Source organism: Mauremys mutica, chromosome 3, assembly GCF_020497125.1.
Source record: "Mauremys mutica isolate MM-2020 ecotype Southern chromosome 3, ASM2049712v1, whole genome shotgun sequence".
NCBI lineage: Eukaryota > Metazoa > Chordata > Testudines > Geoemydidae > Mauremys > Mauremys mutica.
In genome coordinates this window covers 100,212,903-100,357,081 of record NC_059074.1, presented here as the reverse complement: position 1 = coordinate 100,357,081, position 144,179 = coordinate 100,212,903, and the positions used below count along the sequence as shown (strand labels likewise).

The window sequence follows — 144,179 nt, the reverse complement described above, 5'->3', positions numbered from 1 at the left end:
AAAAACAACAAAAACTACACACAAACGTTGGCCATCATGTTGCTTTAGATGTGCATCTGAATGTTATGTTCTTGAATTTTAGCATTTGAGACTGGGTTGAAATTCTTCGTGTGCCTACGAGCCTTACACACTCTCCATATGACTAGGAAGATAAACAAGCAGCTTTAATTTTCCAGTATGGCCAGTTTTGTGGCCTGATATTCACCATTACAGAATTATTTGGCATTCTCGTATAATCAAATCAGCCTTCGCTTCCTAAAGATTGTGATACTCATTCAGTACAAGTTCCCCTTGTCCTTTTGGTACGTTTGAAAAACCAGACCCCTGGTTTTGCTTGCACAGAAAGGGGCATGTTTCTTTGATTAGAGGAGATAAGGGGTGAAACTCCCATTGATTTCACCGGGCCCAGGATTTCATCCAAGAAGTGGTAAGTTAAGTGCCTTTGAGGAATTGCTCAGATGAAGAAAATGGTGTTCCATTGCTAAATAGAATTTTAAACCTCACATGAAAGGCAATAAATAATTTACATTGCAAGAATATTGTACACATGAAAAGTAGCTATTTTGATTTGCTCTGATTTCTGCCAAAAAGAGCATATATCCTTCAAGTAACTTACCTGATTTAATGTCTTGTTTTAAATTGAATATTGTGTTAATGTAAACAATTTAGTATTAATAATCTTCTTTCAGTTGCTAGGTAACTTAGTATCAGACTTTGTGGATACCTTCAGACCCACCGCAAGAATAAATTCCATTTGCGGTAAGAAAACATGAGTGAAGTGAATTTAGATTGAATTGAATTTTTAGCCAGTAGGCCTACCTAATTTGGGGTTAGGCTTATATGTTAATTCGTGCAAAATGCTTGAGTGTGTAGCATTTATGTAATACCTATCAATTACCTATTTTTTTTTTTTTTATCCTGCCTCAGTTTAAAAGTTTGAAAACTTTTTTGGATTTACCAGATTAAAAGTACTGCTTTGAGCACAGGTAGAAAATGGAAAATTGCTTCTTTTCACTTGCCCCCTCTGCAAAAAGTGATATTGTCCCTTCTGTGGTCTTAACCTGGCCTATGAATTCAAGGGTGTGTCTACATTTAATTACTTTTGTACTGGTGTAGCTATGCTATGTGTCAGACTTAATGAACATTTTCTGAATCAACATCTAGACTAGGGATTTGCAGCTCTGCTGAATTCCCTAATTTATGTAAGCCTTTAGTCTCCATAAAAAAAGGCTTTTTCATTCAGTTTTACTTCTCTCAAGAAATCTGCAAAAGTTTGATTAGGGCATTTCGATCCTGTTTTATGCTATTTTTGCTCTTTTAGAAGAAGAAGGATGCTTTTTTTTTCCGTACATTTTAAGAAAAGTAACTCCTGTATATACTGCTGTTGTTTCATTCATTTCTATAAAGGACCTAAAATTGAGCACTTCCATTAATCTCCAGATGATTCCTTTAATACACAAAAGCAATGTAGTGGGATTAAGGATGTAATGTCAGCTGTAAACCACTGAGTTTCTTGATTTATTTATTTCTTTAAATAAATAAATAAATAAATAAATATTTTTTGTTATTTCTTTGTTTTTGCAAGAGTATCTAATACTCTTAAGTATATTTTTCCAAATGCGTGGAAAGGATTTATTCATGTGACACTCAGTCCTGGAAGAAATTTCCTAATTTGCTGAAGTATTTGCATAAATGACCAGGTGTATTGTTGACTTTAAAATTCTCTGACTCCACAAACAGACTATACACAGTTTAAGGTAGAAATAGTATTAAAGGTGCTTGCTGTGTATAGTAGTCCTGCCCACACCCACTACTACTACAGTATAGTAGTATAATTACTGCTAAAGGCAGGAAACCAGAGTGGGTGGACTAACCATCTACAGTAACTCCTCACTTAACGTTGTCCTGGTTAACGTTTCGTTGTTACGTTGCTGTTCAATTAGAGAACATGCTCGTTTAAAGTTGCGCAGTGTTCCCTTCTAACATTGTTTGGCAGCTACCTGCTTTGTCCACTGCTTGCAGAAAGAGCAACCTGTTGGAGCTAGCTGGTCGGGGCTTGGAACTAGGGTGGACTGGCAGCCCCCCATCAGCTCTCCTAAGTTCCCTGTGTGACAGCCGCCCAGCGGTCTATCAATTGCCGGGCAGTTCAACTGTCCCTCCCTCCCACTGCCGTGTGCTGCTCCTGCCCTCTGCCTTGGAGTTGCTCCTGAAAGCCTCCTGCTTGCTGGCGGGGGGGAGCGCTCATATCAGGGTGTCTCCCTTCCCCTGCTCCTGCCCTCATCTCCACAGAGCAGGTGGGGGACACCAGAGGGCTCAGGATGGAGGGAGCTCGCTGGCAGCAGCTGCTGTCTCAACTTGCTTATCTACTTAAAAAGACAATGTACTTAGAATTGGGTCAGCATACTTAAAGGGGCAATGCATGTCTCTCTCTCTCACACACACGATGTGTGTCTCTGTCTCTCTCTGCCACACTGTCTCCCTTCCCTCCATTCGTGCTGCCTTGTAGAGTGTGAGGCTACATTAACAACAATGTGTTAACCCCTGAGGGCTCAACCGAATGCTAGTTCACCATTTAGCAGTAAGGCATTCCCCAGGAAATATCCCACCCTCTGACTCCACCACCTCAACCAACCTTCACAATCATCATTGCTGTGTACAGTATTAAATTGTTTGTTTAAAACTTATACTGTGTATATATGTATGTGTATGTGTGTGTGTGTGTCTCACACACACACACACGTACAGAGAGAGAGAGGGTCTTTTGTCTGGTGGAAAAAAGTTTCCCTGGAACCTAATTCCCTCTCACCCCCCCCCCCCCCATTTACATTAATTCTTATGGGGAAATTGGATTTGCTTAACATTTTGCTTAAAGTAGCATCTTTTCAGGAACATAACTACAGCGTTAAATGAGGAGTTACTGTACTTTAATATGGTGGAAGGGGGAAAGCAGTTATCCTTTAATTTCATTTTGCTTAAGAGAAGTTGAAGGCTCAGTGTAGCCAAACTGAATATTATTACATTACTTCTCCTGTGCTTTTGGATTTAATGGCAGTAAAAGAACTATGACCATCCAGAGAAGAGGCTTGACCCATTTACAGTAAAAGGTCCATAATGGCCCATTATGGCTGAAATACAACTCCTGCTTTAGTTATAAACATTTATTGGACCAAAAAAAGTTTTTATGGTCTGGGCATATGATGTGAATAGGAGACTGCTCCTGAGGATAAATAGTATATTTTAGTGTCATATTTACAAGTATTTTGATATATCTGGAGATGTCCAAACTGAACAGTTTATAGCAAAACATAATAGTTGAGTTTGCCCTTTAGCAAATGAATTGAGATTTCTAATGCAAAAGGAATGCTAGCAATTCCTGGTGGGAGATAACAGATTTAAATAAATATAGCGGAAAGGAATATTGTTAGTAGTTTCTGAGGTGGGTTCTTCACCTCTAATGATTAAGTTCCATAGCCACTCAACTTCCTTAGCATTTATTCTTTCTCATTCTGTGTAATATGTGCAGGACGTTGCAGTCTTCTTCCTGTGGTAAATAACTCTGGCGCCATGTGTAACTCATGGAAGCTGGATCCTACAACCCTTCGTTTCCCTTTGAAAGGACTCTTGCCATATGATAAGGTATGCATGTGTAAGCCTCGTAGTTATGAAAGTTTTGTGTGTTTAACCTATGAAATTACTGTTTATGTGTAGATTAGAGAAAAGAAGAGGGCAATTATTTTGAAAACTCGGGCTGTTCCATTTTCAGTTAGAACTTCAAAATTAATTAACTTAGTTTACTAACAGATTAAAATCCTCCAAATATATGGTACAGTAATGGCAAACCATACACACACCAGGTGGTATGTGATATTTTTACTGCGCGGCACACTGATTCCCTGAATTCTGAGAAGTGGTAGGTGTTGCATGCACCTATTCTGTGTCTGTGTGTGAGAGAGAACTGTGTAGTTCGTGCCTTGCACAACAGGGCAAGACACTTGATTCCACTCTTTTAATTGGTCTCACACCCCAGGAGCACTGTGGAGGCAGTGTGCTCATCCCTTATTGAGAGGGATCTCGTTGGTCTCCTGAAGCTTCTCTGCCAATGTTTTCCAAAAAGTATCCCATCTTCTTATTGTCGAAGAAGGTCCCCCACAACTGGGAGTGTAAAACCAAGGGGAGGACACTCTCTGCTGATACTTATCTCCCTCTTGGGTATTTGAGAACAAAATAGTTCACCACCAGTGGTACATACTTATAAATATAAACATATTAAAAATAATTCATTTTTAATTTTGTTACATTTAATCACAACATTTAATTTAATCTTGAGGCAATGTTCGCGTATGTTTGTTTGTTTGTTTTTAAGGATCTGTTTGAGCCACAGACTGCTTTGTTGAGATATGTGCTGGAACAACCTTATTCCAGGGATATGGTCTGCAATATGCTAGGTCTGAATAAGCAGGTACTGTACTATACTGTGATGCACTATTTAATTCTGCATAGAATCTGCACTATTCTTTTCTCTTTTCTTTGCTATAGCTAACTGAGCAAAACAGTTGAGGTCCAGACAGTGATTTTTTTTTTTAATATTATCATATTAGGTAAATTGGATACTATATTGTACCTTTCATTTTTATATTGCTTTAAGGGTGTTTAAATTGAAAAATAGAGATTTAAAATATTGATTTTTTTTTTGCATTGCTTTTTTTTCCTATAAGGCCAGCCTCAAATATACCTTTGACAGACTATAACTTACCAAAGTTATTAGTTTGTTTGTTTTTTAAAGTTCTTGCTAATGTTCATGTAATTAGTTCCCAGAACTTTGTTGTACGTTGTTACTTTGGCATGTTACAGCATTCTATCAGTGGAGAGCTGATTTTATTTTTTATACCTTTTAAGTGGGAGGGTTTTGTCTGACTTGGGATTCCTTGAGGCTGGCCTCATAGTCACTGTTTTGTCTTTTCTTTTTTTCTTCCTTTATTTTTGTTCTGTCCTGTCTTGTCCTGCCCATCCTCCAATGCTCTAGACCTTGAACATTGCTCAGGTATGTTCACAACCTTACTGTTGTATTGTGACTAACGATACGCTGGCCGCTTTGTAGCCACTGATTCCAGTTAGAGAATACATGTACGGTCAGGGCTTGAAATTGGCAGGACCATTAGATGCTACGACAAGGGCAAATTCTCATTAAAATCTCTTAGGATATGAGAGATTTATTTAATATGAAAATGTACAGCACCAATGGTCCTCTGATCCTAAAATTTTGGTTGGGTTGGACCACCACCACTTCCCCCACCTGATCTAGAGGCTTTTTCTTGGTTTGCTGGAATTTTCGGATGAAGAGAGATCATTAGTTCAGTCCTTTTGTTCCTTATGTGGATAGAAAAATATTCCTTGAATTCATTTTTGGAATGTAAATCTGGAGAGGCAAAAACTGCTAAAGTGGAGCTTGATGGTGAGGTCACATTATCAGGCAGCCTCTGACAAATTCCCTTTCCTACATTAACCTTCCAGCGTCCTCCAAGTAGGGTGAACTAAGACAATACAAAGTGCTAGAAAAAATGTTTGTTTCTTTTAAAGCCAAATTTTATAAACCTTCTGTTTTATTTCTTGTCCGAATCTACTGTATGGACTTATGCTTGAAATTTTAAATATTGGTTATTACAGCCTTTTTATTCTTTAAATTTTGAATCCTTCTTAGAATAGTAACCAGCTCAACATCTGTTTTAAAAAAAAAAGTAATTTCTAAGATATGTAAAATAGCGTTGCTGTTTGCAATACTATGGTGAAGGTTGTGTCAGTGTTTCCATTTATAAAACTTCTTTCAGGGATTTGTAACTTGACTGTAAAATTTGCATGACTCTGAAACCTCGTGTATAATATCTTCCACTGTAAATGAAAAACAGATCACATTACTTGATTTGGTCACTCTTTTGAATGCTCAAACTTCTTTATCTTATCAAAGTATTTGACAAATAATACTCCATTGCATGTAATTATCCGAGATATTTTAAAACCAAAATCATCTAAGGCAGCTGAAATGTTAAAATATGAAAACTAGCTGCTAGATTAATATTTAAATTAATAGGATTTTTTATTGTGTCTAAATTTCTATTTAGACAATACATCAAGTTGTCACTTTTTGCAGCTTTTTATGGTTTAGTTGCTAAATAGCACAAGACATAAGCTAAAATGTGTACTGAATGTATTGTATTTAGTTTATTAGCGGTGGTCTGCCCTTTCAGGCTAGAAGATCAAAGTTAAAATGTTAATTTTAACTCTTAAGTTTGCTATTCTCTAATTAAAAGATAACTGAAATACTTTATTTATTTTTAGTTTTTTGAGTTCTAGATGGTAATTTCTACACAGTGTTTCAACCTAGAGTGAATTTTTATGGCAAAGAAACAAACCCTTGAAAAACATGGCTTATAATGGAAATGCTGACAGAACATGAACTGTAGCTGTGCTACCATAATACCAGTATGTGGACTTTCAGACCATTGTATTTGACAGTAAAAGTTTAAGCATGAAATAGGAGGTGTATCAGGAGAGAAGAGAAAATATTAATCAGTACACCTTAAAAATCCTATTTTTTACAGTTTTAAGTAGAATATGAAAGTTTACTCACATTTGGGTGTAGGTTAATTTATTATGACTGCATTGATATTTCCAGTAACTTCAGTAAAATGTTGTATAGCACTTCCTGAAGAGCATGCGATTTCTGTTGCTACCTGCGGTAAAATTCTTAACTATTTTTGTGATGATAATCCTTCTAGATCTAATAATAATAATAGTATTAGATATGAGTTAATCTATTAAAGGCCAAATGGTTATCAGTATAACAGAAACTATTGAAAATGTAAAGAAAATCATCAATAGTGTAAACTTTGTTTTAAAAACTAGTTTTGTGCCTTGCCAATTTTAGAAATAAATGCAGAAACAAATAAATATAGGACCATGATCCTACAATCAGATCTGCCCCTTTTACTTAGCCATGCCTTGCAGACCCTCGCTTATCTATTCACACAGATCCAGTTGCAGGATGGGAGCCTTCCTGTGTACCTGTTAGCTCATTACAGTAGAAAAGTGTTCACGATAAATGTGATACCGGTAAACAAGACCTTGACCTAATTATCAAATATTCTTAAAGGGGAACAGCAAAGCTGTTAGTATTATTTTTTTTAACAATGTATAGATTTATATTAGAAATATTTACTTTGAAAAAGTCTTTGAGGTACATGAAAAGTACAAATGTAACTGTTTTTCATATTAACCGTGTAGAGACAAACATCAAGGCAGAGAAAGATACACAATTTACACACTGATTTCAGGATTTTCAGTTTTTGTTTAGTCTTTTATGGCTATTTCTGTCATATGGCTCTTGATGAAAAATTATAACTTCAAAATATTCTTTTAGTGTGTGGGTTCTGGGGGTTTTCATTTTCTAGTAATGCACAATTTGGCATGCGAAAGTGTAGTGCACCATCTCTTGCATAAGTGTTAAAAATCAAATCATCCTTTAGGATGTACAGTTTGATCCAATTTGTATTTCATCTCCGTCAGTATATTACTAATTTTTTCCCAATATTTGTTTAACTTTGCACAGTTTAATAGAATGTTTGTTATAGCAAATATTTTAAATATGATTAGTTATTTTGGATGCTGTAAATTTCGGGAAGTCAAATTGCCACCTCTTCAAGGGGCCTCCTTTTCAGAAAGTGCTGAACAATCACCCCTTTATCATGTTTCAGGCTGGCATCCCTTCTGGAGTATGATTTTATTTTCTCTGTGACAAATAAATATACATTGAAAACCACTGCCTCTTTAGCTTAGTTGCCTGCAGTTTGGGTTCCGTGATGGTATCTCTGACCACTCAAACAGTGGAGTGCTCCAAGCTTTCTTTAACGTGTGATTTCTATCGCTTGGCAAGTATGCATGAAAGATATCTTCAAACATTTTGTTTCTGTACCTGTAATTATTGCCTGCTGTTAATAATTTTGGACCTTAAAACAGTTTTACTCATATTAAAATAGAAAGGAACATAAATTCTGGCTAGTCAAGTGTAAAAGTATAATTAGGTGGGCCAAAAAAGAATTTGAAGCAAAAGACACACAAACTTAACAGCAAACTTTTTTTTTTTTTAAAGTACATGACAAGCAGGAAGCCTGCAAACAATCAGTAGGGCCACTGAACAATTGAGGTGCTAAAGAAGCTCTCAAGGAAGACAAGGCCATTGTGGAGAAGCTAAATAAATTCTTTGCATCAGTCTTCTCTGCAGAGGATGTTAGGGAGTTTCCCAAACCTAAGCCATTCTTTTTAGGTGACAAATCTGAGGAAGTGTCCCAGACTGAAGTGACAGTAGAGGAGGCTTTGGAACAGACTGATAAAGTAAACAGTAATAAGTCACCAGGACCAGATTGTATTTACCCAAGAGCTCTGAAGGAACTCAATATGAAATTGAAGAACTACTCACTGTGGTGTGTAACCTATTGCTTAAATTAACCTCCATACCAGCTGACTGGCTGATAGCTAATGTGATGCCGATCTTTAAAAAAGGCTCCAGTGGTGAACCAAGTAATTACAGCCTAACTTCAGCACCAGGCAAATTGGTTAAAACTATAGTAAAGAACAAAATTATCAGACCCATGATATGTTGGGGAAAAGTCAACATGGCTTTTGTAATTGGAAATCATGCCTCACCAATCACTTAGAATTCTTGTATGGGTTCAACACGCATGTTGACAAGGGGTCCCTCATCAAAGACTCTTAAGCAAACTAAGCAGTCATGGGATAAGATGGAAGGCCACCTCATGGGTCAGTAACTGGTTAAAAGATAGGAAACAAAGGGTAAGAATAAATGGTTAGTTTTCAGAATGGAGAGGTAAATAGTGGGGGTCCCTTAAGGATCTGCACTGGGAACTCTGCTGGTCAACATATTCATAAATGGCCTGGAAAAGGAGGTAAGCAGTGAGGTGGCAAAGTTTGCAGACAATACAGAATTACTCAAGATGGCTAAATTGAAAGCAGACTCTGAGGAGTTGCAAGGGAATCTCACAAAACTGGGTGACTGGGTGAGAAAATATCAGATGAAATACAATGTTGATAAATGCAAAATAATGCACATTAGAAAACATAATCCCAACTATACATACAAAATGATGGGGTCTAAATTAGCTGTTACCATGGAAGAAAAAGGTCTTTGAGTCAGTATGGATAGTTCTCTGAAAATGTGCTCAGTGCGCAGCAGCAGTCCAAAAAGCTAACAATGTTAGAAACCATTAGGAAAAGGTTAGAAAATAAGACAGACAATATTATAACGCCTCTCTATAAATCAGTGGTATGCCCACACCTTGAATAGTGTGTGCCATTCTGGTTGCCCTCTCTCTAAAAGATATATTAAAAATGGAAAAAGTATGAAGAAGGGCAGCAAAAATAATTAGGGGTATGAAACAGCTTCTATATGAGGAGAGATTAAAGAGATTGGGACTGCTCATCTTGGAAAAGAGACAACTAGGAGCAATATGTTAGAGGTCTGTAAAATTATGAATGAGGATGTGTTCATGTAACATGAACCAGGGGTCACCTGATGAAATTAATAGGCAGCAGGTTTAAAACAAACAAAAGGAAGTACTTCTTTGCACAATGCGGAACTCATTGTTAGGATGTTGTGAAGACCAACAATATAATGGTTCAAAAAGAATTTGATAAGTTCACAGAGGATAGGCCCATCAGTAGCTATTAGCCAGAATGGTCAGGGACCACACTCAAGGTGTCCCTAGCCTCTGACTGCTAGAAGCAGGAGCTGGGCAAAGGGAGGAATCACTCGATAAATTGCTCTGTTTTGTTACTCCCTCTGGAGCATTTGGCTCTGGTCACTGAAGACAGAGTACTGGGCTAGATGAACTGTTGGTCTGACCAGTATGGCTGTTCACATGTCCTTAAAATCTTTGCTGTTCACCTTTTCAGCCAGCAGAGATGGTATAAAGGTTAAAGTAGAATATCCTCTTCTATGCCTTCTCCCAAGCCAGGTTGTAGTTTCATCCCTTCCTAAATCCATTTGTGCCAGGTTGTTTGAGAAGGAAGCTGTTGATTTTACCTCTGTCTATGCATCCGGAAATGGAATTGAAGCATGAAGTGAAAGGAATGACTTAATACAGTATTATTCAGTTGACTTTCCTTTCCCTTTTCTTTTTACCACATTGTCTGTTTGGTATTAGGAATTTGGATTTCCTGGTATTTCACAGTATTAATATGGCAAACATTATGGATCCACTGGTGTTAAGGTGTAAAGTAATCCTTTGATATTCTTTCCATTCATATGTCAGAAATGGCACATACTTCTACTTACTGGAATTGATTCAGCTCCTATTGAAGAAAATGGCAAAATGTTCATTAAACTGGTAGAAGTAGGATCAGACTCAGTACAAACGACTGGTTGCAATTTTAACAAGCTAATAGTGAGCCTGGGTAACCACCATATTTGAAAAAGGGGGCAATTTGTACCAGTATTATCCATAGTGTCTAAATCATTTATTAATTGTTCCTCAGATAGCTCAACCATCCATATTTTATTAAATATTTGAGAACTATGAGGACAGTTACATTATTTATTGAATTATTAAAATCTTTTAAAAATGTGTTTTCTCTAAATATTTTTTATTAGAAGGCAGTTGGTGTTTTGATCAGTTCACTATGGCATCCCTAGTTCTTCAGGGATTGGTCTTATAAACTTTTTCAGACAGTCAGAAATGGCTGTGGTAGCACTATTCTGATTTTTTTCATATTTGTTTATGGTGTAATTGCAGTTTCAAATATAAATCCCCATTTTTCAAGCATTTAAAAACTTGTTTCAGGATGAAACTCCAGTTACTAGCCTGGGAATCATTTTGTTTAACCAAATTTTAAAAAATGTATTGTAGTAAGTGGGTCTTAGAGGAAAGTCTTGATTGTTTCAGATACTTTTTTAAATTCATATATAATTCCAAAAATATTCCTTTAACCAAAAAAAAGGCAAATTAGTAACTGCTAGTTCTGATATTTTAAGGAGTTAAACCATGAGGCTATAGGTATTCATGCTGTAGACTAGTCCCTGGGTTATGCCTGTTCTTAATAAATTAAAGCCCCAATACTGCAAACTTTTTCATATGTGCATAATTTTACTCATATGAGTAGTCCAAAGTATGAGGTTTACATATAAGTTGCTTCAAACCTTTATGTACGGAAAATAGTAAAATGCCAGATATTGAATTAATGCTGAAAGACTGTACTCAAAAAGCATTGTTAAGCTTCTTCCCAATCCCTTGAAAGTTATTTTAAAGCAATATGAGTAGAGGATAAAGTGATCAGCTATATATTTGAATTTCCTGGCTCCAAAGTTTGCGCAGGCTTGATATTATTTAAATGTTAAAATAAATATTTATTAAGATTTGTTCCTTAATTAAATGTGCTGGGGATCTGACTACCATTTTGTCAATTTTATTATAAACTATGGAATAAAATGTACATTACTAGTGGAAAATTCCTACTGGAAATTCTGGCTTTCTTTTTCACAGTCGTGTTTTCCTGTCTATTGTATATTTTGAATAACTTTTATTTTTTAATATAGGCTAAGGTTGGTGGGCTGTTGGACATTAACCCACTGCCTATCAAGCTAGTGAATTTCAAGCCCTGTACACAGTAGTTTTGCATGCTGGATTATGAAATAGTCCATAGTGTTGTCTGTTGCACCCTGCTCTGCTTCATAAGTAGTTGCATTTGGAAAAAAGTATTCTCAACTGGTGGTGGTAATATTGCTCTTTGTAAACCTGTAATGTGATTGATATGTGACAATGGCATTGCGTATTTGGAAGAGACGGTGAAACAGAAATTGATGCTTCCCTTTTTAGTTAGAAGTTTGTGTTAAGCATGCTTCAAGAAAGCGCAGCTAAACTTGTAGCTTTCTGCAGTTTTGAGCTGGCAAAGAGCATGTAAAAGAGGGGATGATGTTCATTATATTTGTCAAGTTTTCTCATTCTTGCATTTTATTCTTAATTTGAAGGAAAAAAATCCCTTTTTCATGGCAAAAGACTAATATTGGTTAAAATTAGAATGAGCATCTCCTTTCAGCCATTTTCTTTCCTTTTTTATTAAAAAGGTTTTTAGACTGCCTGGCTGGCGAGTCAAAGAACTCATTTGTTAAGGAAACCCTGACATGTATTTTGGTAAAATAAATAAATAAATAAACTTCTTTTTTTTTAAATAATAATTTTTTTAAAAAGCCTTTTTTGCCTCTAGAAAGGGACACTGTATTTTCATGACTAGTATTTGAGCAGCTCTGTTCCTTCTTTTCTCTCATCATTAAAGTAATACTTTTTTCTTTAATTAAGGCTGCATTATGTTACAGGAATTAGGTGTAAAAATCTAAATGTAACTATTTTTAAACCTAGTCTGTAGAATGACACAATAGATCTTCAAGCCCTAGCACTGTATGGAGTGAGTCAAATTACACTCAGCTTTCCACCCCCTCAGTAGCATTTAGGCTCATCATTCTGTTTGAAGATGTACAAACAAAGTAATACACAGTTCCTTACAAAAGTGTTTACAATATAAATTATGCACAGAAAATAGTCTAAACTTGTACCAAAAAGTTGGAGGTGCAAACTTCAAGTACTGCAGCTATTTTCTTTTTATATATATATACACACAAATATGTACCCACACATAATGAATGTATTCTATATTTGGTCATTGTTGAAAGACATCAAGGAAGAGAGATATTTTAAGGGGTGATTTATTTATTTGTGTGTTTAGGGGCCTGGAAATTGCCTATCACACTGTGGAGAAGCTGCAACCTAAATAATTTTTATGGTTCTCATCACAGTGGTATATAAACTAGTGCGTCACCATTACTTGGGACATTAATCATGTCTAAGGCTATGTCTACAACTTGGAGCTAGGAGTATGATTCCCAGCTTGACCTACTCCCAGTAGCTCTAATGGAGCTAGTGTGCTAAAAATAGTAGCATAGCTGCAGTAGCGTAGACAGTGGTGAGGCACAGTATGGACTAACTGCCCTGAGTACAGAACTCCCAGACCTTAGGGGTATGTACTCAGGGTGGCTAACCTGTGTCGCTGCTCTCCACTGCCCTTGCTACTGCAGCTACACTACTATTTTTAGCACTCTAGCCCTCAAATTAGGGATCACACCCCATCTCCAAGTGTAGGAGACCATAATTTATAAAATAAAAATTGTCAGTGTACCATTCACCTTTAGGATCCTAACCAAAGGCTGTTTCTTGCTGCCATTGAAATCTTTAAGATTTCTGCTGTTGACTTTAATTGGAACAGAATTGAACCGGAAGTGAGAGAGATCATACATCTCTTTAAGATAACATAAATATTCAGATACGCTATCTTTGGAATACATCCTCTGTTTTTAGTGGTACAATTAGTGTTTTCTCTTCATATACACATAGACTCTCATTTAGAACACTTGGGCTTTGCAGGTGCCGATTAAATTCATAAATATTATGGCAGAAAAATAACATTTTGTACTGATGAAAACTTTTACACCAAGTATCAACTGAGAATTATTTATGTGTGGAGGGGCAGGGAATTAATATATGGTAGAATGTAAAATTATTTGTGACCTGTAACACAATGCAGCTTTAATACACTGGCTTATCCTTAAACTTCTTAAGTTCAGACTTCATTTCATGCTTCCCAGCCTTCTGTCGAAATACTGTACTGAAATTGTTAGCATTGTGTTGAAGTTAATTGCAAAGCTTTTGGAATACTGTATCTGGTCTCTGCCTTGCAGCACAAACAGCGCTGTCCTGTGCTGGAGGACCAGTTGGTGGATCTCGTCGTGTATGCCATGGAACGTTCGGAGACTGAGGAGAAGTTTGACGATGGTGGAACCAGCCAGTTGTTGTGGCAGCACCTTTCCAGCCAGCTCATTTTCTTCGTGCTCTTTCAGTTTGCAAGCTTTCCTCACATGGTCCTGTCACTCCATCAAAAGGTACCTTTTCTGCGGCATTCTCTTTTGGTAGGATGGGAAAAGAATCTGTCTCTGTGAGACTGAAGTTTGTAATCACACTAGCAGAGTTGAGATGAAGTATTCATACAACGTAAATCATTGTGTTCTTCTTAGCATGTGCACAATGTGCCTCAGGTCTCACGTGACCAGGACTCCTCACCAAATTTGGTCTGCTGGTTGGATCATTAGCTTCCCTGACTTGGGCCGAGTACTGATGGGGAGTGCAACGTGAACACTGATTTATCCCCTGCTCCCTATCCTGGTGTTAACTGGTTAGGTCTTTCTCTTCATTGCATTAGATTACAGGATACCATTCTGTACTTATTACATTGTAAAATAAATTTGCAGCTGAAATTTGAAGGTGGCCTTGTTTTCTTTCAGATTATACTGTTATAACTTGTACTCAGACCAAATATTGTAGACCTAGCCTTTATAAAAAGCAGCTGATTTTCAGTCCCATGACCCTTTCAGTTTTTGAGACCATTGTGCCCATGTTGTCCCCGGTTATGGAAATGCAAATCCAGTGTTTCTAAGATTTTTTTTTTTAATGTTCCCCAACAACTTGTGGAAAGCTTAACTGTTTTAACTTACTGCTAAATATGTATGTGTGAATGAATCTTAAAACGTAATGTGCAAGAACTGGTTGTTAGAGGTAATTTTTCCTCTGCCTGCAGTGTATCTGTTCCTAAATAAGGTTTTGTTGTGTGTGTGTGTGTGTGGTTTTTTTTTTTTAAACAGTTGGCTGGACGAGGTCTTATTAAAGGCAGAGACCATCTGATGTGGGTACTATTGCAGTTCATCTCTGGCAGCATTCAAAAAAATGCACTGGCTGACTTCCTCCCAGTTATGAAGCTTTTTGATCTCCTTTACCCTGAAAAAGAAGTGAGTTTTCCATACAAAATTAAAAGCCAGAGTCATAATTGAACCTGTTAATTAAAATGAGCCTTCAGGAATAATAATAATAATACCTAGCTCTTAACGTGTTCCTTAATACTGTGCCACATAATTCAACAGGGGAATTTACAAAAATAAAGTGAAAACTACTGTTAAGCTCAAAATTTATGTGCTGAATTTCTCTAATAATTAAATTTGGGTGGAGGAGGAAGCATTTGGCACCAAAATAAGTTGTAACTAATCTTTTAAGAATTTTTTCTATTCTGTGAAAGTCTCAAGGACTTCTTTTTCTTCCCTATCACTGTTTGATGGCATTTCTGTTATGAAGGATTTCAATGAGTCTTTGGGTATCTGGGTTAAAGCAAAATGATGCATTCTCATATTTTTAGTGAACAAGGCATTTTAGCGGTATTGTTTGTACTTTTAAAAGGTTAGCTAACATGATTTGAAATGATGTTGGTATGCAATTGCAAACCCACACTGTGAAGTTACTGTAGGGGTATCTGACAGCACCTCTCTTTGAGAGATAACGTTGACTGTAACAGTGTCTGCTTTAAGTTTAGGATCTGATTTGCAGAGGTGCTGGGTATCAACAGCTCCACTTGCAGGCAACAAGAGCTCTAGATGCTCAGCGTTTCCGAAAATCAGGTGCATTGATATTAAATGAGGTACATACTTTACCCTTGATCCTTGTACGATCGTCTAACTGTTATCAGGAGGAGACGGTCTGTGGATCAAAGGTAGTATATGGTCTTAATGTTTCAGACCTGGCCCATAGATGATAATTAAGAGCTTATTTGTGGCTTTGACAGGAACCCCAAGCAAGAGGCAACGCAGTAGTACCTCAGGAGCGTCCCAGGAAGCAGATTGTGGTCAAGTCACAATCTGCCTCCTAGTTTAACCCTGCTTGATGGGGGAAATGCCCTGTGTGAGGCCTCATATACCTGGTGCTAGGCAGGTCCTTTGCTAGGCAATGTGTTGTGGTGGAGGTTGGAGCCGAAGTCTGTCGTGTCCCCTTTTGCAGAGGGAGATGTAGCTGCCCTTCAGAAAGCACTATTCCTCCTTTCCCTTCTTCCTTCCCTTTACCTATCCCCAACCACTACTACCTCTGAGTCACAAACCCAGTGCAATGGAGTAAATGGGGCACATTATTCTCCTTTATACTACTGCACACACAGGACCACAAACTGGCCTTAAATATATAATTTGGCTGTCTTCACAGTCTTAGTTTTACACCTATTTCATGCTGAATGCCTCCCCTGGCCTAGTAGTGGGATCTTCAGCACCCAGCTATGCTTAACACAACTTTCATTTCAGCAGTTCTACTTTTCTCCTTAAGGAAAAATGACTGTTTTCTCAAGTGAGAGAGTGGATGGAGTTTTTAAAATCTTTTCATGCCATACATAGAGTAAATAAGAAAATATCTTCTTGGAGAAAGAGCCCCCATACAAGGACACGTACCACAAAAGTGATACTAATTTTATATTCTGACTGGCAGTGATCTACGACACTGCTTTCCCATCCTGAAATGCACACTGTCCTGATTAGTTGCTGAAGTTGGGCATGGGGATACATGCTCGCACACACAAATATTTTCTGTAATGTTTGTGTGCATAGTTCCCATTGCCAGCTGTGAGAGGAGCACTCAGACTTGCAGTCACACATCCTGCACATTGCACCCTGCTTGCAGTAGCTCCTGTCTCTTTGGATTTATGGACAGGCTCTTTGTGCATTTTTGTAGGAGCAAGAACTACATTAGAACACTAACTTTTTGATACACACAAGACAAGGACAGAGGAGTATCAGTGTATAAAACCAACTGGATTTTGTCTCGTTCTACAAACCAGTTTTAAACGCAATTTAAGAAAATTGGGCAGATTACATCTTTTTCTTGTGGGATATTTGACTGTCAGATGCAAAGGCATCCTTTTTCCTGATGGGCTGTTAATGGAAGTTTTATATTGACTGTCAGACTACTGCTATTCTCTGTCTTTCTGTATTTTATCTCTCCATTTCCATTTTTGAGCTTTATATCCCATAACCAATCTTTGAAATTTGTCCTATGCAAAACTGAGTCTGAGTCTGAAAGCATTTGGTTTGTGACAAAAATATGTATTTAATTCCCTTGACTCCTACATATTGTAAATGTAAGCATTTATCCGCTGAAGTTTTTGAATGATTTATTAGGTTCTCTGGGTAAAAACTAATAGCCAGATTCAGTCCTTGGTTCTTTTTGTCTTCAGCTGAAGTTGTATGCACACGTGAGACCAAAATTTGTTAGATAAGTGTGTTGTTCACTCTTCTGCATATCAGAAAAAGACACTTGATTGGTGAATGTTAGTTGTGTTACAAAAGGTTATACATACAATATGTAATTTGTGTGTTCGTTCTTTAGTGTATTCCTGTACCTGATATTAACAAACCACAGTCAACTCACGCCTTTGCAATGACCTGTATCTGGATACACCTGAACCGAAAGGCTCACAGTGACAACTCCAAATTACAAATTCCCATTCCTCATTCTCTTAAGCTTCATCATGAGTAAGTTTGGTTTGTTTCGGTGTTTGGTTGGTTGGTGGTTTTTTTGGTTTTTTTGTTGTTGTTTTTTTTACTTCCATATTACTGCTTATTCCTAGTCAGGACCAAAGAAGAAAAAAGAAAGTTCCAAATCCATGTTTAGAATTTGTTTTGTGTGATATGATGCAGTGTCAGTTTTTTCAGTTACTCTTAAAAAAGTTAAAGGTGAATTATTTTGATCATGTTTTAAAGGACTGTTGTTAGGTAGCTCAAACCCAAATGAGTTTCACATAAATTAATGTTAAATATTTTCATGGCATTTTTAAGAAAAATAATTCCTCTTTTGACTTCCTTACAACTCTACCATTACACTTGTGCTAGTTATTGAGTAGCAGAAAATGAAATAGACTATTTTCCTGTTCAAAGTGTGTGAAATGCAAAAAAGTAAACAGTTAATAAATGGTGAATAATAAATTACATTTAATAATCTAAAATATTAATAAGAAAAATAGGATTATTTAAATAACTTTTACCCTGACACACAACTCCAACAATTATCCATTGACACAAGACTTATGAAGCTATCATAATATTTACCTGCCTGGGTACAAAATCCTAGTCACCTATTTACCATGATAGTTGAATGATAATGAAAAAACAAAAACTTTACAATGGAGTTACATGAGGGATTAATTTGGCCTCATATCTGCAGTGCAGATATGTCTTGTTTTTCTTTCTCTTTTTCTTTTCTTTCACTTAACATTTAACCTGTCTTGATTATGAAGGTTCCTACAACAGAGTCTAAGGAATAAAAGTTTACAGATGAATGACTACAAGATCGCCTTATTATGTAATGCATATTCAACCAATTCAGAGTGTTTCACATTGCCTATGGGTGTTCTAGTAGAAACTATTTATGGTAATGGCAACATGAGGATACCTCTTCCAGGAACAAATTGCATGGCTTCCGGATCTATCACTCCATTACCAATGAACCTCTTGGATTCGCTTACAGTTCATGCCAAAATGAGGTACAATATGGTTTTAAAATGTAATCAATTTACTTTTACCTGTGGGCCTTAATGTAAGTGTAACTATATAAAGAGGAAAGTTCATTGTTTTGTTTGCTTCAAAATGTTTTATATAGAACTTCTGTCTGCTTATACAATTAATTTCTTATTAATTTCAAATACATACTTTTTATTTTTTATTTTCAGTCTTATTCACAGCATAGCTACCAGGGTTATTAAACTGGCCCATGCAAAGTCTAGTCTGGCCCTGGCACCAGCACTTGTGGAGACATACAGTCGCTTATTGGTTTATATGGAAATAGAGTCCTTGGGGATCAAAGGCTTTATCAGTAAGAATTTTGTATTTATTTATTAACACTTCATATTTCATTAGTACCCAGAAGCTATAATCAAGGTCGGAGCCCCACTGTTCAAGGGGCTGTACAAATACTTAGGAAGAAACAAAGAGTTGCTGCCCCAAAGAGTTCTGCAATAGATTCTACAGGAGAACACCACTGTGCCTGTGTGCCATCTATTGTAGGATCAGGGCCTAAGTACTCTGACTGTTGTGCACAAGTATGTTATCATCATCTACAGGTACTCTTAAGCTTAAGTATACTTAATTGGTCGAGCTCAACATGCAATTACATTTTCACTTTACTTATTTGTACATCTGCACATCTGAAGAGGAATAAAACTTATTAGAGATGATACTTGCATGTGTAGTGTTAGAGCTGATTCATTCTGTTAGTAGTTTATGGCTTGCAATTTAATATAACTGTGCTTTTGCATCAGGTATAGATTTCATTTTCATGTCAGATGTTAAGAGGAGTTGGTGATGTGGCAGTATGTTTTTCTTAGGATAGACTTAAAGTGCCTGTAACTAGATAAAATATCCCTAAAGATTTGCCTGATCATGTGGTTTAAACGGGAGAGGCATCTAGCTACTTGGTACATATTTTATAAGTGGGTGTATATTTGCACATATGAGTAAAATAGCGTTTTCCAAATGATCTCACTGGAAAATACTTGAAAAATTCTCGTGTCTCTTATTAGGTCAGCTGTTGCCAACAGTGTTTAAATCTCATGCTTGGGGAATTTTGCATACACTGCTGGAGATGTTCAGCTACCGTATGCATCATATCCAGCCTCACTACAGAGTCCAGCTGCTGAGCCATCTTCATTCTTTGGCTGCTGTGCCACAGACCAATCAGAATCAGCTTCATCTCTGGTGAGTAAGGGTAACCATCACTAAACTTTTATCCCCTTAGTAATTTATTGAAAATCCTGCAGGACACAGTAAACGAACTAAAAAAGAGCCACCGTGGCTTAACAACCATGTAAAAGAAGCAGTGAGAGATAAAAAGACTTCCTTTAAAAAGTGGAAGTCAAATCCTAGTGAGGCAAATAGAAAGGAGCACAAACACTGCCAACTTAAGTGCAAGAGTGTAATAAGAAAAGCCAAAGAGGAGTTTGAAGAACGGCTAGCCAAAAACTCCAAAGGTAATAACAAAATGTTTTTTAAGTACATCAGAAGCAGGAAGCCAGCTAAACAACCAGTGGGGCCCCTTGACGATCAAAATACAAAAGGAGCGCTTAAAGACGATAAAGTCATTGCAGAGAAACTAAATGGATTCTTTGCTTCAGTCTTCACGGCTGAGGATGTTAGGGAGATTCCCAAACCTGAGCTGGCTTTTGTAGGTGACAAATCTGAGGAACTGTCACAGATTGAAGTGTCACTAGAGGAGGTTTTGGAATTAATTGATAAACTCAGCATTAACAAGCCACCGGGACCAGATGGCATTCACCCAAGAGTTCTGAAAGAACTCAAATGTGAAGTTGCGGAACTATTAACTAAGGTTTGTAACCTGTCCTTTAAATCGGCTTCGGTACCCAATGACTGGAAGTTAGCTAATGTAACGCCAATATTTAAAAAGGACTCTAGAGATGATCCCGGCAATTACAGACCAGTAAGTCTAACGTCGGTACCGGACAAATTAGTTGAAACAATAGTTAAGAATAAAATTGTCAGACACACAGAAAAACATAAACTGTTGAGCAATAGTCAACATGGTTTCTGTAAAGGGAAATCGTGTCTCACTAATCTATTAGAGTTCTTTGAAGGGGTCAACAAACATGTGGACAAGGGGGATCCAGTGGACATAGTGTACTTAGATTTCCAGAAAGCCTTTGACAAGGTCCCTCACCAAAGGCTCTTACGTAAATTAAGCTGTCATGGGATAAAAGGGAAGGTCCTTTCATGGATTGAAAACTGGTTAAAAGACAGGGAACAAAGGGTAGGAATTAATGGTAAATTCTCAGAATGGAGAGGGGTAACTAGTGGTGTTCCCCAAGGTTCAGTCCTAGGACCAATCCTATTCAATTTATTCATAAATGATCTGGAGAAAGGGGTAAACAGTGAGGTGGCAAAGTTTGCAGATGATACTAAACTGCTCAAGATAGTTAAGACCAAAGCAGATTGTGAAGAACTTCAAAAAGATCTCACAAAACTAAGTGATTGGGCAACAAAATGGCAAATGAAATTTAATGTGGATAAATGTGAAGTAATGCATATTGGAAAAAATAACCCCAACTATACATACAATATGATGGGGGCTAATTTAGCTACAACGAGTCAGGAAAAAGATCTTGGAGTCATCGTGGATAGTTCTCTGAAGATGTCCACGCAGTGTGCAGAGGCGGTCAAAAAAGCAAACAGAATGTTAGGAATCATTAAAAAGGGGATGGAGAATAAGACTGAGAATATAGTATTGTCCTTATATAAATCCATGGTACGCCCACATCTCGAATACTGTGTACAGATATGGTCTCCTCACCTCAAAAAAGATATTCTAGCACTAGAAAAGGTTCAGAAAAGGGCAACTAAAATAATTAGGGGTTTGGAGAGGGTCCCATACGAGGAAAGATTAAAGAGGCTGGGACTCTTCAGCTTGGAAAAGAGAAGACTAAGGGGGGATATGATAGAGGTATATAAAATCATGAGTGATGTTGAGAAAGTGGTTAAGGAAAAGTTACTTACTTATTTCCATAATACAAGAACTAGGGGTCACCAAATGAAATTAATAGGCAGCAGGTTTAAAACAAATAAAAGGAAGTTCTTCTTCACGCAGCGCACAGTCAACTTGTGGAACTCCTTACCTGAGGAGGTTGTGAAGGCTAGGACTATAACAATGTTTAAAAGGGAACTGGATAAATTCATGGTGGCTAAGTCCATAAATGGCTATTAGCCAGGATGGGTAAGAATGGTGTCCCTAGCCTCTGTTCGTCAGAGGATGGAGATGGATGGCAGGAGAGAGATCACTTGATCATTGCCTGTTAGGTTCACTCCCTCTGGGGCACCTGGCATTGGCCACTGTCGGTAGACAGATACTGGGCTAGATGGACCTTTGGTCTGACCTGGTATGGCCATTCTTATTTTCTTATGTTCTTATGACCCTTACATAATAGGTTGTCAGTATTTGCCTGATACACCCATCCTGCTAGCAGCTGTTGATTCTGCTAGGAAAGTGTTAAATGAGTTCTGCTGAATCAGAAGCAGGTGGCTTCCCTGAATATAATGGAACAAGATACTATCAGGGTATGGACTGAGCAGTAGGGCTGACCAGAAGACAAGAATTCCATTTCACAACAAATGTCAAGGTTTCAGCGTTTGGTTTTTTCTGCATCATTATGAAACCAAGACCTTTCAAAGTGTTCCACGAAAAGCCAAAGAGAGAGACTGTCCCACCACAGAGTAGGAAATAGCCTGGGAGTTAGGGCAATCTCACTGGGATGTAGAAGACCCAGATTCAAGTCCTTGCTCTGCCTGATTTGCAGCAGCGACTTGAACTTGGCTCTCCCACATCGCAACTGAGTGCCCTAATTGCAGGATTATAGAGCTAGTGCCTGACAAATTAATACAAAGTGGAACCACACCAATTGGAGAGATTGGGGGACATTCCCTGCAGAATACTCAATAACCCAGTGATTAGGGCTTTCATCAAAAAATTCCCGACCAGCTCCACTGAGAGTCCTGTGGTAGAAGCTCAAGGTGCAGTCAAGTGTGGGCAGGGGCGGCTCTAGCGCTTTCGCCGCCCCAAGCACGGCGGCACACCGCGGCGGGGCGCTCTGCCAGTCGCCGGAGCCGCCTGCCGCCCTCCCGGGGACCGGCAGAGCGCCCCCCGCGGCATGCCGCCCCAAGCACGCGCTTGGCATGCTGGGATCTGGAGCCGCCCCTGAGTGTGGGGAAACAGCTTGAGTTGAACTTAATTGTTGAAAGGTCCTTGTTAATAAAGCAAAACCCTAGGAAGGGTATGAGCTGTTGAGTATCAAGCTCCTTTGTCCAGATCAGTTTTCTCAGTTGATACCAAGGAAGTCCTTCTGCCTACATTCTGATCTATTAGCTCACGTACAACTGTAAGCTGCTTAGTAGTTACCCATCTCCGCTGAGAGAGCAGGGGAAAAAGTGAGAGGGACAGGAAAGTGGAGGAGTCTATGTTGTCATTGATTGTGATTATGGTTATGAACTTTTGCATGTCTCTTGAAAGATAAGATCATGGCAGAGACCTGTCAACACAGAACTAGAAGTACACAACTAGAAATGAAACAATTGGACTCTGCATTGTAGGTGTTTCAATAAATTTAGATGATACAATGTCAATATCTCTTAAATTGCTTCTAACTAGCAAATGAGAAAACTAGCTGTTGTTGGACCAATGAAGAATTTAAAATAATGCACCTCAAATGAAAAGAAATATTTTATTTCCTTTCTCCATCCCTCCCCCTGAGATTTTAATTCAAACGGTATAATTACTATCTGGCACTGTAAATGAAGACGTTGGCTTTGCAACTTCCTATACCACATTTGTCTCTTTAAATAATGACTTCACATCTTTGGACTGAGATTCTCAAATGTAAAAAAAAAAAATGATTTTTGGGTGCCCCTCAGGAGAGTTCTTGCCCCTTTTCAGAAGGTATGTGCTCAGCACTTTCTTAAAACCCAAAGATGGAGGCATCCAAAATCACTGATCATCTAAAATTCTTGGCCGTAGCCACCAAAAAGCACAAGTACATTGTTCTTTCCATACTAAAACTGTTTTGAAAACAATTATATACGTATTATGTGAAGCAAAAAGGTAACAAATGACAAGGAGTACTAAAGTTTTTCAGTTTTATAGTAGCAGTGTATTTATCTTTCCCCTAACCAGCCTAACTTTTTTCCTTGTCTTCTTTAGTGTTGAGAGCACTGCTCTAAGGCTAATCACAGCGTTGGGCAGCTCTGAGGTCCAACCACAATTTACACGTTTCCTTAGTGACCCTAAAACAGTTCTTTCAGCAGAGTCAGAAGAACTCAACAGGGCTCTGATTTTGACTCTAGCAAGAGCAACACATGTGACAGGTAAGAGTGAATTTGTCAAATAAGGGATAATCTACATGAAAGTGGATTAAATCATCTTCCTCCAAATACAGAGATGCCACTCAGGGGCCAACAGCTAGCATTAATGCAATGCTAACATTCTGAAATCAAGAATTGAATATTAGAATATTTATTCTACAACGTAAAGTCAGTTAACCTGCACAAATGTATTTTCCATTTTAGTTTTCCTTATTACATTTAAATGCTTGTGTACTAATGCACACCATAAAAATATATGGAATGTAGAACAGGGCTAAAGTTAATGTTGTGGAAGAAGCCTTCTTAAAGGTGATCTGCAAAGCAAAAGAAAACTTGGCTTTTATGTCCTTTTTATGATTTTTAAAGGCCTGAAAGGTTTGGATGAGTGTTTTAGATAGGAGAGAGTTAAAAGCTTTTTATTTATTTTTTTTATTTTTTTTTTACTTTGGAAATTCAGATAGTCTGGAGACTGACTGGAGAATTAGTACAATTATAATATCAGAAAATCCAAGAGAGTGAAAGTTTGAACGGGGAAGAGATTTTGGGCATTTTCTGACTTTTTTGTTCAATTTTTGCAACCTTAACATTGCATTAACATTAGCTTTTTACATTGACTAAGTTAGAATGTTTCATAGGCTTCACATGCATTTCTGTTCAGAAAAGTTGATTCTTTAAAAATGATGTCTTGTTGATTGTCTCTCAATGATTTCCATATCATACCTACTCAGTTTACAAACAAGGTGTGTCTTGCAGTTGCCAGTCCAGCAAGCTAAGTCTAGTATCTTAAAACGAAACTGGGTTATTTCTAGCTCATTTGTCAACAGCCATAAAGATTCTGCAACTGCCACACAGTAATTCTGAAACTGTTATAACTTCTTATTTGTGCATCTTCAGCAGGATAAAATCCAGCCCATTCTCCCCACGGGTGTGTTGGTTCTACAGAATCAATCAGGAGTGTGAAAAAGAAGAACGAAAAAAGGGAGGATGGGCAATATAAATATTTTAGACAGACAAATACGTAAACCTGTCTGTTTTTTCCAAGATTTGAGTCCTACTAATATAAAAGCCTGGGGAGGAAATGTCAGTTTTATGTGAAGATCCAATTTCACCAATCCATTGTGTTTGATTAATGTTGCATATGTGTCCATTTAGACTTTTTCACAGGCTCCGATTCAATTCAGGGAACTTGGTGCAAGGACATATTGCAGACTATCATGAGTTTCACTCCCCATAATTGGGCCTCACACACACTAAGCTGTTTTCCAGCTCCACTGCAGGTAATTGTTTCAAACTAAGTGCTTGAACAGCTGGGAAAATAATTATCTCAGTGGGATCTTTGTTGTCCCCTTCATAGTTAGTTTTCTTCCCTTCTACATTATGCCCAAGTCACATGAGAAATCGTGCATGATTTTGAAATGGTAGGTGTTTTAGGATGAAATGTTTGGGCAGTGGTTGTTACCAAAAAAGATAAAGCAGTGTTTGCAGATCTTTGCAAAATTACATGACAGATGACTTCTTTCACATTGGAAAAGGTTTTCATTCATAGTGGAGATATGTCAGCAGGTTTTGCATCTGTTGTTCAGGCAGGGTGTCCTGCCACTTTGAGGTTTCCTGGTCGGTGGGGAGCTTGCTTTTGATGATGAGGTTGGGGGGGGAGGGTGCTGTTTGAAGGCCAGAAAAGGGGGTTCAGAAAAGATTTCTGTAAGGATGGGATCCCCACTGAATGAGTTGTAGTTGTTTGATGATATCCCGGATGGGTTCCAGTGTGGGGTGATAGGTGACCACTAGGGGTGTGTATTCAGAGGAGGTTTTATTTCTGTATTGAAGCAGCTTTTCTCAGGGTGTTTGGGTGGCTGTGACACTGAGTACATTTCCCAGACCTGAAGAAGAACGTTGTGAAAGCTCGAAAGCTTGTCTCTCTCCAACAGAGGTTGGTCCAGTAAAAGATATTACCTTGTCTCTTTAATATTCTGGGACTGACATAGCTACAACAACACTGCTTAAATGTTTCAGACTTGTCAGTTAATAACAAACAAACTTTATTTCAGGCATTTTTCAAACAGAATAATGTTCCCCAAGAAAGCCGTTTTAACCTAAAGAAGAATGTGGAAGAGGAATACCGAAAGTGGAAGTCTATGACCAATGAGAATGATATAATCACCCACTTTTCCATGCAGGGCTCCCCTCCCCTATTCCTTTGCCTCCTATGGAAGATGCTGTTAGAGACTGATCACATTAATCAGATTGGCTACAGGTGAGCTTTTAAAAATGTAGCTGCATTCTGTACCAGTTATAACTTAAGGGGATGGTAAGCTTTCTTCAGTACAGTGGGCACAGTTCTTCTACACCAGGGTTATCAGCTTTAGTACGTTGCTCGATGATGGGTTTTGATGTACAATTAGAAGGTTCAACATACTTTAAGGATTGCATAATGTCTAACAGTAGTGCTTACTGCTGGTTGGTGCTTTTTTTATGTATAAATTTCTATGATGTACTTATCTCCTGATAAAAGTGACAGATGCAGGTGAAGGATTCAGCTGTTGAGTTGGAGTTTTTTGGGTGGTGGGGAGAGATAAGTGGTCTACAAAGTCAGAGTTTTACTTACGTTGAAGCACTGATCTAGACAGTCTTTCTGTTCATCATTTACTATTTATTTGAAATATTTTAATAACTTTAGTCGAAGGCCAAATACCAAAAGTTTTATTGGGTTTGACTGCTCAGAAGGCTTATTTCTGAATTGAAGAAGTTAATAATTTTCATTGCTGTCAAACTCTCATTTCCAGTTTTAGAAAGCTTAAAATGTGCTGTGCCAACAAAAAATCAGTTATCCTCTTTCCTCCCTCACTAGGCCTGTCAGAGCAATTACCGTACTAAATATCTGATAAAATGCTTGATAGGCTTCCCTACAGTTAGGAAATGTGATGCCATTGGTACTGTGCGTGTAAAAAACGAATTACAGAAAAAATTAACTCGTTTTTAGCAGCATGTCATATCTCATGTAGAACTGAAGAATTCAGTTCTACAAGACATGCATGTATATTTATAGAGACTTATGCCCAGTATCTATCCATGAAGCCAAAAATGATTTATTTTTACTGCTAACTAGCAGCCTGTGGTATCCTGATCTGGAATGCCATCACTTCTGGGAGTTGGGTTACGCTTATTAGCATGTTTTGATGTTTGTATTTGAATGCATATTTTGTATAAAAACTTGAAACACAGTCCTGCAAAATTGGCCAGATAAAAATGTATCAAGACATCTATACATTATGCAGTCTGCTTCTGCTATGTGCATGTTACAGTAACGAGATCATTTCTTTCCCTCTGCTTGCTAGAGTTTTGGAGAGAATTGGGGCTCGAGCTCTGGTTGCTCACGTTAGGACATTTGCAGATTTCTTGGTCTATGAGTTCTCCACGTCAGCGGGAGGCCAGCAACTCAACAAATGTATTGAGATTCTTAATGACATGGTGTGGAAATATAACATTGTAACACTGGACAGGCTGATACTGTGCTTGGTAAGTATGACCTTAGTGGGTTAGTTGCAAGATGTTTCTTTATCCAAAATTTGGCTAATGTTTTCTGATCCACTTCTATAGCAGTCACTTGCGTAGGTGTAGTGTGACTTCAGTTTTTGGGGAAGCAGCTTCAGTCCGGGCATCACATTGGGGGCAAATTCCATGCTTGCCTGAGGCTTGCAGTTTGGGGGGCAACACCCTACTGTTCCCCCCCAAAAAACTATGTTCATTCTTGTGCAAATATATTGAATTGAATAGTGACTAATTACTAGTTCAATAATCCAGTAGTACTATAGAACTACAGATTTCCCCCCCCCACACACACACACACACACACCCTGAGTGAGTGAGTGAGTGAAAACTAGGAGTATCACAAATGTCTCATTCTCTGGTGAGGAGAACTCTGTCTTGCTTTATTGATCATATAACGGCATTGAACGAATTGGAATTGTTAACACCATTGTATGGGGCTGGTTCTCTTCCCTCTTAGCTTTGCAATGACAGTTCATATTTTGAAAGGGAACAAGGTGCATCACAGATGCCATATTGGCAAATAAATGGAAAACCTCATGTGGCCTTTGGACAAAGCTATCTTTGTTTCAGGGAGGTTAAAGATCTGCCAGCTGTCTCAAAAGGGTGGGTACGAGGGATTGTATGCTCAGTCTTAAAGAAGACTGAGTCTTCTTTAAGTTCCCTTGCTCTTTTCATTGGTTAGGAATTCTCAAAAAACTAGCTAAAGTATTACTTCAGTAGGTACTATCCTTTCACCAGAGTTTAAAATCTCTTAGTGCTACCAAAAGAAATGTCCAAGATGATACGTCAAAAACTGAATGCAGTGTTTGCAGTTCCACAAAGACCTAACCCCGGAATGACTAGAATTTTGAAACTGGCATACCTTTCTTGATACTATCAGTGTTGGAGGGATGTTCGTAAAATCGATTTGGCAGCTGGGATAAAGCTATGATTGGGGATGCCTCTCACTGAGGAACATGAGAGAATTTCTTCCCTGGGAAAAGAGTGACTTGATGAGCACTTATTTCTGGGAGGGGATGGTGTCCAGACTTCAGACCCTTGCTTCCATTCTGTGCCTACACACACAGAATATAGTGAGTGGGTGAGTTGGCTGGCCAATTATATTAAAATTAGGATGTTTAATCACCCTAAAGTAATTAACAATGTAGATACTTAACCATTTACCAAGAGTTGTGGTGGATTCTCCATCACTGGCAATTGTTAAATCAAGATCGGATGTTTTTTCTAAAAGATGTGCTCTAGGAATTATTTTGGGAAAGTTCTATGGCAGGGGTGGCCAACCTGAGCCTGAGAAGGAGCCAGATTTGCCAATGTACATTGCCAAAGAGCCACAGTAATACATCAGCCGCCCCTCCATCAGATCCCCTCCTCCCGGCCACCGGCAGCCCTGCCAATCAGCGCCTCCCCATCCCTTCCCGCACTTCCCGATCAGCTGTTTTGTGGCATGCAGGAGGCTCTGGGAGGGAGGGGGAAGAGCAAGTGCACGGCAAGCTCAGGGGAGGGGATGGGAAGGGGTGGAGTGGGAGCAGGGCCTATGGCAGAGCCAGGGTTTGAGCAGTGAGCACCCCCTGGCACATTAGGAAGTTGGCTCCTGTAGCTCCAGCCCCGGAGTCGGTGCCTATTCAAGGATCCGCATATTAACTTCTGAAGAGCCGCATGTGGCTCCAGAGCAACAGATTGGCCACCCCTGTTCCAAGGCCATTGTTATACAGGAGATCTGACTAGATGATGACAATGGTCCCTTCTGGCATTGGAATCTATGAATGAAAGCAGACAGCATTAGCTATAATTTTACATTGTTCTGCAATCTAATACTTTTGTTGTTTGTTTAAAGGCTATGCGCAGTCATGAAGGAAATGAAGCCCAGGTCTGCTACTTCATAATTCAGTTACTCTTACTCAAGCCTAATGATTTTAGAAACCGAGTGAGTGATTTTGTAAAGGAGAACTCTCCAGAGCACTGGCTGCAGAATGATTGGCATACTAAACACATGAGTTATCATAAGGTACTATAGATTACACCAGAGGATTGTGCAATGTGTGCTGTGCAGTTGGGATACTGAAGTAGTCCTTTGTTTTGTGTATTATTTGCATTTTGGTTATACTCCTTGTTCTGCTATTCAGTGTGTCATTTAACACCACAACGGTAACTTTTAAAGGTACATTTAACGTTAGTAACTTTTGAATATTTAGGTTAATGTAAAATTATTTTATGTTTACAGATTAGTGTAAAAAGAAAATGTGCATGTAATACTAAAAGATAGACGTGACTGAAGAATTAGGAGTCTCTGCTCATCTGAATCCCACATTTAATCCTTGATTTTTCTGGAAGCCAGTCAGAAAGAACAAGGACCCAGTTTCTCCTTTCTGTTTGTGAATTGGGGAAAATATAGATTATTTGTTTTTTCATTAATATAGGGTTAACCATTAGTAATCATTAAGGGGCAGATTTAACTAGGCTTCTGCAAGCTTCCACAGTATTGAAAATAGAATGTAACACTCACAGAGAGGGAGACAGTCTGGATTTTAGTGTTGCCAAAAAAGTGGTAACTGCTGGCTGAGGCAGAGCATGACAGCTGGAATATTATATAAATCTTAAACTGTGCCCCATCACATGGTATGTAAGCACCATCCAGCTATGCTTTATATGTCATGTGTGGTTCCTTCTTCATTCCTTTCCCCGGGGAGAAATCTCATACAAATTGTTTTTAATGTATTGATTCAACACATGACAGACCAGTGTTCTTAGGCTCCAGGGGAAGCATATAATGTTAAATAGAGTTGATTTCTCTCTTGATCTTCCTTGGAGTCTTTGACAAGAAGGTTGGATAAGTGATGGTGTCACTGGCTACCTGATATCAGGATTAATTTTCTTTTAGTACTTTATACCTCCCTGCACCAGTTTTAGTGACTCTGAAACTCTCTTTTTTTTAAATACTTTTTCAAGAAAAAATGAGTTTATTATATTTTGTCCAATTATATTTAGTTACTGTGTTCATACCTTCTCTTTGCATGTACATGTATACATATAATTCTAAATTGTTACGGAGTGTCTACAGATTAGAATACAAAGTAGCTTCAGTACATTTTTAAAGTATTGCAAGTACTCAGTAATGTTTTCAGTATACTTTTTAAAAAAAATCTATTTTTGATTTCTACAGAAATATCCTGAAAAGCTGTATTTTGAAGGGTTGGCAGAACAGGTCAACCCTCCTGTTCAGATCCAACCCCAGTACCTACCCATCTACTTTGGAAATGTGTGCCTCCGTTTCCTGCCAGTATTTGATATTGTAATCCACAGATTTCTGGAATTGCTTCCAGTGTCCAAGTCCCTGGAGACTCTATTGGATCATCTAGGAGGCTTATACAAATTCCATGGTAAGCTCTTCAAGCCCATTAGCTCTTTATACTTGTGATACAATCACTACAGATTCTTCATCATGGTTCATATCAGTAAAGTCCTGTCCACAATGGGAAACCAAACCTTATTAGCTAACTGTGTTTTGAAGAGCAACTTGGTTTACTAGCAGAACCATAATGGCTGACTCTTTTTGAACGCTGATCTAGCTGTTTCAGTGTGGTATGGGCTTTGATATAGTAAACTTTGTTAGCAAGAACCTTGTTTAATGCTACCCACTCTATCCATCCTCTTCCTTCTCAGCAGGGTTCAAACACAGTTTTTTAACTTGGTTGTAATCATGTTGAGTATGACGCAAACCATGTTGTAATAATGGCACAACAGTGTCAGTCTTGTTCTTTTTACTCCTTGTTTCTTGTCAAGGTCTCCCCATGAGATGCTCTCTAATGCTGTGTATATAGAGAGGCCTTATAGGAGGAGTTTACTTATTTGTAAATAATATTTTAAGCAATATCACAAACATAGAAATATTGGTTCTGACCTCGTTTCAGATACACTTTTTGTCCAGTTTCATTTAACATAGTGGTACAGCAACGATAAAAACATGAAGCATTTCTACTTCGTATATCTGTTTTTACATCACCCTTAATTTTGCATAAGCTTACTATTAACAATATAAAATTAAGTGTGATACTACAGTGTTTATGGGGGGGTTTGTTGGCAGACCGTCCAGTGACATACCTATACAATACTCTTCATTATTACGAGAGGCATCTCAGAGAGCGCACAAACCTCAAGCGGAAGCTTGTCCATGCCATCATTGGTTCTCTCAAAGATAATCGACCACAAGGCTGGTGTCTAAGTGACACTTATCTCAAATCTGCTATGAATGTACGAGAAGATAATCCATGGATCCCCGATGACACTTATTATTGCAAACTGATTGGAAGACTAGTAGACAATATCCTTTCTATAATGATTTGTGCTTAAAGAAAATTATCAGTATTGTAGTTTCAGTTCACCAGAGTTTGGTTATGTTCCATACAATTGAAACACTGTAGGACTGAGGGCTTGTCTCCACTTACCAGGGGATCGACACTCAACAGTTGATCCACGGCGGTCAATTTAGCAGGTCTAGTGAAGTCTCGCTAAATCGATCACCAATCGCTCTCCCATTGACTCCGGCACTCCACCAGAACGAGAATCATAAGGTAAGTCAACGGGACCCAGCGTGGTGTAGACACCGCAATAAGTCGACCTCAGGTTATTCACGTAGCTGGCGTTGCATAACTTAGGTCGATTTAGCCCCGTAGCATAGATCTGCCCTGACTCTCCCTGGCCATCCTCTTCCCCTTTTCTCTAATGCCAACCTGCTGAGAAGTTGGCTAGTTCTCTGTGCACCTTTCTAATCCTCCTCCCGCAGCTCCACCATTTCCTCTACTTTGCTGAGATGTCCAACTTCAGCGGAGCTGGACTTGTCTCTCTGATTGAGGGAAACTAAAAGCATATAAACCCCTAGTTTACATAAGTTTTAAGCGTCTAATGATGCCAGTGATTCCACTGTCCTGTAAGTAGAAAAAAGCACTTTGTGTTGTTGATCTGGAACGCCTCTAATTTTCAGTGGCAATCAGATAGTCATTGTTATTTGTTCTTTGTCTATTCAAGAGTTTAATGTTTTTCAGTGTTGCCACCTGAAAAATGCTAATACGAGTAGTATGTTTACATTTAACAATATACTTCAAAACAGATTATTAATAGTGTAGAAATTTTTCACCATTTTTCTAATAAACAAAATATCTTAGGTTTAGTGTAAATGGACTCTGACATGGCCCAAACTCAATAAATCTTCCTGTTAGAAAAGTATCTGTTGTATTGTGTGTATGTATGGGTTTCTATATATACAGATATTTCTCTAGATATTTATTTAAATAATGCTTTCCAATAACTGACTTATTGTCTTAAATATGTGCCTTTGATTGACTGTGGCCTTTAGTGTGTGTGTGTGTGAAAAATACACACATCAGGAATTTGTGGGACTTTATTGTTTTGTTTGTGTATTAGATATATTTTGTTATAAATACATTTTGTACATGCAGAACTACATTGTTTGCTTCTTACCAGTCCCCATGTGGGAATTTGTTGTTTTCCTTAATCATTGTTACCTATGGCTGGCAAGTCACCTGGTCCATTTCCAAACTGCGACTGGAGATTCAATGAGTTTCCTAACCCAGCTGCCCATGCTCTTCATGTTACCTGTGTTGAACTCATGGCTTTGGCTGTTCCAGGAAAGGATGTGGGCAACGCACTTTTAAATGTTGTGTTAAAGAGGTACATTGCTCTCTACAAAAAGCAGTACAGTGGTTACAAATTGCTAACTGGTTCTGAAACTTCCTTTTCTTAAACATTGTTTTATATATTGATATCCTTGGGAGGTGAGCAGTAGTATGCTGTTGGATGCCATTCTAAGAGCCAAGAACAAAAAATGTGTGTGGTGAATACCTATACAGTACCTTAGATCCCAGTGCTGGTGTTGACTGAGATTCAGCTTCATGTGGGAGAGATGGAGGAAGTACCGTACATTTGTCAGCAACTTGTCCAGTGTGTTCATAGGCGTTAACAGGAGGGGAAAGGAGTCATGTATAGCACTCCACATCCAGAGGGGGAGGGCCATCAGTTGCTGCAACAAAAGATCTTTGACTGAAGGGAGGAAAGCAGAAAAATTGGTAGGATGCCTGAGGTCCAAAAATGCATCATAGTTTAAATTTTTATACGCATTTAATATCTGTTATCATAATTTTCACTGTTGCCATCTGATATTGGAACTGCATTTTACAGATCTCATTCCGTATTGCCACATGAGATATTTGGACTTGATTCCTAAGCTCACTGACTTGCTTTTTGGGCCAGCAGGTACTGAAAGAGTTGTAAAGGGACGAAGCACCTTGCATTTAATCAGTGACTCACATGGCCATCTCTAAGTGGTAATGATAGGTTGAAAGAAAGGATTCCTTTCCCACCTTACTCAGCCAAGGAAGGTTGCCCTGATGCAGGCTTTGGGACCATGGGGAAATGAGTCATCAAAGGAACCAATATCACTGTGAAGACTTTATTCGTACAAATGCCTCTAATGAAAATATCTTAAAAGAAAACATGTTACAGGAACAAAATTGTTTTAAAAGTTTTCCATGCAGTGTCAATGTGGTACTCAACTAACCAGTTAAATAAACCACATAGTCACGTGTTTGTATATAGAGCTTTTTCTTAAGACAAAATTCTATAATTTCTCTAGGAATATACTTCATTCATCATAAATACATCAAAAGTCATGAGAAATCTTATCTAACTTCAGACTTTTTTTTCCCCTCCCTATTTGTAGTCAGCCTCTGGTGCCAAGAGAGAATATCACAGCTTGGATGAATGCTATTGGATTGATTATCACAGCCTTACCAGTGAGTCTGTATGTATTTTAAAATTTTCTGAACAGAGAAGAGAATTCATTCTTCCATAAAAGCTGATATAGCTGGTAATCTCTGTGAGGGATTAATGCGACTAGTTTCTTTCTGATGTACCTGGAGTAGTTCCAAAAGCCACTGGGAAGCTTATGAAAAACCTGTGCTTTGTCCTTCATTGTCTGACCAAACCCACTTTGGGATTGCGGGGAGAGGAAGCATGAAAACTGGATTTTTCACAATCTTGTTTCCTCGGTACCTTGTGGGAAAATAAAGTTTTGCTATACATTAACTACACAAAATTTCTTGTGCAGTGTTTAAGTTTGAGAATGAAATCAGAAAATTCTCTAAGATAAGAAGTCTGATGTAACATTAACTCTGCACATTCCATATAACTTTATTGAGCATAATGGAATAGGGATAAATCATAGAAAGGAAGTGTAAAATTTAACAAGGAAAACAAGAACAGGAAATACGCATAATTGAGTTTAAATTGTTATAGTAGAAACTTTCATCTTTTGAAGATGCTGAGTTTTAGTGTTTGATGACTCGGCTTCAACACTGATGAATATTTTTGATTTAATTTCCCTTTTTCACCCCTTTTCTGCTCTGATCCCCTTTCCACTTGATCTACCAAAGTTATTTCCACACCTTCCCCAGTTACATCATGCATCCCTTTGAAGCCCTCCATTTTCTTCCTATTTCTCATTGTAAAAAATGTAAGCGTCTCATCTTCATCTACAAGTTCCTGCATCTCTGCTTTCTTTGCTCCCTACAGTCTCCTGCCTTAACACCTCCCTTTGTCTCCTTTTCCCATCCTTGTCCCCAGCCTCTGTTTGCCAGAAGCCGGGAGTGGACGACAAGGGATGTATCACTTGAGGATTACCTGTTCTGTTTGTTCCTTCTGAAGCACCTGGCATTGGCCACTGTTGGAAGACGGGATACTGGGCAAGATGGACCATTGGTCTGATCCAGTATGGCCGTTCTTATGTTCTTAGCTTGTGCATTCTATTGTTCCTATGCCTGGAACAGTTCCCCCATCCTCTTCCACCAACTGCCACTCTTTTCTGCTTCAGATCACTCTTTAAATTCCATATTTTCAAACAGTCCCTCCACCCTTCTTTTCATTAACAATCCCCAGGCTTCTTCTCTCCTGATTGGTGGTATCTTGTCTTATTTAGGTATTAAGATCTTTGTCAGGAAATGAGTAGGTAAAATATTTGTGTAAATTAAGAATTCTTTATATAAATATTTTTTAATAATTTACAGTAATCTGAGGAAGGTGGGGGAGAAAGTGTTACCTTTTCTTCTAAAAATTAAAAGAATAACAATCATTTGGGTTTTTTTGTTTTGCCAGGAGCCATACTGGATTGTCCTCCATGATCGGATTGTCAGTGTTATCAACAGTCCTAGCTTGACATCAGAGACAGAGTGGGTTGGTTATCCATTCCAGCTCTTTGACTTCACAGCTTGCCATCAGTCCTACTCTGAGATGAGCTGTAGCTACACTTTGGCATTGGCACATGCCGTTTGGCATCATTCTAGCATTGGCCAACTTTCCCTCATTCCAAAGTATGTATAATGGGTAACTGATCATTTAAAGTATACTTTTGACACCCCGTCTGTATTGTGTACAGCAACACAATATGTCCAATATGTACACAAGGAAGTGTGTGGCGGAGAGAGAAAGCAAATCAGAATAAGTACTAAAAAAATCCTCTAAAACATGGGTGATGGTAGGGTTTTTTGGTTTTTAAGCTGGTTCTTGTCTCTTTTATCTATATCTTTGGGCTCTCCACCAGTCTGTGGTAGCCTTCAGGGTATGATGTAAAGCAAATTTTATCTCATTTAGCTTGTGTTTTGGTTTTTTCTTACTCATTACAGTTTGGCTGCAGCTTTTACAGGTAGTGGCCGTACACTTGCTTAATGCCATCCATTATGATTATCTCTGTGTAATTTTGTCTTTAATCTTTGTAGGGCCCTAGTGGCCTAATGGATAAGGCATTGGCTTCCTAAGCCAGAGATTGTGGGTTCAAGCCCCATCTGGGGTGAAAAACTCCTTTGTTGCCAGTGGGGCAAGTGCTTTAAAGCAGACATTGCAGTGATACACTTGGAGATGTCCTTAGAAAGCCAGGAAGTTGTAGCATTTCATACCTTGCGGTTCATTAAAAATCTAGTTAAAATGTATTTCCATACTGCCCTATTAATGGGAGCATTCAGAGCCTGGGTGTGGGGGTTAACTCAGCTTCCATTTTAGCTTTTCAGTTCACCTTTTAATATTCTGTCCTGGATTTATCGTTGTCTACATAAGTGGGGGATGGCATGAAGTACTAGTGACAATCAGGTGACCCTATTCAGTGACTTAGTGCCATGTCACTACCCAGGAGGCCTGCATTTGCCTCTCCCTTTCATTCTGCAGGCTGATCTTGGGTGAGCCTAGGCAGCTTCTAGTCCTTGGGACCGTGTGAACCATTCATAGCTAAGTCATGATCCCTACAGCTAGTTTTGCTGACATACTGAGTACAGTTCTGTGAGTGTTATTCAGCAAGTGTTCAGTCATTTTTAACATGAGGACTCAAGTTTGGGCTTTAGGGGAGGATGAAACACTTTGACGGTATTTCCACCATAGCAAAATGCTGTCACTCCCAACCCATGTGAGGTAGAGCAAGAAAACCCCAAATGCAGTCATGAATGTCTGAGCCCAATGAGTGACGATCATATTGAATGTTGAAAAATGGTGTTGATTTTGGTGGCATGACTACTTTAACATAAGATAAATGTACTAAATAGTGATGTGTCCTGTTTGAAATACTGCAGATTCCTCACTGAAGTCTTGATACCCATAGTGAAGACAGAATTCCAGTTACTTTATGTTTACCACCTTGTTGGTCCTTTTCTACAGCGGTTTCAGCAAGAGAGGACACGATGTATGATAGAGGTAAAATATAGCTCTTGTCCTGGCTTTTATAGAATCATAGAATATCAGGGTTGGAAGGGACCTCAGGAGGTCATCTAGTCCAACCCCCTGCTCAAAGCAGGACCAATTCCCAACTAAATCATCCCAGCCAGGGCTTTGTCAAGCCTGACCTTAAAAACCTCTAAGGAAGGCGACTCCACCACTGCCCTAGGTAACCCATTCCAGTGCTTCACCACTCTCTGAGTGAAAAAGTTTTTCCTAATATCCAACCTAAAGCTCTCCCACTGCAACTTGAGACCATTACTCCTTGTTCTGTCATCGGGTACCACTGAGAACAGTCTAGATCCATCCTCTTTGGAACCCCCTTTCAGGTAGTTGAAAGCAGCCATCAAATCCCCCCTCATCCTTCTCTTCTGCAGACTAAACAATCCCAGTTCCCTCAGCCTCTCCTCATAAGTCATGTGCTCCAGCCCCCTAATCATTTTTGTTGCCTTCCGCTGGACTCTTTCCAATTTTTCCACATCCTTCTTGTAGTGTGGGGCCCAAAACTGGACACAGTACTCCAGATGAGGCCTCACCAATGTTGAATAGAGGGGAATGATCACATCCCTCGATCTGCTGGCAATGCCCCTACTTATACAGCCCAAAATGCCATTAGCCTTCTTGGCAACAAGGGCACACTGTTGGCTCATATCAAGCTTCTCATCCACTGTAACCCCTAGGTCCTTTTCTGCAGAACTGCTTCCTAGCCATTCAGTCCCTAGTCTGTAACAGTGCATGGGATTCTTCCTTCCTAAGTGCAGGACTCTGCACTTGTCCTTGTTGAACCTCATCAGGTTTCTTTTGGCCCAGTCCTCTTAATTTGTCTAGGTCCCTCTGTATCCTATCCCTACCCTCCAGCGTATCTACTACTCCTCCAAGTTTAGTGTCATCTGCAAACTTGCAAGAGTGCAGTCCACGCCATCCTCCAGATCATTAATGAAGATATTGAACAAAACTGGCCCCAGGACCGACCCTTGGGGCACTCCACTTAAAACCGGCTGCCAACTAGACATGGAGCTGTTGATCACTACCCGATGAGCCCGACGATCTAGCCAGCTTTCTATCCACCTTATAGTCCAGTCATCCAGCCCATACTTCTTTAACTTGCTGGCAAGAATACTGTGGGAGACCGTGTCAAAAGCTTTGCTAAAGTCAAGGAATAACACATCCACTGCTTTCCCCTCGTCCACAGAGCCAGTTATCTCCTCATAGAAGGCAATTAGGTTAGTCAGGCATGACTTGCCCTTGGTGAATCCATGCTGACTGTTCCTGATCACTTTCCTCTCCTCTAAGTGTTTCAGAATTGATTCCTTGAGGACCTGCTCCATGATTTTTTATAGTCTATTCTGTCTGGTCTTTGAAACTCAAAAGCAGGGGGAATCTTTGAAATTAAAGCCTCAGTCCTGCAATGAGCTCTGTGAGACCAGAACCCAGTGCTTTCATGGAGCTTGCTACTTGAAGGGATCGAACCCACCAGCTTATTGAAAATTTATTACTTTTTAATATACAATGAACTTAGCATTTAAAGTAATTAAACATCAGGTCAAATATATACACACACTTTATCACTCTTGCAGTGTATGCATAATAAATTGTAGACAGGACTGGTTGCGCTAGTTAAGCCTTTAGTTAAGGTTGCCCAATGCTCTCCTTTGGTAAGGCCCTACCAAATTCATGGTCCATTTTGGTCAATTTCACAGTCATAGGATTTTAAAAATCATAAATTTCATGATTTCAGCTATTTAAATCTGAAATTTCACAGTGTTGTAATTGTAGGGATCCTGGCCCAAAAAGGAGTTGTTGGGAGGTGGGGGGAGGGTCGCAGAGTTATTGTAGGGGGAGTTGCGGTACTGCTACCCTTAACTTCTGCACTGCCGCTGGTGGTGGCACTGCCTTCAGAGCTGGGTACCTGGAGAATGGTGGCTGCTGGCTGGAAGCCCAGCTCTGAAGGCAGTGTCACTGCCAGCAGCAGCACAGAAGGAAGGATGGCATGTTACGGTGTTGCCTCCCTTACTTCTAGGCTGCTTCCTGCAGAGCTGGGTCCTCAGTCAGCAGCCACCACTCTCTGGGGGCCCAGCTCTGAAGGCAGAAGTGCAGAAGTAAGGGTAGCATGATACAGTATTGCCACCCTTACTTCTGCGCTGTGTCGGTGGGGCGCTGAGCCGCCCAGCTCTGAAGGCAGAGCAGAAGTAAGGGTGGCAATACCATGACCCCCGTAAAATAACCTTGTGACCCCCCTGTAATTCCCTTTTGGGTTAGGACCCCCTGTGAAATTGGCATAGTAGAGGTTAAAAGCACACATAAGACCAGATTTCCCAGGGGGAGACTGGATTTCATGGTCCGTGTTGCATTTTTCGTGGCCATGAATATGGTAGGGACCTAATTATAAGACCCTTTTTCAGGTGTGTACAACTTTGCCAAACTTCAGCCTTTCAAGTTAAAATTTTTGATGATGGGTATCTGCCTCAGGTTGAATATTTTTGTGAAGTTTTACTTAAAATGGTTCCACTATACCCATGTCTTTTTTTAAAAATGTATAAATCTTGCCATTGTTTCATTACTTTCATGTTTTGGAGTAAATGCTTGAAATTTGGCAGGGGAGTCACCTAAGTGTCATGGATGCATCTTGCCATCCATGTGAAATTTTCCCAAATTTGGCCAAGTTATAAGCCCCTGAAAAGTCCTCGGGGAGGGGGCATCAGGAATGAGAGGAGGAGGAGTTAGTCCCTTCCCTAACTGGCCCTCCATACAATTTCCGAAACCTGATGCGGCCCTCAGGCCAAAAATTTTGCCCGCCCCTGGTGTAGCAGCTAAATTCTCCGAAGATTCTCAGTGCTCCCCTTGGTGGTACCCCAGCAGCATGGAGGATTAGGAAGATCTACCCTGACTGGATTGCAGGAGGGGTAGGGCAGAGAGAAAGAGAGAGTGAGGGAATTGCAGGACCCAGAGGATGGGGAGGACAGCAGAAGGGGATAGGAGCCAGGGGTTGGTGACAGGAGCTGGTGGGGTGAATAGCAGCAATGGGGAAGAAGGAGAAAAGAGTGAGGGCGGAGTATATAGACACAAACAGGGGAATGAATAGGAACAGAGTGGGCCAAACAGCCTGGAGACACAGGAGGAGAAAGGTCTTTAACTACTAGAGAATACTCCTCTCCAGAATTTGGAGTTTAACTCAGGAATCCTGAGTCTTTACATTCCTCTGTTGTCAGGTAATAGTGCGTCTCTTATCTCCCTCTAGTGGCTGGTCTACATACAGGCTAGCAACTGACTGTGGCTACCAGTTACTCTGTTATCTCAACTGGTAGAGGTCTGTGCTGTGGATCTTAAGATCTTTATCACCGTCACCTATTACCTTATGCTGACTCTTGGGTTTAATTTTATTTCTTTAGACTTACAAAACCACAAAAAATGCATATTCTGTGTTTCATGCAGCCCTTAATGTTTCTTTAAATAATAACACATATCACAATAGAAAGACAACACTGCAACAAATTCCATAATATGCCAGCACTAATTTGCTAAACCTTACAGCAAAAAGATTGAAGAATAAAAAAGAAGAAAAATAAACTATTCAGGGCAGAAAAGAGCATCTTTTTATACATTTCTATAAAGCGCCTAGCACACTTCTGAGTGCTATATACTGTAAACAACCACTAAATATTGCCTCCAGTGGCTTCTTTCTCTCTTCCCTCAGGAAGAAAATAGACTTTTTTTATATTTGTATTCCACGTGCAGAGCAAGAATATAATGCTCTTCGAGAAAAGTAAAGGGAAAAGACTTCAAATTTCTTAGTCGCTTTAGTCCACTGACCACCTCGTTACTTCTCCATAAAATTCTCACTCTGGCTTTGGCTACACTTATACTTCAAAGCGCTGCCGCGGCAGCGCTTTGAAGCGCTAAGTGTAGTCAAAGCACCAGCGCTGGGAGAAAGCTCTCCCAGCGCTGTCCGTACTCCACCTCCCTGTGGGGAATAAAGGACAGCACTGGGAGCGCGGCTCCCAGCGCTGGGGCTTTGACTACACTGGCACTTTGTAGCGCCGCAATTTGCAGCGCTGCAGAGGGTGTGTTTTCACACCCTGCTGCAGCGCTGCAAATTTGTAAGTGTAGCCAAGCCCTCTGTTCCTGAGAGACATATTCACTTTATCCTCTGCCTCTCAAATAGGGAACAAATACCTTTTGACTTAGGTGACTAATCGTAGAGATCAAATGTTAAATACCCCTAGGCTGAAACATGTTTGCACAAAACATTTGTTTAATAAATACAAACAAACATTCTTTCAAATCATGATCTGTTCATGGAGAATTCATGAACAGTTAAAAGAATATATTAAACAAACAAACCAACCCAGAGTTTGCCCAGCTTTAGGTACCACTGTACATTAATTAGCATTAGTTTATGCCCATCAACTAACAGGAGACTTTAAAATCTTATTCTGTATTGGTGTAGCACTCACTAGGAGTCCAGCAAATCCCATAAACACATGTTTAAAGTCTGTTTCAGTCAATGAGATTTAAGTTTGTGCTTAATACTTTGCTGAAGAGGAATAGTTTGCTGACTCAACCTAGTAAAAAGCTGATTAAAAGCATTGGGTAGCAAACTACATAAATAAAACGACCATAATTCAGATTTTTGAAAGGTTATTAAATTATTGTAATTTTCAAAGTGAGGCACCGTGGGGCTAGTTAGGCGACACGTATGCTATGAGCTAGGAGGTGATTCCCTTGCTCATGTACACATACTCGTGCTGGCTCTCATCGAGCTAGTACGAGTACAAATAGCAGTGCGGCTGTGGTACCACAGGTAGGGCAGCATAGGCCGGGCCTAGTACAAACCCACCTGAAACGGGTCGATATGTATTTGTCACAGCCGTGCCTCTACCGCTGCTGTCTGTGCTACCATGGCCACGCTGCTCTTTGTACTCGTGCTAGCTCAATGAGAGCCTGCGTGAGCATATTTACATGAGCAGGAGAATCACATTGCTGGTTCATACTGTAGACATAACCTTAGAGTTGTCAGCCTTCTTTCACAAGAAAGTAAACGTTTAACAGGAAGATCAGATAAGTAGAAGGTGCACATAATAAATGTATTTCTCCTTCACAAAAGAGTAAACTTAAAAATATAGCATGTAAATCCAGACAGCAAATGTGTTAAACTTTTTGTTTTCGTTTGTTTTTTATGTATGAAAACAGATTGGGGTGGCGTTTTATGAAATGCTTCTGGATGTGGACCAATGCAGTACACATCTGAACTACATGGATCCCATATGTGATTTCTTGTATCATATGAAGTACATGTTTACTGGGGACAGTGTGAAAGATCAAGTAAGCGAACAATATACCTTGAAGCTAAAAGCAAGGTTACATTTACTATAACAATTTGTACCATGATCTCTTTTTGTGTATGATCTTAAATGTAAAAGGATCACAAAACCCTTCAGAGCTGATCAGTATATGTACGTTCCCGAACAATTACTGGCACAGTTTTTATAGTTAAAAGCTGTATGCCAGATTTGGAGACAAATTTCAGACCACAGAGAAATTGTGACTGGAGTTTGATTTTCTTTATGAGATGGCAACAGGAGTGCTGCTATATAAATGTCATAAGCATTTATGTTTAGATTTTTGTGCTATTTCCAATCCACACATTCTGAGTTTAACTTTGAGCTTTGGGTTCAAATTAAATAACTAAATTTCATCTGGTTTTGTTGCAAAAGCATAAATCATCCCAAGTTCACCAAAAGGGTTCTTGAACTTCATTGAATCTTTTGCTGAAACCTGATCCAAGTTTCTATTTTGAAACAAAGTGCAAAGTCCAAATACGTGTTATGTTTCCTGAATGCATTTTGCACGGCTTTGGTTGAGTCCTAGACCAAGGCGGTTTTGGGATGAGAACTGACGTGATTCAGGGATTCATTTAGGTTGCGTTTAGGATAAATCCGTCTTGCCGTATTGTTCTAGGGTATCATTCTTCTCTTGCATTAAAATGTGTCAAATTACTTTGTGTTTTGATAATACTTTTGTGGGCACGTCTAAATGGCAGCTGGGAACATACTTCCCAGTGTGGGAAGATGGATGGGCTACCAGGGTAGCCAGGGTAGCACAAGTGGCTGCTCAAGTGAGTTGCCTGAGCACAAACCTGCCCAGCCCCCCGGGAATGTACTTGAGTGGCTAGCCCAAGCCGCTGCCCTTGCTATCCCCCAGCTATATTGCTGTGTTTAGCGCATTAGCTTGAGAAGAGCTTGTGCATGTCCATTTGCCTGCACTGGGGAGCATACTCCCAGCCACAGTGTAGATGTATCCTGAGGAGTCTTTTTTGTTTTGTTTTTTATAGGTAGAGAAAATTATTTGCAATTTAAGGCCGTCTTTGAAACTCCGTCTACGTTTCATAACACACATCAGCAAAATGGAACCAGCTGCTATTCCTCAGCAATCCATCAACAGCGGGTCTCCAGCACCACAGCCTAGCCAAGTGCCTGTTAATGTTGCTTAGCCAGTAACACAATAGGACATCACACCGGTGTCTATGTGAAGACTCTTTTCTATTGACCAGGATGAAACTCTCTTTGATCTGAATTTGGTGACATTGTGTAACAAGGGAAGAGAACCATCTCCAGCCTGCTGCTTCATTTTGATTTGTGTGGTGAATCAGTTTTTGCATCACCTGCACGCCACTCTTCCTGTCTATTTATATCAGAGACTAGATAAGGTATGTGTTGAACTGGTCAAAGGTATGCTGCAAGCAGTGGCATTTGTGGATGTATGAGAAGATGACTGTTTTGTAAAGCAGCTCCGTATCCCTCTTCAAGCCATCGTAGTTTTCCTTCTTTCTATCTGTCTATATTATCTTTTTTCAGAGGTGCCTAGCATGGTGGTATGTAAAAACCTAGTTTTCTTTTAAATGAAAACGTTAATCCTAAATGTCAGCCAGATTCTCTCTTCAAACCCTGGGATCGAATATTAATCCATGGACTAAACATAAAGATGGTCACTTCAATTGTAATTCACCAGTACTGCCTACTTAATCACTAGGGCACAGATATTGATAACCTCACTCATCTTGAGTACTGCCTTTTTGAAGTCAGTGGGGCTACCCATGTAATAAGGTACCATCCAACATGAGTAGAGGCAGCACAGTCAGATCTTGCGTGCACAGATCCCTTTTACTTGACCTCCTGCTCATGAAGAGATTGAGAGGGGAGAATTAATGTTCTTGATTTTTGATTATATGAACAAGTTTAGTCCCACAGGGAGAGTGCTTAACTACATGCTTAAGTTCCAATGATGTAAGTCAATGGGACTTGCATATCTGATTAAAGTTAAGGATGTATTTAAATGCTTTCTTCAGTTGGGGAGTTAGGGCTTGTCTGCACATACAGCACTGCAGCAGCATAGCTGCAGTACTTTAGTGAAGACACTGCTACACCGACAGGAGAGCATCTTGTGTCGGCTTAGCTAATCCACCTCCATGAGAGGTGGTAGTTATGTCGACAGGAGAAGCCACCCCCCGTTGACAGCACTGTATATGCTGGGGGTTAGGTTGGTATGACTACATTACTCAGGGGGGGTGGATTTTTCACACCCTTGAGCAATGTAGTTACACCAATGTAGGTTTGTAATGTAGACCTGGCCTTAGTCTCTTTAGAGACTGTGGATGACTCTTGTAAAGTAGGGAATTTACTGATGTCTTCATTAAAGTAAACAGATGAGCAGTGGCTTTGATTTGGCACCAACTAACAGACTGCTAGATTATTAGCCAAAGACCATCTAAAATGGAACTGTGTTTAAAATCTGTGGATTCAATTAAGATTTGCTGGTTGATATTTATCTTCCTTAGTTGGGAAATGGTCAGTCACGGTTGGATTTTTATCATATCTAAGCTTTATTTTAGGTTTGTGTAATCCACTACTTTAATTCTTCAAACATTATTTGTGTATGTGTACTGTCAGTTGTTTACCAAGTATGAGTGGATAACAAAAGCGAAAATAGTCTCAATTACGATTTGTGAAATATTGATCATATTTGACATCTTTAAAGAATTTTTTAATTAAAAAAAACCCTTGAAGTTTATGGTAATACTGTTTGCTATCTTATGCCTTATTATTTATTTGCCATGCTTTTCAGTTTAAAAATAGGGGTTAATTATAACATCTAAATCTGTGTCCTAAATCTTCAGTTCTACAACAATACCATCTCAGATGATGATTTCCACAGAACTCACAAGTTTAGTAAGGTTAGGCCTCATGAGCACCTCCTGCTAAAAGCCCTGGTGCTATAAAAATAGTATTTATTCTGTAGAAAGAATTCTTCATATCAGTCTGCATAGTCAACACCTAGCATAGATAATGGAGCAAGTAATTAAGGAAATCATCTGCAAACACTTGGAAGGTGGTAAGGTGATAGGGAATAGCCAGTATGGATTTGTAAAGAGCAAATTGTGTCAAACCAATCAGATAGCTTTCTTTGATAGGATAACGAGTCTTGTGGATGATGGAGAAGCGGTGGATGTGGTATACCTAGTCTTTAGTAAGGCATTTGATACGGTCTCGCATGATATTCTTATCAATAAACTAGGCAAATACAACTTAGATGGGGCTACTATAAGGTGGGTGCATAACTGGTTGGATAACCGTACTCAAAGAGTAGTTATTAATGGTTCCCAATCCTGCTGGAAAGGTATAACAAGTGGGGTTCCGCAGGGGTCTGTTTTGGGACCGGCTCTGTTTAATATCTTCATCAACGACTTAAATATTGGCATAGAAAGTCCACTTATTAAGTTTGCAGATGATACCAAACTGGGAGGGATTGCAACTGCTTTGGAGGACAGGGTCATAATTCAAAATGATCTGGACAAATTGGAGAAATCATCTGAGGGCAAACAGGATGAAGTTTAACACAGCCAAATGCAAAGTGCTCAACTTAGGAAGGAAAAATCAGTTTCACACATACAAAATGGGAAGAGACTGTCTAGGAAGGAGTACGGTAGAAAGGGATCTAGGGGTTATAGTGGACCAGAAGCTAAATATGAGTCAACAATGTGATGCTGTTGCGAAAAAAGCAAACATGATTCTGAGATGCATTAACAGGTATGTTGTGAGCAAGAAACAAGAAGTCATTCTTCCGCTCTACTCTGCGCTGGTTAGGCCTCAACTGAAGTATTGTGTCCAGTTCTGGGCACCGCATTTCAAGAAAGAAGTGAAGAAATTGGAGAGGGTACAGAGAAGAGCAACAAGAATGATTAAAGGTCTTGAGAACATGACCTATGAAGGAAGGCTGAAAGAATTGGGTTTGTTTAGTTTAGAAAAGAGAAGACTGAGAGGGGACATGATAGCAGTTTTCAGGTGTCTAAAAGGTTGTCATCAGGAGGAGGGAGAAAACTTGTTCACCTTAGCCTCTAAGGATAGAACAAGAAGCAATGGACTTAAACTGTAGCAAGGGAGGTTTAGGTTGGACATTAGGAAAAAGTTCCTAACTGTCAGAGTGGTTAAACACTGGAATAAATTGCCTAGGGAGGTTGTGGAATCTCCATCTCTGGAGATATTTAAGAGTAGGTTAGATAAATGACTATCAGGGATGGTCTAGACAGTATTTGGACTGGACTGGATGACCTCTCGAGGTCCCTTCCAGTCCTAGAATCTGTGAATCTATGAATAGTGTTAGAAGGCACTATATGTCAAGATGCTATCTTTTAAATCATTCATACCCCTCAAGATTCTAACAAGTGGTCCAGTGTGAGTAATTATATTACCTATATTCATCTTACAGTTTGCATAATGGATACAACTTCACAACAGTTTAGGAGACGAACAGTGTTACTTCTGCATGCTGCTTGAAAAGCTGTCTTGCTCCATTCCAAAGTTGAGTTAAGTGATTCTCGTGCCTGCCAGACTGGATTTGGTAACACACTGCAGCTAGGTGCCCTCCAGAAATCCAGTACACATCTTGGAAGTTTAGTTTGCTTCTCCAGAGGCCTCTCCAGAAGTTATTCTGGGGCAGAGCCAAAGAGTCAATTGATAGGGTTGGGACACAGAAGGGCTGAGTTCTGTTCCCAGGTCTGCTCTATCACTTTGGTCAAATGACTTTCCTCTCTGAATTTCAATTTACTTCTCTGCAAAACTGAGATGATATTTGCTCACCTTTCTAAACAGGACTAAGATGTATGAATGAAAAATGCTGTACAAGTATCAAGCTTCATTACTTGTGCGTGTGTGCCCTCTGACCGAGCAATAGCAACTACTTTGTGCCCACACACTACAGGATAGTCCTATACTATGTAGAAATAATTCTTGGGGTTGGCCTGGGACTAGAATCTACATCTGCAGTTCTTTGTAGCATCATTGGTCTTGCATGGAGAGTAACAGAGAATTTGGTCTCTTGCTTTTAGGAGCAAATGTTTAGAGCTATTGGTAACCCTAAAACCTGTGAGGTTTTTCTCACCCTTTAAAATTGGAGCCTGAAACTTTTGTTTCTTCACTAAGCAAGCTGCAACAATGTAAATCAGCCCTCTCCATCCATCTAGGGTCTACCTGTGTACATAAATGGGTTCAGTATCTCAGTGTCTAAGCTCCTTCAGTTCCTGGCCTATGCAGATATGATAAAATGTGAAATTGGACTTAGGCCATCAAAAGATAATGTTTGGCCACTACCAGCCTGGGTTTGAACCTGTCACGTAAAGCTGAAAGGCTCTCTGTCCCATTAACAGTCTGCTAAGTCATTCTGTCTTTAGCTAGGTGGTAGAATTACTATCCAATGGGTTTACATATTTTTTAAATACATAAACGTGTTGGGATATAGTCTCCTTTTGATGTGTGTGCAAATATGGTCACCCTAGGTATTTTTGTATATAATGTATTTGATCAGAGGAAACTCCTCTAGTAAGACTTGAACAACTGTCTGTAATGCCAAAGTTATCTGACTTAACTGAGATCAGTCTTTGGAAAAGGTTCAGTTTAGTTATTAGCCACTAAAGGGAACTTACATGGTGCATTCTCATTCCATGGTTTCATAGAGCTATAGATTCCGAGACCAGAAAAGACCATTGTGAGCATCTATCCTGACCTCTTGTAGAACACAGGCAATAGAACTTCCCCAAAATAATGCCTAGAGCACATCTGCATATTAGTCTGTCTGCAAAATTTCAATATAATGTTAATTGATATTTCATTTATAATGAAACATACATGCCCATTATAAAACTACTTCCCAGATGCAGTTACTTGGTATTTTAAAATGTCAATTTCTTTTTAATTTGTAAGATGTTAGATGTGTTGACTCAAGTTTCAGTAATGCAGAAGATGAGCTAAAGTAAAGTTACTTACTACATAGGGGGTTGTTTTTGCATGTAGAAATTTGTTTAAGGATTATCTAGTACTAACAGTTTGCATTTTCTTCCAGAAAACTTAGTTAAGTGCATAAGAAAAATGTCCACTTTCTTTTTCCAAGAACTTTATAGAATGCAATGAAAACAAGATCAGTAAATAGTAGTAATAATGTGATTTAATGCAATGGTGATAATAAAATTATGGTAATACTTCAGCAGCCTCCATTAACACAAGTGACAATTACTGTCTCATTAGTTTCTGAGCTTTGATGAAAAACGTATTTTTGTGCTTGAGGTTACCAAAGTCATTCAGTAAGCAATTGGCATTAACAAAATGTTGTTATACTTTAGGATTAAAAAACTACTTGGAACATAATTGTATATGTTCAAATGGATTTTCGTGGCTGGGGTATTGAGCAACTGGAACTATGCGAACCTTCACGTGCTTTACCAAAACAGGACAAGATAATTGAAACAGCTGTGTTGACCGTTGAGTCAACTCCTTCTTGTGTCTCCCCAAGACGCGGATTGATCTCCACTATATCTACTGCTGATAGCAACCCTGCAATAACAAATGATAGTTATACTGAGAAAACTTTCAATTGATACATAATTTTCTTTTCAGGTCAAGAAATTCCAAACTCAGTACCACAGAGGTTCCAAGGCAGGATGTATTTTCCCCCTGTTGGGTTTTGCCTTTGTTGTTTATCAACATTAACAAAGGCTAGTATAAGAAGACTCAACCAGTAGTGTGCCTTTTCCCAGTGTAGGATGAAGATAGAGTCAGATATTCTACTGTGCTCATCTTCTGCTGGACACCACAACAAGGAGCTGGTATCAGAGAGCTAGTTAGGACTCTAATCCTCAGCCTCAGGCATCGTTGGGGGGCTACTCTAATTTGAACCAGCTAGCTTTGTCCCCAGGGTTCATACACTACCTGAGGCACAGCCAAAGTGCAGAATGCTCTGGCTACTTCCCCCTCCCTGCCCAGGACCCATTCAGTCCCACCCCCAATATGTCGTCTAGACCAAGGGGTGTAGGAGCCAGCTACATCAGCTCTCTGCCTGTTGGGGCTCCCATACTATAAAGTTGCAGGTGATTTCTAACTTTCTTTGTGTCTGTTTTTACATTTTATCGAACACCTGCGTTCCAATGAATTGACAAAGCACTTCACAAACTAAATGCCACTAAAACACAGGTAGCTGTGGTGGGAGTGCAACAGCTATGCCGAGCCCAGAGTGCTACACAGTAGGGACAGCATGGGAAATGTAGCCTCTGGACATTAGTAAATCCCTATTTATGCAAAATGTGCTATGAGAGCAGATAGGACCTCAGTTAAAGGCCATTCTCAAAAGCCCTGCGCAGAGAGTAAGCTATATGGTAGTATCTCTCTCTGAAGGAAGGATGTGGAGATGTTGAGGAGATTTGAACCTTTGGTTCCAGAACATCTAGGTATGCAAAACCTGCTATTTAACTCACTACTCTGTCCCTTCCAGTTTTAATTTTCATGAGCTCCACTCTTCAGCAATACTTTGTTTATTGTACCTGTTTTATAAAGTTGTTCTGCTACATAGATACCCTCCCTCAAAGTCAGTCCTCCAGGAACTGGGGTGCCTGTAGCTGGTGTCAGAGAGGGATCCAAGCCATCCACATCAAAACTTAGGTGAATTGGTCTCTTCTTTCTTTATTGGTGGAAAGCAAGAGAATACAATTAAACACGTTCAGAGAAGCTGTAAAGTGGTCCTGTGAAAATGTTCTTCAGAAACAATGGAAAAACTTAAGCCCCCTGATTCAGACTTCTTGTGTCCTACTTAGAAAATATTTGTGCCACATAAAGAAGTTATGGAATGGCATACTACCATGGACGGCATGAAGCAAGGAACAGATTCTAAATTGGCTCCCTGTTTGTCACGAAAGTCACGGATTCCGTGACTTCTGACTTCTGCAGTGGCCGGTGCTGGAGCAGTCTTGGACCCCCAGTCCTCCAAAAGCAGGAGTTTAGGGGGGTCGGGGGGGGGGCTCAGGGCTAGGGTTTGGGGTGCGAGGCAATGCTTACCTGGGGGGGGTGCTCCCCAGAAGGGTGACAGCAGTTCCACTCCCTCAGCTCCTAGCCCCATGTGCTGCCTCCGCCTGCAGGCACCACCCCCACAGCTCCCATTGTCCATGGTTCCCAGCCAATGGGAGCTGCAGAACCGTGGCTTGGCGCAGAGCAGAGGCAGCATGTGAAGCTAGGAGCTGGGGTCACCACTTCCCAGGGAACTAGTTAGGGAGCCTGCCCCAGCCGCAGCATCCCCCGGGCCGAGACTCCCCCCACCCTGAACACCTGTGGAACCCCACAGGCCACAAACCCCCACTCACCCTGCAAGCACTTGTGGCGCCCTCCTGAGTGCCCCCTCTTCCCCCCCCCACCCCTCCCAGTTTTAGTCAGAGGTATATAGTAAAAGTCATGGACAGGTCACGGGCTGTGAATTTTTGTTTACTGCCTGTGACCTGTCCGTGACTTTTACTAAAAATACCCGTGACTAAAACCTATTTATAAAGCATCTAGTATGTACAGTAGAGCTGTAAAACTCTCAAGGGAGAAATTTTGTTTCTCTGATCTTTGTGTTCAGATTGTCAGTACATAAATTGGGCTTGATTTACATGCATGAGTATTTGGCAAAATGTGCCGTGTTCTGTTAGATCTGTTGAACTTTAACTCAATCACATAGTCCTATTACATATAGAAGGCCTCTTCTCCCACTATCCTAAAACAATTTTGCTGTACTGTGCTGGCAGGTATCTATTCAGCATCCCTGGAGTGCTCCAGTGACTGACCCGGGATCTCAAAATTCTGGGGTGATTTACCTGATCATTTTTGAGCATGGGTTGCAGTGTAATTTTTATCCTGTATTTAAAAAAATGAAATAGTTTCTTTACTTACTTGGCCAGCAAATAATGAAGTGTTTCTTCCATCACCTTCCCAATCCCAAGTTGATCTATTTCAGTCATGGAATAGTATTTAATACCCAGAGATTTCAGAAAACAGCTGAAAGAGACATTGCAGACACATTAACTGCTTATGAATGCAACTAAAAGTACATTGTTTTTTCAGCATTTTGTAAATGCACTGACCTCTGAAATATTATCAGAGAACTAAGTACAAATATTAAGTACCTTTTACATTTTAATTCTGCTTACAAATTATCAACTAGGTGAATGAATTATAAAGGCAAGAGTGGGGGGTAAAGTATTCTGCTTATATTGAAGTGCTTAATTTTTGAACTTGGGTACCTGAGCACATCTATAGGCACCTAATCTTTAATGGTTATATTTGAAATATGTATTTAGTTTGGAATTTGGATGCATTAAGTCACCATTTAGATGCCTACAAATCAATATTTAAGTTCTTAAATTTGGATTTAAAATATATGTATTTATACATGTGCTGGTTTAGGCAAACAGAGGAAGGGATGGGAGCAATAGCTGGACAAGCAGGAGTTGATGGAAGATAGTTTTTGATTGGAGAAGCAACATGACTGAAGATGAAAGAACCAGTTGGGTGGGTGAGGATAAGAGGGGAGGCAAAGAAAAGCAGGGAAAGCTAAGGAGATGATGTAGAGAGGATGGATTGGGCATTAGAGGACAAGAAGGAGACAGACCTGTGAGACACCGACTGGGGTGAAAAAGATGAAATGTACAGAGTAGGGGATGGACAGGAAGCTGAGAGTTCTTGCTGGATTGCATCTTTTCTCTTTGAAGAAATTGGAGAGACTCCTCAGCACAGAAGAGGAGCAGGCAGCTGGTTTGAGGAGAGAGCCAAAGGTAGAGGAGAGATGTTGATGGCTGTGGGTGCAGGCTTCATTCAGTCAGAAAAAAGGGGTTGAGCAGTTTGGGAGGAAGTCTTCGTAGTCACTGGATTTCCCCCCAACATTTCACTCATGAACGTGAGTGGAGGAATCAGATATAAAAGGAGGGGAGGGAAATCACTTCTGGTGAATGTAGCTTGATCTTTTGAGGTGAAATGATATTTAAAAATAGTGTCTGCTCCCTGCAGTTCTTGATTTATATATTGCAGATTTTGTCCATTGGCTGTCTGTCTTGGGGAAGGTGGGCCTATTTTCTGCTTTATTTTCTCTTATCATAGAATCATAGAATCTAGGGCTGAGGCAGGACCAAGTAAACCTAGACCATCCCTGGTAGGTGTTTGTCTAATCTGTTCTTAAAAAGCTCCAAAGACAGGGACTCTACAACCTCCCTTGGAAGCCTGTTGTAGTCCTTAACTATCCTTTATAGTTAAAGTTTTCCAAATATCTAACCTAAATCTCCCTTGTTGCAGATTAAGCCCATAACTTCTTGTTCTATCTTCAGTGGACAGGGAGAGCAGTAGATCACCGTCCTCTTTATAACAGCCATTAACATATTTGGAGACTGTTATCAGATTCCCCCCCAATTTAATTTTAACATTTCCTTGGAAGCCAGGTTTTCTAACACTTTTCTCATTTTTGTTGCTCTCCTCTGGACACACTCTGATTTAGCCACATCTTTCCTAAAGTGAGGTGCCCAGAATTGGACACAGTACTCCAGCTGAGGGTTCACCAGGACCAGGTAGAGTGAGACAATTACCTCCTGTGTCTTACATACAACACTCTGTTAATATATCCCAGAATATTAGACTTTTTCCACAACTGCATCACATTATTGGCTCATATTCAATTTGTGATCCACTATATCCCGCTGCCCCCTCCCCTGCCCCACACCCCGATTATTTTCTGCAGTACTACTGCCTAGCAAGTTGTTTCCAAATCACATCACATTAAGCCTCACACTGGTCAGGGAGGCACCTACTTTGCAGTCTGCAGCAACACCACACATCCATTTAGGCAAGGGAAATGTGGCATTTGAGCACTGTTGAGAGAGGAACTAGACTCACTGTTCAGCATCGTCCACATCTCTTAGTCCAATATACACAATGTCTTCAGCAGAGAGGCATGGCTTTAACCACTTGAATCCTGGAACACCAGACACCTCAGAGGATCAAAAGAGGTTTTATTTTTACTACGTTACCCCCATAACAACCAGCCGCCTCTTCAAAGTGGAGTGGGATGGGGAGAATAAGGTTTGACTTCTTAAAAAGCCCAAAATGTGAGTGTAGAAAGGTTGGATGGACTGAGAGCAGGCTGAAAATCAAACCTTGCACCCAAATCAGAGCCATAGGACACTGGGTCCTTGGGGGTCCTCCTTTACCATGACTCTCAACCAGGGGCAGAGCTTTGAAGCCCTTTGCTGATCCTAAGGGTTCAGGGCAGGGACTGCCAGGCTTCTTGCCCACAGGAGCCATGGGTGATCCATGAGGGAGAAGGGGTCCCAATATGAGGAAATAGATGGGCAGGTTCCCTTACTAATTCTAAATGTTACAGTAGTAATCAGGGGGAGCAGAGGATGAGCAAGAACCCACATCTGTTTAGGACGAGTTTCCAAGATACTTGCAATGTAAAGAGGTGATGGCAATTGTATTACCTCGTCCTTCAGTTCCTTTAGCAGGAAAGCCACAGGCTGCCCATGCATGTTCCCAGATAATGATGTCACTGGAGTGTTAATATCAGCGTGGGCATCAAACCAAATTACACCAAGATCAGGTTCAGTCTTTGCGTGGCCAGATATGCTTCCAATTCCCAAGCTGAATAGACAGAGTTATGCGTAAACATAGGCATTACATGGGACATCACACAACATATTTTCCTTCTCACAGCACCATGCTAAACTTATTTCTAAAAGCATTTGTTGCAAAACATTCTCTGAGGATGAAAATCTGCAGCCTGCTATGCAGCCAAGAAGGCTCCTCGTGCACTGGAAATGCTATATTTCTTTTGTGTGGGGAGAAGTCAGGAAGGCTAGAAAAGGAAAGGGTGTGGCTGGCTTCCTGCGTACTATGGAGTTGAGCTCGGGATCAACAATCTCCCAGAAGCACAGGGCAAAACACTGGAACATTGGCAGGAGCATGGCTAGTGAGTTCACATACTGCACACATGCCCTGGTCCAGAATGGTAATTTGGGCCCTGATCCAGCAAAGCACTCAAGCATGTGTAGAACGTGAGTTGTCCTCTTCACTTTGCTGGGAGTACACAAGTGCTTAAAGATGCACAGTTTGAATAGTCCCAATGAAATAAATGAGCCTATTTGTTGTTGAGACCTGGCCTGAAGTAATTAACACCCGTGTGGAGGCCTCATTCTTTGGAAGATAGGATTAGGGACTTAAATGAATCATCAGGCTGAAAACAGGACATTTGTGCTAAATAAAATAAGGAGATAGGTCAGTAGGCTAAAAAGACAATGAGTGAGCTAGCTAAAATGAGAGGGAGAACACCCAGGGAACTATTTACTATGAACTAGATAACAAGGGACAAAGTAAATTAGGAGTGTAGAGAGTGAGGTAAAGAGGAAGTCTAAAATGGACAGCATGTGGCTAGAGCATGTGTTACTGGGATCGGTTCCTACAGATTAACCAATCTGATCCTAAAGTGTGTGATGCAGTGTCTAGTAAATGTAATGAGATGTGTGAATGTGTACAAAGAGAAATAGTTTCTGAATAACTTTGGAGCTGTGATATTCCCTGATCAACTCAGCGCAGCATTGCTGTATGCCAAATTACAATACCTGAGTGACAAAATTTGGAGTTCTTGGGAAGCTGAATGAAGAGAGATCTCTGAGGGAATCCCAACACTATTTACATTCTTTAAAGCGATGCTCATGCTTGAGTGCTTTGCTGGATCGTCACTTTGGTGAACAACCACATTAACTACCCACCCCTCCCTTACTGGAACTATTTGCACTGCGTAAAATTATGCATGTGCATAAGTGTTTACAGGATCAGGACCCAAATCTACATAAAACTCCAAGGTTAACCTCTGCGGGAATGAGGGTTCCTCATATATTTTTTTTAAATGCAAACACTGCTGTATAGGAAACAGCCTTGGCTTGTTTCAATGGCTCATTATTTTTTCTACCAACCTTTTTAAAGGGGTGTTGGCATGGGGAAAGGCTTTTGATCAGATTTAACAGACAGCTGCTAGTCTTGAAACTGAACTGAAAGGACTTAGCTAAAAATGAACTGGCTCTTCATTTGGGTAGTTTGTGCAGCTCCGAAAGCCACTCATGCTTTTATACAGACAAGTATAACAAAGGACCTGTGATCCCCGCCAACTACCACACAGGTTCTTCCATCCTCCTTCACTTCTTCCACAGCGCTGGCTAGCTTCTTGTTTGCACACCCAACAGTTCTGGGATTTTTCGCATTTTTATATGGGTGGTCATGGGGAATGTCATCAAAGTGCAAGTCTCCATAATCTTTAACATCACACCCTGTCATTAGCACAGTGGAAGGAAAAAGGTAAAGGTCACAAGGAAGTACATTTTTCATTTAAAATTTCCTGTTCAAAACAATTGAACATTATTGTGTAGCAGGTAATATGGAGAAAATCACATGTAATTTACAAAGCTATTTTATGCTTACGTGTTTTTTGTTTGCATCTTAATCTATAACTCTGCTTTTCTTCTTTAGCTCCTTATTGAGCAGCTTCTAACCCAACTCACCCATTTGCCTAGGTTACCATTCTGAAAATCCGGAGGCTGGAGCTTACGCTGCTATTACTAGCATGGCTTCCAGAGGCCTATGTGAAGGAGAGCAAACTTTCACCCTCCTGAGTAGCTAGGAGATGGTGAACAAGGGCAGGTGAGGAAGGAGCTAGCTGCTAGCTTACAGGGAAGGGAGCTCTTGGGGGCAGGGATTGGTGTTTTGTTCTGTGGTTGTAGAGCACCTAGCTCAATGGAGTCCTGGACTCCAAGGTGCTGCAGGAATACCAATAATAATAATAATGGTGCCCTGGTTACGGTGTTGTCCTAGTTTTGAGAGTCCCTGGTTCAATTCCCTGCTCTGCTGCAGGCTGCCCGTGTAACCTTAGGCAAGTGACTTTGTTGGTCTGTGCCCAAGTTCCCCTGCTGAAAAATGGGGCTAGTAGCACTTCTCTACCTCCCGGGTGCTGTGAGAATAAATACATCGAAGACTGTAGAGCACTCAGATACTACGGCAAGGGGGGCTATATAAGTACCAGGTAGGCAGCAGTGTACAAGTACAAGGCAGCGCTCCGTCACATGGGGAGGCAGCAGTTCATTCAACGCTAAACAAGTGTTGGGTTCTGCTACTTCTGCAGAGTTCTAAGCCTCCCAAGCACCACTGGGGCTGTGACATAGGGAGCTTCCCTCCGCTCCAGAAGCGTTTGAAGAACATCTCTCCAGTGGTTTTGAGCTTGGAGGGGTGGAGATGGGAAACATATTTTCAGCCTAAGCCTGTTTTTTTCATTCACACACATTTGAAAGGCCAGGCTTGATATATAGTTAGCCCTCCTTTGGTTAGACTTCACAAAATATAAAGTTATACTGTAAGCGACTGTGTGGCGGGGGGAGGGGAATCTACTTTTTGACTTAGGAAGTGAGTATCTGCTAAGATGACATCACCAGAAATCTAAAATAAATACATGTTTTTCCTGGCCAAGGGGAGGGGCAGGGTAGAATAGGGGCTTCTGGGTCAATTTGCATGGAGAAGGTAAATGTCTCAAAACACTTAAGGAATCCTGTCGGGTGACAAATAATTGTGAGCACAAAACTTGTACAGCTTCTGTGATTTTTAGGCACTTTGCAATTTTCTGCAAATTTTCAAACATAGTGTTTTGGTTTTATTTAAACGTTTCCGTCATTTTTTTTCATTAAAGATGCCAGAGCATTGCTTGGGTACTTGTTGGTGTGTTTATAATGGATAATGTTAATTGTATTTAAATTTGTGTTTTCCATTTGAAAAATACCTTGATCTCTTAGTTTCTCAACCAGGCCAGCTTTCTTCACCGCTTCCGGCCCTTCTTCCGTTCCTGGCTTTGCCTATTAATAAGAAATATAAGAAGTCAGGCAGATCATGTACCTGAGCAATTATGTTATAGAAAAACCTGTTTTGGAGCAGAATTTACATTAAACAACACATTCTGTGCAAATGTGCTGCTCTAAAATAATTTGATTGGAAGAAAAACAAGTATAGCACCTATTCTGTTCTGATGTAAGTACAGGAGGCAAAAATCTCTCCAGGAAAGAAATCTGGGTCCCTCTCCTGCAAACTGATCCGTGCTGAAATGAATCAGGCTCTGCATGGGTCCACCCACATAGACCCAGGTGCAGGATCGAGGCTGTAGTTGAAATAGGGCACAGAAAACAAATTGCTGTAATAGATTCATGGGTGCACATAACTGCACCTTAAGGGACCCCAGGCCCGTGAAAAGTAGTTAACAAGCATCAAGCAGAATCTATTTTGAAAGAAGAAAAAAAATCGCCCTTTATTCTAATTTTTCAGGTAATGGAACATCAGCCATTCTCTGTGTTTGAACAGTTCTATCAGCTAACAAAATTGATCTTTTTCACATCCAACCTGGCCTAGGAACTCTCAAGCATGACCTCTGGTCATTTCAAACAAGTGAAAGCAAAAATCATTGTCCTCTTGTATATGTTTTGTTCTAGATGAAATTACTGAAAGCTTCTATCTAAGGGCTTGTCTTCATAGCATGCTATATCGGTGCTGCTGCGATTGATGCAGCAGCGTCGATTTAGTGGGTCTGATGAGGATGCGATAAGTCGATAGGTGAGCGCTCTCCCATGGACATAATTAATCCACTTGAACATGAGGCAGAAGTTACGTCAATGGGAGAACGTATCCCACCAACATAGCTCGGTGTAGACACCGCGTTAAGTCGATGTAAGTTACGTTGCTCGTGCGGGAGGGGTTTACACCCTGAGCGACGTAACTTTCATCGACTTAAGCAGTAGTGTAGACAAGGCATTAGTTACATGCAAGAAAAAGAACAGTTCTGGATGTAGGGAATGTTTACAATACTGAAACAAACATTCACTACAAGGTTCACAAGAGCAGTTATATCTTTTGTAAGGGTAACAGTTTCTTCTATTGCCTATTACATTGAAAAGGAGATGATCATTTTCTTTATCATTAAAAATAATTATTCGCCAGCTCTGAGACTGGAAATGAACTCATTTTGCCATAGAGAGCAGCTGCTGTATTGTGCCCAGTCTATCTGCCTGATACATGTGTAGCTCACACTGACGTTAATGGGACTTGAGTTGTTTTAAAGGTAAATTGGCTCCTTTTCAGATCTATAGATAAAGGTTTGTCAGATGCCGACTGCTTGAGAAACTTGGCAGCTGGACCGGAGGAGGGACACAGCAGCCTTTGCAGTTTCTCTCCTTGTTCCGCTGAAGTAACCCAGCTTCAGAGTGGAGAATTACATTTCTCTTCTAGCCAAGCTCCAGCGCAGAGCTGTGGCTGGGCTGCTTTAGAGTTTGGGTATGGCTACACTGGCGAGTTGCAGCGCTGGAAAGCGCTGCAATTAGTAAGTGGCCACACCTGCAGGGCACTTCCAGCGCTGCAACTCCCTGGCTGCAGCGCTGGCCGTACATCTCACTCAGCATGGAGAATAAGGATTCCAGCGCTGGTGCTGCAGTGCTGGTCATCAAGTGTGGCCACACACCAGCGCTGTGATTGGCCTCCAGGGTATAAGGATGTATCCCAGAATGCTTTTATAAATTATCAGAGGGGTAGCCGTGTTAGTCTGGTTCTGTAGAAGCAGCAAAGAATCCTGTGGCACCTTATAGACTAACAGACGTTTTGCAGCATGAGCTTTCGTGGGTGCAAGCATCCGAAGAAGTGGGTATTCACCCACGAAAGCTCATGCTGCAAAACGTCTGTTAGTCTATAAGGTGCCACAGGATTCTTTGCTGCTTTTATAAATTACTCTCTTTGTTTTGTTATGCAGCCTCTCTTTGTTTTGTTGTGAACTCCGAGCTCCGTTGATCCCGGAGCTGTTTATCTACAAACACAGCTCCTGTTTGCTGTGATCAATCTGTGAACAATCAAATGAGATAATGAGGCAGGCAGGGAGTGAGTGTTTGCTTGACTGAAACAGCGGGGGCAGAGGGGAGAAAGGGAGTCGTGTTGGCTGCAGGCTGTTTGCAGTTAAGAGTTAAGGGTAAGGGATCGGGAACATGTTCTGATTTTTCAAGTCAGGAAGCTAACACACAGTGTTGGCTCCAAAAATCCACTCTCTCTCTCTCCCCCGGCTTCCTGTCACACTACGCCCCACCTCACCCCCCTCTTTTGAAAAGCACCGTTGCTGCCACTTGAATGCTGGGATAGCTGCCCATAATGCATCACTCCCAACAGCGCTGCAAATACTGCAAATGTGGCCACACACCAGCGCTGGTAGCTGTGAGTGTGGCCACACACCAGCGCTGGCCCTGCACAGCTGGACGACCAGCGCTGCAACTACCAGCGCTGCAGATTTGTAAGTGTAGCCATACCCTTTGACTTTTAATTAAAAAGTTGAAATGGGAACTGACTGACTGGTCCCAAAGAAGTGCTTTAAGTACAAGCTACATTTTAAAGCAGCACAGCTGTCTTTGAAGTGCACAGCACAGCTGCATGAGGGAGGAGAGACTGCCGGAGGCCTCAAAGGCACAAAACAGGCAGATTTAAATAGCTCCCCTGTGCCTGGATTCAGCAATGTCCTTTCTGTAGTATTTCCCGGCTAACACCTCTCAGTCCTTTATTATAGAAATAAGTCGGAAGTTTGACACTCCAGATTCAGGACACCATCATGCAAGGCTCCACTCATGTTTATGACCTCTACTTATCAGAGCCATCCCCTTGACTTCAATGAAACCATGTGTGCACATGAGAATTACTTGTATGAGCAAGACTTGCAGGACTCAGTTATTGGCAGTGGAAAATGAGAACGGAACATTCCAGGACCCCAGGCCCTTGAAATGTAGTTTACAAGCATCAAGCCCGTTATTCTAATTTTTCAGGTGATGGAACATCAGTCCAGGTAACCTTAATAAAATATATTATTTTAGTTACAGTAGCACCTACAAGCCCCAGCTAAAATTAGTTACTTATATTGTCCACATTAATGCAGTATGTGAGCACCTCACAATCTTTAATGTTCTTATCACAACACCCTGTGAGGAGAAGTGCTATTTTCTCCATTTCACAGAGGAGGAATCTGAGAATCCATGTGATTTCCCCAAGGTCACACAGTTATGGTGTATATGGTGGAGCAGGGGCTTGAACCCAGGATTCCCAAATCCTAGGTTAATGCCCTAATAACACTGTTGCATCCTTCTATTATATGTACATATATATAGTAAGAGACAGTCTTTGCCCTGAAGAGTTTACAATCTAAGTAGAACAAAAAGTGGGAGAAAAAAAGTACTTCCATGTTACAGATAGGGAACTGAGGCTCAGAAAAATTAAATGACTTGCCTAAGGTTACTTAGGAAGTCTGTGCAGAGCATGACCTGAATCCAATTCTCCTGAGTTACCAGTCCAGCGCCAGAAATACAAAACAACATCTTCATCGTTTATTCCTGTCTGTTCTTATCTTTCTACTACAAACTATTTCGCGATGGAAAGAGATGCTTTATCTAACACCAAAATGAGTTTTTGAAACAAACACATTTAAAATGAAATATCTATATTCTAATACCAATAAATTATGTCATAAGAGTAACAGCCATGCTGAATCAGACTAGTGTTCTATCTACTCTCATATCTTTTCTCCATCAATGACTGGTACCACCTAACTGGGCTAGAAGAGAAATGTAATTTTTCCCCTTTCAAGGTGGAAGAAACCCTAAAATAGGCAAATATGAAATAACTTGCCCCCATAGAGTAAGTTTCTTTTTAACCACATCAGTTAGTGGCTTCACTTATGCTCAGAAACAAGAGGGTGTATATAACTTACAAATGTTGAATCCCATCTGATTTTCAAAGGGGCGGAGCACGCACAGGCCCAGTTGCAGTGTATAACTTTGATATTCACATGTGCAAATGTTAGGAATTTCATTCTCAATGTTCCTTAACAGATTCCACTCCACACATACTTTAAATTCCTTGCTTGTTATTGGGGGGGGGGGGGGGAGGGGAGGTTGAGATATGATCACATCTGAAAGTGATCAGCTCCCACCGATGGAGCCAGATCTTCAAAAGCACTTGGAACATTGGAGGCTGAGCTTTTTTCAAAATCTGGCCCTACATTATACACATTCATTCCAGGACCTGGGACCCCAGAGGCTGCAACTGTTTACACATCACAATATTGTAGGCTAATTAAGAGAGAGGGTGAAAGAAAAGCAAGTCCAGCTAACACCTCTGAGTACAAGCAGCCCAGCCAAAGCAGAACGTTACGTATTGCATGTTTGTATCAGTCTAGACATTATAATTTTTTGTGATACTTGGGGTGAGTTTTTTCTAAGGAATGGATTGCAGAAATGGAATAACTCTCAAAAAGAATAAATGGGCATGTTACTTTAATTAGTGTATGTAGCTAACTACAAGTCATGCTCTCACCCTCTGGTGCACTTTACAGTTTGGAAATGGAGTGTGTAGAAAGAGAGTGGGCTGGTAACAGGAGCAAGCACATGCCAGGCTGGAAAGAGAATCTGTTTCTTTTCCAGTGTGTGTAATTTTGTTTCTGAGACAAAGCTGAACTGGGCTACAGCACAGGGTAATGCTACTAGCTGAATAAAAAGGGACTGAAGACCATGCCCTTACAGCAGACTGAAGAGGGCAGGGTTTTTCCTAAGGAAAAGCTCAGCTTGGGAGTGATGTAGTAAGTTTATCTGAAGGAAAGCCTTGCAAAAGAGGACCTAATTTTTAAAAGTGCTGAACACCTAAAACTGCCATTGATTTTTAGCTGTAGGGGCAGGTACTCAGCACCCCTGAAAATAAGGTGACTTAAATTTAGTTTTCTATATAACACTGTTTAGTCATATAGTCATACTGTTTATATAGGAAGACCACCTAGACAGTGGTCAGCTTTGCCACTGGACCAATACTTAAAGCTGATTGAGGTAGGAATTTCTAAACAGACTAGGGCTGATTGAAAATTTCCATCAAACCTGATTTTCAATGGAAAATTGCATTTTAGACTAAACAATTTATTTGTTAAAATTATCTGCTTTTTCCCCCCAGAAAACTGACTACCAAGACATTTCACTTGTGAAGTGCTGCTCTGGTGCCTTGTGCTGCTATTCTCATCTGTGGGCCAGGCCCCCAGCTGGACTTCATCTTTCATGATGCACCATGGCCACATGATTCCCATGCTGCCTCACCCTCCCACCCCTACAGCCCCACTGAGGAGAGACTGTGATACATTATGAGAGATGGAATCTGACCAGGGAGCCTGGCTTGTAGAGGAGAACAGGAGCAAGATACACCTGAATTACAACTCACATGAGACACAGTGGCAAAACTTCAGAACTGAAATATTTCAGTTTTTAATTTTCTTCTGAAAACATTTTTTCCTGCAGAAAAACATTTTCCAACCAGCTTTTTATTCTTTGTATTTGTTTTTTGAATATTATTGCATCACAAAAGTTACTGAGCTAATATTTCCATACCAGTATGCTCTCTTTACTTGTGTATTTATTTCCTATGTCGCTGCCATGAACCTCATGCCTAATTATTGAAATAAGCTTGATTGCACTGATTTCAGTGTGTGCTCGGGCAGGTGTATATCCGGAACTCCCCCCTGCAAGATGTCATTAAGATTAGGAGAACTCCCATATTACATATATAAAGACTGTAAATTGCTAACAATTACAGTGTAATTATGGTTAGACTTTTTGCTCATATTTACAAGGCCAGCCTTCATCCATGAATGAAGGCTCTGTTCATGACAAGTGTGCAATATTAATAAGGGAGGTTTGAGATCTACAAAGCTGGTGTGGGGAGAGAGAAAGTTCTCTTGTGCTTCAGTTTCTCAAACCAAACAGAATTTAACTGAACATTTTTGAAATATAACATTTGCACTAAGAACAAAACAAAGCTAAGTGTTGCCTTTGGGACTGACATGGGTGAAAGTGCCTTCTCATCCAGAGCTGTGGAAACCTGTGCTAGACGTGTAGCTTACTCGATATTCTTTATGCCCCCCTTTCTAATAAAGAGAATGAGACCAAGAGAAACAAGGAACAAAGGTCACAGACAGTAGTGGCTTCATAATTTCCAGTCTAAAACCCCCTAAACACAAGCATTTATAAGCACATTTTAGAAAAATTGGAGACACTCTACCTGTCCTTTTGAAAAGGGAGCCCAGATGATTCCGACAAAGGGCTTTGGTTCGTCACTCATTCTGCCACACACCTTCCCCTCTGGGATCTCACCAAGATGGAACAGGTCCCTTCCAGTGGAAGGCAGGCTCTCAACCCTCTCACTGGCAGAGGTTAGATTTCTCCCATTTATAACCGAAGGGAAGCTATGGGTGGAAGGGAGAGGCGGGGCATTCTTTTTCTCCACCCACTGAAAAGAGCAATTGCATAAGAACAGCATCAGCAATTGCCACTTTCCTGTCCTTGAGTCTATGCAGGAGAATAACCCCATTAACTGTATATTTTGTATTCGTTATTGTTTAATTTTACATAATTATGGCAAGCTTATAAATTCACAGCAGTTTGAGTGCCAAGCTTCTAACTCTTTTGCAAGTGTTAAGTAGCACACCTTATTGTGGTGTGCATTACAGGGCAATACGTTTCTTGGGTATATTGTGAAGTAGAAGGCCTTTATCCTTCAGGAAAGTACACCTGCTGCAGCCTGTTGCTGTTATACAATAGCTATAGCTTCTTAATTTTAAATTCTGTGGTTTAAAAGAAACCTTAAAATCCAACAGCCTTCTCAGTATTAATATATCCTTTTGTAATAGATGGATGGATAAGACTTCGTTAAGTGACAGGTTTATAAACACCTCCCCTGTGCTCCAATAACTATTATTAAAAAGCCTTTTTAGGTTTCCTGAACCCATTCCCTGTCTCATATTACCCAATCAGTATGATCTGCCCTGTAATAGTGCAGGTCCTGAGCCTTCCTATCTGGAAGGGACAGACAAAACCAGAACATAGTCATAGTTCACATCTCTGCAGTCCCTTGAAGATACTTTTGTGCATCAGTGCTAGATATGCACTCCAGTGCGCACACAGGAGATAGCAAGGGTGTGCCTGCCCACTATGAAATCTAACTCCCCGTCTCTGAAAATAGCTATCTGAGTCCATTCGGGGTGTAGAGTGTATAGTCCAAATACAATTTTGATGATAGGGGATAAAATCTGAAAGAAACAAACTTACTCTTTTTGGGAGCTTAACAGCTTTATGTGGCTGTTAACAAGTCTAGGAAGTGTTAAAACACTGCTGAGTCAGGCAACAGCCAAGGTTTTCAAGTGAGTAGTTATTTTTTGGTGCCTCCATTTTCTGAGGACCCAATCTGAGATACCTGGAAAGAATCTGATTCGTTTAGCGCATTGGTGCTCAGCAGTGTTTTCCCCAGAATTGAAATTGGGGGAAGGGGAGCAGTTCGGGCCGATGAGGGGTGAGACCATGAGGGTGAAGGTGGGCTGTATGGCACCACAGTAAAAACTGAAAAATGTTTCATGACCATTTTATTAGATTTAATTCATGTTTTTAAATCATCACACAAATTAAAGTTGGCTACTCAAGCATTCTATGAAGCACTACTTCTACATCCTTCTTGGTTTCTTGTTATAATTTTGCACAACTCTGTTAATGTACTTCTTGAATGCAATGCGTTCACCTTTGGGGGCTTCTCGTGTGTCCAGTACTTCCATTCCTTCAATTGATATGCTCATTAGTTCATTCACATGATCAGGCAGAAAGTGACTTCTTTCAGGACACAAAATTCTATTCAGTGATGAAAAAGAACGCTCAACTGTAGCGGTTGTGACTGGGAATAGCAAGAGATGAAATCCTACTTCTTTCATCCCAGGAGACATAGCATAAAGATGAGGTCGAGCCACTAGTGATGATAAAAAAGAAGTTGAAGTCAAATCTTCATTCATTCGTCATATGATACTCCACTCTGTGTTCAAATTCTCTATTCTGTCCTGAGCACATGATGGCAGCCCCATTGCTGGTAGTGCCTCACTTCATTCAACTGTCGGTGTTTTATAGGACAGGGATCTGTAAAAGCTATGTCGAGGTTGAGTAGAATCTAGAAGTCGCTGTTGTAGATTTTTAAGAATCAAGTCTCTGTACTTTTTCAGTTGTCTTAACAAACACTTGTCCTCTTCACTTAAGGATTCAATATAAATTCCTTCATTAGTCAACTTCTGGACTGAAGTCTTTGCTTCTTCCAGTACTTTTTCAATGGATAGCTCTTTAATTGATCCAAATGTAGCTTCTATTGCTGGACAAAGATCTACTATTGTAGCAGATGCCTGGATGGCATTGTTTAATGACCCAAGTGGTTTCAACAGTAGACTTACAAGAGAGAGAATGGCAATAGTCATCTCTGAACCTAATTAGCTCTGTCTTTAAACAGTGGAGAGGGGCAGGTCAAATAGTACTTGTGACTCAGGCAGACCATCACACTAAACACCTGTCCCCACCCTCTCTCTTGATGCCCTCAATCAGCACAAGCTCAGTACAGTTCTACTGCCCTTTACTCATACTATAAGAACAACATTTCATTACCCGCTTCTCCCTCCTCCCCCCGCATTCAAGTGATTTGTAACCCAACCCCAGCCAAAATCTATCACTCGGGCAACACAGCTCTGTTTGCTGGATACCTAAGTAGATTAGGTGTGAATGTAAATACAATCTGGGCCTGAAACCTTTCCCCCCCCAGCTCATCACTAGCTGTCAGAGAGAGCTCATTGAGACTTTGCTTACAAATCATCATTTGAAATTAATAGGTTGGCCAACATCACCGAAATGAACACACCGACATAGTCATAAAAAACAACAGCTGTATAAGGAAGCTAGTCTATGTTCATACTTTTCAAATCTATTATACTTTTTCAGTGTATTTTATCATACACTTTATATGCTTTTAAAGTGTGTATTAAATGTTTCAATTCAAATTTCCAAACAATCACTAAATTGGCAACACTGCATGCAACTAGTTCACAAAACTGGGCGGGGGGGGGGAATTCAGGGAGGGTGTAGGGAAATCCCTGGTGCTCGGCACTTTCTAAAAATCAGAACTCATCAAGACGTGTCAGGTTAGGCATCCATAATCACTAGCCACCCACTTCTGAAAATCGTGGCAAGCAACTACTAAGATTTCTAGAGATAAGAGCTATTCATGTCTACAAAGTTCTCTTGACGAAATTTCATTTTTTTTCAAATCTATCTTAGCCCCACAAAGATGCTAAGTATGGGCACAGTCCCTGTAAGGATAAGAGGCCAGGTTCTCCTGAACTTTTTTCTCCCCTTGTATTATCCCTGCCCCCTTTCCACATCACTTCCCCTGAAAATTCAGACCAAGTTACTTGTCTGGCAGCAGGACCGGCTTTAGACCAATTCCCCCGAATTGGGCCCCACGCCTAAGAAGGCCCCGCGCCCAGTGAGAATCTCTTCCTCGGCTAGAGGTGCCTTTTTAATTTTTACTCACCTGGCGGCACGCCGGGTCTTCGGCAGCACTTCGGCGGTGGGTCTTTCGCTTGCTCTGGGTCTTCGGCAGCGGGTCCTTCAGTGCCGCCAAAGACCTGGAGCAAGTGAAGGAGCCACCGCCGAAGTGCCACCAAAGAATCGGAGCACCGTCCGGTGAGTACAAGCCTCACGTGTTTTTTTACATGTTTTTTTTTTGTCTTCCCTGCCGGGGCCCCGTCAAAACTGTTTGAATTGTGCCCCGCACTTCCTAAAGCCGGCCCTGTCTGGCAGCATACACATAAAAACAGCTCAGATGTATCTGCCGGGCTGCTGTGGAAGCACTCATAGTGAAAGCTTCCTGCATATTGGGGGAGTACATTAAGAGCTGTCATTGTCAGAGCCATTTTACCTACAAGGGCCAGGGGGGAAAAATCACCGAGAACGTCCATAGGTGAGTGGATGCTGTCCAAATAACACAATCCCATGAAGTATATACTTTGTTCCACTCCTTTCCAGCCAAAAGAAGGTTATGGTTTTTGGAGCTGGGGGTTATTAACCTGTCAGATGACAGGGGCATGAATTTTGCAATCTGACCTAAGTCAAGTGAGTGGAGCCAGGAAATAAAGTTCAGTCACTTGCAAGCCCTCTTGTGTGTCACCAAATTGTTACACTAGTGCAGTGATATTCAACCAGTTGTCCATGGACCCCTGGGGGTCCTCAGACTATGTCTAAGGGATCCACAAAAAGTTGTCTTTACCATAGAACAGTGGTTTTCGACCTGTATGTCCTAGATTTCCAAAGGGGTCTGCATCTCCATTTGAAATTTTGTAGGGGTCCGCAAATGAAAAAAGGTTGAAAACCACTGCACTAGTGAATCTTGAACCAGCAAGATGATTTTGTTTCCTAGTCACCTGAGATAGGTCATGGTTGCCAAATTTATTACAGTCACCTGAATCCAATGTTTACTGTTACAATAGAGCCAACCTAGTATGCCTCATATAGGGACATTAAACACATCCTTTATAGTAGTCAACAGTGGTAAAATTTAATTACTTTCACTTATGCTGCTTTTTTTCAGACTTCTAAACAGCTCTCTGGCTGCCAACCTACTGGCAAAAACAGAAAAGACAGTTACCTTTTCCATAACTGGTGTTCTTTGAGATGTGTTGCTCATGTCTATTCCACAATAGGTGTGCATGCTCGCCATGTGCACCGGTGTCGGAAGTTTTCCCCTAGCAGTACCCATATGGAAGCACCCCTAGCGACCCCTGGAGTGACGCCTCCATGGCGTAGAATAAGGGGTGCTGCGCGCTGCCCCCACCCTCAGTTCTTTCTTGCCAGACAACTCCAACAGAGTGGAAGGTGGGCGGGATGTAGACTGGACATGAGCAACACATCTCAAAGAACACCAGTTATGGAAAAGGTAACTGTCTTTTCTTCTTCAAGTGATTGCTCATGTGTATTCCACAATAGGTGATTCCAAGCTATATCTGTTGGAGGTGGGTAGGAGTTCACAAATTTCTGGAATGGAGCACAGCCCTGCCAAACCCAGTGTCCTCCCTGGTTTGGGAGATGATCGCATAATGCGAGGTGAAAGTGTGAACTGAAGACCACGTGGCAGCCCTACAAATGTCCTGAATAAGGACATGGGCCAAAAAGGAAGCCGACGAGGCCTGAGCCCTAGTCAAGTTGTGCCCTCACAATTGATGGTGTGGCGATTCCCGCCAGGTCATAGCAGGTATGGATGCACGAGGTGATCCAATTGGAGAGCCGCTGAGTGGAGATCAGCTGATCTTTCATGCACTTGGCCAAGGCGATGAACAGCTGCAAGGACTTCCTGAATGGCTTAGTCCACTCCAAGTAAAAAGCCAAAGTCTGTCTCACATCCAGCATGTGGAGACGGCTCTCCTCACTGGACGCATAGGGCTTGGGGCAGAGGACCAGCAGGAAAATGTCCTGACCCATGTGGTAGGCAGAAACCACCTTCAGGTGGAACGAAGGATGTGGACGGAGCTGGACCTTATCCTTATGGAATACCGTGTATGGGGGCTCGGAGGTGAAGGCCCCAAATTCCGAGACATGCCTAGCCGACGTGATCACCACCATGAAGGCTACCTTCCATGAGAGGTGCGACCAGGAGCATGTAGCTAGCGGCTCAAATGGGGGGGCCGCAAGGCGAGCAAGCACTACGTTCAGGTCCCGCTGGCGGACTAAGGTCTGAATGTACGGGAAGGGACGATCCAATTCCTTAAAGAATCGGCCAGTCATGGCATGGGAAAACACCGTGGGGCCCTGCACTGGCGAGTAGAAGGCCAATATGGCTGCCAAGTGCACCTTGATGGACGAGGGCGCCAGGCCCTGGGCTCTAAGGTGAAGGAGATAGTCCAAAATTAGCTGGATCAGGGAAGCTACGAGGGAAATGCCCTGCTCATCTGCCCCTCAGGAAAACCGAGACCACTTTGCCAAGTAGGCTCGGTGCATGGAGGGTCGCCTGCTTTCCAAGAGGATGCGTTGAACTCCTTCCGAGCATGCCCTTTCCTCCCGGCCTAACCATTGAGCAGCTACGCTGTGAAGTGGAGTGCCGCTAGGTTGGGGTTGAAGAGGTGGCCCTGATCCTGGGAGAGCAGGTCCGGGCGGGACGGCAACGGCCACAGCAGGGCGACCACCAGGCTCGTGAGGGTCCCATACCAATGCTGCCTGGGCCACGCCGGGGCAACCAGGAGGACCCAGGCCCTGTCTGTCTTTATCTTTTCCAGGACTTGCCTATCAGTGGGAATGGGGGGAAGGCATAGAGGAACTGGCCCGACCAGGACAGGAGGAAGGCATTGGAGATAGCGCCCCGTTCCAGCCCCCCCCGAGGACAGCAACAGTTCTGACAAGTCGCAAACAGGTCCACCTGGGGAATTTCCCACTCTCGGAAAGGTCTGTGCACCACCTCTGGGTAAAGAGACCACTCGTGCTGAGAGAAGTCCCTACTCAAGCAAGCCACCCGCAAGTTCCAGGTGGTAGGTGGTAGCCTGTAAGCAAATGTCATGGGCTATAAAGAAGTCCCACAGCCTGAGGGCTTCCTGGCAGAGGGCAGAGGATCAGACCCTGCCTTTCCTGTTTATGTAAAACATCGAGGCCGTGTTGTCCAGGAGAACCCTGACACCCAGCCCTCCAGGTGCGAGTGGAATGCCATGCACACCAGCCGGACTACCCTGAGCTCCTTGAAGTTTATGTGGAGGGCCAGGTCTTGTAAAGACCACAGACCTTGGGTCTGAACATTCCCCACATGGGCTCCCCAGCCCAGGTCCACAGGGGCCTGCCTCTGAATAGGACTCCTTGGAGCATGTTCCCTGGGGAGGACCACCAGTGTATCCACCCTGTCTCTGGCCTGGGAGAACGCCAAGGCCCACCATAGCTGGAGGGGCCTCATCCTGAGTCTTGCATGATGGACCACATATGTGCACGCTGACATGTGACCCAAGAGCTGGAGACACACTTTGGCTGTTGTCACTGGAAACCTTGTGATCATGTCGATGAGCCCTTTTAGGGTCTCAAACCTGTCCGGTGGGAGGGAGGCTCTGGCCAACGTGGTGTCCAGGAGCGCCCTGATAAACTCTATGCATTGCACCAGGACTAACGTGGACTTGGTGTCATTTACCGACAGGCCCAGAGTGGCACACGTGGACAGAAGGAGCGCCACATGATCCCGCACCTGCGACCGAGAGCTGCCCTTGACCAGCCAGTCGTCCAGATAGGAGAAGATCTGGACCCCACCATGCCTGAGGTAGGCCGCCACCACCGACATACACTTTGTAAACATCCTGGGGGCAGTGGACAGGCCAAATGGGAGGAAACACCCTGCTCATCCGCCCATCAGGAAAACCAAGATGTGATGAAGGGACTAAAACTAGAGGGAATAAGCAGAAAAAATGCAAAACATACAAGGAGAAACTTTTCCTTGAGGATATCTGTACTTACTGTTCCTTTAAATCTGAAGCAGGGAGCCAGACGGGAAGGTCTAAGCAGAAGCTCTGCAGTTAAACAGACTGAGGGACAGAGTAGGAATAATGCTGTTTTCCTTGTTTTAATAAATTCCCCGTTCAGTGTTACAAGAAAGTTGCTCCTCGGCACTTTCCTTCCTCCTGTGTATATCTTGGTTTTGGGGCGGGGGGGGGGGGAGAAGCTGGGAATGGGCAACAGGGGATGGACAACTTGATTTACCTGTTCTGTTCATTCCCTCTGGGGCACCTGGCATTGGCCACTGTCAGAGGACAGGATACTGGGCTAGTCGGACCTTTGGTCTGATGCAGTATGGCCGTTCTTATGATTGGCCTTGGGAGTCCAGTATTCCTTCATAGGGAAGATGTTGGCTTGGAATAAAATAGGGTGTATGTGTGACATGCAACGCTGATAGTATTTTTTAGAGTAATACTTAAATAACTACTGCCGGGTGTTGAGCTTTTTTCAAAATCAGATCATTACGGTATTTGCATGGGTTTTTATCAGCTTGTGCACATCTGAAGGATACACAGACAAATGGGCTTGCGCTTGCAAGTGCCTGTGGTGCATATTGATAGATTTGAGAATATCTCGCAGCTCGGGGGAGTCACCAGCAGAAAAGGTGAACGGAAAAGACGTCGCTCAGGTAAATTACCAATTTAGAAGTAACGTTAGAGGATTTGTGTGTGTGTAATGGGGTTAGGAACCGGGGTTGTGTAAAGCTAAAAACAAGCAATGGGAACTTATACTTGTTTCTTTTCTGAAAATCTCTCAATAGCTCAACAATGCCTTTCTATAGGACCCAGATGCCCTGGACAGCATAGTATAAGGGCCCCACCATCAATCAAATGTCAACCTCGCCCCTTGACCCCTTAAGCCCCGCCCAGCTGTCACCAAAAGTCCCATCACTGGGGATATTACTTCCGGGGTCAAGCCAGACACTTGACCGGAAGCAAGCTGTGTCATTTGACCCCTCTAAGAACTCTTCCCACTGCCTTCTACCAATCAGGAGGTGTTTTGCACCCATGGGACTGCCCCGAGAGATTTGACCTATCAGGGGAGCTCCAGGGCAAGGTGACCCATCCGAAACTGGGTCGTGTGACCCCTCTAACAACTCCTCCCACTGATCTCTGCCATCAGAGTGCAGCACTATCGCCCCATAAGTCCCAGCGCCAGGCAGAAGAGGCCATCTCTTACCAAGAACGCATGTTTAAGAAATCGTGGAAAGGCTAAGAGGAAACATGAACTCCTTCACCATCACAGGTATATAGGAAGACTTACAGGTAAAACACGACCATTTCCAGACAATGGTCCTTGTTAATGGGAGTCATCAAGATTCCAAACCACCATTAATGGCCCACACTTTACATAATTACAATAGGCCCTCAGAGTTATATTTCATATTCTAGTTTCAGATACAAGAGTGGTACATTTATACAAATAGGATGATTACACTCAGTAGATTATAAGCTTTGTAATGATACCTTACCAAGAGACCTTTTGCATGAAGCATATCTCAGTTACATTATATTAACTTATTATTACATTTTTATAAAACCATATTGACTGAACAACGTCACAAAACTCTCTTGAATTGCTGCTGGACTGCGAGAGGAGGTATGCTCCCTGTTTTTAACTCTGAAAATATATATTATATAATGTCAATCTTTGGCCATGCTGTCCTTTACTAAACAATGGTACCTATGTTTATTGCAGTGTGATCTGTTTAGCATGGAACCAGTAACTTTAAGCTGCATTTCACCACCAGGCCCAGATAAAAACCATTTTTAACTATTGTGTGCTTAATACTGTTAAATTTAAAAAACCCAAAACTTCAGATATTACACAGGTTGCATAGGGATTTGGGGGTAATACTAACTAACATTTTTGCTCCTTCTTTAACCTAAAGGCTCAAACACACATGGGGGGAAACAGAACAACCATGTGCCAGCAACCCTTTATCCTCTGGTAGAAGGTAACTTTCTGCACTTGGCTTTTAAAGGCATGTGAGTTTATTGAAAAGTATTTTGTTGCAAACTGTTGGTTTTAAACTGCTGGGGTTTTATGGCTGCAAACTGATGGTATGGAGTGTTTCAAACGAATAGGGGTTTCTGTGCAAAATGTGTTTTTAAAAGTTGGTTTTTAAAAGTAGTTTGGTTTTTTCTTATATAGGCTCCTATTACCCCCCACCCCCGTCCCAATTTTTTATATTTGCTGTCTGGTCACCCTAGTTGGCTTTAATGTTCAAATTGTTAGTGATGCAGGGGCCTAAGCTTGAGATAAGGGTGGGTTTTTTAAAAGTTGCAAACTGTTGGTTGGGTGTGTTTAAAGCTACTGTTTGAGCATGTGTGTGTGTGAGAGATAGAGAGATAGGGGTCTGTGCAAGACATAGGTGTGTTTTTTTTAAAGTATTTGGTTGCAAACTGTTGATTGGGTTTGTTAAAAGCTGCTGCTTTTTGTGTGTGTGAGATAGGGGTCTGTGCAAAACATAGATATACGTTTAAAAAAAAACCTACATGGTTGCCAAGTGTTAGTTTGAAACAAAACAAGCCAACAGGGTTTTTTAATCTGCAAAATGTGATGTGTTTTTAAAATGGGTTGTTTGTTTATAGGGGTTTGATGTAGACGGGGAATAATACTAACTAAAATTTTTGCTTATTCTTTACCTAAAGGCCCAAACACACATGGGGGGAAACAGAACAACCATGTGCCAGCAATCCTTTGTCCTCCGGTAGAATGTAACTTTCTGCAATTGGCTTTATTGAAAAGTATTTTGTTGCAAACTCTTGGTTGTAAACTGCTGGGGTTTTATGGCTGCAAACTCTTGGTATGCATGTTTAAAACTTACGGGTTTCTATGCAAAATGTTTTTTTAAAAGTTGGTTTTACAACAGTTTGGTTTTTATTCTGCAAAATGAGATGTGTTTTTAAAAATGTTTGTGGGTTGTTGTTTTTTTTAAGTGGTAGAAATAAACTCAAAAGCTGTTCGTTGTACAGCCTGAAATCGATTATTTTGTTTTAAAGCTGTGCCTTTTTAAATAGAAAAACACTCTAATGAGTATTTTATTTTTTAAGTTTACAAGACCGTTTCATGTGTTTTATAATAATAATCTTGTCTGCTCCACAAGCTCAAAAGAAAAAGGAAAGAGACAGCGGCAAAGGAAAACTCACCAGCATCAATGACTGATGGATGGATGAAGCCCACTAAATATATTTTGCTTATTGGTTTGGTTATTTTATGAGGTTGTGTATTTTAAGTAAATACATAGGTGTGGGTGAGAAAGATGGTAAAATTAAGTTTTGGAAAATGTTTTTTTCCCCCTAATCAGGCAAGTGCAGCTCTCCTAATGATGCTGTAGTCGGAGCTACAGGGACACCTGCACCAGAACCGCCAAAGAACCAGGAATCTGCTTTGAGACCTTTAGCAACGCCAGCACAAAACAGCACAAGAGTGCAGATGAAGTATCAGGACAGTTCAATCCTCATTTTTGTCAAACCCAAGGACAAAACAAAAGACTCTGGTAAAAACCAACCAGGCAAACACAGCTCCTGTTCCTCAGCGGCCACCACCACACCAAGTCCTGAGAAAACTGTGAGCGAAAACGCCCACATTCACAAACCCGGAGCACGTGCTCTAGGGGTTGTGAATAAAAAGGACTGACAAACCATTCTCCCAACACCATAAGCTCATGACAGCTCCCCCATATTCTAGTATTTGGGAAAAGTATGATGCCTCATTCAGAAAACTGATGGACTCTGTTCCTCAGGGGTTCTAAAAGAAAAGAGGGCTGGAAACTACATCAAAAATGCAAAAGCTCTGGCGGGTGACTTTTTGAAAATACTTCAATTTTTCCAAAGGGTGGCTCTGAGCAGGCATGACTATTCGTGGAAATGGGCCTGGGTACAAGGGGCACCCTCAAGGGTACATCCGCTCAGGTGTAAAGAAAAGGAGGGACAGTGCTTGGGGGATAAACAGATGGCTGCCAAAAAGTTCCAGGCCAGGGTCGCTGTAAATTTTTTTTAAAAGACTGAAGAGGTAATGAGGAAAAAACAAAACAAAAAGATGCCCCCTACTGGAGGCTCTCAAACTGGCTCATCTGAAAATGGGGAGGTGGAATCCGACCTGTGGGTGGTGGTGACTCTCACGCAGAGTCTGATTTAGAAAATTCCCCAGAAGGCTCTCTAGATGAGTCCAGGGTGACTCCTGATGACTCTCACGGAAGCCCCTCAGAGTCTGACTCTCAAATAGCATCTGATGTAGAAGATGCCGCTGATGGTCCCATAGAGGAACCCCCAAGTGACCTTGAAAATGCAGGGGTGTATATGGAGAGAGTGAGACTCCGTGAGGGTCATCAGAAGTAGACGGGACCCATCTAGAGTGTTACTACCAGAACAATTGTGACGTGAAAGTGGGGATAGGGACATGCTGAACCTGTGACATATGAGGGTGCCAGCTTGGAAGTGCTGTTCGACCCTGCCTGCTCAGGCTTACTCTATTCTGGTACAGTACCTGTAGCATATAAGCTTAAGAGTATGTCTACACTACAAGACTATTTCGAATCAACTTAAGTCGAATTTGTGGAATCGACCTTACGAAGTCGAATTGTGTATCCACACTAAAAACACTAATTCGACTGTGTGAGTCCACAGTAACGGGGCCAGCGTCGAATTTGGAAGCGGTGCACTGTGGGAAGCTATCCCACAGTTCCCGCACTCCCCGCTGCCCATTGGAATTCTGGGATTTCCCCCCAATGCCTGCTGGGGTAAAAAATGTGTCGAGGGTGGTTTTGGGTAACTGTCATCATTGAACCGTCAATCACGCCCTCCCTCCCTGAAAGCGCCGGCGGGAAATCTGTTAGCGCACTTTTCTGGTCAGTGACAGCGCGGACGCCACAGCACTGCGAGCATGGAGCCCGCTGCGATCATCGCTGCACTTATGGCCGTTGTCAACTCCTCGCACCTTATCGTCCACCTCTTCCACAGTCAGCTGCTGAGAAATCGGGCTACTTTTCAATGGTGCTGCGAGCACTGGTGGACCATGGGGGACGTTTTACCAACATCAACGTCGGGTGGCCAGGCAAAGTTCATGATGCGCGTGTTTTCAGGAACTCTGCTCTGTTTAGACGCCTGCAGGAAGGTAGTTTCTTCCCGGACCACAAAATAACTCTTGGGGATGTGCAGATGCCTATAGTGATCCTCGGGGACCCAGCCTACCCGCTAATGCCCTGCCTCGTGAAGCCCTATGCAGGCACCTTGCACAGCGACAAGGAACTCTTCAAGTACCAGCGAGCAGCGTGACCTGTGACTGTTCAGTTTCTTTACAGAGAAGCTGAACCTGCCCCTGTTTCTTTACTGAGTTACTGTTGACCAGCATCTGCAGTTACATACCCCGTCCACCCCGCTGCCCCCACTTCCAACACACGTTTAAAAATAAAATACATGTTCCACTGTAACTTTACAAAGGTTTCTTTATTGATGACTTTGCATTAAAGGGTTGAAACTGGGACGCAGACTGTGCTGGGTAGGGTGTGCGGTGATGTAAAGACCGCCTGTAAACTCGAGGAATGACAGGCTCCTGCTCCCAGAGCGGTCTGCAGTGCCGGACTGGTTGTTTCAACGGAGCCTGCCATCCCTCCTTTTTGGGACTCTGTGTGCGGGGGCTATGTGGCCTTGTGGCGGGGGAGGACGGATACAGATTCCTCTGCTGCGTGGCTCTGTGGTCCAGGACAGGGACCGTTGCATGAGATCTGTAACCCCCCTCCCCCGCTACAAAGTCACGTACCCCCCCACCCACACAGAACCTGCAAACCACCTCCCATACTGACCAGGGTGCCTACTGACTGCACTGTGTGTGTGACCTGCTGCTGATCCTGCCCCCGTCTCTGTACCCTGCTAAAGGTGACTGTCCTATGCAATACCCTACCCCTTCCCCACCCACCCCTTCAAACGCAGCGTTGTGTAAAAAAGCATGACAGAAACAGTAATTAACAGCAAAGTATTTTTAATAATTAACCAGACAGTCAGGGGATGAAACTGGGATTGGGGCTAGGGTGAGTCAGGAAGGGAAGGAATTCTCAAAAATTACGGTATGAGAGCTTTTGGGTACTTGAGCACTCTGCTGGGGTGCAGTGACAGTTTTCACGGCCCCTGGCGCCACTCCTTCTGGTTACTTTGGGTGACGGGAGGTATGGGACTTTGTGGCGGGGGAGGGCGGTTGCAGATACACTGCGGGGGGGCTCTGTCCTCCTGGCTGTGGTCCTGCAGAACATCCACAAGGCGCCGGAGTGTGTCCGTTTGCTCCCTCATTAGTCCAAGCAGCGTTTGAGTCGCCTGCTTGTCTTCCTTACGCCACCTCTCCTCCCGTTCGCTGTGTGAGCGCTGCTGCTGAGAGAGGGTCTCCCTCCACTGGCTCTGCTGGTCCGCCTCGGCTCGGGAGCACCCCATAACTTCAGCGATCATCTCGTCCCGTGTCTTTCTCTTTCGCCACCTAATCTTTGCCAGCCTCTGTGAGGGGGATGCTGTGGCAGGTCTGGAGACAGTCGAAGCTGTGTGATGGGAAAGAGGGAGTGAATTCCTTGCAAAGATACATTTCTGCGAACAATGAACACAGTCTAGTCTGTGTCTGTGAACAACACCATGCACAGCACCTATCTCGTCCGCACTCCTGCAGCAGGCAATCCGGAAAGCATAAACTCTGCCCCTGTTCTACCCCATCGCAGTGTCCCCCGACCCTTGCACTTCTGGGTTGAGATCCCAGTGCGTGATGGTGCAAATTTCATTGTTGCGGGTGGTTCTGGGTAAATGTAGTCAGTCATTCCTTCCTCCGGGAAAGCAATGCCAGACAATCATTTCGAGCCCGTTTTCCCTGGATTGCCCTGGCATACGCCATAGCGTGGCAACCATGGAGCCTGTTTTGCCTTTTGTCACTGTCACCGTATGTGTACTAGATGCCACGGACAGAGGCGATTCAGCAGCGCTACACAGCAGCATTCATTTGCTTTTGCATGACAGCAGAGATGGTTATCAGCCATATTGCACCATCAACCATGCCAGTGTAAATTGGCAAGGTGATGACGGGTAGCTGTCCTATTGCACTACACCTTCTGCTGCTGTCATAGGTGCCCCTGGCCGAGATCGGCCGGGGGCGCAAAAGACAAAACTGGGAATGACTCCCCGAGTCAATCCCTCCTTTATGGTATCTAAAAATAGAAACAGTCCCGCCTAGAATATGGGGCAACTGTACTAGGGTTTTAGTGTATCAGAGAACTACAGAGCACAGCTGCTCTGTGTCAGATCCCACAGGAATGACGAGCTGCGTGCCATTCACAGGGGGTGCCCCTGCAACAACCCTACCTGTGGCTTCCCTCCTCCTCCAGCCTTCCTGGGCTACCGTTGTAGTGTCCCCCCATTTGTATGCTGAAGTAATAAGGAATGCAGGAATAAGAAACAGTGACTTGTTAGGGAAATGAAATGAGGGTAAGGCAGCCTCCAGCTGCTATGATAGTCCAGACATTACAGAATCTTTTCTTTACACATGAAGGGCGGGGGCTGATGGAGCTCAGCCCCCTGTTGCTATGATGAAGACGGTTAGCAGGCCGTCTACTTATGGGCTGATGATGAGGACAGGTAGCAGTCCTATTGCACTACATCATCTACCGCAAGGCTGATGATGAGGACGGGTACCAGTCGTTTTGCACCATCAGTCACCCATGAGGTGGGGGAGAGGGGGCGAGGATGCTACCGTAGCGTGCCGCAGCATCGCGTCTACCAGCAGCATTCAGTACACATAGGGTGACATTTACAAGAGTCAAGAGACGATTTCTTTCCCTTTTCCTTCTGGGGGTGGGGGGTGGCTGTACATTGACGAGCTATGCCCTAAACCACCGCGGACCCTGTGTTTGACCCTAGAAGCATTTGGAGCTCAGCCAAGAATGCAAATGATTTTCGGACACAGCGGGAACTGTGGGATAGCTTGCGTCCTCAGCCCCCCCCCTTCCCTCCATGAGCGTCCATTTGATTCTTTGGCTTCCCGTTACGCTTGTCACGCAGCAGCGTGCTGACTCTCTGCTACGCCGTCTGTCTGGAGATTTTTTTAAAATACTTTGGAGCAGGCGTAACATTATGGTAATTTTCCTAATTAGATGCAGGAGTCGCCAAGCGAGATCGCCCTGAGGAGGGTCACTGAAGGAGATAGAGAGCGCATGCTGCGTGAAAGCCAGCACAAACCAGGGGCCTATGCAGCCGTGCTCGGGGAGGCAATGCTCCCTGAGTACCTCATGAAAGCCTGGCGCGGAAAAGTGTGCTACCACAGAGCACCCAATAAGGCAGCTCTCCCCAGGAACCTCCTGCGGAGGCTTTTCAATTACCTCCAGGAGAGCTTCGTGGAGATCTCCCAGGAGGATTTCTGTTCTATCCCCATATATAGAGAGACCTCCTTTTCACATACTTCAGCTTCCTGTTATATTAAGAATAAAAGTTTACATGTTTAAAGCACTTACCGAGTGATCCTTCCCCTGATTCAGGGTCCGGGTTAACGGCCGGGGAGGGTTGGTAGGGGCTCTCCGTGAGGGTGATGAAGAGATCCTGGCTGTCAGGGAAACCAGCATTGTAAGCGCTGTCGCCTGCCTCGTCCTCCACAAACACTTCCTCATCTTCCCCGTGCGCGAACATCGCCGAGGAACTGGCCGTCGACACTGTCCCATCGTCAGAGTCCATGGTCACTGGTGGGGCAGTCGTGGCAGGCTCCATAGCGTCCGTTTGCCGCTTTGATTTTTTGGTAGCCTTGTCTGGGGTCCTTGATTTTCACGCAGCGCTGCGTTGCATCCCGCCTGTATCCTCTGTCTCTCATGGCTTTGGAGACCTTCTCGTAGGTCTTTGCATTCCGTTTTTTGGAGCGCACCTCCGAAAGCACAGACTCATCGCCCCACGCACCGATCAGATCCAAGACTTCCCAGTCAGTCTATGCTGGGGCCCTCTTTCTATTCAGAGATTAGAACTCTTGAACTCTTCTGCTGGAGAGCTCTGCATCGCTGCCGGTGCTGCTGAGCTCGCCCCTATGTCCAACCACGAAATGAGATTCAAACTGTCCAGACAGGAAAAGGAATTCAAATTTTCCCGGGGCTTTTCCTGTGTGGCTGGTCAGAACATCCAAGCTCGGACTGCTGTCCAGAGCGTCAACAGAGTGGTGCACTGTGGGATAGCTCCCGGAGCTACTAAGTTCGATTTGCATCCACACCTAGCCTAATTCGAGATAGCCATGTCGAATTTAGCGCTACTCCCCTCGTCGGGGAGGAGTACAGAATTCGAACTAAAGAGCCCTCTATGTCGAATTAAATGGCTACCTGGTGTGGACGGGTGCACGGTTAATTCGAATTAACGCTGCTAAATTCGAATTAAAGTCCTAGTGTAGACCAGGCCTTAGAGTGCTGATTGACCCAGTTCAATCAGACTTGCTTTGTTAGTGTGTGTGTTTGTGCGCGCGCGCTCATCTGATTCTGGGGCTGGAGGAACCCAGCCCTGGAGAACCTAGGTCCTGCAGGATAGCTCCATCGTTAGGGGACTTGCAGAAGGGAGGAGTAGAGCTCCATAGGAAAACACAAGTGACACAAGCAGTACATTAATAGAATGACAGAACACCTTCCCCTCCTCCCCCCCCGAAGAGTGACGATAATAAATGAGCATACCCCAAAGTAACGGGCAAATCTGGTAACACTCTGGTCTAAAGATCTCTCATGTTTTGACCGTACTATGGAGCAGACCACATTATTATTATAAAACACAAGAAACAGTCTTGTAAAGTTAAAAAGCCAAAAAGATACCCCCTCTTGGAAGTTCTCAAACTAGCTCGTCTGAAAATGGGGAGGCGGAATCCGACCTGTGGGGTGGTGGTGACTCTCACGCAGAGTCTGATTTAGAAAATTCCCCAGAAGGCTCTCTAGATGGGTCCAGGGTGCCATCAGGGTTAATGTATTAGTGATCAGTAATTAAATTTGATGGGTGTGCACCCACAGTAAGGGAGGTGGTTGGGTGAGGATGGTGAGTTTTGATTGATATGAAATGAAATAAAACCTCAGAAATTCACAGATGCTATTGAACAGTTTAAATAGAACCTCTGAAGTTGGTAGAACTCTATTGGACAGTTTAAATATAACCCAGGAGTATGGGGCACTCTTTTTCTAGCAACTCAAAGTCATTAAAAGTTTAAAATACTATATTTACAACAAATAAACCAGGGTCTAACCCACAACTGAAATGTTTCAATTGTTCACAAACCACCACCAAACTTTAGAACAAGCATTTGCTCTAAAGACAATCAAACATTTAAAAGCTATGGGTATTCGTAGGCTGCTCACTATGATTGTGATACACCCGTTTTATTTCAAAAACAGCCCCCAAATTTTAAGCGTGAAAGAAACATGTTTAAAAAACAAACAAACCAGCCCCAAGACATTGATATCTGCAAAGGGCCCCCATTTAGGAATGGTTACAGTAACAAAGGACTGGTGATTTACTATTTAATATTGTAAGAAGGCCCTACAGAAAAATGTATTTTAACTAAAAGGAAAAAAAATTAGCCAAAAGCAGCCCAGTTGTGCAAACAAATTTAATTTTCCCCATCCCACATCACAAAAGGGAATGTTAGGGGAAGAGTGCCTAAAGTCCTTAAGTACCTATTAATTCAGAGTTGTGATTGAGTCAACCTGCTAATTACAGACTTTTGAAGTCTGTTTGAAACAAAGAGTTAGGATGGTATAAAAACCTCAGTTTTTGGAGACTGTCCTCTTTCAACAGAAACTCTCTTGAATTGCTGCTGGACTGCAAGAGGAGGTATGCTCCCTGTTTTTAACTCTGAAAATATATATTCTATAATGTCAATCTTCGGCCATGCTGTCCTTACTAAATAATGGTACCTATGTTGGACTAGTATCAGGGGGTAGCTGTGTTAGTCTGTATCCACAAAAACAACAAGTAGTCTGGTGGCACCTTAAAGACTAACAGATTTAGTTGAGCGTAAGCTTTCATGGGTGAAAACCCCACTTCTTCAGATGGACTAAATTGATAACTGGTATATTTCTGATATGGGAAATGTAAGAAAGAGTGATTTTACAGAAGACCCCAGAATTTGGCCTGACCATTAGAAAGAACTATGTTTCTGCCAAGCCTGTGTTGATTGAAATTGCCTGTCAGTTTTACAAGGTCAGTGTTAATTGTCGAAGCACATCCAGAGACAAAGAAATTGTTCTAAAAGTAACAAAATAACAGTTGTTCTTTATGGATGGTACAACTTTGTTTTCCTAAACTCCAGAATAAGATTTGTGAACCCCCCCACTCTTGCATTCTTATCTTGTTTGTTTCCTTTTAGATATAACAAGTGGGATGAATAGACTTATTGAAGTTTGCCATGTCCCACTGATTTTAGAATGGTTCTGTTAAAGGATGGGTAGGTGATTAAAATGCAGATGCGAAAGGATACACGTTGGAGTGTGATTGTATGTATGTATGGCTGAATGGGGAATGAAAGACTAAAGGTTGAGGTGCCAGCCTTAAACTAAGATCATCTGGCTTAAGAAAGCAGTGGAGGAGAAAGCCCGATAACCCTGAGGGCATACTTGTCCCAAGGAGGGTGGGGGGGCGAAGAGCCGAGGAACAAGATAACAACATACTGTCAGTTCATTATTGCTGTGCCATCTGCATGATTGATTATCACCTCAAATGTGAAAACAGTGATTGATTATTACTTAGAACAGCATGATGAAGCAGACCCTATAAACTTGTATGAGGATAAATCCTATAAAAACAGACCCTAAAGACTGAAGACTTTGGGTCTGATTCTGCAAACCAACCTCCAGGAGCCTCGGATGCGCATCTGACAAGGCCCTGCTCCACCCTCCTGTCCAGGCCACCTGGCCAGTGACTTGGCAGGAGCAACTCCTAGGCTGGTAACTATAACAACTTTGCAGAACTTGTGTGTGTGTGAGTGAATGAGATGTTATAGCTATAGCTGATTGTTTACTCTGATTCTTTCTGTATTCACAATAAACGTGGCATTTTGCCTTATCCCCTTTAATAAGATCTTGCTGGTTTTTATTTTATTGGTATATCACCTATCTTTATTGAAGTGTTATCTGTTTAGTATGGAACAAGCTGCATTTCACCACCAGACCAAGGTAAAAACCATTTTTAACTATAGTTGTGCTTAATACTGTTAAAATAAAATTAAAAAAACAACTTCAGGTATAACATTTTTGCTACTTCTTTAACCCAAAGGCCCAAAAACAGAACAACCATGTGCCTGAAATCCTTTATCCTGTGGTAGAAGGTAACTTTCTGCAATTGGCTTTAAAAGACATGTGAGTTTATTGAAAAGTATTGTGTTCCAAACTGCGGGTTTTAAACTGATGGGGTTTTATGGCTTCAAACTGATGGTATGGTATGTTTCAAACTAATAGGGGTTTCAAAATGTGTTTTTAAAACTTGGTTTTTAAAAGCAGTTTGGTTTTTATTCTGCAAAATATATATATATTTTTAAAAAGGGTTGTTTGTCTTAAAAGAGTTGGCTTCAATGTTTAAATTGTTCATGATTCAGGGGCCTACGTTAGAGATAAGGGTGGGCATTTTAAAAGTATGTTTGCAAACTGTTGGTTGGATGTGTTTAAAGCTGTTGTTTGTGTGTGAGAAAGAGATAGGGGTCTGTGCAAGTCATAGGTGTGGTTTTTTAAAAGTATTCGGTTGCAAACTGTTGATTGGGTTTGTTTAAAGCTGCTGCTTTTTGTGTGTGAGAGAGAGGGGTCTGTGCAAAACATAGATATACTTTAAACAAAAAAACACATGGTTGCCAAATGTTTGTTTGTTTTGTTTCAAACTAACAGGGTTTATTACTCTGCAAAATGTGATGTGTTTTTAAAATGGGTTGTTTGTTTATAGGGGTTTGATGTAGATGGGGAATAATACTAACTAAAATGTTTGCTTATTCTTTACCCAAAGGACCAAACACACATGGTGGGGAAACAGAACAACCATGTGCCAGTGTTGAGTCTGAACTTTTTATGAGTTTAAACTTAACCCAGACTTGATGTCTCTATCTGAAACTTTTAATCAAAGCTCTGACCTGCGAACTACTCATGACACCCCCCTCCCCTTAAGTAGCCATCTCCCCCTTTGTCTTTTCTAATTTACATTTTAACCTGTTTTATCCTGTAGAATCTTGATTGATTATGCATGACCATTATGATCTGTTAATCACTTTGTTTACTTCTGTGTATAAATATTGATGCTCACCCCTAATAAACTTGCCACACTTACTCCGAAGGCTTTTAAGCTAAGGATAGTGTGAGCCCGTTGATCAACGAAGTGTTGTCTGGTCTCTGACAGATTTGTGAGCCCCATACCAACTCCGCACGAACTCGGGTGCTGGAGAGGTGAGTAAGGACTTGCTTTTACTCATCCCTAGAGGTGTGTCCTTCCTTTGTGATATCAGGTATCACTCAGGATTCCTAAGGGCTTGGCTACACTTACAAGTTGCAGCGCTGGGAGTTACAGCGCTGGTCATGCAGCTGTGGAAGGGCCAGCGCTGGAGTGTGGCCACACTGACAGCTACCAGCGCTGCAGTGTGGCCACACTTGCAGCACTTTCCAGCGCTGTATTGAGAGGTGCATTGTGGGCAGCTATCCCACAGAGCACCTCGTCCCGTTTTGGCGCCGTTTTGGCGCTGAGTATTGTGGGAAGGGGAAGGAAGTGTGCGGGTCATTCCGCTTCCTGTTTGCCAGCGCCCCGTGGTGCATCGCTTCACATCCCAGCATTCACTCTTTCCAGCAGCGTTTGGCGCCATTGTGAGTGTCTTTCTGTTACTCTCTGTGTGAATCGCGATTTCTGTGGCAAATGGAGCCCGATCTGCTGAGGACTCTGCTGATGAGTGTCACCAGCACAACACGTTTGGCAGTCCAGCTATTCCTTCAGCTCCAAAGTGACAGTGAGGATTCCGACGATGATATCAATATGGATTTGCCTGCCGCGTGTGACACTAAAGTGCTTGCGGCATTTACGGAAATGCTCAGCACCGTTGAACGCCGCTTTTGGGCTCGGGAAACAAGCACTGAGTGGTGGGATCACATCGTCATGGAAGTCTGGGATGACGAGCAGTGGCTGCAGAACTTTCGTATGAGAAAAGCCACTTTCATGGGACTGTGTGCTGAGCTCGCCCCCACTCTGCGGCGCAAGGACACAAGATTGAGAGCTGCCCTGACGGTGGAAAAGCGAGTGGCTATTGCAATCTGGAAGCTGGCAACTCCAGACAGCTACCGGTCGGTCGGGAACCAGTTTGGTGTGGGAAAGTCGACCGTGGGAATCGTTTTGATGCAAGTTTGCAAGGCAATTAATCGCATCCTGCTAAGAAAGACCGTGACTCTGGGGAGCGTGCAGGACATTGTGGATGGCTTTGCACACATGGGTTTCCCTAACTGTGGAGGGGCGATAGATGGGACGCATATTCCTATTCTGGCCCCCCCCCACCTGGCATCAGAGTACGTTAATCGGAAGGGGTATTTCTCTATGGTTCTCCAGGCGCTTGTGGATCACCGCGGGCGTTTCATTGACATTTACACAGGCTGGCCTGGAAAGGTGCATGATGCACGCATCTTTCGGAACAGTGGCCTGTTCAGGAAGATGCAGGCAGGGACTTTTTTCCCAGACAGGAAGATCACAGTAGGGGATGTCGAAATGCCCACTGTGATCCTTGGAGACCCCGCGTACCCGTTACTGCCTTGGCTCATGAAACCCTATACAGGGAAGCTTGACAGGAGCAAGGACCGGTTCAACTACAGGCTGAGCCGGTGCAGAATGACTGTGGAGTGTGCTTTTGGGCGTTTAAAAGCCCGCTGGCGTTGCTTGTATGGGAAGCTAGACTTGGGGGAAAGCAGCATCCCCGCGGTTATATGCGCTTGCTGTACCCTCCATAATATTTGTGAAGGGAAGGGTGAAACATTCAGTGAGGCATGGACCACCGAGGTTCAAGTCCTGGAGGCTGAATATGCACAGCCAGAGAGCAGGGCTAATAGAGAGGCCCAGCACAGGGCTACAAGGATTAGGGATGCCTTGAGGGAAGAATTTGAGGCTGAAAGCCAACAATAATGTTTGCTGCCTTGCATGGGAGTGAATTGCACTGCTTACACTGTTATTCTATTATCCATAATAATAATATGATTTGTAGTGCCTCTTTCTTTACTGGGCTAAGGTATCTTTCACTATCTGCTATAATAAAGACTGTTTTCAAAGCCAAGAATTGTTTTATTGAAAAGAAAAAAACTTCCTTGACAGACAGACAGACACACAACATTTCATGAACACAAGAGGGCAGGGGTGTGGGTTGGTGAACTGTACAGTCACAAGTTTGCATATGCCCTGTCTGGATTGCTGTTTAATGAATCCTGCACTTCAGGGTTCATATACTGCATGGTGATGGGGGTTGAATGCAGAGGGTAAGGGTGGTGGTAGGTATCAGGGCTGGTTGGGGAACATACAGGTGTTGGAGGCAGCTGGTGGTGGTAAGAACCTGGATGCTGGGGAAAGGTGGTTTGAGCTGACATTGGGGCACAAGGCACAAAGGACGGGCGGTGGGGGAGTAGCACGGTAGTGCTCTGCTTGCATGGCAACGAGTGACTCTATAGACTCCGCTTGGCGCTCCAGGATGCTTAGCAGCCGCTCCGTGGTTTTCCTCTTGGCCACTGCATTTCTCTTGCGTGTCCTGCTTTCTTTCTCTCGCCAATCCTTCAAGTCCTTACTCTCTCGAGCAGACTGATTAAGAACAGTTTTCAGCATGTCTTCTTTGCTCTTTCGGGGATTTTTTCTCAAATTTTGAAGCCTCTGTGATGTTGAACATCTGGGCAGTCCAGTAGTCAAGGTCACTGTAGAAACAGAAATGACAACATTTAACACGGGCAGCATTGTATCCACTATCTCCAGACATGAATTGTTACACTGAGGGAGTGAGTTCTTATTTAAGCATTCTTTTACCCACACGCATAACACTACAGAAGCCACGACATGGTGAGTGAGCAGTGCTTATATGGGGAGAAGTGGGGCTTGGGTGTAAGAGGGGAGCTGGTTGCTTCGGGTAATCTGGAGTGCTAGAGGGGTTGAGTGAAATGCAGATGCAGGGGTGATCTTATCTCCCTATCTCTTCACTAAAGAGTCTCCCAACATTTTTCACAGGACTTAATCCTGGAAGATGTTTCCCTACTGCGAGTCACTAGGGAACAGCGGGGGCTCTTTTAGAGCAATGTGGATTCCGCCCGGGACCCTATGCGGCTTGCCTGTGTTCAGAAATGGTCCCCCCACCACTGGCAGAAGAGTGGCGCGGACGCGTCACCGTCACTGGGACAAGGGACACAGTGGCTCTGCCTATAAACCTGCGCAGGCATATTGCCCACGCTCTGGATGAAGCTTTTGCTGAGATAACTGAGGCAGATTACCGCGACGTGATAGACCACATCAACGGGCTATTCCACATCTAGAGGCTGGCATGCATGCATCCATAACCCCCCCTCCTCTCCAGAAACATTTCACCCAGAAAATAAAAGCCGCTTACCGGTAACACGCTCCTCTGCTTGTCCTTCTGCAACTGCTGGCTGCTGCGATTGGGTGCTTTCCTCCTGGCTTGAGAAGAGCTCCTGGCTGCATGCCTCCAGGGAATCTGCGGTTTCTTCCCCCATGCCAGGAGCTTCACTCGCGGTTTCCTCCCCCCCCCACGCCTCCGCCTCCGCCGCCTCCTCCGCCTCCTCCTCCTGTCCCCCAGCCTGCTCAGAAGTGTCCATCGTTATCCTGGGATTGGCAGTGGGGTCACCCCCAAGTATCTCATCCATCTCCCTGTAAAAACGGCAGGTCGTGGGAGCAGCTCCGGATCGTCGATTCCCCTCTCGGGCTTTGTAATAGGCACTCCGCAGCTCTTTAATTTTCACCCTGCATTGTACTGCGTCCCGATCATGGCCCCGATCCAGCATGGCCCTTGATATCTGCTCAAAGATATCGTAATTCCTACGGCCGGAGCGCAGCTGTGCCTGAACAGATGCCTCACCCCAAACACTGATGAGGTCCTGCAATTCACCAGTGCTCCATGCTGGGGCTCGTTTGCCGCGTGGAGGCATGGTCACCTGTAACTGATTAAAACTGATTGCACTCCACACCTGGCTGCAGCAAACAGGAAGGAGATTTTTAAATTTCCCGGGGCATTTACAGGGCGGGTCACCTGAGCCAAGAGCAGTAGAGTGCAAACTGATGTGCAGAGTGGCTGAACAGGAATTCTGGGATACCTCCTTATTCCCTGGAGGACAGGTAAAGCGCTGGTGAGTGTCCACACCTGCTGGGCAGCGCTGGATCACCAGCGCTGCACTCCTTATACCCCTGCCGGATGGGTTTTCAGCCAGCGCTGCAACCAGGGAGTTGCAGCGCTGGTTGTGCCCTGCAAGTGTGGACGGGGTGTTGTTGCAGCGCTGGAAAGCCTCCACCAGCGCTGCAACTTGTAAGTGTAGCCAAGCCCTAAGGTGGGGGGAAGTGCTCGTCAAAGTACATTCCCATCCAGCGGGAAAAACAGGTTTGGGGGGGGAAGTGCCAGAACAACCATGTGCCAGCAACCCTTTATCCTCTGGTATAATGTAACTTTCTGCAATTGGCTTTATTGAAAAGTATTTTGTTGCAAACTCTTGGTTGTAAACTGCTGGCTGCAAATTGATGGTATGCATGTTTCAAACTAATAGGGGTTTCTGTGCAAAATGTTTTTTTTAAAGTTGGTTTTAAAACAGTTTGGTTTTTATTCTGCAAAATGAGATGTGTTTTTGAAAATGTTTGTGAGTTGTTTTTTTTAAAGTGGTAGAAATAAACTCAAAACCTGTATTTGTTGTACAGCCTGAAATGGATTATTTTGTTTTAAAGCTGTGACTTTTTAAATAGAAAAACACCCTAATGAGTATTTTATTTTTTAAGTTTACAAGATCGTTTAGTCTGTTTTAAATAATAATGTTGTCTGCTCCACAGTACAGTCAAACAGGGACGGATCTAGGAATTTGGCCGCCCCAAGGAGGGCGGCATGCTGCAGGGGGCGCGCTGCCGGTCCCGCGGCTCCGGGGGACCTCTTGCAGATGCGCCTGCGGAGGGTGCGCTGGGAGGGCGGCAGGCGGCTCCGGCGGACCTTCCGCAGTCGTGCCTGAGGGAGGTCCACCCAAGCCGCGGGACCAGCGAACCCTCCGCAGTCGTGGCTGCGGGAGGTCCGCTGGTCTCGCGGCTCCAGTGGACCTCCCGCAGGCATGACTGCGGAAGGTCCGCCGGAGCCACCTGCCGGCAAAATGCCGCCCCAGCGCGCGCTTGGCGCGCTGGGGTCTGGAGCCGGCACTGCAGTCAAAACATGAGAGATCCTTAGACCAAGGGTAAACAAGCTCAAAAGAAAAAGGAAAGAGACAGCTGCAAAGGAAAACTCACCAGCATCAACGGCTGATGGATGGATGAAGCCCACTAAATATATTTTGCTTATTGGTTTGGTTATTTTATGAGGTGGTGTATTTAAAGTAAATACATAGCTGTGGGTGAGAAAGATGGTAAAATTAAGTTTTGGAAAATGTTTTTTCCCCCCTAATCAGGCCAGTGCAGCTCTCCTAACAATGCTGTAGTCGGAGCTACAGGGACACCTGCACCAGAACCGCCAAAGAACCAGGCATCTGCATTGAGACCTTTAACAACGCCAGCACAAAACAGCACAAGAGTGCAGATGAAGTATCAAGACAGTCCAATCCTCATATTCGTCAAACCCAAGGACAAAACAAAAGACTCTGGTAAAAACCAATCAGGCAAATACAACTCCAGTTCCTCAGCGGCCACCACCACACCAAGTCCTGAGAAAACTGCGAGCAAAAACGCCCACATACACAAACCCGGAGCACGTGCTCTAGAAGTTGTGAATAAAAAACCAAGGACTGACAAACCATTCTCCCAACACCATAAGCTCGTGACAGCTCCCCCATATTCTAGTATTTGGAAAAAGTATGATGCCTTATTCAGAAAACTGATGGACTCTGTTCCTCAGGGGTTCTAAAAGAAAAGAGAGCTGGAAACTACATCGAAAATGCAAAAGCTCTGGCGGGTGACTTTTTGAAAATACTTCGATTTTTTCCAAAGGGTGGCTCTGAGCAGGCATGACTATTCGTGGAAAGGAGCCTGGGTACAAGGGGCACCCTCAAGGGTACATCTGCTCAGGTGTAAAGAACAGGGGGCAGCACTTGGGGGGTAAACATATAGCTGCCAAAAAGTTCCAGGTGAAGGTCTCTGTAAAAATTTTTTAAAAGGCTAAAGAGGTGTCACGGTGTCCCTTCCCACTCTGAACTTTAGGGTACAGATAGGGGGACCTGCATGAATAACCACTAAGCTTATTTTTACCAGCTTAGGCAAAACAGTCGCTGCCACCACCAAATGTTTTTAAAAAATGTTTGAGGGAGAGCCATTTGGGAACTCTGCCTTCCCCAAATTTTACCCAGTCCTTATCCCTGCTTTCCTGGCAGTATTTGACTAATTTCTCTCCCCAAAGTCTCTATACTCCTTTTTTCTGGGTAGACTTAAGAAAATCCCCCCCACCAATTCCTGATGAGCCCAGATCCAAAATTCTTGGATCTTAAAAAGAAGTAAAAATTGATCAGGTTTTTAAAAGAAGACTTTTAATTAAAGAAAAAGGGTGAAAGGAATACCTCTGTGAGATTAGAAAGCAAGATGATCTCACAGACAACAGAGTCAAAACACAGAGGATTTTCCTCTGGGCAAAACCTTAAAGTTACACAAAAGCCCAATTTGATTTTCCCTCTATGTTTGGAAAATGACAAAGGGTACGTCTACACTACGGGATTATTCTGAATTTATATAAATTGGTTTAGTAAAACAGATTGTATAAAATCGAGTGCACGTGGCCACACTAAGCACATTAATTCGTTGGTGTGCGTCCACGGTCTGAGGCTAGCGTCAATTTCTGGAGCGTTGCACTGTGGGTAGCTATTCCGTAGCTGTCCCATAGTTCCCGCAGTCTCCCCCGCCCCTTGGAATTCTGGGTTGAGATCCCAGTGCCTGATGGAGCAAAAATCATTGTCGCGGGTGGCTCTGGGTAAATGTCGTCAGTCATTCCTTCCTCCGGGAAAGCAACGGCAGACAATCATTTCGCCCTTTTTCCCTGGATTGCCCTGGCAGACGCCATAGCGTGGCAACCATGGAGCCTGTTTTGCCTTTTGTCACTGTCACCGTATGTATACTAGATGCCGCGGACAGAGGCGATTCAGCAGCGCTACACAGAAGCATTCATTTGCTTTTGCATGACAGCAGAGATGGTTAGCAGCCGTTCTGTACCGTCTACCATGCCATTGTAAATTGGCAATGAGATGACGGTTACCAGTCCTATTGCACTATACCTTCTGCTGCTGACATAGGTGCCCCTGGCTGAGATCAGCCGGGGGCGCAAAAGACAAAAATGGGAATGACTCCCCGAGTCAATCCCTCCTTTATGGTATCTAAAAATAGAATCAGTCCTGCCTAGAATATGGGGCAAGTGTACTAGAGATCCAGTGTATCACAGAACTAGAGAGCACAGCCGCTCCGTGTCAGATCATGCAGGAATGATGAGCTGTATGCCATTCACAGGGGATGCTCCTGCAACAACCCCACTTGCTGCTTCCCTCTGCCCCCAGCCTTCCTGGGCTACCGTTGCAGTGTCCCCCCATTTGTGTGCTGAAGTAATAAGGAATCCAGGAATAAGAAACAGTGACTTGTTAGTGAAATGAAATGAGGGGAAGGCAGCCTCCAGCTGCTATGATAGTCCAGACAGGACATTAAGCAGTGTGGGGGAGAGGAGACCAGCATCCTGCTGCTATGATAGTCCAGGCAGTACAGAATCTTTTCTTTACACATGAAGGGCGGGGGCTGATGGAGTTCAGCCCCCTGTTGCTATGATGAAGACAGTTACCAGCCGTTCTGTACCATCTACTGGGAATGACCGGGAGGCCAGTCAGGAGCACTCATGGGCTGATAACGAGGACGGATAGCAGTCCTATTGCACTACACCATCTGCCACAAGGCTGATGATGATGACAGATATCAGCCATATTGTACCATCAGCCACCAAGGTGGGGGGGGCGAGAATGCTACAGTACAGTGCCGCAGCATCGCGTCTACCAGCAGCATTCAGTACACATAGGGTGACATTTAAAAGAGTCAAGAGACAATTTTTTTCCCTTTTCCTTCTGGGGGTGGAGGGTGGGGGTACATTGACGAGCTATGCCCTGAACCACCGCGGACAATGTGTTTGATCCTACAGGTATTGGGAGCTCAGCCAAGAATGCAAATGCTTTTCGGAGACTGCAGGAACTGTGGGATAGCTTGCGTCCTCAGTCCCCCCTCCCTCCCTCCATGAGCGTCCATTTGATTCTTTGGCTTTCCGTTACGCTTGTCACGCAGCAGCGTGCTGAGTCTCTGCTATGGCATCTGTCTGGAGATTTTTTAAAAATACTTTGGACTTTCGTCTTCTGTAACGGAGCTCTGATAGAACAGATTTGCCTACCCATACAGCGATCACATCCGTACGGTCCATGCTGGAGCTCTTTTTGGATTTTGTTTTCGGACTGCATCGCCAGCCGTGCTGATCGGAGCTTCACGCTGGGCAAACAGGAAATGATATTCAAAAGTTCGCGGGGCTTTTCCTGTCTACCTGGCCAGTGCATCCGAGTTCAGATTGCTGTCCAGAGCGGTCAGTGGTGCACTGTGGGATACCGCCCAGAGGCCAATACCGTCGATTTGCGGCCACACTAACCCTAATCGGATATGGCAATACCGATATTAGCGCTACTCCTCTCGTTGGGAAGGAGTACAGAAACCGGTTTAAAGAGCCCTTTATATCGATATAAAGGGCCTCTTAGTGTGGACGGGTATGGCGTTGAATCGGTTTAACGCTCCTAAAACCGGTTTAAACACGTAGTGTAGACCAGGCCAAAGAGAAAAATAAACAAATCTACCACATTCTTATCTAAATACTCACTAATTTAAACAAGGATTAGATGGTTGTTTTCTGGATCTTTGACTCCCGCAAAAGTGCGCACACAGAACAGACAAAAGACTTTTTCCCTTCTCCCTCTTTGAAAGTATCTTATCTTTTTACTGGTCCTTCTGATCAGGTGTCATCTAGGTTATGTGAGCTTCTTAACCCTTTAGAGGTAAAAGAGGAATTAACCCTTAACTGTTTATGACACACCCCCCAAATCATAGACAGTGCTGGACCACACTGGCTGTGATTTCTTCCTAGAACTTTAGGAAAAAACAGATTAATAAAACACATGCACCTTTACATATACTACTGATTATGTAAAAATTAACAATATTTTTTACCTTGCAAGGACGATTTTAACCAGTTGATTCTGGGAAATTTTCACGGGAGAGTGCATCAGCCACTTAGTTAGAAGCTTCTGAACTGTATTTTAAAATTAAAATTTTGGAGAGATAAACTCCGTCAAAGAAGTTTTTTGTTATTTCCCTTGGTGGTATGAAGCCACTTTAGCGCAGTATGGTCGGTTTGTAGTTGGAAACACCAACCCCAAACGTATGGGCGTAGCTTTTCCAGCGTGTACACAATGGAATAGCATTCCCTTTTGCTGATTAACCAGTGGCTTTTCCTCTCAGACAGTTTTTTGCTGAGAAAGATGACAGGCTGGAATTCTTAATCCGGTCCTTCCTGCATTAAAACTGCTCCCACACCATGCTCGGACGCATCTGTGGTTACTAACAATGGTTTGTTAAAGTTTGGTGCCCTTAGCACAGGGTCAGACATGAGTGTTGTCTTAAGCTGGTTAAAGGCCTTTTGACATTCATCAGTCCACTGAACTGTTTTTGGCTGGGTTTTTTTGGTTAGGTCTGTCAGTGGGGTGGCAATTTGGCTGTAGTGGGGTACAAATCGCCTGTAATATCCTGCCAAGCCTAAGAAGGATTGGACCTGGTTTTTTGACTTTGGGACAGGCCACTTTTGGATAGCATCCACTTTGGCCTGTAGGGAGTTTATAGTTTTTTGACCCACGTGGTGTTCAAGAGAAGTCACTCTGTTTATGCCTATTTGACACTTTTTAGCCTTAACAGTTAGTCCTGCCTGCCTGATGTTCTCGAAGACTTTTTCCAGGTGCTTCAGGTGTTCCACCCATGAATCAGAAAAAATGGCCACATCATCAAGGTAGGCAACTGCAGATTTTCCCAATTCTGCTAGGAGACCATCTACAAGTCTTTGGAAGGTGGCAGGTGCATTTTGCAACCTGAAAGGGAGCACATTAAATTTATACACCCCTGCATGGGTGACAAAGGCTGACCTTTCCTTGGCGGGTTCATCTAGTGGTACTTGCCAGTACCCCTTGATTAAATTTAAGGTAGAGATGAATTGGGCATGTCCCAGTTTTTCCAATAGCTCATCTGTGCGTGGCATTGGATAGTTGTCGGGATGAGTTACAGCATTTAGCTTACGGTAGTCCACGCGAAAGCATATTTCCCCATCTGGTTTTGGAACTAGAACCACTGGAGATGCCCATGCACTGTTATAGGGGTGGATTACACCCATCTGTAGTATGTCCTGGATCTCCTGTTCTATAGCAGTTTTGGTGTGAGGAGACACCGAGTATGGTGTGGTTCTAACTGGGTGAGCATTACCTGTGTCAATGGAGTAGTATGCCTTTTCGGTCCATCCTGGGGTGACTGAGAACATTGGCACAAAGCTAGTGCACAGCTCCTTGATCTGCTGTCGTTGCATACATCCAAGGGTCGTGGAGAGGTTCACCTCTTCCACGCCACCATCACTTTTCCCTTCATAGTAGACACCTTCAGGCCACTCCGTGTCATCTGCTCCCTGGGCTGTAAACTGGAAAACCTTTAATTTTCTGGAATAAAAGGGTTTTAGAGAATTAACATAGTATACCTTAGGCTTTATATTTGAGGTGGGGGATGCTATGAGATAGTTAACAGCTCCCAGGCACTCTTGGACCTTGAATGGCCGTTCCCACAATGCTTCCATTTTATGGGTCTGGAGCGCCTTTAAGACCATGACTTGGTCTCCTACCTTGAAGGACCGCTCTCGGGAATGTTTATCATATTTTTTGCTCTTCCTGAGCATCCTTTAGGTTTTCTTTAGCAAGGGCTAAAGAGTTTCGGAGGGTGCTCTGTAGGTTGCTTACAAAGTCTAGAATGTTAGTTTCTGGAGAAGGCGTAAATCCCTCCCATTGCTGCTTCACCAGCTGTAATGGCCCGTTAACCTCACGGCCATATAGAAGTTCAAATGGTGAAAACCCTAAACTGGAATGTGATACAGCCCTGTAGGCAAAAAGCAACTGCTGCAACACTAGGTCCCGATTATTGGAGTGCTCATTTACGAATTTACGTATTATGGCACCCAAAGTTCCATTAAACCTCTCCATCAGGCCATTGGTTTGAAGGTGGTAAGGGGTGGCAACCAAGTGATTCACCCATGAGCTTCCCACAGGTTTTTTATGGTCCCTGCCAGGAAATTAGTTCCTGAATCTGTAAGGATGTTGGAGGGCCAACCTACCCTGGCAAAAATGTCTGCTAATGCCTGGCACACACTTTTAGCCTTGGTGTTGCTTAAAGTGCTTCCGGCCATCGGGTGGCAAAATCCATGAAAGTTAAAAGTATGTATTGTTTTTCTCTGGGTGTCTTTTTTGGGAAAGGACCCAGAATATCCACAGCTACTTGCTGAAATGGAACCTAAATTATGGGGAGTGGCTGGAGAAGTGCAGAGGTGTATATGGAGAGAGTGCAACTCCGTGAGGGTCATAAGAAGTAGACGGGACCCATCTAGTGGGTTACTACCAGAACAATTGTGACGTGAAAGTGGGGATAGGGACGTGCTGAACCTGTGACATACGAAGATGCCAGCTTGGAAGTGCTGTTCGACCCAGCCTGCTCAGGCTTACTCTATTCTGGTACAGTACCTGTGGCATATAAGCTTGAGAGTGCTGATTGACCCGGTCCAATCAGACTTGCTTTGTTAGTGTATGTGTTTGTGCGTGCGCGCTCATCTGATTCTGGGGCTGGAGGAACCCAGCCCTGAGGAACCTAGGTCCTGCAGGATAGCTCCATCGTTAGGGGACTTGCAGAAGGGAGGAGTAGAGCTCCATATGAAAACACAAGTGACACAAGCAGTACATTAATAGAATGACAGAACTACCCCACCCCAAAGATTAACCTTAATAAATGAGCATACCCCAAAGTAACGGGCAAATCTGGTAACACTCTGGTCTAAAGATCTCTCATGATTTGACCGTACTATGGAGCAGACCACATTATTATTATAAAACAAATGAAAGTCTTGTAAACTAAAAAAAGAAAATACTCGTTAGGGTGTTTTTCTATTTAAAAAGTCACAGCTTTAAAACAAAATAATTCCTTTCAGGCTGTACAACAAACACAGATTTTGAGTTTATTTCTACTACTAAAAAAAACAACCCACAAACATTTTTAAAAACACATCTAATTTTGCAGAATAAAAAACAACTTTTAAAAACACATTTTGCACAGAAACCCCTGTTAGTTTGAAACACTCCCTACCATCAGTTTGCAGCCATAAAACCCCAGCAGTTTAAAACCAACAGTTTGCAACAAAATACTTTTAAATAAAGCCAAAGGCAGAACGTTACCTTCTACCACAGAATAAAGGGTTGCTGGCACATGGTTGCTCTGTTTCCCCTCCAATGTGTATTTGGGCCTTTGGGTTAAAGAAGAAGCAAAAATGTTAGTTAGTATTACCCCCAAATCCCTATGCAACCTGTGTAATACCTGAAGTTTTTCTGTTTTTTTTAATGTAACAGTATTGAGCACAACTATAGTTGAAAATGGTTTTTACCTTTGCCTGGTGGTGAAATGCACATTTTTAGGATTCCCTCCCGCCCAGAAGATTCTACAACATACAGTTCAACTTTTTGCTGTAACTGGGTCTCTTTTACACAAAGACACAAGAGCTAGGTTCTCGCAAACTATTTTTTTTTTAATTTAAAAGACCTACAGCTCCTTGAAAACAAACCAGAAGCTCCATTAAAACTTTTAGCTCACTTAAGGGCCACAAAGACCTTTTAACAGAAACACAGTTAGTCACAAAGCCCTTTTCAATAGTTTTTTTTTTTTATTTACAGCTACCAAATTTTATATCACTTGTTTGTCCCCTCACCATTCTCTCACTTAATCCCTTTAGGTTTCTTGCAAATAGTCTTTTTGTTAAGCAGGGTTCTGTTACTTGATCAATATAACGCTGAAAGCAGGCATCTTCCAGTTTGGTCATTTTCTTTAAAACACGGTCAGGGTCTCCACTGAATTGTACAGCATTTGTCAAGGTCATCCCTTGTGCTAAATGTTCTTGGGTTAGGCACAGACATTGCATAGTATAACCTATGGCAATAACAGTGTTTAATAAGCTTTCCAAACACACCTCAGCACACAGGCCCTGGAGCTTGCAGTTTATATCAATTGAAGTCCAAGTCACACAGTCATGGTGCCACTGGCCTGGCGCATCTATGACACAGCTCTCACAATCTTCAAAAAGCTTTTCCCTAAGACAGTGATTAAGGACAACATAAACAGCAATATATACAATAGTCCATATGCCTTTTTAACACTCACTACATAGCACTGGCTCAGTTAGCTCCAGGCCAAGCCTCCTCCTAAACTCCTCATAGCATCATCCTCGGAGTCCTCTTCAACAATTTGTATCGGCGTTGAGCAAAAAGAAGGTGGGCCCAGTTCATCTTTGCTGTTTGATGCAACACTGTCCAGGCCTCCGGGTCCTCTAGAAAGCTATCGTCGAGCTGTTGAGAGATTTTCAGAAAAGAAACAAGTGTAAGTTTCCACTGCTTGTTTTTAGATTTACACAACCCCGGTTCCTAACCGCATTGCACACACACAAATCCTCTAACGTTACTTCTAAATTGTTAATTTACCTGAGCGACGTCTTTTCCGTTCACTTTGTCCGCCGGTGACTGCCCTGAGCCATGATCGTCTTCCACCTCCAAATGGATGGACGACGAGAGGCCACCACGCTCATCGTGGTGTCTCATGAGCAGTTGGGTTTTGGGTTCAGGTTCTGGCAAATCCATCAATGGCTGGGCCAAAGGACTCTAGTATCTTAAAACTGGGTTATTTCTAGCTCATTTGTCAACAGCCATAAAGATTCTGCAGCTGCAACATAGGAATCTTGAAACTGTTATAATTTCTTATTTGTGCATCTTCAGCAGGATAAAATCCAGCCAATTCTCACCACGGGTGTGTTGGTTCTACAGAATCAAACCGGAGTGTGAAAAAGAAAAAGTTAAAAAGGGAGGATGGGTAATATAAACATTTTAGACAGATAAATAAGTAAACTGTCTGCATTTTCCAAGATGTGAGTCCTATTAATGTAGAAGCCTGGGGAGGAAATGTCAGTTTTATGTGAAGATCCAATTTCACCAATCCATTGTGTTTGATTAATGTTGCTATGTGTCCATTTAGACTTTTTCACAGGCTCCGATTCAATTCAGGGAACTTGGTGCAAGGACATATTGCAGACTATCATGAATTTCACTCCCCGTAACTGAGCTTCACACACACTAAGCTGTTTTCCAGCGCCACTGCAGATAATTGTTTCAAACTAAGTGCTTGAACAGCTGGGAAAATAATCTCAGTGGGATCTTTGTTGTCCCCTTCATAGTTAGTTTTTTTCCCTTGTTCCTTCTACATTATGCTCAAGTCACATGAGAAATCGTGCATGATTTTGAAACGGTAGGTGTTTTAGGATGAAATGTTTGGGAAGTGGTTGTTACCAAAAAAAGATAAAGCAGTGTTTGCAGATCTTTGCAAAATTATCCGGTTGATGTACATGACAAATGACTCTTTCACATTGGAAAAGGTTTTCATTCATAGTGGAGATATGTCAGCAGGTTTTGTTGTTCTGGCAGTGTGTGCTGCCACTTCGAGGTGTCCTGGTCTGTGGGGAGCTTGGTTCAGAAAAGATTTCTTTAAGGATGAGATCCCCATTGAATGAGTTGTAGTTGTTTGATGATACCCCAGATGGGTTCCAGTGTGGGGTGATAGGTGACAACTAGGGGTGTGTGGTCAGAGTGTTAGTCACAGCTTCGACTCTGCCAAATTATTGAGAAAGACACACACCAAAGTTGGGTTTTAATGTATTGTTTATTATGTGACCATCTTGGTCTGGGATAAGAGCAAGGTGACCTCCATGTTGTGACAGGTTCTTGTTCCCTTACGCTGGGCAAAAGGCAGGAAAGTAGAAAGAGCAGGAATCTGTTGTTGTTAAGGCAGATGAGGAGAGGGGCCAAGAGCTCTTGAGTCTTTGGGGGCTCTCTCTCTGTGGTGTGTAACCTTTCACACTGGTTACTGGCCTGCAGTGCCACTCATTAAACGAAACTGTCATTTTAGGGATTGCTTGTTATTTTCCTTTGGGAAGCAGACCTGCGTGCACGGACTCGGTCCCAGTGATGAGCTGCCAATTTTTTAACAACGGGTTCCCTCCTCCCTCCAAAATTTTAACAACGGGTTCCCTCCTCCCCCCGCCTCCGTGCGGGGGGGTCGTGCCCCATCCAACCCCTCATGTTCCTTAACACACACACTCCGAGACCCCTGACCCATCCCCCCCTTCCCTGTCCCCTGACTGCCCCTTGCCGCCCCACCCAACCCCTCCTCTCATTCTCAATGGCCCCCCAGAACCCCTACCCCATACAACTACCCCTTCTCTCTGTCCCTGAGTGCCCCCACCACCTCATCCAACCCTGCTCTTTCCTGACTGCTCCCCGGGACCCTTGGCCCCATTCAATCCCCCTGTTCCCTGCCCTCTGACTGACCCCTATCCACCCCCCCACAACCCACCCCCTCCCTGCCCCCTTACCACACTGCCTGGGGACCGGCGCCGCTCGGCCCGACTCCCGGGGCCGGGCCGCTCGGCCCGACTCCCGGGGCCGGGCCGCTCGGCCCGACTCCCGGGGCCGGGCCGCTCGGCCCGACTCCCGGGGCCGGGCCGCTCGGCCCGACTCCCGGGGCCGGGCCGCTCGGCGGCAGCCGCGGGGCCCGACTCCCCGGGCCGGCGCTGGGCTGGAGGGAGCCGCGGTCTGGGACCGGGAGCTGCTGAGCCAGCCGCACCTCCCCTCCCCCTCCGCGCCCCAGCTTACCTGCTGGCTGCCTCCATGCTGCTTGTTCAGGCTTCCCGCGAACATCTGATTCGCGGGAAGCAGGGGAGGGGGAGGAGAAGGGGGCGGAGCAGGAGAGGAGTGGGCGGGAACTTTTGTTAAATTTAGCAGCCCTTAACAAGCGGTTCTAAAATGGCTGCTAAATTTAACAACGGGTTCCCGCGAACCCGTGCGAACCCGCTGCAGCTCACCCCTGCTCGGTCCTATTAGTTAGTTCAGACTTACAACCATAGATGACGCAGCGAGGGATGGGGGGGGGGTCTGAGGTAGGGTTATATACCTGTCTTCTACATCTGTGGTCCACTGTTGGTGTCCATTGCTGACCTCGTTGATCCAGATTCTGCAGCCTCTTCATCATCAGCACCTAAAAAAGGTAGAAGAACACCTTTGCCTTATCGAGTGTGTGTGCACGTGTGTGTTTCTATTCCAAATCTCCAGAGTCTTAATCCATTCCCTCTCCTTTCCTTCCCTCTCCTTTAGTAAAGAAAGTGTTGTGGTGAATTTACATTTGTGTGGTAGTTTCTTTTTCTCCAGCTCTGATAGATGGGCTTAAGGGAGGACCCAGTGGGAGGTATACTGTAAGGCTCCCCAAAGTCTTCTGGTCAGATAGGCCCCTTAAAAATCCTTACAGGTTTGGCGACCATGAAGGGACCCCCGATAATTTATTTTCAGGGTTCCTTCTCATTTTCCATCAGTTGTAGGACTCCCTTCCCTTATTTGGTTGTTCCTGTTTATTTTATTTTGCTACTGGAGTTTGAGGCCCCTTTGGGCTGCGTGAGTGTGAGAGAGAGAGAACAGCCCATTCCGCAGCGCATGAGGAACTTGGGAGTGGGTGGAAGTGGCAAGGCAGTCCTGGCTTTTATAGTCTAATTCTGTCTGGTCTTTGAAACTCAAAAGCAGGGGGAAATCTTTGAAATTAAAGCCTCAGTCCTGCAATGAGCTCTGTGAGACCAGAACCCTGTGCTTTCATGGAGCTTGCTACTTGAAGGGAGCAAACCCACCAGCTTATTGAAAATTTATTACTTTTTAATATACAATGAACTTAGCATTTAAAGAAATTAAACATCAGGTCAAATATATACACACACTTTATCACTCTTGGAGTTTATGCATAATAAATTGTAGACAGGACTGGTTGCGCTAGTTAAGCCTTTAGTTAAGGTTGCCCAATGCTCTCCTTTGGTAAGGCCCTACCAAATTCATGGTCCATTTTGGTCAATTTCACGGTCATAGGATTTTAAAAATCATAAATGTCATGATTTCAGCCATTTAAATCTGAAATTTCACAGTGTTGTAATTGTAGGGATCCTGGCCCAAAAAGGAGTTGTTGGGGGGGGGGGGTCGCAGAGTTATTGTAGGGGGAGTTGCGGTACTGCTACCCTTAACTTCTGCACTGCTGCTGGTGGTGGCACTGCCTTCAGAGCTGGGTACCTGGAGAGTGGTGCTGCTGGCTGGGAGTCCAGCTCTGAAGGCAGTGTCACTGCCAGCAGCAGCACAGAAGGAAGGATGGCATGTTATGGTGTTGCCTCCCTTACTTCTAGGCTGCTGCCTGCAGAGCTGGGTCCTCAGTCAGCAGCCACCACTCTCCGGGGGCCCAGCTCTGAAGGCAGAAGTGCAGAAGTAAGGGTAGCATGATACAGTATTGCCACCCTTACTTCTGCGCTGTGTCGGTGGGGCGCTGCCTTCAGAGCTGGGTGTCCGGAAAACAGCTGCCACTCTATAGCCGCCCAGCTCTGAAGGCAGAGCAGAAGTAAGGGTGGCAATACCATGACCCACCTAAAATAACCTTGTGACCCCCCCTGTAACTCCCTTTTGGGTTAGGACCCCCTGTGAAATTGGCATAGTAGAGGTTAAAAGCACACATAAGACCAGATTTCCCAGGGGGAGACTGGATTTCATGGTCCGTGTTGCATTTTTCGTGGCCATGAATATGGTAGGGACCTAATTATAAGACCCTTTTTCAGGTGTTCAGCCTTTCAAGTTAAAATTTTTGGTGATGGGTATCTGCCTCAGGTTGAATATTTTTGTCAAGTTTTACTTAAAATGGTTCCACTGTACCCATGTCTTCTTTAAAAAATATATAAATCTTGCCATTGTTTCATTACTTTCATGTTTTGGAGTAAATGCTTGAAATTTGGCAGGGGAGTCACCTAAGTGTCATAGATGCATCTTGCCATCCATGTGAAATTTTCCCAAATTTGGCCAAGTTATAAGCCCCTGAAAAGTCCCTGTTTTGACATGCTAAGTAGAGACTTATTAGCAGGTAGCATAGAGGTGGGCAAACTACAGTGGCCCACAGGACCCTCCTGTCTGGATCCTGGGCCGGGAGGCTACCTCCAGCCCCTCCCCTGCTGTTCTCCCTTTTCCTGCAGCCTCAACGCACCCCACCACCAGTACAATGCTCTGAGCGGTGGGGCTGGGAGCGCCTGGGGCTGTGCAGCTGCAGTTCCTGGCTTGACCCAGTGCTCTGTGCTGCGCAGTGGCGGCAGCGTGGCCTGGCTCCAGCCGGGCGGCACGGCTGTAGTGTCGCCAGCCACCAGTGCTCCAGGCAGAGTGGTAAGGGAGCAGGAAGCAGGAGGGGTTGGATAGAGGGCAGGGGAGTCCAGGGTGGTGGTCAGGGGGCTGGGGTGTGGATGGGGTCGGGGCGGTCAGAGGGCAGGGAACGGGGTTGAATGGGGGCAGGGGTCCCGGGGGGGCAGTCAGGAAGGAGAGGGAGGGTTGGATGGGGCAGTCAGGGGCAGGGGTTCCTGGGGCAGTCAGGGGACAGGGAGAAGGGGTGGTTGGGTGGTGCAGGGGTTCTGGGAGGGGGCGTCAGGAATGAGAGAAGAGGTTGGATGGGGTGGCAGGGGGCAGTCAGGGGCGGGAGTTCCAGGGGTGGTCACGGGACAGGGAGCGGGGGGAGAGGGATGGATAGGGCAGGAGTCCCGAGGGGGCAGATAGGAGGTGGGGGCTGGGCCACGACTCCCTTCCCTAACTGGCCCGCCATACAATTTCCAAAACTTGATACGGCCCTCAGGCCAAAAAGTTTGCCGGCCCCTGGTGTAGCAGCTAAATTCTCCGAAGATTTTCAGTGCTCCCCTTGGTGGTACCCCAGCAGCATGGAGGATTAGGAAGATCTACCCTGACTGGATTGCAGGAGGGGTAGGGCAGAGAGAAAGAGAGAGCGAGGGAATTGCAGGACCCAGAGGATGGGGAGGACACCAGAAGGGGATAGGAGCCAGGGGTTGGTGACAGGAGCTGGTGGGGTGAATAGCAGCAATGGGGAAGAAGGAGAAAAGAGTGAGGGAAGAGTATATAGACACAAACAGGGGAATGAATAGGAACAGAGTGGGCCAAACAGCCTGGGGACACAGGAAGAGAGAGGTCTTTAACTACTAGAGAATACTCCTCTCCAGAATTTGGAATTTAACTCAGGAATCCTGAGTCTTTACATTCCTCTGTTGTCAGGTAATAGTGTGTATCTTATCTCCCTCTAGTGGCTGGTCTACATACAGGCTAGCAACTGACTGTGGCTACCAGTTACTCTGTTATCTCGACTGGTAGAAGTCTGTGCTGTGGATCTTAAGATCAAAACCCTGCTGATGATCTAAGTTGGGGATCAGTATGACTCCACATAAGGCAACTTCTGGTTTTTTTTTTCAGTTTGTCTTTTTTAAAAGACTGAGGGGTTTTTTTTAATGTAATTTCTTATGTAAAAGATCATTAGGGCTGCATACCCGCAAGAGGGGCAAATTTTCTATCTTGACATGACATTAAGGAGTGCTTGACTATGCAAGTTTAATATTCTTTTGATGTTTTTGGATGTAATGTGTGAACATATGATGGAATAGGTATGTGTATAATATAGCTAAGTAATCATGTAACCTTGTTATTGTACATTTATAATCTTGCTCCTTATTTCTCCCGTTTCTTTGTCACCGTCACCTATTACCTTAGGCTGACTCTTGGGTTTATTTTTATTTCTTTAGACTTACAAAACCACAAAAAATGCATATTCTGTGTTTCAGGCAGCCCTTAACATTTCTTTAAATAACAACACATATCACAATAGAAAGACAACACTGCAACAAATTCCATCATATGCCAGCATTAATTTGCTAAACCTTACGGCAAAAAGATTGAAGAATAAAAAGAGGAAAAATACACTATTCAGGGCAAAAAAGAACATCTTTTTATACATTTCTATAAAGCGCCTAGCACACTTCTGAGTCCTGTATACTGTAAACAGCCACTAAATATTGCCTCCAGTGGCTTCTTTCTCTCTTCCCTCAGGAAGAAAATAGACCTTTTTTTTATATCTGTAATCCAACATGCAGAGCAAGAATATAATGCTCTTCGAGAAAAGTAAAGGGAAAAGACTTCAAATTTCTTAGTCGCTTTAGTCCACTGACCACCTCGTTACTTCTCCATAAAATTCTCACTCTGTTCCTGAGAGAATCAAAGTCCCAATGACGTATTCACTTTATCCTCTGCCTCTCAAATAGGGAACAAATATCTTTTGACTTAGGTGACTAATCGTAGAGATCAAATGTTAAATACCCCTAGGCTGAAACATGTTTGCACAAAACATTTGTTTAATAAATACTAACAAACATTCTTTTAAACCATGATCTGTTCATGGAGAATTCATGAACAGTTAAAAGAATATATTAAACAAACCAACCAACCCAGAGTTTGCCCAGCTTTAGCTACCACTGTACATTAATTAGCATTAGTTTATGTCCATCAACTAATAGGAGACTTTAAAATCTTATTCTGTATTGGTGTAGCACTCACTAGGAGTCCAGAAAATCCCATAAACACATGCTTAAAGTCTGTTTCAGTCAATGAGATTTAAGTTTGTGCTTAGTACTTTGCTGAAGAGGAATAGTTTGCTGACTCAGCCTAGTAAAAAGCTGATTAAAAGCATTGGGTATCAAACTACATAAATAAAATGACCATAATTCAGATTTTTGGAAGGTTATTAAATTATTGTAATTTCCAAAGTGAGGCACCGTGGGGCTAGTTAGGCTACACGTATGCTATGAGCTAGGAGGTGCTTCCCTTGCTCACGCACGCATACTCGTGCTGGCTCTCATCAAGCTAGTACAAGTACAAATAGCAGTGTGGCTGTGGTACCACCTGTAGGGCAGCGTAGGCCGGGCCTAGTACAAACCCACCTGAAACGGGTCGGTATGTATTCGGCACAGCCGTGCCTCTACTGCTGCTGTCTGTGCTACCATGGCCACGCTGCTCTTTGTATTCGTGCTAGCTCAATGAGAGCCTGCGTGAGCATATTTACATGAGCCAGAGAATCACATTGCTGGTTCATACTGTAGACATAACCTTAGAGTTGTCAGTCTTCTTTCACAAGAAAGTAAACGTTTAACAGGAAGATCAGATAAGTAGAAGATGCACATAATAAATGTATTTCTCCTTCACAAAAGAGTAAACTTAAAAATATAGCATGTAAATCCAGACAGCAAATGTGTTAAACTTTTTGTTTTCGTTTGTTTTTTATGAATGAAAACAGATTGAATCTTTTGCTGAAACCTGATCCAGGTTTCTATTTTGTAACAAAGGGCAAAGTCCAGATACGTGTTATGTTTCCTGAATGCATTTTGCACGGCTTTGGTTGAGTCCTAGACCGAGGAGGTTTTGGGATGAGAACTGACGTGATTCAGGGATTCATTTCGGTTGCGTTTAGGATAAATCCGTCTTGCCGTATTGTTCTAGGGTATCATTCTTCTCTTGCATTAAAATGTGTCAAATTACTTTGTGTTTTGATAATACTTTTGTGGGCACGTCTAAATGGCAGCTGGGAACATACTTCCCAGTGTGGGAAGACGGATGCGCTACCAGGGTAGCCAGGGTAGCACAAGTGGCTGCTCAAGTGAGTTGCCTGAGCACAAACCTGCCCAGCCCCCCGGGAATGTACTTGAGTGGCTAGCCCAAGCCGCTGCCCTTGCTATCCCCCAGCTATATTGCTGTGTTTAGCGCACTAGCTTGAGAAGAGCTTGTGCATGTCCATTTGCCTGCACTGGGGAGCATACTCCCAGCCACAGTGTAGATGTATCCTGAGGAGTCTTTTTTGTTTTGTTTTTTATAGGTAGAGAAAATTATTTGCAATTTAAGGCCATCTTTGAAACTCCGTCTACGTTTCATAACACACATCAGCAAAATGGAACCAGCTGCTATTCCTCAGCAATCCATCAACAGCGGGTCTCCAGCACCACAGCCTAGCCAAGTGCCTGTTAATGTTGCTTAGCCAGTAACACAATAGAACAGGACATCACACCGGTGTCTATGTGTTGTGTATTTGGTTGTCATGGGTTTTGTTACTATGGCAACTGAGTTAGACTATTAAGGGATAGCTCAGCCGGTTTCAACCGGCTGAGTGAGCTCTCTGTGTCTGTAAATAAAATGGAGGTTTTGGTTAGCTGTCTGCTCTCTGGCCTCAAGTGATTGCTTCCTACACCGGCTGCCCCAAGGATATAACACTGGCGATGAGGATGGGATCCTGGTGCTGCTCCAGTAACAGAAGGAAGTAGAAGTCAAGGTAAAGACCAAACAAAGAAAAAAAGCTGCTTGTTTGCACTGACTGTGAAAGTGAAACTAAAAATCATGGCTACTCTGACCAGGCCCCTGGAGCCTTTTGATGAGAATACAGAGCAGTGGCATGTGTATACTGAGCGTTTTGAGCTTTTTGGTATTGCAAATGACATTACAGAAGCGAAGAAGGTGCCAATATTCTTAACTGTTGTAGGGGCTAAAACCTACTCTCTGCTACGCAGCTTACTATACCCTGTTAAGCCTGAGACTAAATCTTACAGTGACATTGTGGAAATCCTGGGATCTCATTTCTCCCCAAAACCACTGGTAATTGCTGAAAGATATAGGTTCCACAAAAGAGACCAAAAGGAAGATGAAACAGTTGTACAATTTGTAGCCATTTTAAAAAAGCTAGCAGAACACTGTGAATTTAAAGAGATGTTAAATGATGCCCTGCGTGACAGGTTAGTGTGTGGCCTCTGCAGTGAAGCTATACGGAAGCGCCTACTGACAGAGGCTCAGCTTACATTACAGAAGGCTGTTGATATTGCTGTCTCCATGGAACTGGCTACAAGGGAGGCACAATACATCGGTGCACCCCCTAGGGTGCAAAAAGTGTCACAAGAACCGACCCACAAAACTGTGCAGAGTCAAGAATGTTACCGCTGTGGTAAGCTGGGTCACCAGGCATCAGAATGCTGGTGTAAGGACCTGGTGTGTCGACACTGTGGCAAAAAGGGACATATTGAGTGTGCCTGTAAACAAAAGAAAAAGAGGCCTGTGGTCTGGCCAACAAAAAGAGGAACCTTGCATACCCTAGAGCAGACCCAGGATGATCAAGGTGACACCGCCTCACAAGAGGAAGTGCCACTGCATGTTTTGTCTTTGGCAGCGGGCTCACATGAATACTGGGTAACCCCCTTATTGGAGGGCAAACCTATACGCATGGAACTAGACACCGGTGCAGCTGTCTCGCTGGTTCCTGAGGCTGTGTATAAGGAAAAGCTACAGCATCTTCTGCTTAAGGCAACAAAAACTGTTCTGAAGACGTATACAGGTGAAGCTGTGCCTATGCTGGGCACTATTGATGTTAAGGTGGAGCTCAATGGAAAGGCGGCTAAATTGCCACTGTTTGTGGTGAGAGGTAACTACCCAGCCTTAATGGGTAGGTCTTGGCTTGGGAAGATTCAGCTGAACTGGGCAGAAGTGCACCGGATGACTAAAGAAGAAACCAGTCTAACCCCTATACTAAGGAAACATGCTGCTGTTTTTGGAGATGATTTGGGAAGTATGAAGGGAATCACTGAGACATTGAACATTAAACCTGGCAGTCCACCAAAATATCTGAAAGCCCGAACTGTGCCATATGCCATCAGGCCAAAAGTTGAAGCAGACCTGGAGCGCCTGGTCACCAATGGAGTCCTAATACCAGTTACCCATAGCTCATGGGCCACTCCTATCGTTCCAATAGTGAAGAAAGATGGCTCTCTCCGGATTTGCGGTGATTTTAAAGTCACTGTCAACCCAGTGTTGTGTGCAGAGCAATACCCGCTTCCCCGCATCGATGACCTCTTCGCAGGCCTGGCTGGGGGACAAAAGTTCAGTAAGATTGATCTGAGTCAAGCATATTTACAGATGCACGTCGATGAAAAGTCCCAAGAGCTGTTGACTATTGTGACTCATAAGGGGCTTTATCGATACTGTCGCCTACCCTTCGGAATCACATCGGCTCCCGCCCTGTTCCAGAGGGCTATGGACCAGATCTTGTGTGGCTTGTCAGGAGTTCAGTGCTATCTGGATGATATCCTGGTCACTGGAAGAAATGAAGAGGATCACTTAAAGAATTTAGAGGCTACCCTACAAAGACTGGAAGAGTATGGCCTACGAGTTCGCAAAGACAAGTGTGAATTCTTCAAGCCCTCTGTTGAATATTTGGGACACATCATCAATTCTGCAGGTCTTCATAAGGCCCCTGCAAAAGTTAAAGCTATTGTGGAGGCTCCCCCACCTCGAAATGTAAGCCAGCTGCGCTCATTTCTAGGACTACTGAACTATTATGGAAAGTTCATCTCACAGTTAGCCACACTGCTAAAACCACTTCATGAGCTCCTTGGGCAGAACAAGGCCTGGAAGTGGACTGAAGCCTGTGATGTTGCATTTAACAAAGCTAAGGATGCATTGTTAAATTCTGAAGTTCTAACGCACTTTGATCCATCCTTACCCCTGCAATTGGCCTGCGATGCTTCCCCTTATGGAGTGGGAGCGGTCGTGTCACACATTATGCCTTCAGGAGAAGAAAGACCTATTGCTTTTGCTTCACGCACTCTAAGCAAAGCAGAAACTAACTACGCCCAAATCGAACGTGAGGCATTAGGAATTGTTTTTGGAATTAGGAAGTTTCATCAGTACCTGTTTGGGCGAAAGTTTACTCTTCTTACAGACCATCGACCTCTGACATCAATTTTTGGACCCTACACAGGCATTCCCCCATTAGCTGCTAGTCGTATGCAACGTTGGGCATTGATACTTTCTGCACACACATATGAAATCAAATATCGGAAATCCACTCTGCACGGCAATGCAGATGGCCTCTCAAGGTTGCCTTTACCGGTCAAACATCAAGATAGTGCCCAAAAGGAAATCTTCTACTTTGAACAGGTAGAGAATACACCCATCACTGCTACTCAGATAAAGAAGGCAACCCACGTTGACCCAGTATTATCCCAAGTTATGGACCTGGTGATGCATGGAAAATCTCGACAAACCTCTCCAGTCTCACCCGACCTTGTTCCCTACATGTCCAGGCGGACGGAGTTATCGGTCCAATCTGGTTGTTTGTTGTGGGGGAGGCGTGTCATTATTCCACCACCCCTGAGATCACAGATGTTAGAACAGCTACATTCCGGTCACTGTGGAATAGTGCGCATGAAGGAAATTGCACGAAGCTATTTTTGGTGGCCTAGATTGGACAGTGCTATTGAAGAGAAGGCAAAAGCTTGTATGTCATGTCAGGGTGTAAGACATGCACCCCAGTTGGCACCCCTACACCCATGGGACTGGCCTGAAAACCCGTGGCAACGTATTCACGTTGACTTTGCTGGCCCCCTTGAAGGAAGCATGTTCTTGGTGGCAGTAGATGCCCATTCTAAATGGCCAGAAGTCTCTATAATGCAGTCCACTACTGCAGAGAGTACTATTCAAAAACTACGAGGACTCTTTAGTCGTTTTGGTCTGCCAGAACAACTTGTGAGCGACAACGGACCGCAGTTCGTCTCTCAGGAGTTTCAAAATTTTATGAAGGCAAATGGGATACACCACATCACGTCAGCACCATATCATCCGTCCACCAACGGATTAGCTGAAAGATTTGTGCAGACAATGAAAAACGCTTTGAAATCAGCAAAGGGACAACACTCCATTCAAAAGCGTCTGGATACCTTCTTACTTTCCTATAGAAACACACCTCATGCTACGACCCAGGCTTCCCCAGCCTTTCTAATGATGGGACGACAGCTGCGCACTTGCTTTGATCTGCTGAAACCTTCTGAACCCAGACAAACTGTGCAACATCAGCAGCAATATCAAGTCATCAGACGGGCACCCAGAGCAAAAGACCGAACCTTTAGCCCAGGACAGCCAGTTTTGGCTCGGAATTATACTTCCAGAGCTAAATGGGTCCCGGCCACAGTCATCACTCAAACAGGACCTGTTTCCTATACAGTCCGGACTGCAGAGAATCTTACCTGGTGGCGACATGTAGATCAGCTGTTGCCAGGTCATGCCAGTCTTCAGGACGCATCTGCAGTTGAGGGGTCTGACTTCACCCCTCCTGGTGAGACACCGAATCATGAGTCACCTGTTCCTGACTGTTCTCCTCCATTACCGCCGGCAGCTGAGATACCCCTTTGCCCAGCACGAGCTGATACCACCTCCTCACCTATTCGTGCTGCGGACCCTGAGCCCCTAGTATTTTCGGGTGCAACAACACCAGAAGTTCGCCGTAATCCACCTAGAGACAGAAGGCCTCCTCATCGGCTGGATCTTTAGTTAGGGAGAACCCACGGTTATGGGGCAAAATAATCCCCAGGGTTTAGCCGGGAATGGAGGCAGTCTACCCTCCTTCTCTAGTTTAGTGTGTGTTTTATTTTGGGGATGTTCTTATTAGGGGGGGAGGAATATGTTGTGTATTTGGTTGTCATGGGTTTTGTTACTATGGCAACTGAGTTAGACTATTAAGGGATAGCTCAGCCGGTTTCAACCGGCTGAGTGAGCTCTCTGTGTCTGTAAATAAAATGGAGGTTTTGGTTAGCTGTCTGCTCTCTGGCCTCAAGTGATTGCTTCCTACACCGGCTGCCCCAAGGATATAACACTATGTGAAGACTCTTTTCTATTGACCAGGATGAAACTCTCTTTGATCTGAATTTGGTGACATTGTGTAACAAGGGAAGAGAACCATCTCCAGCCTGCTGCTTCATTTTGATTTGACATCTTTAAAGACTTTTTTAATTAAAGAAAACCCTTGAAGTTTATGTTAATACTGTTTGCCATCTTATGCCTTATTATTTATTTGCCATGCTCTTCAGTTTAAAAATAGGGGTTAATTAGAACATCTAAGTCTGTGTCCTAAATCTTCAGTTCTACAACAATACCATCTCAGATGATGATTTCCACAGAACTCACAAGTTTAGTAAGGTTAGGCCTAATGAGCACCTCCCGCTAAAAGCCCTGGTGCTATAAAAATAGTATTTATTCAGTAGAAAGAATTCTTCATATCAGTCTGCATAGTCAACACCTAGCATACTGTTAGAAGGCACTATATTGTTGAGATGCTATCTTTTAAATCATACATACCCCCTGGGATTCTAACAAATGCTCCAGTGTGAGTAATAATGAACTTCCTTACCTATATTCATCTTACAGTTTGCATAGGGGATACAACTTCACAACAGTTTAGGAGACGAACAGTGTTACTTCTGCATGCTGCTTGAAAAGCTGTCTTGCTCCATTCCAAAGTTGAGTTAAGTGATTCTCGTGCCTGCCAGACTGGATTTGGTAACACACTGCAGCTAGGTGCCCTCCAGAAATCCAGTACACATCTTGGAAGTTTAGTCTGCTTCTCCAGAGGCCTCTCCAGAAGTTATTCTGGGGCAGAGCCAAAGAGTCAATTGATAGGGTTGGGACACAGAAGGGCTGAGTTCTGTTCCCAGGTCTGCTCTATCACTTTGGTCAAATGACGTTCCTCTCTGAATTTCAATTTACTTCTCTGCAAAACTGAGATGATATTTGCTCACCTTTCTAAACAGGGTTAAGATGTATGAATGAAAAATGCTGTATAAGTATCAAGCTTCATTACTTGTGCGTGTGTGCCCTCTGACCGAGCAATAGCAACTACTTTGTGCCCACACACTACAGGATAGTCCTATACTATGTAGAAATAATTCTTGGGGTTAGCCTGGGACTAGAATCTACATCTGCAGTTCTTTGTAGCATCATTGGTCTTGCATGGAGAGTAACAGAGAATTTGGTCTCTTGCTTTTAGGAACAAATGTTTAGAGCTATTGGTAACCCTTAAACCTATGAGGTTTTTCTCACCCTTTAAAATTGGAGCCTGAAATCTTTTGTTTCTTCACTAAGCAAGCTGCAACAATGTAAATTAGCCCTCTCCATCCATCTAGGGTCTACTTGTGTACTTAAATGGGTTCAGTAGCTCAGTGTCTAAGCTCCTTCAGTTCCTGGCCTATGCAGAGATGACAAAATGTGAAATTGGACTGAGGCCATCAAAAGATAATGTTTGGCCACTACCAGCCTGAGTTTGAACCTGTGACCTAAAGCTGAAAGGCTCTCTGTCCCATTAACAGTCTCCTGAGTCAGTCTGTCTTTAGCTAGGTAGTAGAAACACTGTCCAATGGGTTTAAGTATTTTTTAAATACATAAACGTGTTGGGATATAGTCTCCTTTTGATGTGTGTGCAAAGCTCATTAGCAGGATTCCAAGGTTGTCGGCCTAGACCAGTAGTTTTCAACTGATTATTACACATTGTGGTCCACAGGGGCCAGGTGGCAGGGCAGCAGCAGCCCCAACCCCGTCCCTCACTGTGCAGGCCACCCCACTGCTTGCCCTGGACCCTGTGGGGCCGGCTGGCTACCCTGGACCTCGCCATGCAGCTGTCCTGGGCCCTGTGGGGACAACGGCTGCCCACCCCAGACACCTTTTGAACCACACCAAGGGAACAGCTCTACAAGTTCATTCTCCACACATTTCCCTTCTTCACCGTCATGTCCCACCACGATACCAAGTGGCAGGACCTTTTACTACCCATAGAGGGGGAGGGACCCCAGTGGACCAGCCTATATTCCACCCTAGTCCCATGGCCTGCCCAGGATGTCGGTTGGTGGCTCCTCAATAGAGCCGTGAGCATGGGCATGTACCTGGCACGGTTCATCCCCAACCCTGACGCCTGCCCCTTTTGCTGTGTGAGGGAGACCCTGGTGCGTGTCTAACTAGAATGCACCAGGCTGCAGCCCCTGGCTCCTCCAGAACCTCCAGTTGAGGTTCTGGCTGCACTTATCCCCATACCTTTTCATATACACACCCTGTCCATGGCCCCACGAAGTTGCAAGACCTCCTAGTCAATCTCCTCCTGGCTGTGTAGAGTTGTTCCCTTGGCACAGTTTGAAAGCGAACTGGCAAGCTCCAAAGTGGCCATATATACAATTCCAGGAGGAGGATGCTGGATGGGGAGGTGCTCTGCGACTGTGGCGCCTCTATCGGTTCCTCCCTTGTCTCACATATCCGGGCAGAGTTCCTGTGGACCGCATCTGCTGGCTTCCTAGATAACTTTGAGGAGCCGTGGGGCTGTCTGTGGTTTTCTGCTCGGTGTCCCCATCTGCATCCCTAGTTTTGAACCTATGACCCCCACTCCTTTCCCCATTCTTCTTTAGTTGTCCCCCACATTCAGTTGGAACCCGGGTCCAGTGGCTCCTCCTGCAAGGCTACGGGAAGGGCCTTTAGATGTGGACGGGCTTCTGCCCGCCTGCCTCCTGCAATTCCAATAAGGCCCTGGAGCTCGCAGGACCGCCTGGCTGCCCAGACCCCTGGACCCTGCCAGTCCAGTCAGCAGCCCCAGACCCATCGGGACCGGCCGGCTGCCCTGGACCTGGACCCCAGAGCTCATGGGGCTGAGTAAGTGCCCTGGACCCAGACCCCGCTGGAGCCCCTGACCCGACTCTGGATTCCCACCATGCAGGACAGGCCAGGAGCCCCGACCCCATCCCTGCCACCCTGGGCAGTGGGGCAGCCTGGCTGGACTCCTCCACACTTGGCAGCTCGGACCCCTTCACACCGGACAGCTGGGAACCCGGCAGACCCTGAGCATGCAGGAGGGCCTTTAGCAGACAGCTGAGCTGAGCTATTTCCATGGGTTGAGAACTGCTGCCCTAGACCATTGGAATAAGGTACCTGACCAACAGAAACAGACACCAGCATTGTTTGATGTGAGAGTCCTTTAATCTCTTATCTTAACCACCAGTGGTCTAAAAAGAAATGATTGTTTGCCTAATGTTGCCTACTTTGGACTAATGCTCTAGGTTAGAAGTTGTGCTTTTTTGTTCATGCTTTAAATGACTATCACAGCAAAGCATAGTTTGTGTACAATTTCAGTCCTACATTTGGGTGGCTGATCGTAGAGTTTAAAACTGAAGGTGAGACCCTCAGCTGCCCAGGCAATGGCAGCATGGGTTAATGTTTGTGACAAACACAGCAGGTATGAATAATCAGATTTGCAGGAGGTGAAAGAAGGGCCTGATGCATAAGAATTGAGAGATTGTTCTCTGTGTAGGAGGCAGCATGGAGAATGCAGAGGCATGCATTTAGCTGACTGTTTTTAACGATCTGGTATTTTTAGGGTGACCATATGTCCTGTTTTGGCCAGGACAGTCCCTTTTTTAAGCCCTGGCCCAGCTGTCCTGACTTTTTTGGCAAAAGTGGGCATGTGTCCTGTTTGCTTTTGCCAGCTTGATCAATTCTCAAGAGCAAATGGGACACATGCCCACTTTTGTCAAAAAAGTGGGGTGGGGTACAGAGGAACATGCAGGGGAGGGAGGGGGTGAACAGCAATGCCAGCCCCATGCGCAGGGGGGGAGGCAGGGCTCAGGTGAGCAGTGGGGGGGCAGTGGGGAAGGGACTCGGGCTACCTCACACAGTGTTCTGTTTTCCCTTAGGGAAATATGGTCACCCTAGGTATTTTTGTATATAATGTATTTGATCAGAGGAAACTCATCTAGTAACACTCGAATAACTGTCTGTAATGCCAAAGTTATCTGACAACTGAGATCAGACTCTGGAAGAAGTTCAGTTTAGTTATTAGCCACCAGAGGGAGTTCACATGGTACATTCTCATTCCATGGTTTCATAGAGCCATAGATTCCGAGGCCAGAAGAGACCATTGTGATCATTGTGATCTACCTCTTGTAGAACACAGGCAATAGAACTTCCCCAAAATAATGCCTAGAGCACATCTGTATATTCGTCTGTCTGCAAAATTTCAATATAATGTTGATTAATATTTCATTTATAATGAAACATACATGCCCATTATAAAACTACTTCCCAAATGCAGTTACTTGGTATTTTAAAATGTCAATTTCTTTTTAATTTGTAAGATAACATGTTAGATGTGTTGACTCAAGTTTTAGTAATGCAGAAGATGAGCTAAAGTAATGTTACTTACTACGTAGGGGGTTGTTTTTGCATGTAGAAATTTGTTGAAGGATTATCTAGTACTAACAGTTTGCAATCTCTTCCAGAAAACTTAGTTTAGTGCATAAGAAAAATGTCCACTTTCTTTTTAACGAACCAAGAACTTTATAGAGAGCAACGAAAACAGGGTCAGTAAATAGAAGTAATAATGTAATTTACTGCAATAGTGGTAATAAATGGTTTGACTTGACTTTTAGAATTTGTCATAAAGTAGAAAACAGCATGAGCAAATCTGACACTTAACTTCACCAGCCTCCATTAGCATGAGCGAGAATTACTGTCTCATTAGTGTCTGAGCTTCGATGAAAAGCTTATTTTCATGCTTGAGGTTACCAAAGTCATTCAGTAAGCAACTGTCATTAACAAAATATTATACACCTCTATCTCGATATAACGCTGTCCTCGGGAGCCAAAAAATCTTACCGCGTTATAAGTGAAACTGCGTTATATCAAACTTGCTTTGATCCACCAGAGTGCGCAGCCCTGCCCCCCCCCCGAGCGCTGCTTTACCGCATTATATCCAAAATCGTGTTATATTGCGTCGCCTTATATTGGGGTAGAGGTGTACTTTAGGACTGAAAAACTTCTTGGAACATAATAGTATATGTTCAGATGGATTTTTGTGGCTTGGGTATACGGTAGCTGGAACTATGAGAACCTTCACGTGCTTTACCAAAACAGGATAAGATAATTGAAACAGCTGTGTTGACCGTTGAGTCAACTCCTTCTTGTGTCTTCCCAAGACATGGATTGATCTCCATTATATCTACTGCTGATAGCAACCCTGCAATAACAAATGATAGTTATACTGAGAAAACTTTCAATTGATACATAATTTTCTTTTCAGGTCAAGAAATTCCAAACTCAGTACCACAGAGGTTCCAAGGCAGGATGTGTTTTTCCCCTGTTGGGTTTTGCCTTTGTTCTTTATCAACATTAACAAAGGCTAGTATAAGAAGACTCAACTAGTAATGTGCTTTTTCCCAGTGTAGGATGCAGCTATTTAGAGTTTGATATTCTACTGTGCTCATCTTCTGCTGGACACCACAACAAGGAGCTGGTATCAGAGCTAGTTAGGACTCTAATCCTCAGCCTCAGGCATCGTTGGGGAGGCTACTCTAATTTGAACCAGCTAGCTTTGTCCCCAGGGTTCATACACTACCTGAGGCACAGCCAAAGTGCAGAATGCTCTGGCTTCTTCCCCCTCCCTGCCCAGGACCCATTCAGTCCCACCCCCAATATGTTGTCTGAGCCAAGGGGTGTAAAGAAGAAGTAATAGGAGCCAGCTACATCAGCTCTCTGCCTGTTGGGGCTCCCATACTATAAAGTTGCAGGTGATTTCTAACTTTCTTTGTGTCTGTTTTTACATTTTATCGAACACCTGCGTTCCAATGAATTGACAAAGCACTTCGCAAACTAAATGCCACTAAAACACAGGTAGCTGTGGTGGGAGTGCAACAGCTACACAGAGCCCAGAGTGCTACACAGTAGGGACAGCATGGGAAATGTAGCCTATGGACATTACTAAATCCCTGTTCATGCAAAATGTCATATGAGAGCAGACAGGACTTCAGTTAAAGGTCTTACACAAAAGCCCTGCGCAGAGAGTAAGCTATATGGCACTATTAATCTCTCTGAAGAAAGGATGAGATGTTAGGGGACATTTGAACCTTTGGGTCCAGAACATCTAGGTATTCAAAACCTGCTATTTAACTCACTACTCTGTCCCCTCCAGTTTTAATTTTCATGAGCTCCACTCTTCAGCAATACTTTCATTTTCTTTTCCTATACTAAGAGAGGGTGACACTTTCTCTGCTTTGATCAATCCTAATCCTGTTTTAATCTGTAGGCAAAAAGGTGAGGTGATATTACCAGATGTAGCCACACTGGTTTGAGATCATCTGGATTCACTATTTAGAATGCCGTGGGCAAAGTATTCCTGAAAGTTTAGATTTGAATGGGCCCTTAGAACAGATGCTTATGCTAAACTACATGTATCTCTTTGATCTTGGGTTTAGCTGTGACACTCTTAGTTCTTTTCCCTGACCTGAAGAAGAGCTCTGTGTTGCTTGAAAGCTTGTCTCTCTCTCCAACTGAAGTTGGTCCGATAAACAATATTACCTCACCCACCTTGTTCCTCTAATATCTTGGGACCGACGTGGCTACAACAACATTGTGCCTTCCCTGTTGTCTTTTTGCCTTTATTTTGGACTGGAATTCCAAGAGGTGGTGATAGTGTACATTGCAAAGCAGTCAAGGGCTGTAAACATTGAATGACTTTTCTCTGGCAATACAATGGGTACGCTAAAGAAGGTGGCAAGCTGCAAGAAACCAGTTTTTCCAGTCCGGACTTTGGTGAGTGGTAACCAAAAAAACAGATCACCCAGGGGAGGGCCTTGATCACCTGACGGGGAGACCAGGAGGTTCACGTGTCAGAGGGGGCTTAAAGGTCTAAACGTACATGGCCTGTTCTTAGCAGCTGTCTCTCAGTGACCAGGACAAGAATACAAGAGTGAGCCAGAGAGAGGAAGGACTTGGGACTCTAAAAGAACTGACCAAAACCCAAAGGGCTCTGCGTGGTGAGGACAAAGGAGGGTGAGAGATGTTTGTGAAGGCTTTGTTACTTTTGCACACATCTTAAGTCTCTTATGCTTGCTGAGTGAAGTGTCAGGGGGAAGGGTATGTTTAAGTTATTGGTGAGACTTGGGGGTGGTAGTTCAGCATTGGTCTTGAAGCCTACTGCATTTGAATGATGGGGTCCCACTTACAAAAAGGGGTACCAGCCAGGGAGTCTGCAAACTGGAAGAGAGTCTGTTTCTCAGACTCAGTGGGCTTAATAGCATGCACAATCCAGTGCTTAAATTTCAAACATAGGCGTCTACTGAGTATTCAGCAATGGGAGCTCTGCCAAGTCTGTGTCACTACCCAGTCCATAGATTCCAAATAAAGCATGGCAAATAGGATTCTTTTTCTTTTCCTTTTCTTTCTCCTAGTCAGAGCCACAAGCTATTGTAATTTTAATGACAGGTATGTCTGAGAGCGTGTCTGCACTTACCAGAGGATCAACGCTGCAGCGATCGATGCATTGGCGGTTGATTTAGTGGGTCTAGTGAAGACCCGCTAAATCGGACCCGCGAAATCGTGTAGTGTGGATCTAAATCATGTAACTCAAAAAATAGTGTGGATCTATTCACGTAACTCAAATTGCGTAGGTTAGATCAACTTTTCTCTTTAGTGTAGACAAGGCCTTAGGCAATGCTCACTTAGTTTTAACTATAGACTAAGAACTAAATCAGGCTTTACTCTGTACATCCACAGCTAAATTGTGAGCTCATCAGCCTTCATCCTACATCACTACTATGCAGTAGTGAATATCACATTCTCTTATTTGATTTGTGAATTCCTCATATATTAAAGCAGTGCAAAAATCCAATATGTACCTCAAAGTTAGAAAATCCCTCACTATAACAGTTCAAATGCTGTAGGTAGACATTGCAAATGTTAAATATAAACCTGTATTCAGAATTTTCAGGTGTTTGTTGTACCTGTTCTATAAAGTTCTTCTGCTACAAAGATACCCTCTCTCAAAGTCACTCCTCCAGGAACTGGGGTGCCTGTAGCTGGTGTCAGAGAGGGATCCAAGCCATCAACATCAAAACTTAGGTGAATTGGTCTCTTCTTACTTTATTGGTGGAAAACAAGAAAATAAAATTAAACACATATGTTCAGAAAAACTGTAAAGTGGTCCTGTGAAAATATTCTTCACAAACAATTGAAGAATACGCCCCCTGATTGAGGCTTCTTGAATCCTACTTAGAAAACATTTGTGCCACATAAAGAAGTTAAGGAATGACCTACTGCCTTGGATGGCAGCACAGTGAAGCAAGGAACAGATTGTAAATTGGCTCCATGTTTGTCACAGAAGTCATGGATTCCATGACTTCTGTGACTTCTGCAGTGGCTGGTGCTGGAGCAGTCTCGGGCCTCCCAGTTCCCCAGCAGCAGGAGTTTGGGTGTTTAGGGGCTCAGGGCTGGGGGTTGGGGTGCGGTGTGATGCTTATCGGGGGAGGGGAGGCGCTCCCCAGAAGGGCAACAGCAACTCCCCTCTTTCCTAGTTCCACGTGCTGCCTCTGCCTGCAGGCACCACCCCGACAGCTCCCATTGTCCACGATTCCCAGCCAATGGGAGCTGCACAACCAGAACTTGGGGCAGAGCGGAGGCAGCACGTGGAGCTAGGGTCATTGCTTCCCAGGAGCTAGATAGGGAGCCTGCCCAAGCCCCCCATGGCACCCCCTGGGCCATGACTCCACACACCCCCCCCCGAGCACTGTGGAATGCCCCTCCCAGGTCGCAACACCTCCTCCCTGCCCCCCGGGCCGCCCTCCCATTTTAGTCAGGGGTATATAGTAAAAGTCATGGACAGGTCACGGGCTGTGAATTTTTGTGAATATATTCACTAGAGTAAAATGAACTAAATTGAGCTAAATTGATGATGCTGTCACCATTTCCTGATGTGAGACTGTTCTAGTCTTACAATCTCCCTGCGACAAAGCTTTCCCTGAATTCTGCCTAAAGTGGTGCTGTTTTTTAAATGTACCGGTAATCCTATCACTCCTTCCTGCTACTACTGCCCTCTTTTACTACCCTCAATGAGACTGTAGGCCCCAAGGATGGAGAGGAATCCCTGCTTGAGCAGCGGAGAGTTCCAACGGTAGCAGCAGGTGGGGGAAGCCCTTAGCAGCCTAGCTCTGTTTGATCTGTGGGTGGGAAGAAGATCCTAGAGCCAGTATGGAGGCACTTATTACTTGTGTTACCATAGCACCTAGGCGCCCCGGCCATGAACCTGAACCCCATCGTGGTAGGCATTGTACAAACATCAGAAAGAGTCCCTGCCATAAAGTACATGGCATGAAGACACTAGAGGCCTCTGAAGTTACCCAGGGGCCTAGACCAGTGCCTGACGACTTCCATTGTACTCATCCAGTGCCAAAGAGAGACTTAGACACAGCTGTGAGTTGAGTATTCACTTCAAACTTTTAAAATTAGATACCAATTTAAATACCATTAAAACGAACCACTGTGTTTTAAATGTATGTCATACAGGCCTGGGCTGCGAGCTATATACCCACATGGTGCCCGGGCACCTGCAATATTCAGAGCCCAGCTCCACCAACGTTTGGGACTGGGTCTCCCCCCCGGCCCCACCTGCCACGCCCCTGTGCCTCCCCAGAGTGCCCCCCCCAGCCCCAGAGGGAGCAGAGTGTCCCTGCCTCTTCCCTGCAGCTCCATGCTGCCTCCCTGCAGCAACTGCTGCTTCAGGGTCTTAGTGCCCCCACTCACTGCCAGGGCAAACTGACTCTGAGCCTGCCCTTCCCCCTCAAACCCTGTCATTTTCCAATGGGACCCTCCAGCAGCACAGGGGGACCCCTTGCCCCCCCAGTCACCGCTCTACCCCTTTGATCTGTTGAACTTTAACACAATCACATAGTCCTATTACATATAGAGGGCCCCTTCTCCCACTGTCCTAGAACAATTTTGCTGTACTGTGCTGGCAAGTATCTATTCAGCATCCCTGCAGCGCTCCAGTAACTGACCGGGATCTCAAAATTCTGGGGTGATTTACCTGATCATTTTTGAGCATGGGTTGCAGTGTAATTTTTATCCTGTATTTAAAAAAAATGAAATAGTTTCTTTACTTACTTGGCCAGCAAATAATGAAGTGTTTCTTCCATCACCTTCCCAATCCCAAGTTGATCTATTTCAGTCATGGAATAGTATTTAATACCCAGAGATTTCAGAATACAGCTGAAAGATACATGGCAGACACATTAACTGCTTATGAATGCAACTAAAAGTACATTGTTTTTTCAGCATTTTGTAAATGCACTGACCTCTGAAATGTTATCTTCCATCAGAGAACTAAGTACAAATATTAAGTACATTTTACATTTTAATTCTGTTTACAAATTATCAATGAGATGAATGAATTATAAAGGCAAGAGTGGAGGGTAAAGTATTCTGCTTATACTGAAGTGCTTAATTTTTGAACTTGGGTACCTGAGCACATATATAGGCACCTAATCTTTATTGGTTATATTTGAAATATGTATTTAGTTTGGAATTTGGATGCATTAAGTCACCATTTAGATGCCTACAAATCAATATTTAAGTTCTTAAATTTGGATTTAAAATGTATGTATTTATACATGTGCTGGTTTAGGCAAACAGAGGAAGGGATGGGAGCAATAGCTGGACAGGCAGGAGTTGATCGAAGATAGTTTTTGATTGGAGAAGCAGATGACTGAAGATGAAAGAACCAGCTGGGTAGGTGAGGATAAGAGGGGAGGCAAAGAAAAGCAGGGAAAGCTAAAGAGATGATGTAGAGAGGATGGACTGGGCATTAGAGGACAAGGAGACAGACCTGTGAGACATAGACTGAGGTAACAAAGATGAAATGTACAGAGTAGGGGATGGGCAGGAAGCTGAGAGTCCTTGCTGGATTGCATCTTTTCTCTTTGGAGAAATTGGAGAGACTCCTCAGCACAGGAGAGCAGCAGGCAGCTGGTTTGAGGAGAGAGCCAAAGGTAGAGGAGAGATGTTGATGGCTGTGGGTGCAGGCTTCATTCAGTCAGCAAAAAGGGGTTGAGCAGTTTGGGAGGAAGTCTTCATAGTCACTGGATTTCCCCCCAACATTTCACTCATGAACGTGAGTGGAGGAATCAGATATAAAAGGAGGGGAGGGAAATCACTTCTGGTGAATGTAGCTTGATCTTTTGAGGTGAAATGATATTTAAAAATAGTGTCTGCTCCCTGCAGTTCTTGATTTATATATTGCAGATTTAGTCCATTGGCTGTCTGTCTTTGGGGAAGGTGGGCCTATTTTCTGCTTTATTTTCTATTATCATAGAATCATAGAAATCTAGGGCTGAGGCAGGGCCAAGTAAACCTAGAGCATCTCTGGTAGGTGTTTGTCTAATCTGTTCTTAAAAACCTCCAAAGACAGGGACTCTACAACCTCCCTTGGAAGCCTACTGTAGTCCTTAACTATCCTTTATTGTTAAAGTTTTCCAAATATCTAACCTAAATCTCCCTTGTTGCAGATTAAGCCCATAACTTCTTGTTCTATCTTCAGTGGACAGGGAGAGCAGTAGATCACCGTCCTCTTTATAACAGCCATTAACATATTTGGAGACTGTTATCAGATTTCCCCCCCAATTTAATTTTAACATTTCCTTGGAAGCCAGGTTTTCTAACACTTTTCTCATTTTTGTAGCTCTCCTCTGGACACACTCTGATTTAGCCAGATCTTTCTTAAAGTGAGGTGCCCAGAATTGGACACAGTACTCCAGCTGAGGGTTCACCAAGGCCAGGTAGAGTGAGACAATTACCTCCTGTGTCTTACATACAAACACTCCATTAATATACCCCAGAATATTAAATCTTTTTCCACAACTGCTTCACATTATTGGCTCATATTCAATTTGTGATCCACAATATCCCACTGCCCCCTCCCCTGCCCCACACCCTGATTATTTTCTGCAGTACTACTGCCTAGCCAGTTGTTTCCAAATCACATCACATGAAGCCTCACACTGGTCAAGGAGGCACCTACTTTGCAGTCTGCAGCAACACCACACATTCATTTAGGCAAGGGAAATGTGGCATTTGAGCACTACTGAGAGAGGAACTAGACTCACTGTTCAGCATCGTCCACATCTCTTAGTCCAATATACACAATGTCTTCAGCAGAGAGGCACGGGGTTATCCACGAGAATCCTGGAATATCAGGCATCTCAGAGGATCAAAAGAGGTTTTATTTTTACTATGTTACTCCCACAACAAACAGCCTCATCCTCAAAGTGGGGTGGGATGGGGAGAATAAGGCTTGACTTCTTTAAATGCCCAAAATGTGAGTGTAGAAAGGGTGGATGGCTTGAGAGCAGCCTGAAAATCAAACCTTGCCCCAAATCAGAGCCATAGGACACTGGGTCCTTGGGGGTCCTCCTTTACCATGGCTCCCGACCAGAGGCAGACCTTTGAAGCCCCTTGCTGACCCCGAGGGTTCAGGGCAGGGACTGCCAGGCTTCTTGCCCACAGGAGCCATGGGTGATCCACGGGGGAGAAGGGGTCCCAATATGAAGCAATAGGTGGGCGGGTTCCATTAATAATTCTAAATATTACGGGAGTAATTGGGGCAGCAGAGAATGAGCAAGAACCCACATCTGTTTAGGGCGAGTTTCCAAGATACTTGCAATGTAAAGAGGTGATGACAATTGTATTACCTTGTCCTTCAGTTCCTTTAGCAGGAAAGCCACAGGCTGCCCATGCATGTTCCCAGATAATGATGTCACTGGAGTGTTAATATCAGTGTGGGCATCAAACCAAATTACACCAAGATCAGGGTGAATCTTTGCATGGCCAGATATGCTTCCAATTCCCAAGCTGAATAGACAGAGAGTTGTGGGTAAACACAGGCATTACATGGCACAGCACATAATATATTTTCCTTCTCAGCACCATGCTAAACTTATTTGTAGAAGTATTTGTTGTTGTAAAACTTTCTCTGAGGATGAAAATCTGCAGCCTGCTATGCAGCCAAGGAAGGCTCCTCATGCACTGGAAATGCTATATTTCTTCTATGTGGGGAGAAGCCAGAAAGAGGAAGGCTGGAAAAGGAAAGGGTGAGGCTTCCTGTGTACTATGGAGTTGAGCTCGGGGTCAACACTCTCCCAGAAGCACAGGGCAAAACACTGGAACATTGGCAGGAGCATGGCTAGCGAGTTCACATACTGCACACATGCCCTGGTCCAGAATGGTAATTTGGGCCCTGATCCAGCAAAGCACTCAAGAATGTGTAGAACCTGAGTTGTCCTCTTCACTTTGCTGGGAGTACACAAGTGCTTAAAGATGCACAGTTTGAATAGTCCCAATGAAATGAATGAGCCTATTTGTTGTTGAGACCTGGCCTGAAGTAATTAACACCCATGTGGAGACCTCATTCTTTGGAAGAGGGAGAACACCCAGGGAACTATTTACTATGAATTAGATAACAAGGGACAAAGTAAATTAGGAGTGTAGAGAATGAGGTAAAGAGGAAGTCTAAAATGGACAGCATGTGGCTAGAGCATGTGTTACTGGGATCGGTTCCTACAGATTAACCAATCTGATCCTAAAGTGAGTGATACAGTGTCTAGTAAATGTAATGAGATGTGTGAATGTGTACAAAGAGAAATAGTTTCTGTATAACTTTGGAGCTGTGATGTTCCCTGATCAACTCAGTGTAGCATTGCTGTATGCCAAATTACGATACCTGAGTGACAAAATCTAGAGTCGAACTGAGATCTTGGGAAGCTGAATGAAGCGAGAGCTCTAAGGGAATCCTAACGCTATTTACATTCTTTAAAGCTACGTTCATGCTTGAGTGCTTTGCTGGATCAGCGCTTTGGTGAACAGCCACATTAACTACCCACCCCTCCCTTACTGGAACTATTTGCACTGCATAAAATTAGGGACCCAAATCTACATAAAACTCCAAGGTTAACTTCTGCAGAAATGAGGGTTCCTCATACATTTTTTAAAATGCAAACACTGCTGTGTAGGAAACAGCCTTGGCTTGTTTGAATGGCTCATTATTTTTTCTACCAACCTTTTTAAAGGGGTGTTGGCATGGGGAAAGGCTTTTGATCAGATTTAACAGATAGCTGCTAGTCTTGAAACTGAACTGAAAGGACTTAGCTAAAAATGAACTGGCTCTTCATTTGGGTAGTTTGTGCAGCTCCGAAAGCCACTCGTGCTTTTATACAGACAAGTATAACAAATGACCTGTGATCCCCGCCAACTACCACACAGGTTCTTCCATCCTTCTTCACTTCTGCCACAGCGCTGGCTAGCTTCTCGTTTGCACGCCCAACAGTTCTGGGATTTTTCGCATTATGACATGGTCTGTCATCGTTAATGTCATCAAAGTGCAAGGCTCCATAATCTTTAACATCACACCCTGTGATTAGCACAGTGGAAGGAAAAAGGTAAAGGTCACAAGGAAGTACAGTTTTCATTTAAAATTTCCTGTTCAAAACAATTGAACATTATTGTGTAGCAGGTAATTTGCAAAGCTATTTTATGCTTAGATGTGTTTTTTTGTTTGCATCTTAATCTATAACTCTGCTTTTCTTCTTTAGCTCCTTATTGAGCAGCTTCTAACCCAACTCACCCATTTGCCTAGGTTACCATTCTGAAAATCCGGAGGCTGGAGCTTACGCTGCTATTACTAGCATGGCTTCCAGAGGCCTATGTGAAGGAGAGCAAACTTTCACCCTCCTGAGTAGCTAGGAGATGGTCAACAAGGGCAGGTGAGGAAGGAGCTAGCCGCTAGTTTACAGGGAAGGGAGCTCTTGGGGGCAGGGATTGATGTTTTGTTCTGTGGTTGTAGAGCACCTAGCTCAATGGAGTCCTGAACTCCAAGGTGCTGCAGGAATACCAATAATAATAATGGTGCCCTGGATACGGTGTTGTCCTAGTTTTGAGAGTCCCTGGTTCAATTCCCTGCTCTGCTGCAGGCTGCCCGTGTAACCTTAGGCAAGTGACTTTGTTGGTCAGCGCCTGAGTTCCCCTGCTGAAAAATGGGGCTAATAGCACTTCTCTACCTCTTGGGTGCTGTGAGAATAAATACATCGAAGACTGTAGAGCACTCAGATACTATGGCAAGGGGGGCTATATAAGTACCAGGTAGGCAGCAGTGTACAAGTACAAGGCAGCGCTCCGTCACATGGGGAGGCAGCAGTTCATTCAACGCTAAACAAATGTTGGGTTCTGCTACTTCTGCAGAGTTCTAAGCCTCCCAAGCACCACTGGGGCTGTGACATAGGGAGCTTCCCTCCGCTCCAGAAACGTTTGAAAAACATCTCTCCAGTGGTTTTGACCTTGGAGGGGTGGAGATGAGAAACATATTTTCAGCCTAAGCCTGTTTTTTTCATTCACACACATTTGAAAGGCCAGGCTTGATATATAGTTAGCCCTCCTTTGGTTAGACTTCACAAAATATAAAGTTATACTGTAAGCGACTGTGTGGCGGGGGGAGGGGAATCTACTTTTTGACTTACGAAGTGAGTATCTGCTAAGATGACATCACCAGAAATCTAAAATAAATACATGTTTTTCCTGGCCAAGGGGAGGGGCAGGGTAGAATAGGGGCTTCTGGGTCAATTTGCATGGAGAAGGTAAGTGTCTCAAAACACTTAAGGAATCCTGTCGGGTGACAAATAATTGTGAGCACAAAACTTGTACAGCTTCTGTGATTTTTAGGCACTTTGCAATTTTCTGCAAATTTTCAAACATAGTGTTTTGGTTTTATTTAAACGTTTCCGTCATTTTTTTTTTCATTAAAGATGCCAGAGCATTGCTTGGGTACTTGTTGGTGTGTTTATAATGGATAATGTTAATTGTATTTAAATTTGTGTTTTCCATTTGAAAAATACCTTGATCTGTTAGTTTCTTAATCAGGCCAGCTTTCTTCACCGCTTCCGGCCCTTCTTCCGTTCCTGGCCGTGCCTATTAATAAGAAATATAAGAAGTCAGGCAGATCATGTACCTGAGCAATTATGTTATAGAAAAACCTGTTTTGGAGCAGAATTTACATTAAACAACACATTCTGTGTAAATGTGCTGCTCTAAAATAATTTGATTGGAAGAAAAACAAGTATAGCACCTATTCTGTTCTGATGTAAGTACAGGAGGCAAAAATCTCTCCAGGAAAGAAATCTGGGTCCCTCTCCTGCAACCTGATCCATGCTGAAATGAATCAGGCTCTGCATGGGTCCACCCACATAGACCCAGGTGCAGGATCGAGGCTGTAGTTGAAATAGGGCACAGAAAACAAATTGCTGTAATAGATTCATGGGTGCACATAACTGCACCTTAAGGGACCCCAGGCCCGTGAAAAGTAGTTTACAAGCATCAAGCAGAATCTATTTTGAAAGAAGAAAGAAAATCGCCCTTTATTCTAATTTTTCAGGTAATGGAACATCAGCCATTCTCTGTGTTTGAACAGTTCTATCAGCTAACAAAATTTATCTTTTTCACATCCAACCTGGCCTAGGAACTCACAAGCATGACCTCTGGTCATTTCAAACAAGTGAAAGCAAAAATCATTGTCCTCTTGTATATGTTTTGTTCTAGATGAAATTACTGAAAGCTTCTATCTAAGGGCTTGTCTTCATAGCATGCTATATCGGTGCTGCTGCGATTGATGCAGCAGCATCGATTTAGTGGGTCTGATGAGGATGCGATAAGTCGATAGGTGAGCGCTCTCCCATGGACATAATTAATCCACTTGAACAAGAGGCAGAAGTTACGTCAATGGGAGAACGTATCCCACCAACATAGCTCGGTGTAGACACCGCGTTAAGTCGATGTAAGTTACGTCGCTCGTGCGGGAGGGGTTTACACCCTGAGCGACGTAACTTTCTTCGACTTAAGCAGTAGTGTAGACAAGGCATTAGTTACATGCAAGAAAAAGAACAGTTCTGGGTGTAGGGAATGTTAACAATACTGAAACAAACATTCACTACAAGGTTCACAAGAGCATTTATGTCTTTTGTAAGGGTAATGGTTTCTTCTATTGCCTATTACATTGAAAAGGAGATGATCATTTTCTTTATCATTAAAAATAATTATTAGCCAGCTTTGAGACTGGAAATGAACTCATTGTGCCATAGAGAGCAGCTGCTGCATTGTGCGCGGTCTATCTGCCTGATACATGTGTAGCTCACACTGACGTTAATGGGACTTGAGTTGTTTTAAAGGTAAATTGGCTCCTTTTCAGATCTATAGATAAAGGTTTGTCAGAGGCCGACTGCTTGGGAAACTTGGCAGCTGGACCGGAGGAGGGACACAGCAGTCTTTGAAGTTTCTCTCCTTGTTCCTCTGAAGTAACCCAGCTTCAGAGGGGAGAATTACATTTCTCTTCTAGCCAAGCTCCAGCACAGAGCTGTGGGGGGCTGCTTTAGAGTTTGACTTTTAATTAAAAAGTTGAAATGGGAACTGACTGACTGGTCCCAAAGAAGTGCTTTAAGTACAAGCTACATTTAAAGCAGCCCAGCTGTCTTTGCAGTGCACAGCACAGCTGCATGAGGGAGGAGAGACTGCCGGAGGCCTCAAAGGCACAAAACAGGCAGATTTAAATAGCTCCCCTGTGCCTGGATTCAGCAATGTCCTTTCTGTAGCACTTCACGGCTAACACCTCTCAGTCCTTTATTATAGAAATAAGTCGGAAGTTTGACACTCCAGATTCAGGACATCATCATGCAAGGCTCCACTCATGTTTATGAGCTGTACTTATCAGAGCCATCCCCTTGACTTCAATGAAACCATGTGTGTGCATGAGAATTACTTGTATGAGCAAGACTTGCAGGACTCAGTTATTGGCAGTGGAAAATGAGAATGGAACATGCAAACTAGGATATGAATTATTGCCTGGAGACAGCTGGATTCAGTGGAGACGTGCAGGTAACATTAATAAAATATATTATTTTAGTTACAGTAGCACCTACAAGCCCCAGCTAAGATTAGTTACTTATATTGTCCACATTACTGAAGTATCTGAGCACCTCACAATCTTTAATGTGCTTATTGTCACAACACCCTGTATATAGTAAGACCTAGTCTTTGCCCTGAAGAGTTTACAATCTAAATAGAACAAAAAGTGGGAGAAAAGAAGTATTGTCATGTTACAGATAAGGAACTGAGGCTCAGAAAGATTAAATTACTTGCCCAGGTTACTTAGGAAGTCTGTGGCAGAGCATGACCTGAACCTAGGTCTCCTGAGTACCAGTCCAGTGCCAGAAATACAAAACAAAGTTGTCATAGTTTATTATCTTTCTACTACAAACTATTTCACGGTGGAAAGAGATACTTTATCTAACACCAAAATGAGTTTTTTAAACAAATACATTTAAAATGAAATAGCTATATTCTAAGACCAGTATGTCATAAGAGAAACAGCCATGCTGAATCAGACCAGTGTTCTATCTACACCCATATCTTGTCTCCAGGGATAACTCAGTAGTTTGAGCATTGGCCTGCTAAACCCAGGGTTGTGTGCTCAATCCTTGAGGGGGCCTTTAGGGATCTGGGGCAAAAATCTGTCTGTGGAGTGGTCTTGCTTTGAGTAGGGGGTTGGACTAGATGACCTCCTTGAGGTCCCTTCCAACCCTGATATTCTATGATTGACTGGTACCACCTAACTGGGCTAGAAGAGAAATGTAATTTTTCTCCTTAGAAGGTGGAAGAAACCCTAAAATAGGTAAATATGGAATAACTTGCCCCCATAGAGTAAGTTTCTTTTTAACTGCATCAGTTAGCGGCTATACTTATGCTCAGAAACAAGAGGGTGTATATAACTTACAAATGTTGAATCCTGTCTGATTTTCAAAGGGACGGAGCACGCACAGGGCCATTGGAGTGTATAACTGAGATATTCACATGTGCAAATGTTAGGAATTTCATTTTCAATGTTGCTTAACAGATTCCACTCCACACACACTTTAAATTCCTTGCTTGTTATTGGGGGTTTTCTTTGTGTGTTTTTGAGATATGATAATGTCTGAAAGTGATCAGCTCCCACCGCTGGAGCCAGATCTTCAAAAGCACTTGGAACATTGGAGCCTGAGCTCTTTTGAAAATCTGGCCCTACATTATACACATTCATTCTGGGACTTGGGACCCCAGAGGCTGCAACTGTTTACACATCACAATATTGTAGGCTAATTAAGAGAAAGGGGAAAGAAAAGCAAGTCTAGCTAACACATCTGAGTACAAGCAGCTCAGCCAAAGCAAAACGTTATGAATTGCATGTTTGTATCAGTCTAGACATTATAATTTTTTGTGATACTTGGGGTAAGTTTTTCTAAGGAATGGATTGCAGAAATGGAGTAACTCTCAAAAAGAATAAATGGGCATGTTACTTTAATTAGTGCAGATGTTCTCAAACGGGGAGTTGGGACCCCCTCAGGGGGTCACAAGGTTATTACATGGGGGGTTGCGAGCTGTTAGCCTCCACCCCAAACACCGCTTTGCCTCCAACCTTTATATTGGTGTTAAATATATAAACAAGTGTTTTTAATGTATAAGGTGGGAGGGGGTGTCACACTCAGAAGCTTGCTATGTGAAAGGGGTCACCAGCAGTGGCGTAGCCAGGTTTTCAGGGTAGGGGGAGCAAAAAACATAAAAAAGGCACCCCCCACTTGGCTCCCCTCCTCTGGCCACGCCCCCAGACCAGATTCCCCCCCCCCCCCCCGCTCACCTTCGCTCCTGCGCTTCCAAACTGGCCTGCTGCCCTGCGGCTCCTCCGGCCATCCGGCGGGCAGCACAGCCAGCAGGCGCTGCTTCTGCGCCGGGCTGCCGCTGCCGCCCCGTGGCTCCTCCGGCTGTGCGGCTGGCAGGCACCGCTTCTGCGCCTGCCGACCTGAGCGGAAGCAGCTGCTTCTGCTGAATCCCACCAGCTACGCTACTGGTCACCAGTATAATAGCTTGAGAACCACTGAATTAGTGCATGTAGGAGGGGAATGCCCTCACCCTCAGGTGCACTTTACAGTTTGGAAATGGAGTGTGTAGAAAGAGAGTGGGCTGGTAACAGGAGCAAGCACATGCCAAGCTGGAAAGAGAATCTGTTTCTTTTCCAGTGTGTGTACTTTTGTTTCTGAGACACAGCTGAACTGGGCTACAGCACAGGGTAATGCTGCTAGCTGAATAAAAAGGGACTGAAGACCATGCCCTTACAGCAGGCTGAAGAGGGCAGGGCTGGCTCCAGACCCCAGTGCGCCAAGCGCGTGCTTGGGGCGCCGTGCCGCAGGAGGGTGGCAGGCGGCTCCGGTGGACCTCCCGCAGGCATGCCTGCGGATGCTCCACCAGAGCCGTGGGACCAGCGGACCCTCCTCAGGCATGTCTGCAGGATGTCCACTGGAGCCGCGGGACCGGCGACTGCCAGAGCGCCCCCCGCGGCATGCCACCGTGCTTGGGGCGGCGCAATTCCTAGAGCCGCCCCTGGAAGAGGGCAGGGTTTTTCCTAAGGAAAAGCTCAGCTTGGGAGTGATTTAGTAAGTTTATCTGAAGGAAAGCCTTACAAAAGAGGACCTAATTTTTAAAAGTGCTGAACACCTAAAACTGCCATTGATTTTTAGCTGGAGGGGCAGGTACTCAGCACCCCTGAAAATAAGGTGACAAATTTAGTTTTCTATATAACACTGTTTATATAGGAAGACCACCTAGACAGTGGTCAGCTTTGCCACTGGACCAATAATTGGAGATATACCAATCTCCTAGAACTGGAAGGGACCTTGAAAGGTCATTGAGTCCAGCCCCCTGCCTTCACTAGGCAGGACCAATTTTTGCTCCAGATCCCTAAGTGGCCCCCTCAAGGATTGAGCTCACAACCCTGGGTTTAAGCAGGCCAATGCTCAAACCACTGAGCTATCCCTCTCCCCAAAGCTGATTGAGGTAGGAATTTCTAAACAGACTAGGGCTGATTGAAAATTTCCATCAAACCTGATTTTCAATGGAAAATTGCATTTTAGACTAAACAATTTATTTGTTAAAATTATCTGCTTTTTCCCCCCAGAAAACTGAATACCAAGACATTTCACTTGTGAAATGCTGCTCTGGTGCCTTGTGCTGCTATTCTCATCTGTGGGCCAGGACTGCATTGGACTTCATATTTCATGATGCACCATGGCCACATGATTCCCATGCTGCCTCACCCTCCCACCCCTACAGCCCCACTGAGGAGAGACTGTGATACATTATGAGAGATGGAGTCTGACCAGAGAGCCTGGCTTGTAGAGGAGAACAGGAGCAAGATACATCTGAATTACAACTCACATGAGACACAGTGGCAAAACTTCAGAACTGAAATATTTCAGTTTTTAATTTTCTTCTGAAAACATTTTTTCCTGCAGAAAAACATTTTCCAACCAGCTTTTTATTCTTTGTATTTGTTTTTGAATAGTATTGCTTCACAAAAGTTACTGAGCTAATATTTCCATACCAGTATTCTCTCTCTACTTGAATATTTATTTCCTATGTCCTGCCATGAACATCGTGGCGGGAGGGGAGAGTTACCATCTTCATAATTAAATGAGTAAACATAATTCTTGGAAGCAGATTATTACATATACGATAGTGGAGGGTGTGATCTGGAAGCAAGTATGATCACATCAGAGGCATTGTGTAGGCCGTGCCTAATTATTGAAATAAGTATGACTGCACTGATTTCAATGTGCTCGGGCAGGTCTACATGCGGAATTCCACACTGCAAGATGTCATTAAGATTAGGAGAACTCCAATATTACATATATAAAGACTGTAAATTGCTAACAATTACAGTGTAATTATGGTTAGACTTTTTGTTCATATTTACAAGGCCAGCCTTCATCCATAAATGAAGGCTCTGTTCATGACAAGTGTGGTTAATAAGGGAGGTTTGAGATCTACAAAGCTGGTGTGGGGAAAGAGAAAGTTCTCTTGTGCTTCAGTTTCTCAAACCAAACAGAATTTAACTGAACATTTTTGAAATATAACATTTGCACTAAGAACAAAACAAAGCTAAGTGTTGCCTTTGGGACTAACATGGGTGAAAGTGCCTTCTCATCCAGAGCTGTGGAAACCTGTGCTAAACGTGTAGCTTACTCGATATTCTTTATGCCCCCCTTTCTAATAAAGAGAATTAGACCAAGAGAAACAAGGAACAAAGGTCACAGACAGTAGTGGCTTCATAATTTCCAGTCTAAAACCCCTAAACAAGTGTTTCTAAGCACATTTTTAGAAAAATTGGAGACACTCTACCTGTCCTTTTGAAAAAGGAGCCCAGATGATTCCGGCTGAGGTCTTCGGTTTGACACTCATTCTGCCACACACCTTCCCCTCTGGGATCTCACCAAAATGGAACAGGTCCCTCCCTCTGGAAGGCAGGCTCTCAACCCTCTCACTGGTTCCCATTTATAACAGAAGGGAAGCTATTTACCATTGTGGGAGAAAGTGGGAGGGGGGACATTCTTTTTCTCCACCCACTGAAAAGAGCAATTGCACAAGAACAGCATCAGCAATTGCCACTTTCCTGTCCTTGAGTCTATGCAAGAGAATAACCCCATTAACTGTGTATTTTGTATTCATTATTGTTTAATTTTACATAACTATGGCAAGCTTGTAAATTCACAGCGGTTTATGAGTGCCAAGCTTCTAACTCTTTTGCAAGTGTTAAGTAGCACACCCTGCTGTGGTGTGCATGACAGGGCAAGACATGCCTTGTCTATATTGTGAAGTAGAAGGCCTTTATCCTTCAGGAAAGTACACCCTGCTGCAGCCTGTTGCTGTTATACAATAGCTATAGCTTCTTAATTTTAAATTCTGTGGTTTAAAAGAAACCTTAAAATCCAAGTTTTGTGATATTTATGCAACAGCCTTCTGAGTATTAATATATCCTGTTGTAGTAGATGGATGGATAAGTCTCCATTAAGTGACAGGTTTATAAACACCTCCCCAGTAACTATTATTTAAAAGCCTTTTTAGGTTTCCTGAACCCATTCCGTGCCTCATATACCTAATAGGAAGAATCAGGACCTGCACTATCTGGAAGGAACAGACAAAACCAGAGCATAGTCATAGTTCACATCTCTGCAGTCCCTTGAAGATACTTCTGTGCATCAGTGCTAGATATGCACTCCAATGCACACACAGGAGATAGCAAAGGTGTGCCTGCCCACTATGAAATCTAACTCTCCATCTCTGAAAATAGCTATCTGAGTCCGTTCAGGGTGTAGAGTATATAGTCCAAATACAATTTTGATGATAGGAATAACATCTGAAAGAAACAAACTTACTCCTTTTGGGAGCTTAACGTGGCTGTCAACAAGTGTTAAAACACTCCTGAGTCGGGCAAGCCAGGACCCCAAATTGAGGGCGGGCTTCTGACCAACAGCCAAGGTTTTCAAGTGACTAGTTATTTTTTGGTGCCTCCATTTTTTGAGGCCCCAATCTAAGATACCAGAAAAGAGTCTGATTCTTTTAGCACATTGGTGCTCTGCACTTTCTAAAAATCAGAACTCATCAAGGCATGTCAAGTTAGGCATCCATAATCACTAGCCACCCACTTCTGAAAATTTTGGCAAGCAACCACTAAGATTTCTAGAGATAAGAGCTATACACGTCTACAAAGTTCTCTTGACAAAATCTGATTTTTTTAAAAATCTCCCTTAGCCCCACAAAGATGCTAAGTATGGGCACAGTTCCTGTGATAAGAGGACAGGTTCTGAACGTTTTTCTCCCCTTGTGTTATTCCTGCCAGTGCCACCTCTCCACATCACTTCCTCCTGAAAATTCAGACCAAGCTACTTGTGTGGCCACATACATATAAAAACAGCTCAGATGTGTCTGTTGGGATGTAGTGGAAGCACTCATAGTAAATGCTTCTTGCATATTGGGGGCGTAAATTAAGAGCTGTCATTGCCAGAACTATTTTACCTACAAGGGCAGGGAGGAAAAATCACTGTGAACCTCCATAGGTGAGTGGATGCTGTCCAAATAACACAGTCCCATGGAGTATGTACTTTGTTCCACTCCTTTCCAGCCAAAAGAAGGTTATGGTTTTTGGAGCTGGGGATTATTAACCTGGCAGATGACATGGGGCATGAACTTTTGCAATCTAATCTACGTCAAGTGAGTGGAGCCAGGAAATAAAGTTCAGTCACTTGCAAGCCCTCCTGTGTGTCACCTAATTGTTACACTAGTGCAGTGATTTTCACCCTGTTGTCCACAGACCCCTGGGAGTCCTCAGACTATGTCTAACGGATCCACGAAAGGTTGTCTTTACCATAGAACAGTGGTTTTCGACCTGTATGTCTAAGATTTCCAAAGGGGTCTGCATCTCCATTTGAAATTTTTTAGGGGTTCACAAATGAAAAAAGGTTGAAAACCACTGCACTAGTGAATCTTGAACCAGCAAGATGATTTTGTTTCCTAGTCACCTGAGATAGGTCATGGTTGCCAAATGTATTACAAGCAGCAAAGAATCCTGTGGTACCTTATAGACTAACAGACGTTTTGCAGCATGAGCTTTCGTGGGTGAATACCCACTTCTTCTTCTTGCATCCGAAGAAGTGGGTATTCACCCACGAAAGCTCATGCTGCAAAACGTCTGTTAGTCTATAAGGTGCCACAGGATTCTTTGCTGCTTTTACAGAACCAGACTAACACGGCTACCCCTCTGATAAATGTATTACAGTCACCTGAACCAATGTTTACTGTTACAATAGAGCGAACCTGGTATGCCTCATTTGGGGACATTAGACACATCCTTTATAGTAGACGACAGTGGTAAAGGGTAATTACTTTTGCCTATGCTGCTTTTTTTCGGACTTCTTAACAGCTCTCCTGTCTGCCACCCTACTGGGGAAACCAGAACTAGTTAGGTGACTTCAAGGGACCTTGATTGGGATAGTAAGGAGTGGAGGCACATTTTCATGCTTCTCTCAGTTTTCAGGTTTCCATTTCTAGTCACTGGGAGAAGTGTGATGAAGGGACTAATACTAGAGGGAATAAGCAGAAAAAAACTCCACAAAAAATACAAGGAGAAACTTTCCTTGAGGATATCTGTACTTACTATTCCCTAAATCTGAAGCAGGGAGCCAGACGGGAAGGTCTGGTGAAGGTCTAAGCAGAAGCTCTGCAGTTAAACAGATTGAGGGACAGAGTAGGTTTAGGAATAATGCTGTTTTCCTTGTTTTAATAAAGTTCCCTGTTCAGTGTTATAAGGAAGTTGCTCCTCGGCGCTTTACCATTGTCACATGGAATCTTTCCTTCTTCCTGTATATATCTTGGTTTGTGGAGGAGAGAAAGAACAAACACTTAAAAATGACATGTTAGTTGAACAGGACGTTTGGCACAATTGATTGTTTATCTAGCACTATTGGTATACCTGGTATTATACAACTGGAGAGCTGTGCCAGAGCAACTATAGGATTCTTGCCCTGATGTCCTTGCATTCTAAGGGCACACACTGGCAGAATCAATACAGGAAAATACAGTGGCAGGTATAAAATCAATGTTTAATTTTTATCAGAAGATACCAAGAGAACATGACTGAGTGGGAACTGAGGGCGTGGTGTAATTCTTTGCCAGAGCATGTTGTGAAGGCCAAGACTATAATAGGGTTCAAAAAAGAACTAGATAAGTTCATGGAAGATAGGTCCATCAATGGCTATTAGCCAGGATGGGCAGGAATGGTGTCCCTAGCTTCTGTTTGCCAGGAGCTGGGAATAGGCGACAGGGGATGGATCACTTGATGATTACCTGTTCTGTTCATTCCCTCTCGGGCACCTGGCATTGGCCACTGTCAGAGGACAGGATACTGGGCTAAATGGACCTTTGGTCTGATCCAATATGGCTCTTCTTATGGTTGACCTTGGGAGCCCAGTGTTCCTTCATAGGAGAGGGAGATGTTGGCTTGGAATAAAACAGAGTGTATATGTGTTATGCAATGTGTCATGCAATATTTTCAGAGTCATACTTTAATAACTACAGTTGGGTGTGGAGCTCATTTGAAAATTGGGTCATTAGTATATTTGCACTGGGTTTTATCAGCTTGTGTATGTCTGAAGGATTCGCAGCCAAATGGGCTTGGACTTGCAAGTGGCTGTGGTGCACATTCATAGATTCATAGAACCTAATTTATGGAACTTAACAATGGAAGTTATTCTATTACTGATTATTTTTCCATAGAAATGCATTAAATCTTTGTTCTGCAGCGTCACCATTTTTTACAGTGCTGGAAATTGCATCTGCTGGGAAGGATACCATTTTAATCTTATTATCTGAATAAAACAAAATCGTCCCTGCTCGTTTCCAGTCCATCTCACATTCCCTATCAGCTCTTTCATGATGTGGTTAGAATTTGGAGGAGGGAGGGATAGCCCAGCAGTTTGAGCATTGGCCTGCTATACCCAGAGTTGTGAGTTCCATCCTTGAGGGGACTACTTAGGGATCAGGGGCAAAATCAGTACTTGGTCCTGCTAGTGAAGGCAGGGGGCTGGACTCAATGACCTTTCAAGGTCCCTTCCAGTTCTAGGAGATTAGTATATCTCCAATTACTTTTTTTTATTATTATTTCTCATACTGTGGAGTCAAAGCTGTATAGAAGTGAACTAGAAAAGACAGCTTTTGAACTTTCAGTAGAACCTAATGGGTCTTTTTGAGGAGAGAGTTTGAGCAAGAGTATGGGCAAATCCTAATGAATACTGTACTTACTGCTATTTTGGGGTATTCTATCTGTTTTTCTGATACCAGGAACACTAGTGAATGTAAAGGATCCTTACCTTTATTTTTTGTTATCCAAAAATATGCTTTCTAGAGTTAAAGATATCTCTTAGACTTAGGGTATACCTATTACAGTATCTCTAATGCTGGATGTGTAAACTTCTGGTTAATTTTGAGCCTACTAAAACACTGTGGGTTCAAAGTTACAAAAACAGAACTTGAAGCTTTGGAGACTCATTAGTCCTACAATTATCATTATTTATTTATATTAGTACAAGGAAAAAGATCTTGGAGTTATCGTGGATAGTTCTCTGAAGATGTCCACGCAGTGTGCAGAGGCGGTCAAAAAAGCAAACAGGATGTTAGGAATCATTAAAAAGGGGATAGAGAATAAGACTGAGAATATATTATTGCCCTTATATAAATCCATGGTACGGCCACATCTCAAATACTGTGTACAGATGTGGTCTCCTCACCTCAAAAAAGATATTCTAGCACTAGAAAAGGTTCAGACAAGAGCAACTAAAATGATTAGGGGGTTAGAGAGGGTCCCATATGAGGAAAGATTAAAGAGGCTAGGACTCTTCAGTTTGGAAAAGAGAAGACTAAGGGGGGACATGATAGAGGTATATAAAATCATGAGTGATGTTGAGAAAGTGGATAAGGAAAAGTTATTTACTTATTCCCATAATACAAGAACTAGGGGTCACCAAATGAAATTAATAGGCAGCAGGTTTAAAACAAATAAAAGGAAGTTCTTCTTCACGCAGCGCACAGTCAACTTGTGGAACTCCTTACCTGAGGAGGTTGTGAAGGCTAGGACTATAACAATGTTTAAAAGGGGACTGGATAAATTCATGGTGGCTAAGTCCATAAATGGCTATTAGCCAGGATGGGTAAGAATGGTGTCCCTAGCCTCTGTTCGTCAGAGGATGGAGATGGATGGCAGGAGAGAGATCTAGTATCATTGCCTGTTAGGTTCACTCCCTCAGGGGCACCTGGCATTGGCCACTGTCGGTAGACAGATACTGGGCTAGATGGACCTTTGGTCTGACCCGGTACGGCCTTTCTTATGTCCTTATGTACAACACCTATGAGCCACAGTCATGAATCAGAACCTCATTGTACTAGGTGCTGTACAAATACAGAATGAAAAGATGGTCCCTGCCCAGATAGTTTACCATCTAAGTATAAAACAAAAGAAGGATGTTAACACATAGGGGAGGAAAAGGAAACAATGAGACAGTATTGTCAACAAGATAGGCAGTGGTCTCGGCCCATCAGCAGCCTAACTATTGTCAGGATTTTTGTAGGCATCATGCCAGAGTTTTAAGGACAGATTTAAAGATGGATAATTGAGAAGCTTTGTGGATGGTTACTGGGATCTCCTCCCAACCACAGTGGGGCAAAGATACTTCAGAATTTAATGAACTACCCAACTGGGAACCACAAGAACAGGTTCCCCTGTCTTAGTATGGGTATCTCTTTAAGATATTGGTCCTTGCCTTTAAAAAGGGAAAAGAAGAAATCACCATAATCAAGAAAAATTACAAGGCTGTTCATTAGCAGCATCCATTTTATTTTGAAGTATTTTCTGAGGAGATGCTAAAAAGGTCATTTAATGGCCCCAAAATGCAGTAAAAATTATCAAAGCTGTCCAGTGAATATATGTGCAGTTTTTTTTAAAGTTTTTCTCCTTTTGAATAAGTTCTCGTTCAGCACTTTCCACTCGTTTCCAGACTCCTGGCCAAACAAGTGCATAGGACAAGTGCATATTCAACCCACAAGGCACTGCCTCTATTTAATTTTCCTTTCCATAACTGTGGGTGAGATGCACTGTCACATGAATCTTGGCAACAGTCCAACCTCAAGGTATACAAAGTAATTTGTCAACTCTGTTGACAGTGCATTCACCTCTCTGTCTCCTATACCGATTGCGTCATTGCTTTTGTCTTCAAAATATCCACTATGACTTTTCTTTTTAATTCTTTTTTTCTTTTGGTGTGTGAAATCAGTGTCAACAAAAGATCAGTAATGCTGTAGAGTACAAGCAGAGCCTGAGCAGTAGTAGTGCAAGCTTCTCCATAGAATCCAATACATCTTCATCTAGATGCTATCCACACTAGAAAAATGTGTAACCATATTTAATATGTCCAAGCTGCAGTGTAGGGAGGATACAGCTATTTTTAATATGGTAATCTTCTTCTCTACGTGTTAAAATGCTGCGACAATCCTTGGTGCTGCACTCATTCTATGAGCCTACTAAGTAGGTCAAATTGTTCTATCATAGATAGGGCCTAGAATGTATAGGGTTATTCAAACTCCATGCTTATTCAAGATGAGTTCCAAATGTCATTGAAGCCAATGGAGGTCTTTCCACTGACTTCAGTTGGCTTTGGTCAGGATCTTAATCTTCGGCCAGTCTGAGACTCCCAAAACATGTACCAGTTGTGGTGGTTTCTATGATGGCGCCAACTGTCCACCAAACAGCCATGAGGTATGCATTGACATGAAGCAGGGAGCAAAACATAGAGACACTGTCTAAAATTTTGTAGCTGTCTTGTAAATAAATCAGTGCATGTTTGTATATTTTTAAAGAGGAAAGGGTGAGGAAAATGATTCTGGGGTGTTCAGCTCACTTGACAGCTTGTCACAGGATAGGAAAAGAAAAGTAAATATAGGGCAGTTGCTTCTATGAATTAAAAATTGAGACTACATTTTGATTTATATGCAACAAGTCTAGGATTGCCTAAAATGTCAAGGAAACAATGCTGTCAGGGAAAGACGGGTCTTGTGAAATGGATGTGACTCCATAAAAACCCAATTTCTAGGCTTCATTGGCAAACTATATTTCACTTGAGCAAGCGACAAGTTGACAGGTGTGTGTTAAAAAACATTTTCAACTCACCTAATAAATTATGAACTGAATCTAGTGAATGGCATATTTCCTCTGATGTGACACAAATCCAAAACAGATGTTTAGTGGTGGTGTTAGTTTACATAAAGGGCTTTGCAAAGATCACTGATGTTGATTGTCTCTCTGTCTGCATTTAGATAACCTGAAAGACAGCCCAGTATGTCAGCATAACAAACTATAGGGATTAAATGTTATAGATTTGGTAAAGAGGGTATTTATTAAAAATCCCCTTCCTGCCTTCAGCCTGACAAATAGAGAGGAAGGGTGGTCCAGTGGTTAAGACACCAGCCCAGGACTTGGGAGACCCAGATTCAATTCACTGAGGTGATTTTAGGCAAGTCACTTAGGGTACATCTAGACTACCCGCCGTATCGGCGGGTAGCGATCGATTTCTCAGGGATTGATATATCGCGTCTCATCTAGACACAATATATCGATCCCCGAAAGTGCTCCCGTCAATTCCGGAACTCCACCAGCACAAACGGCGGTAGCAGAGTCGACAGGGGGAGCTGCGGACGTCGATCACGCGCCGCGAGGACAAGAGGTAAATCGATCTAAGATACTTCGACTTCAGCTACACTATTCAAGAAGAATTGTACCCAGGCCTGGAAGGTGTCCAGTCTGAGGAAAAAACTTACTGAAGCATCTCCAAGGGTGAGATTATCTGTACTCAGTTTGATTAGACATAGATTTGCATGTTTTATTTTATTTTATTTTGCTTGGTGACTTACTTTGTTCTGTCTGCTACTACTTCGAACCACTTAAATCCTACTTTCTGTATTTAATAAAATCACTTTTTACTTATTAACTCAGAGTATGTATTAATACCTGGGGGAGCAAACAACTCTGCATATCTCTCTATCAGTGTTATAGAGGGCGAACAATTTATGAGTTTATCTTGCATAAGCTTTATACAGGGTAAAATGGATTTATTTGGGTTTAGACGCCATTGGGAGTTGGGCATCTGAGTGTTAAAGACAGGAACACTTCTGTGAGCTGTTTTCAGGTAAACCTGCAGCTTTGGGGCAAGTAATTCAGACCTTGGGTCTGTATTGGAGCAGACGGGAGTGTCTGGCTCAGCAAGACAGGGTGCTGGAGTCCTCAGCTGGCAGGGAAAACAGGAGCAGAGGTAGTCTTGGCACATCAGTTGTCCGCTCCCAGTAGGGTTTCTGATCTAACCCATCACAGGAAGATCCTAAACCAATCTGTTTGAATCATAGAATATTAGGGTTGGAAGAGACCTCAGGAGGTCATCTAGTCCAATACCCTAAAGCAGGACCAACACCAACTAAATCATCCCAACCAGGGCTTTGTCAAGCTGGGACTTAAAACCTCTAAGGATGGAGATTCCATCAGCTCCCTGTGTAACCCATTCCACTGTTTCACCCCCTCCTAGTGAAATACTGTTTCCTAATATCCAACCTTGACCTCCCCCACTGCAACTTGAGACCAATTCTTCTTGTTCTGTCATCTTCCACCACTAAGAACAGCCGAGCTCCATCCTCTTTGGAACCCCCTTCAGGTAGTTGAAAACAGCTATCGAATCCCCCCTCACTCTTCTCTTCTGCAGACAAAATAACTTCAGTTCCCTCAGCCTCGCCTCATAAGTTATGTGCCCCAGCCCACCATCATTGTCATTGCCCTCCACTAGACTCTCTCCAATTTGTCCACATCCCTTCTGTAGTGGGGGAACCAAAACTGGATGCAATACTCCTGGTGTGGCCTCACCAGTGACTAATAGAGGGGAATAATCACTTCCCTCAATCTGCTGACAATGCTCCTACTAATACAGCCCAATATGCCGTTGGCCTTCCTGGCAACAAGCGCACACGGCTGACTCATATCCAGCTTCTCATCTACTGTAATCACCAGGTCCTTTTCTGAAAAACTGCTGCTTAGTCAGTCAGTCCCCATCCTGTAGCGGTGCATGGGATTCTTCCTTCCTAAGTGCAGGACTCTGCACTTGTCCTTGTTGAACCTCATCAGATTTCTTTTGGCCCAATCCTCCAATTTGTCTAGGTCACTCTGGACCCTATCCCTACCCCCCAGTGTATCTACCTCTCCTCCCATTTTAGTGTCATCTGAGAACTTGCTGAGGGTGCAATTAATCCCATCATCCAGATCATTAATAAAGATATTGAACAAAACTGGCCACAAGACTGACCCCTGGGGCACACCGCTTGATTCCAACTGCCAACTAGACATCAAGCTGTTGTTCACTACCTGTTGAGCCTGACAATCTAGCCAGCTTTCTATGCACCTTATAATCCATTCATCCAATCCATACTTCTTTAACTTGCTGGCAAGAATACTGTGGGAGACCATATCAAAAGCTTTGCTAAAGTCAAGATATATCACATCCATTACTTTATCCGTATCCACAGAGCAAGTTATCTCATCATAGAAGGCAATCAGGTTGGTCAGGCATGACTTGCCCTTGGTGAATCCATGTTGACTGTTCCTGATCACCTTCCTTTCCTCCAACTGCTTCAGAATGGATTCCTTGAGGACCTGCTCCATGATTTTGCTGGGGACTGAAGTGAGGCTAATCGGTCTGTAGTTCCCCGGGTTCCTTGTCTTCTCTTTTTAAAATATGGGCACTATATTTGCCTTTTCCCAATCATCTGGGACCTCCCCTGATCACCACAAATTTTCAAAGATAATGGCCAATGGCTTTGCAATCACATCAGCCAACTCTCTCAGCAACCTTGGATGCATTAGATCTGGACCCACAGACTTGTGCATGTCCAGCTTTTCTAAATAGTCCTTAAACAGTTCTTTCACCACTAAGGGCTGCTCACCTCCTCCCCATACTGTGATACCCAGTGCAGCAGTCTGGGAACTGACCTTGTCTGTGAAGACTGAGAGGAAAAAAAGCATTGAGTACTTCAGCTTTTTCCACATCTTCTGTCACTATGTTGCCTCCTCCATTCAGTAAAGATCCCACACTTTTCCTGACCATTTTCTTGTTGCTAACATACCTGTAGAAACTCTTCTTGTTACCCTTCACATCCCTTGCTAGCTGCAACTCCAATTGTTCCTTGGCCTTCCTGATTACACCCCTGTATGCTCTAGCAATATTTTTATACTCTTCCCCAGTCATCTGTCCAAATTTCCACTTCTTTTAAACTTCCTTTTTGAGTTTAAGCTTACCGAAGATTTCACTGTTAAGCCAAGCTGCCATATTTGCTATTCTTTCTGCACATCGGGATGGTTTGTTCCCATGCCCTCAATAAGGCTTCTTTAAAATACAGCCAGCTTTCCTGGACTCCTTTCCCCCTCATATTAGCCTCCCAGGCAGGGGCGGCTCTACAAATTTGGCTGCCCCAAGCAGTCATGCGCGGGAGGTGCCCCAGAACCCCGGGAGCAGCGGACCTCCGGCAGGCATGACTGCGGAGGGTCCGCTGGTCGCGCGGCTCGGCTGGACCTCCCGCAGCTGCGGAGGGTTCGCTGGTCCGGCGGCTCCAGTGGAGCGTCCGCAGGCATGCCTGCGGGAGGTCTCGCCGAGCCGCGCGACCAGCGAACCGTCCGCAGT

The 144,179-nt window shown here is 43.2% G+C and overlaps 2 protein-coding genes, 1 long non-coding RNA gene and 1 other non-coding gene across 7 annotated transcripts in view; 3 read left to right on the top strand and 1 right to left on the bottom strand.

The window, feature by feature from the left end:
• MED23 (mediator complex subunit 23) overlaps nucleotides 1–45,217 on the top strand; it is a 54,118-nt gene extending 8,901 nt beyond the window's left edge. The window contains exons 8-30 of one of the 2 annotated variants that reach the window (XM_045010778.1): nucleotides 690–759; nucleotides 3,524–3,636; nucleotides 4,364–4,459; nucleotides 5,024–5,041; nucleotides 13,796–13,996; nucleotides 14,753–14,896; nucleotides 17,304–17,449; nucleotides 18,211–18,456; nucleotides 18,643–18,785; nucleotides 19,492–19,666; nucleotides 23,670–23,833; nucleotides 24,983–25,107; nucleotides 25,879–26,084; nucleotides 27,166–27,346; nucleotides 29,214–29,384; nucleotides 30,540–30,756; nucleotides 31,461–31,697; nucleotides 32,899–33,064; nucleotides 34,113–34,185; nucleotides 35,543–35,757; nucleotides 37,003–37,123; nucleotides 42,335–42,466; nucleotides 43,476–45,217. In XM_045010778.1, coding sequence (XP_044866713.1) covers nucleotides 690–759; nucleotides 3,524–3,636; nucleotides 4,364–4,459; nucleotides 5,024–5,041; nucleotides 13,796–13,996; nucleotides 14,753–14,896; nucleotides 17,304–17,449; nucleotides 18,211–18,456; nucleotides 18,643–18,785; nucleotides 19,492–19,666; nucleotides 23,670–23,833; nucleotides 24,983–25,107; nucleotides 25,879–26,084; nucleotides 27,166–27,346; nucleotides 29,214–29,384; nucleotides 30,540–30,756; nucleotides 31,461–31,697; nucleotides 32,899–33,064; nucleotides 34,113–34,185; nucleotides 35,543–35,757; nucleotides 37,003–37,123; nucleotides 42,335–42,466; nucleotides 43,476–43,634 — 3,519 coding nt within the window. In that variant the 3' untranslated portion in view covers nucleotides 43,635–45,217. The remainder of the gene's footprint in view (nucleotides 1–689; nucleotides 760–3,523; nucleotides 3,637–4,363; nucleotides 4,460–5,023; nucleotides 5,042–13,795; nucleotides 13,997–14,752; nucleotides 14,897–17,303; nucleotides 17,450–18,210; nucleotides 18,457–18,642; nucleotides 18,786–19,491; nucleotides 19,667–23,669; nucleotides 23,834–24,982; nucleotides 25,108–25,878; nucleotides 26,085–27,165; nucleotides 27,347–29,213; nucleotides 29,385–30,539; nucleotides 30,757–31,460; nucleotides 31,698–32,898; nucleotides 33,065–34,112; nucleotides 34,186–35,542; nucleotides 35,758–37,002; nucleotides 37,124–42,334; nucleotides 42,467–43,475) is intronic. The other variant, XM_045010779.1, reaches the window with a different exon arrangement.
• TRNAR-CCU lies at nucleotides 36,164–36,236 on the top strand. The gene has a single exon. It is a non-coding gene; the product is annotated as a tRNA-Arg (tRNA).
• Nucleotides 45,218–48,619: 3,402 nt separating the features above from the next.
• ARG1 (arginase 1) lies at nucleotides 48,620–133,416 on the bottom strand. Of its 3 annotated transcripts, none has more exons than XM_045011998.1 (8): nucleotides 133,264–133,400; nucleotides 57,299–57,371; nucleotides 55,628–55,802; nucleotides 53,961–54,120; nucleotides 53,374–53,468; nucleotides 51,385–51,489; nucleotides 50,007–50,143; nucleotides 48,620–49,023 (listed from the first exon to the last, which is right to left on the bottom strand). In XM_045011998.1, exons 1-8 carry the CDS (start codon nucleotides 133,321–133,323, stop codon nucleotides 48,848–48,850), a joined length of 981 nt encoding a protein of 326 aa, XP_044867933.1. In that variant the 5' UTR covers nucleotides 133,324–133,400; the 3' UTR covers nucleotides 48,620–48,847. The 3 variants fall into 3 exon arrangements, with proteins under 3 accessions (XP_044867933.1, XP_044867931.1, XP_044867932.1); XM_045011996.1 differs by lacking the exon at nucleotides 133,264–133,400 and adding an exon at nucleotides 63,622–63,780; XM_045011997.1 differs by lacking the exons at nucleotides 48,620–49,023; nucleotides 50,007–50,143; nucleotides 51,385–51,489; ... (2 more) ...; nucleotides 55,628–55,802; nucleotides 57,299–57,371 and adding exons at nucleotides 114,159–116,212; nucleotides 118,974–119,110; nucleotides 121,129–121,233; ... (2 more) ...; nucleotides 125,251–125,425; nucleotides 126,903–126,975 and having other exon boundaries at nucleotides 133,264–133,416.
• Nucleotides 69,385–75,563, top strand: LOC123367651. The gene is made up of 5 exons (XR_006578582.1): nucleotides 69,385–69,934; nucleotides 70,582–70,701; nucleotides 71,424–72,179; nucleotides 72,826–72,891; nucleotides 73,589–75,563. It is a non-coding gene; the product is annotated as an uncharacterized LOC123367651 (long non-coding RNA).
• Nucleotides 133,417–144,179: the final 10,763 nt, after the last annotated feature.

Excerpts from the sequence above, each read along its gene's own strand:
- ARG1 (XM_045011997.1), bottom strand. The coding sequence starts at position 133,416 with ATGGGAACCAGTGAGAGGGTTGAGAGCCTGCCTTCCAGAGGGAGGGAC. Across the intron at positions 125,426-126,902 it reads TAAGAAACTAACAGATCAAG|GGTGTGATGTTAAAGATTAT; the intron begins GTATTTTTCAAA and ends TGCTAATCACAG. Across the intron at positions 116,213-118,973 it reads AGAAGAACTTTATAGAACAG|GGTTGCTATCAGCAGTAGAT; the intron begins GTACAACAAACA and ends TTGTTATTGCAG.